Source organism: Wolffia australiana, chromosome 1 (assembly GCF_029677425.1).
Source record: "Wolffia australiana isolate 7733 chromosome 1, ASM2967742v1".
In the NCBI taxonomy this organism is placed as follows: domain Eukaryota; kingdom Viridiplantae; phylum Streptophyta; class Magnoliopsida; order Alismatales; family Araceae; genus Wolffia; species Wolffia australiana.
Window position 1 is genome coordinate 27,697,444 of NC_135835.1, and position 144,179 is coordinate 27,841,622.

Here is a 144,179-nt window from a genome sequence, read left to right on the forward strand (position 1 = left end):
TAGAGAGACAAATAGAGGGGGAGAGAGTTAGAGATAGAGAGAGTTAGAGATAGAGAGAGGGGGAGAGAGAGTTAGAGATAGAGAGATAGAAAGAAAAAAGAGGGGGAGAGAGCTAGAGATAGAGAGACGAAAAGAGGGGGAGAGAGTTAGATATAGAGGGATATAGAGAGAGTGACAAAAAGAAGGGGGTGAGAGTTAGATATAGAGAGAGGGGAGAGATAGAGAGAGTAACAAAAAAGGAGGGAGATAGTTAGAGATAGAGAGAGTGACAAACAGAGCGGGGGAGAGTTAGAGGTAGAGAGATAGAGAGAGAGGGAGAGATAGAGGGAGTAACAAAAAGAAGGGGAGATAGTTAGAGATAAAGAGAGAGAGAGAGATAGAGAGAGAGGGAGAGATACAAAGAGTAACAAAAAGAGGTGGGACAGTTAGAGATAGAGAGAGTAACAAAAAGAGAAGGAGATAGAGAGAGTGACAAAAAGAGGGGGGTAGAGTCAGAGATAGGGAGATAGAAAGAGAGGGAGACAGAGATAGAGAGAGAAAGAGGGAGAGAGAGAATGGGTCCCACACTCTTGGGTTTAGAGCTAAAGGACAAAAATGGATGGCATTTTTGGACAAACGAAATGGGACTGAATGGACTTCTGTTCCGTTTTCTGTCCAAGGCAATTTTGTTTTATTCGATTCATCATTCATCCTGGTTTCTTCATTGTCACAAGTCCGTCATCAGTCCCATTCCATCTTTCGCCTGTTATAGAAAACAGGATGGATAGAGAACATATGGATGACGGAACGAGGGCCTTTTTATAAATCCTAAATCCGAAATAAGACATTTAGGCATAAATCCTAAATCCTAAATCCTTCTTCCATATTTCTAAATCCGTCATCCCTCTTCCAGTTCTTGCAAACCCTCTTCCAGTTCTCGCTCGAGCAGAGTTGTCGTCCAGTTCTCGCTCGCGCACAGTTCTCATCCAGTTCTGGCCCGAGCACAATTCTCGCCCGAATAGATGTATCTAAGTTGACAAAGTCTCCTGGTAATCACTCTCTCTCTCTCGCTTTTGTCATCTGAATGTCTTCTTTTGGTCCATGACAATGCGACCGAAAGAAGTGTCGTGTGTTTGATTGGTCATCGGGGATAGGAACCCGCAGGTGAGTTGATTATTTCCGTATGATTTGTAATTCAGTTGAATTTTTGGATGATATGCATGGCTGATGACGGAATGATGTTCCTTGAAATCGATTTCTCTATTTTTCCTGTTGAAGCTCATTGTCCAAATGTTTCCCGATTGTTTTCCTTCCTCCGGGAGGCTCATCTAGAATAGTTGCTTTCTCTTGCATTTGAAGCAAAATGAAAATCATGGAATTGTGTGTTCTAGAAAATGTTATAAAATGTTTATTATCCTTTTTGTGCCGTCCTCGATAATATTCTCACGATGTATGAAAGTTACAGCTCACCACATTTCTTGTATGATCATATCGACTAGGTTAAGTTCCTTTCAATCTGTACACAAAGACTTCATTAGCAGGATTTTCTCACGTGAAGCATTGCATTTAAAACATATTACATGTCTTCTATGCTGTTTATTTTAGTATGCACATTTTATTATCAAGTTTCTTAATGATAATTATGTGCAATTAATGTTCATTCGTGGAATGTAAATATACTTTTGTCATTCAGTTTTTCATTTATTTAGACAGTTTGGGCATCCACTATTCATTATTTTGAGTTTAAATGGGAAAATAACGGTTCATTTATTTAACTGATTTACGAGACAATTGGCCGGTTGAAATCCATGCCTTGATTAATGTCTACTCTAGAGCCTTTTAAATATGTTTAGGCACATTAAGTAATAATTCTGAAAGAATTTGGTACATGAATGAATTGATTGCATTTACCCTCCTTTACGTTTATCAGGAACAACTGTTTATCCTTTCAACATTAATGATCATGTTATTAATATTTCCATCAGATCAAGCATATGCCTAACTGTTGGGTTCTATAGAACTTGACATGGATGAACAAAATAAAATGATTCGCAACGGAAGACTTGAACGGATCAAACGACATCAATAAGAACATTAAAATGAGTACCTTTCCATGGATCACATCCGTGATTTCTTGGATCCCAGAGTAAGCCGATTTGAGCTGCTCACGTGTGCAGCCTCTAGACGTATCCACGCGGTCCTCAGCACGTCGGATCTCCTCCTTCTCGTTGACGAGCCCCGTTCTTTCTCCGTCGGTGTTGTTACGTCGTCTCGATCACATCAGGGAGGGAGAGGGGGTGTTGGGAGATGGGAGAAGAAGGGGAAAGCCCCTTGAATAATTCTGGACTGGGTGAATTTCGTTCAGGGCCTTCTCCTATTTATACTAAGTGGGTATGTTTCATAAAAACCCCCAAAACTTAAGTATATCTTCCGACGTTCAAAAGATCATTTGCGTGTAACCCTCTAGGCCCATGTATCAGTCTAGTTAACGACTCCAACGGCCCATTAACCCTTATTGGCCTTCCAAATTAATTAACTGTATCATCATATAGATTAATTAATGTCAGATCGATTTAACCCAATCGATAGGTTGAGTCTCCAACACGTGGGGTGCCAAGCTACACCTCGTGTCCTAGAAGATACAAAGGAGTGTGTATCGACTCGCTCATGGAACATGTTCGTCATAAATTACCGTGTATGTATAATCACTCATCCACTTGATGCTCCTTGGACGACTTAGGGTATGGTCAATTGTCAAACCCTAATCGGTCATCCGAGTTAGTACTAATGCATCCGGAAATCATCAGAGAACTCTTCTACGATATTTCAGTGCCTTGGCCAAGGACTTCATTGCATCATTTTCCTTGAGCTGTCACCTCTTATACCGAAGGTGGACAATCCCATCTTGTCCACTCAATTGTCTTTGTGAACTTCTTAATGTACCTGAACTAAAACCATTTAGAATCCCATGATTAGAGACTCGTTGGCCATTGCCAAAGTACAACCGTCCGTCCACAAGACGTCTTTGGTGTCTCAGTTCTAAGGACCACTTACACAACCGTGACGTGAATCAACCTGATTTACAGTTCGGTATAATACCATTCAGGGATTTGTATAGATCAATTTAGTGAAGTTTTTCCACTAAAGAGCACCCCCTATCTATCCTTATTGTCTCCACACTAATGGCTACGGGACTGGTCATACTCATCATATGAGTGATGAGTATAATCCCTCATCCACTTGAGACTAGATAGTGTTATTCTATCTGGATACTTCAATGTCCTTCTTGCGTATCCTTTGAATAGGAATGTTTAGAACAGATGCTTAAAAACTAGTGATCTCTGTATTACGATCTCACATAATTCACTAAGTCAGATCATGTATTCATGGACTTCATTATACGCATCACACGTGCCCTATAATGCATATGTTCTATTAATGAACATGGAACGAGATGTGGAATGTGTGATTGGCTTGCCGGCCACATATATTTTCATCACTTACGTACTTTGTTAGCTTGATTGATTCGCAGGGAACGTGCTGGACAAAAGAGAAGGTACAAAGACTTCTTAGCATTTGGTTATTTCAAGCTGAAACATAATATTTCCTTTTTCATATGCGATTAACCTGTTTCTCTCTTCAAATTCCATCATGGGAGGGGCCAAGGAGAGATGAAACAAGGACAGAGGATGTGGCTGATGGAAAAGACATTTTAAAAAGTATAAACAGAAAAGAACTTTGGGGAGAGGACCTTTTAGAGCATGGGAAATTACAATCTCAATAAGGCAGCTTGGGAGCACACTCACCAAACTCAGAGAAACACTAGCAATGCTTCAAATCATTTGGATTAATACCAGCACTTAGGACATGGTTTGTGGAAGAAAGCAATGTTAGGAGGCAGCGGTCTGTGTTTTTTCCCATTTTGAGTCATTAAATCAAGATGATCCGGGTATTTTCATCTTCCTCTACATGAATCATAGAGTTAATTTTCTAATTCAAGATTACATTGAACCATATGATCAAAGTTCAAATAAAAAGTTTAAGATAGCATCCACAAGTTATTCATCAAACATCTGGGGGCACTCTCTATTTCGAATTTAGTATAATTACTATCTCAAATATTATTTCTTTATTATTTTTTTCAGTTTAATATAACTACTATCTCAAATAACCATCCAAATATATAGATCTATCTACCTTCTCACTCCATTAGGACATATACCCATTTTATTCTCCTATTTATATTCATTTATCTCTTAATCGCTTCATAGTTACAAGGAACAAATATCTGAGTTTGTGGAAGAAATCTGAGAAATTGGAGCTATTACGTTTCGATTGATGAGGATTTCACTGCAATCAGATATCTCTAAAGTACCATGTACTTTCTTTGCACCATCATATTGATATGAAAAAATCACTTTGAGCCACTCTGCACACAGGGCAAGGTTCTGCATATAGGTCGATGTTTAATTTTAATGTTGCAGATTTGATACATGCCTTTAATCATAGGTTAATTGTGTATCACTGCCTACTCATCAAGTTTCATATTCAAATTCCTATGTAATCGGTTCCAATAATGGGTTATCGTTGAGTTATTTTCTATAAAAAGTGTTACTATTTGTTGTTATTCTTTAAAGTAAGGCTGCTATTTTTTTAGGAAAATTATTTTCGTAGTAATTTAAGACTACTATGGAGTCTAGTGCAGACAATGTGTCGCCCCATTGCGATGATGGTACGCTGGTGGTGGGAATAGAGAGTGAGATTAGGAATTGCTCGCAAGGGCGGAGTTAAAATTTGAAGAAGCCACCTAGAGCAAAAATCTTCGAGTACTTCATGTTAGTGGACGACTCGAAGTACATACGTGAATTGTGTCGTGGTATTAACCCTGCGAACAAATGCTTCTTGTAAAGACCTAAAGATGGGAGTACAAATATTTTTTGGCGACATTAACAAGCAGTTCATTGAAAGCTACATGACGAACTCAAAGGTATAGCAACTTCTCTACATTGTGTTGTAGAAGTGTTTTCCAACCTTTCATCGATGAAGCAGTACTTCACCGGGGTCACTTTGGAGGTGGAGAAGCAATAAATTCTATAACTTATTGTCCGTAGTGCATTACCATGGTCATTTGCTGATGTAGAAGAATTCCAATGAACATGGCGATTCAAAGCATAGTCTAACATAAAGATATATAGACGATGGGAAATTAAGGAGACCAATAGGATTGTGTACACCCAACTAAAGACAACTAATGTGCATAGGTTCAATGTTGTACACCGCGTGTCCCTCATAGTGGTCGCTTGGACTACTCAAAACAGTTATTCCCTATTAGGGGTAGCCGGCCATTGGGTCAATGCAAAATGGAAGCTTCAAGAGCAGTTGCTTAGCATACATCATATCCAAGATGAGCATGATGGGGAGACGATGAGTGGACTCGTCGCTAAGGTCGTAGAATATTTCAACCTTCAATAGAAGGTGTGATAAAAATCCCAATAGCAACTTGACATTACTAACAATTTCTTTACCATAAATATCTAAATTTTCATTAACGTGCAGGTGTCTATTGTCACCACCGACAATGCTGCAAACAACACGTCAATGATGCACTTTCTGGCAATACGATTTCAGTCTAGGAATCCAACATTTAATAGTGTTCGACATTTTCCATGTGTGGCATTTGTCTTGAACCTGATTGTGCAGGCGGATTTAAAAAGCCTTTTGGTGATTCCTAAGGAAGTAGAGCTTCTGCGTTTGACAAAGATAGAGATCCAATGGAGACATCGTTTTTGGTCCGAGTTTGTGAACTAGTGAATGTTATCTCTTGTTCACCTCAAAAGAGGGCAAACTACAAGCAGATATGCAAGCATCTTGGAAAGCCAAACGACAACAAAATGCTGCTAGAGTGTCCGAAAAGATGGAACTCGACGCACACTATGCTGCGCAGCGCCATAGATAAGCAAGACATTCTTGATCACATGGCGTGTGTGCTCATCTCGATGAGCACAAAGAATTATAGCTCAGAGGTCGATGAGTTTATGATGTTGGAAGATTTTTGCAACATATTATCAGTATTTCTCGACGCAACAAACTTCATAAGTAGTTCAAAGGTTGTCACGACAACTATGGTGCTTGTCGTGATCAATATTATATTGGATCACCTTAACAATGTCATAGACCGATTCGATAGGGACATTATTTTTGCCGTGATGGGCATGTTACCAAGCTCAAAGAGGGAATTCATTTGTGATGCATGCGAGGCCTTGAAGTTTACATTCGACAAATATAAGAGTATCATAGACCACAATGAATGCGTAGCAGCAACAATGCTTCTTGATCCGTCAACAAAGGTGGCTCTGATCGATCCTAGAAGCCTTGAGGAATCCATTGCGTACCTGCGATCTTGTCTCCATACTTCACTAAGTCATGATGACCAACCCAATCGAATAGACATGCACGAGTCTAGAGGTGGTCAGCAGCACACTCCTGCAATTACGAGGATGATAACGACAGCCATAGCTAGCATCAAATCCAAGCCGAAGGCAGGAACCGAGCAAGAACTAGATGCCTACCTCAATGAGCCTCTCTTTGCAGACAGTGAAAGCCCTCTAAAGTGGTGGATAGTCACCGATGTGCACATGATAATATGCATATTTAGCATGTTAATATGATCATATTTACATGTCTATTTGCATTAGATCACTCATATTTGCATGTTATCAATCTTAAAATGATTAAATTTATTTTTAGAATGAATTCCTGAATTTTATACATTTTTGTGTATTTTTTGGAAGTTTTCTGACAATAGATTCTTAAGGAATATACTTTTTGAGACAAAATATGATTTTCTTTGAATTTTTCAACGTTAAATTTGAAAAGATATGAATTTTATACGTAGAATATATATATATATATATTTTTGGGATTTTATTTTAATAATTATGAATTTTAAGTATATTTTTAGCCCTTTTTATTTATGCGGCCACGTGTCGCCGTTTGATTCCTCAAACGGTGACAAATCGTAGCGCTCGTTGATGATTAGCAAGGCCATGTGTACACGTGCCCCATGCAACGTGACGCTCACATGGTGACCATTGAGAGGCCATAGGGTCCCCATTGACGTGGCATCGCGTCAGCGATGAGAGGGAACTTTTTTCTCTTTTCTTCTTTTCTTTCTTTTATCTTTATGCTTTTTTTCTAGGTACACGTGGACTCCGAAAAGCGCATGTGCAAAATATGAAAAGTGCAGAATCTCAAGCACTTTGACTTCTTAACAGAAACAAAAAACGAGGACGCTGACGAGGAGAGAGAGGGAAATCAAGGGCTAGGATTTGCTCAACTTCAAACATCCATAACTTTTGACCTAAAACTCCAATTGAGCTGAAATTTTCAGCATTGCTTCGTCTTCCCCTCCTCTTTCCATCCATACTCTCTGATCTATAAATAGAGGCATGAATCATTGTGAAATTCATCTTGAACTTGCTTTCTACTTGTGTGGGCTGATCAAAAGATAGTGAATTTTGAGATCCATCAAGTGTGTTCTTGGTGTTTTGGGTGTGTGGGAAGATGCATTAGATAAGAGGGGTAGCTTACCGGCACTCATAAATTGCCGTGATCTTGGCGAAATGTAAAGATCTAAGGTAAGTGTACTCGCCTTACGTTATTTCTCTCCTGACATCATCGTTATTGTAATTATAGTTTGTTATCATCCTTTCATTTATCATTTCACTTACTTACGTCCCCATTATCTCATCTCTATCTTTACCATCATACCATTCACGCACTTGATCAGTATCATATCCATTGCATCCTCTACCTTATTCTCATAACACTTCGCGTAATTCTACTTATATTTCCTCGATATCACTATCTCGCCTATTCTATTCTCGTATTTATCTCTTCTTGTGCCGATCATCACTGTAGTGAGAAAATTAAATCCTCAATCATCTTTCCCTTTGGAGACTGTCCGTACTCATCACCAACTAAATATTCTTAATTAACTAAATATTTTTATTGAATAATCTCAATTACGAACGATGAATTAAAACCTCTAAATTCGAGATTATTAGCGCGCTTATCCACATCTCGCAATGTTGGCCATGGAGTGCCTCTCTGTGCCAACAACAAGTACATCATGAGAGTGACTCTTTTCAGTGGGTGGTAAGGTTGTGACGCCCCAAAGAGCGAGTCTAGATGTAGAGAGTTTTGAGCTGCTGTGCTTATTACACTATTGGATGCGCCCAACAACCCCACCCGGTGATGGGAACGATGTATCTACATTTGAAACCATGAACGGGGTAATTATTCTTTTACTGAATTTTTCAATATTTGAATTGAAAAGTAACTCTACTTACGTCCGTGATTGCAACATCCTTCCACGAGCGAGGCATGAACATCGAGCGTCTTCGAGAACTGTTCTCTCAAATTGTTTACCTACATCATCGGGAATGGACTACTTACCTACATCCTCTCGAATTGTTTATTCTCCTTAGCTTTCTATTTGTTGATCCTTTTCTTCTCTCACTCTTCTACTAGTTTTCTCTTTTTTCTATTTCTTTGGTGTCTCCCATCTTTTTGAACGGAATGATGAATATTAGATTGGGATGACGCCTTTTAGCCATTAACCAGTAATTAGCAAATTGCTAATTTACAAACTGGTAATTTGTTCATGTTCTACATCATCCCAATTTGCTAATTCCTGATCCCTGTGGAAGATCCGCACGAAGGTTTGCTTCAAGGGGGAAAAGGTAATTTTTGGTAACCAAATCGCCGAATACCTGGTTAATTTCTGGTGAGGGCGCTTTCAAGGATTCGGCCTTAATGGTGGTTGAGGAAGAGAAACCTTTGTTTCTACTTTCTAGATTTATGTTGGGAAATAAATTTCCAGGCTTGAGAATCATTCTTCGTTTTACCTGTCCAACTCCATATCTGGGATCCATTCTATTTATTTGTTGTTAGGATGTGCCAAAGATTCTCTAAGAAACCGGTGGGCCAAGTCTTGAGGAAGTGAAGAAAGTACTCCCATTTGACTATCTTCATACACACTGTGATCTTTTTTCCTTGAATCAGTTCAGCAATGGTGCTGAGAAATTTCTGAGACTTCCTTTTGAAGTTAAACTGTGTTCATTATCTGAAATGCTAGAATAGTCAAAAAGAGGTAATTTTTTTTTCAGTGCAAGGGCATCCATGAATTCATAAATATTCTTTCGGGTTGTATGTGGATCTGTCTCTATGAATAGAAACGATTAAATCATTTGTTAAATGATGAACTAACGAGATTGGGTGGGCCCTTCTACTACAAAACGGTTGCCTTGTCTTCCTTGTGCTTTAGCCCTCTTTTGGTGCGATTAAGAACATATATAGCCTCTTCTGTTGCGATTTTCTTACAAATTAGATGAAATTTTCATCTAGCTGAAGGGTATCATTGTCTCATCCTGGCCTTTAGTTTTTGGTTTTGGTCTTAGAACTTATTCAACTGACCTAAGGGGAATTTCCTTTGGCGGCTAAATCTGGGTGTTTTTGACACTTGCTACAGATTATGTCCAATTTGTAAATTAGCAAATTGGGATGATGTAGAACACGAACAAAGCACTGTCCAAGCTATGAACAAATTGACCAGGCAAAAAAAGGAGAAAACCCTTGAAGAAATTAGCACTCATAGTGAACTCATGCGACACAGGGGGTATAGTTTAGATACATAGCTCTTTCCTTGAAGCGATGTAGCTCATCTAGCACTTGGATTAATTGCTCCACACAGGGGGATCAAACCTGGGACAATATTCAAAAAATTCTACACAATTAACAAAGTAAAAAGAGACATCTTGAAATCGTCTACTGAGTATACAAAGTGTTTGAACATAATTAATATTAAATAATCACGATTAATATTCCAAAAAAGACATCTTTAAATCATCTACTGAGTACACAAAGTGTACAAACTAAATTAATATTAGAAAAGCATGATTAATATTCAAAACATTCTACAGAATAAATAAAATAAAAAGAGACATCTTTAAATCTACAGTGTACGAACAAAAGAGAACAGTATGGTAGAATTTTCTCAAGATTTTACAGTTTTTTATTAATATATTTAATAAATTCGTCATAAAACCCGTCATCCGTCATCCACCTACATCGTTCGTCATTTTCGTCATCTGTAATCCGTCACGGAGGACGGATGACTAAAATCTATCCTTCCTCCGGTTTCGTCATCCGTCACTTCAAAAACGTCATCCGTCCTCTAGCTCTACTTGGGTCTCCGGTTGATCGTACAAAACACAGTGAAGAGAGAAAAGTGAGAGAGAGAGAGAGAGAGAGAGAGAGAGAGAGAGAGAGAGAGAGAGAGAGAGAGGCGGTGGGAAGAAGAAGGTATATAGGAGAGGAAGAAAGATCGGCAGTTGCAGAGATCCATAGATTGTTAGGTCAAGGTCGGAGAGAGAAGGGGAGATCGCGGTATGTACTTCTCCGGGGACGCGTCGTCGAAGAAGAGAGTAGACCTCGGAGGCAGAAGCGCGAGAGAGCGGGACAGGGAAGTGCTTCTGGAGAAGGCCAGGCTCCAGCGGCAGCAGCGCCAGTGGCTGCGCCAACAGAATTCCGCTGCTTTGCTGATTCAGGTGCGCTGTCGTGGATTAACTGTTGATTTCTCAATTTGAACGTTTGACACCGTTTGATTAATTGTCGTGGAACCGGTTACGCTGAAATTTGTGAATAATTGGTGCTCTTTTTGTTTTTAACAATTGATTTTAGGTTTGACGAGCTTGATCGGCTTTACATTCCTTTGGTGGATAAACTTTGATTTCTAAATTTGAACGTTTGACACCGTTTGATTAATTGTCGTGGAATCGGTTACGCTGAAATTTGTGAATAATTGTTGCTCTTGTTGTTTGTAACAGTTGATTTTAGGTTTGACGAGCTTGATCAGTTTTACATTCTTTTGGTGGATTAACTGTTGATTTCTCAATTTGAATGTTTTACACCGTTTGATTAATTGTCGCGGTGCTGGTTACGCTGAAATTTGTGAATAATTGTTGCTCTCTTTGTTTGTCACAGTTGATTTTAGGTTTGACGAGCTTGATCAGCTTTACATTCCTTTGGTGGATTAACTGTTGATTTCTCAATTTGAATGTTTGGCACCGTTTGATTAATTGTCGCGGTGCCAGTTACGCTGAAATTTGTTAATAATTGTTGCTCTTTAGGTTTGTTGCAATTTATATTAGGTTTGACGAGCTTGATCGGGTTTACATTTCTTTGGTGGATTAACTGTTGATTTCTCAATTTGAATGTTTGACGCCGTAAGATTAATTGTCGTGGTACCGGTTTTGCTAAAATTTGTTAATAATTGTTGCCCTTTTTGTTTGTTGCAATTTATCTTAGGTTTGACGAGCTTGATCGGCTTTACATCCCTTTGGTGGATTAAATGTTGATTGCTGAATTTGATTGTTTGATAACGTTTAGTTAAATTTTGTCACGTTCAATTTTGAGTGCTGGTTACTTTCAATTTTGTGTGATTAATTGTGGCAGTTGATCCTAGGTTTGGGAATTTTGGTGAGCTTCACGTTTCTGTTACGAGGTGCAAGTGTTGAAAGCACTCTTCCCATTGTAAGAGAAACGTGAAGCTCAACAAACTTGCCAAACCTAGGATCAACTTTTACAATTAATCACATCATTGATTTTAATCGGCACCGAAACTGTTCAATGAGCGTATCAAAAGTTCAAATTCAGAAATGAATTGTTAATCCACTAAAAGGAATGTAAAGTCGATAAAGCTTGTCAAACCTGAAATCAATTGCAGCAAATAGAAAGATCTAACAAAATCAAGAAACGGGACGAGGGATAGAGAGGAGAATAGGAAAGATGGAAGAGGTAAGAGAGAAGACGAGAGAGCGGTAGGTGAACAAACTCTCAAGAACCTCCAAATCAGGAGTTCTTGCCCTCACGAAAACCGGATACAGCTACTCGTGCCAAGAAACCACAGGGTAATCATTCATCAAAAGTCCCTCCAATGACCTTACAAGGGGGTATTTGTAACCCTACGATATCAAGAATCGGTTATCTCATCAGGACTCTAACAAAAGATCAACAATTATTCACAAATATTTGTCTAAGATTTCCGCTAAGGGCTTGCAAACTCTAGTCCGGTTGGTTCACCATTTGATTGGATTGATAAATTCTCAATGACGTGGATTATGAATTCGAATTATTCATATTGATAAATGAAGAGATGCTGCCTTGCGGGAAAGACAGTGATATGATCGTCCCAAAGATGTACCAGAGGAGAGCATGTGCACATCAAGGTGCACATGCGACAGCCTACTGAAAGGAGTGGGAAGGTTGGCCTATAAATAAGGAGGGATATTCTTCCAATAGATCGTGGAGGAGGATTCATGTTCTTCAGGGGAGAACTAAGATCGATCATAATTAGTTCTCATCAATTATCGTTTCTTTTCCTTTATTTTCATCATACAAGTTCAAGATTATCGTGAAGCATTGGGAAGACAGTGCTGATACTTGAACGAGCATTCACTGATGCATCCGAGGACTCTCCATGAAGCCGTAATTGCTAATTTGTGGAATCTATTTGACCTGACCTCTTCGAGTCTTTATTATTCAGCGCTGCTGATTAGGCTTAATGTTCTGAATAATTGTCGCATTTGATTCTTGGTTTATTGTGGAAAGATTTTTTATGCTCTTTCATCTTTTTTTTTTTTGAAAGAAAAAAAAACTCGTTCATCTTCTTTCATCTTATTTTAAGTGGAAGATTTCCACTACGAACATGCGTAAACTATTTTACCATTTGAAGATGCTACTCATAGTGTGAGGAAATTAATTCTTTGTGGCGGCAGAAATTCTACAGAGGGAGAAAAGCTGTTGAAAATGAGCGTTCAAAGCTTCGCAAAGAGTTCCTTGTTACCTATGGACCCCGTTGTGAGAAAGTTAACAGGTAAGCTTTCGTTTCTTTTCTGTTGCATGTCTGCCATTTTTCCTCATTTTTTGTTAGTCAGAAACATAACTTAAAAGTTGAGAAACTCGTTATCTTATTTTTCTACAAAGTTGTGATTTAAAAATTTGATCTTCTTATTTGGGCAGACATTGTTTTGGTCCAGAATCCGACTTTCTGCGCCTCCTGCTCTTCTTCTTCAGAGGGAGTAGTGATGTTGACCTTACTACGCTAATCAATTCCAGTAGGCTTTTGCTCAAATTTTCTCGAGAAAGTTGTGAGTACAATCACTCTATTTTTCACCTTTTTTTTCCTTATCATTTCCTTCTGTTTCTTTATTTTAGTATAACGAAACATCAAAGGAAATTTTTTTGTGAATTCTTGGTGGACTGTAATAAACCATTGCCAAGAGAAATATGCTTTTCTGATATTACATTATCTAGTGTTCACTGTTGAAAACAAGCATCCTTTCCTGTGTAGTTTTATATTTTTTCGTTATTTGTATTTGGGGGCAAGTGACTAAGCCCATACCCGATAACTTATGTTGTCTTTATTATTCTGGGCCCATTAGTGTCTTATTCTTAATGGGCCCTTCACCTGTAACTTCTATTTAGGCCGGTGGTCCATGAGTACGAATCTGAGGCTCTTATTTTTCCAAACCCTAGCCTCCAGTGTTCCACATGGTAAATATATTTTCAACTCATCAAAGAAATATTATCTTTGAATTCTTAGTTGACTATAATAAGCCACTGAGAAAACAAATCCTCTTTTCTGCCATCACGTACTCTAGTGTTCACTAAATTTAAATGCTAATCATATGTTGAAATTTTCTGACACAGAGAAAACAAATCCTCTTTTCTGACACCAAGACAACTGATGACTTATCCATAACCAGTCCATCTCTTGGTTTCTGGCACTTGATCAAACCTTTGGTCTTTGTTCTCCGTCTGCTGCTCCCTGTCTTGAAATGCGGACGGCTAGGGTTTTAGCCAAAAAAACACAGATACTTCCTATTGAATGAGATAGGTTGGTTTAAAAAATCATACAACTTGAAATGGGTGTGCCCCATATCATTTAAAACACCAAGCATTTAAAAGAAAACGAATGAGCCTCTTATAATACGTGGTTCATTAGTACATTAATAAGATACAAAGAAAAAGAGGAGACTGTCTAACGTCCCTCCTGAAGTTGGTTGTGGATTTTGATCATGTCCAACTTGGAGATGAGTCTCTGGAATTGAGGGCCAGGCAAGTCTTTGGTGAAGATGTCAGCAATTTGCTCGGATGATCACCCAAACTGAGGTGTGATGACTCCTTCAATTTTTTCCTTGATAAAATGCCTACCAATTTCAATGTGCTTCTTCCTGTCATGCTGAACTGGATTCTTGGCAATGGCAATGGCAATGGCCGATTGGTTATCACAACACAGTTTAATATCATTTGGAGAGAGTAACCTCAGGTCTTCCATGATGCCTTTGATCCAAAGTGCCTCATGTACAGCATGTGCGAAGGCTTTGAACTCTGCCTCTACACTTGAAAGGGCTACCACCTTTTGTTTCTTACTCCATGTCACCAGACTGCCCAATGAAGGCACAGTAGCAAGAGTTGGACCTTATGTCTATTATTGAACCAGCAAAGTCGTATCAGAATAAATTTTTACTGACACATCCCCATCTTTGGTGAACAAGATACCTTGGCCTCTGTCGCCATAAGATAATGCAAAACTCAGTGTGCTGCCTAAAGATGAGCTTCACATGGATTGTTCATAAAGTGGCTCAAAGTACTACAACATATGAGATATCAAGTCGAGTATGATTTAAGTAGATGAGCTTACTTATAAACTCTGAAAGGAATCTTTACTTACAGGAGGCCTATTGTTTTCCTTACCCAGTTTGACATTGATGTCAACAGGGTTCCCAGTGATCTTCTGGTGAGTTTCCCTGTCTCATGGAGCATATCCAAAACATTCTTGTGCTGAGAAATGTAAATACCTTGTTTCGAGTAAGCAACCTCTATTCTCAGGAAGTATGTTAGGGTTCCCAATGCCTTAATGTCGAACTTCTTAGAGGGCTGTTGACTGAGTCTCTGAATTTCCTTCTCATCGCTTCGTGTGACAATTATATCCTCCACATGGACAATAACAAGTGCGAGGGAAAATGAGGAGTTATGCTTAATGAATAGGTATGTTCTCTGTTGCTCTAATGATATCCCAGACTTCTAATAGCTGAAGATAATTTTCCAAACCAAGCCTGTCGTGACTGCTTTCGGCCATAAAGTGCCGTCTGCAGTTTACACGTCACATTCGGCTTATCTGATAATTGATATCCAGGGGTGTAGTCATATACATTTCCTCAACTAAATCATCATGCATATAAGCCTTTTTTACATTGCATTGAAGCAGGTTCTATTGCAGTTTTGTAGCCTGTGCAAATCAAAATTCTGACAGTGTTGAAATTGGCTATAGGTGCAAATGTTTCAAAGTAGTCAATGCCATATGATTATGACCCTTCGCTACTGGTCTTGTCTTATACCTTTCTAGAGTCCCATCAGCCTTAAACTTTGGTGAAAATACCCATTAGTAGCTTACGACTTTCCTGCCAGGCGGTAACACAGCCAGATCCCAGGTATGATTTTTCTTCAGCATCGTCATTTCTTCATCCATAGCATTCTTCCGCAGTCCACTTCTCAAGGCTTTTTCAACATTTCTGGGAGCAGGCGTCTCTTTAGGAAAATTTAGAAGTACCTGGCATTATGAAATCAATTTATAACTTAGGACAGTTAATGCTCCAAAGGATATCTGGGATTGCTTTGACAACTCCTCACACCCTTCCTCAATGCAATAGGTCATTCCAGGTTTTCGCCATCTGGTCAACAGTGGCATTATTCCCATGAGGAAAGCGTCTCATCATGCCTTCTAATCTCTTCCAGATTCCTGCTGGCATCTTGAATACTGAGAGTTAGAATATCAGAATGGACGAGAGCACTGATTGCAGCAACAGTAATCGACCCCCTCTCGATAATCCCTTAGCTTTCCACCCCTCTAGTTGTCTGTCCTCCTTCTCAATGACCGGTTGCCAATCTGCTCTTGTCATCCTCCCACATTGTTAGTGGTAGGCCCAAATACCTCATTGGGAGTTTCCCAATTGATGTTCTCAGTATCTTTGCGTACTGTGTCTCGTCTTTTTGAGACAGGCAGTTGTACCAAAAGGCTGATTTGCTTCGTTTAATTTGATCGATTATGATAGATAAATTTTTTGCTTTCCTCGTTGAACCTTTGATGAAGAAGGTGGTTTCATCCGCATACTGAAGTAGTGGAATCCCATTTTGGTGGTTGGGCAGTTGACAGCCTCCCAACAATCCCTGTGAGCACGCCTGATCAGTACAGACTGCGAGTGCATCTATTGCAGGACAAACAATAATGGTGCCAGTGGGCATCCTTGTCGCACCCCTCTTTGTGGCTGAATTTGATCTCCTGGTCGTCAGTTTATCAGCACCGTGCAGGACTACGCTGTGATGCATCTCTTCACCCAACTGATCCATTCCTTAGGGAAACCCCTTCTTTTCATAGAGGCCCACAGAAAATCCCATTCTAATGAATCGTAAGCCTTGGCACCATTCCTTGGCAAAATTGACTTTCCACATGAACCCTCTGGTACAATTCCTCTTTCCATGCTGTTAGTATTTCTCCCACTGTTACTGCACTGTCAACCAAGAGTCTGTGGAATGAAAGCTGACTGAGTGGGTCCAACAAGCTCTCCTATCCTGGCCCTCAACCTATTTGCCAGCACCTTTGCAATAATGAGATAGATAGAGTTTGAAAGTGGAATGAAAGCTCTAAAATCTTCAATTCTATTTGCCCTTGACATTTCAGTAGGAGGAACAAATATGATCTATTGATATTTTTTTTGAAAAAAATGATCTATTGATCTATTCATATTCCCTCGTCCTTTTATCTAAATTCTTCAAGTGTGGCCATCACATCAGGTCCAACCGAATTCCAACACTCGCTGTAAAAGAATATTGGGATGCCGTCTGGACTTGGAGCTCCATCCCCATTCAACCCTGTTGGCGGAGCTCTAAGCATTTTATTCTTTTCCTTATTTAACCCTATAAGTCTGAATATTACATTTATATCCTTATTCACTTTTCGACCATTGTATTCTCTAACGGGTCTTACTAACGGCTAGTGGACCCATCCTGTATAAAACTAGGGTTTTTTGCCCTTCAGAATAGTGAAGTTCTTCCTTCGTTCTTTCTCATTTCCCTACAAACGAATCAATTCTGCTTGATGTTCAGGGCTCACTGTCTTTGCCCCCCTACTGCACCACTTTCTCAGGTTCCGTTCCCTTTTTTTTGGAGAAGGATCGGAAGTGGTCTGCAATGGCCTGTCCCTCTGCCTATGAGCCAATGTGTTCTCGATGTCCCGGCTTTATTCTCAATATCTGATTTGTACTTCTGCCATTTTCCGCCAGGTGGAAGAATCTCATATTTGCTTCGCCTGCTCATAGCCATAATTGTCTTGAGGGTTGTCTTCAGTCCATCTCTAATTTTTTGTCTTCCTCTGCCACCACTCCCTGCCATCCTTTGCGTTCTTGAACCTCTTCTCCCTCTAGAGCTCTGATGTCTTCCAACTCATTCAGTTGCTTTACTTTGGCTAGAGCTTCATTCCTCTTCTTCCTCTTGATTTCCCAAACCCGTTTTTGATATCCCATCAAATGTCGCTGTATCCGTTTCAATCTCTCAGCCATTGTCTAATATCTGACCCAGCTATGTGTTGTGCAGTCCATGCTTACTCTATCTCATCCCTGAAATTGACTTCATGGAACCATGATTTATCCATCTTAAAATATGTGTATCACGTGAATGTCTCATTTGTTGCCCACATGATGGGAGTATGATCTGATAATGGTCTTGACAATGATCTCACGTCTGCATTTGGGAACTTTTCCGGTACCCTGACTGAACGTAGAAATCTTTCCAGTCTAGATTTCTTCTCGCCTCTGGCCATGTTCCTCCGCGTGTACACACAGTCCACTGGCCCCATTTCTTGTAAGTCTGCGTTGGCTATGAATGACCAAAAGTTTGCCGAGTCAGGGTTTAGCCCTCCCCTGTTATTTGGCCTATCTCTCGACTCTAACACCACATTGAAATCACCCCCCAACAGCATTGGAGACCCTTGGAAGTTGGATACCACTTCTGCCAGCTAACCTCATAATGCACTCCTCCTTGTGGCATTTGCTGAGCCATACATTGATACTATTACCATCTCAAAATCATCACTTATCCTTCTCAGCTTGACTGTTGCCATCGCTTAACTGCATTCACTGCCAAGAATCCCTCGAGAAATCCTCGGCCCGCTGTGTTCCACACTCTAGCTTCACAAGATTCCAACATAGTTTCTTGTAGGCATATTATTGTGGCTCCCCATTCTTTCAGATGATTTCTTATTACCCCTCTTCTCCGCTCATCTTGGAGCCCGCGAAAATTCTATGAAACACACTTCATGATTGAGCGTTTGTTCCCCCTGCCCCCTTCTGGACCCTGAATCCTTCTGGACCCTGTATGATAGCACCTGCGGCCATTTTGAGTATTGTAATATCTGATGAATATACATCTGATTGCCCCTGGTCAAGCTTTCCTGCCTCCATGTGAACATAAGAAACACATCTGAATGCCCAAAAGAGGATGTCCGACGTGCCTATGGAGCAGCTTGACCTGATCTATGAACTGAGGAAGCTTTTGGGAGGTGAGACAAGAAGTGGAGAAGCCTTCTAGGAGCACCTAGCCATCTTCCCTTCCACACGATGAGGTCCTCTTCCCGGTTACGTTATCGCAGAGAAAGCACTCATTGCTATCCAGAATGAACCGCCATCCACAATCATCAAATAATTTCTACCCTTATTAGATCACGTACGTGTAATACACTCTTGAGTACGGGAACATTAAGAATAATGCCCCCAATATGAAGCCCTGCAGCTGGCGGTTGACTCCAACTTTTCTGTTGTCCTGTTGTTGGGCGGTGAAGTTTGTGCCATTGAGTGGACTGATGCTGATCATTGGGATGAGGAGCCTTGTAGACATTAGTTCTCTAAATTTGCCACAATGGCATCCAATTTCCAATTCATGTTGTCTTGGTCTTGAACAATGCGGTCGCAAAGATCTGATAGGCGGGAATTGAACTCCTTCATTGCTGCCTTAGTGACACCCTTGGCTTCTCCCTTTGGCATCCTTAACTGATCGTGCAATGTTCTTGGACCTATGGTGGCGGAAGCCTTTGAGCTCTAATACCAATTAATATGTTCTTGGAATGTATTGGTGGAATTTGACCAATGTGATTCTCAGTAGGCTCTCTTTCCCTTTCCTTTTTTATGTTTTTGTTACCAAGCCCTGTATTTCTCTTAATTGTGTAAGTACCCTTATGAGATCCGTTTAATTTGGATCCACCATATTGGGTCTGCAGAGACCCAATTGATGTAACCCAGTATCGTTACTGGGTAACTCGTAATGAAAACAAGTCATATTTTTGGTTGAGTTCTCTCTCTTTCTCTTGGCGGCTAGGGTTATGACAGTGGAGAAGACAACAGGAAGAAGCTTCCCTGTTGATTGTTCTCCTCATTGATCACCTGGCGGCTGACAAGGATTCTGATTTCTTGTGACAAATCTTGATTCCAAATGCAATAATGATTCAATACCAATTCTGGAATATGATAGGAGAGAGGAGAGATGAGAGATGAGAGACAAGAGAAAGACTGAGTTCATTGCTGGGAGCAGTGTCCGTTGCAAGCTGCAAGGAGATTGCAATAGGTGAGAGCAAGAAGAAGTGGGAGAGATTTAACACAAAGGTCGAAGGGGAGAATTAGAGAAATCAAGATGGGAAGGGGGAGGACTCATGATTGAATTCTGTCTGCCGTGCGAGTCTTCCTTCCTCATTTATACGGGTGCAGGGTCATTGGCCTGGGCCCATTTGGGCTGATAGAAGGGTCAAGACACAGTAAGAGGCCGGCGTTTGGCGTAACAACTGCTGAATTGAAATGGAAAATAGAGAGACAGGAAAGGAGATGAAAACCCAATTCAATCGGCTGCTCACGGCCTCCTAAGAAAAAGGTACAGATATTTGAGTAAAAAATCATAAAATAAAGAACTGCCTTAGGTGGTGAAAAAGACAAAAATATGCCTAGATACAATGTAGATCATATCACTGAATCATTCAAAAATATCACGAAAAGGAATGGTCTAATCCATGACTGGCTTGGTTTAGCTGTGATGTCATGCTGATGATGAAACCATGGATACAAGGTGCCAGGAGTCGCCTTCGTTCAAATATGGATGCTGCAGAAAGTAAATTAACAGTCTTTTGACGGTGTTGTGTCATCTGTAGCAGTAGCTTTGGTTACCACATGGTGACGATAAAAAAATCTCTAATAGTAGCATTTTCTGAACTGCGACAATTTTGATATGCCAAATGTCTTGCAGGTGATCTTGTCTGTTTGTTTTCTGGAGATGAGTATTCCAAAATGCGCGCAGTTGCTGATTATAGGGTTGAGCGGTATGTTTATTGCTGCCTCCAAGCAGTTCACCACAATAGGTGAGTTGTAACTTATGTGATGTATAATTCCTTTTTTGTGCTGGACTTCAGTTTCCATTTATAATGCGGGGTTGAAAAAATACACTATTATCAGATTTCTGCCTGTGTTGATTTATCTGGAAGTTGGTCATTTTTATACTTCAGTTTTGTTTTTCATTGCATATTTTAAGGATATTTTCAGATGCTTTTACATTTTTTCGTTTAATTCATAGGATATTCGTGAACAATATAAGTAGACGTTAGGATTGATGAACTCATTTTCAGATTTTCCCCGTTATTTGCCTCTTTCAAAGACATGTCTTGATAATAAATCCACAGAAAATCAGTGAAAGCAAATCGCATATAATCAGTAATAGAGATAGACGAGGGTGGATCTATTCAAGATATTCAAGAATTGCCGAAAATATAGTCTTCTTCAAGATCAAGAATGGAAGGAAGAGGAGAGATGCAGAGGGGCAGTAACAAGTAGAATCATTCCAACCAAATCGATCAAGCCTTCTAGATCGGGAGGAGATCCCAAATACCAGTCCTCAATCACTGCTGGAATGGAGCCTCTGAAATTGATGCTGCTGTCCTGTGTTGTCCCCATTTATAGAGTCCAGTCCTCACTTGCTATCTTTCTCATGTGCGATATGAATCTGCATGTAAGAACTTGATACATGTTCTCAGATTTGTTTCCAATTATGCCAATTATGCCATGTGTTTGCAGTGGGTACAGTACGATCTCTGTTTTGGATCCTCCTTGACTCCATCTCTTTAGTCAGTTTTGTTTCTACGGTGATGATTCTGTCCATGCTCCTTCTGCTCCTCCTGTCCTTTACTTGGTGGAGGAACTCTCTTGTGGAACATGGCTGAGGAGTCATGCCTCTCATCATTAGAGTGGACCTTCAGTCTGCCTTCCTCCATGAGAGTATGGATGGATTCATCTAAACATGGTACTTTCTCCCGATGGATGATCTGCTTCCTCACATCTTCATTCACAGGAGTCACACCACCTAGAAACATAAGCATCCGGTGTCTAAAAGCGTGTCGTCTAAAAGCGTGTCCCCATTTATAGCGATCCTCTTTGCACCAAACGCACATGCATATTCCATAATAGAACGGCATCCTTGGGTCATTTTCTGGCCTTGGTCAATGAGAGGATACACCCTCCAGATATGATCCAGCTTGGAACAATTTGTGTGGATCTGACCCCACATTTGCTTGATGGAATCAATACGGAGGAAGTTGTCGTACATTACAGGGGTTAGAGTGCCTGGCAATCAAGTTTGGATGAAGGCCCCCTCTGCATCCCAGGCATTAGACTGTGGGCTATCTTCTGCCATTAGGTCATTCACCAAGTGTTTACTCAATCGTCTTGCCTTCAGTGTCAGCATAACAAACTTCTGGCATTGATAGGAATTTGTACCAGAGAATTTTACTTTCTCATGCTCTCAAGGCAATGGATGTAGGATCTTCATAGTCTTGTCCATCCAAAGCTACTTGAGTGCCAGATACGACTGTTGGGGAAGAGAAGAAGAAGATAATGACATGACTTGAACAGAGTACATGTAAGGGTATATGTACCCTAAGAGGGAGAGAGGATAATAGGGCTAATGGGCTTATAGAATAGGGCCCATTAGCCCATGAGGGATAGTCTATCACTAACACCCCCCCGCAAGCGAAGTATGGATATCTTCCATACCGAGCTTGGAGACGGCACGTTGAAGAAGAGGGCGGGAGAGTCCCTTGGTAAGGACGTCCGCTGCCTGGTCGGCGGATGCAACAAAGTCCAGGTCAAAGATCCCTTCGTCAACTCGCTCCTTGAAGAAGTAGCGGTTGCGCTCCATGTGCTTGATGCGGCCCTGTTGTCCAGGGTTCTTGGCCAACGCGATCGTCGACTTGTTGTCGCAGAAGAAGTGAATCGGGCCAGCATACTCCACGCGAAGATCGTGAAGGATGCCGTAAATCCACTGGCCCTCAGAGGCCCCATCGGCGAGTGCGCGGTACTCAGCCGGCGCTAGAGCGGGAGACTTTGTCCTGCTTGCTACTTTTCCAGCTGTGAGACTGCCAAAAACAAACGTGCAGTAGCCCGTGGTAGACCGATGATCCACAACGGAGCCGGCAAAGTCAGCATCAGTGTAGACTTTCACTGTCTGGTCAGTGCTGCGAGGGAAGAGCAGGCCCTTTCCGGGGCAGCCCTCCAGGTACGCAAGGACCCGGTGGGCGGCCTGATGGTGAATCTCCCGTGGGGAGTGCATAAACTGACTGAGCAGGTTGGCGAAGGCGATGTCGTGTCGAGTGTGCGCCAAGTAGAGGAGCTTCCCCACCAGCTGCTGATACCGGTGGGAATTCGTCAGCGGTGAATCCTCCCCTTTGCCCAACTTCACGTTGGGATCAATGGGAGTGCTCACCGGCGCACAATCGGTCATCCCTGTCAGTGCCAGTAAGTCGACGGCGTATTTCTGCTGCGAGACGAAGATCCCACGGGGGGAGTAGGCTACCTCAAGACCAAGGAAGTAGCGAAGGCCGAGGGCCTTGATCTCAAACTCCTTAGCCAAGGCAGTGCTGAGGCGGACAGCTTCGGCAGCATCAGATCCCGTGATAAGGATGTCGTCGACGTACACGGCAAGAATGGAGACACCGGTCGGACGGTGACGGAAGAAGAGAGAGGCATCTCCATTTCTCTGAGTGTATCCTTCGGTCTTCAGAACAGAGGAGAACCTCCCAAACCACATGCGCGGGGACTGCTTGAGTCCATAGAGGGACTTCCGTAGTCGGCACACGTGACCGGGGGGGCCGAGTGAGTAGCCCGGGGGTTGCTGCATGTACACCTCCTCCGTCAAGTCGCCGTGCAAGAAGGCGTTCTTGACGTTGAACTGGCGGATGGCCCAGTGGAAGTGCGCTGCAAGCGCCAGAAGAAGCCGGACAGTCTCCATCTTCGCCACGGGAGAGAACGTCTCGAAGTAGTCCACGCCATAGGACTGAGTGAACCCCCGAGCCACAAGCCGAGACTTGAGGCGTTCGAGAGTACCGTCCGCATGATGCTTCTTGGCATGAATCCACTTGCAGTCCACTACCCTCTTGCCCGGAGGTAGTGGAACGACGTCCCACGTGTAGTTCTTGAGGAGAGACTGCATCTCCTCGTCCATCGCCGCTTTCCAATGGGGAGAAGCGATAGCATCGGCTAAGCGTCGAGGAACGGGATCCGACTCGATGCGGGTGAGGAACAACCGGTAGGGAGGACTCAGCCGGTCAAAGGAGAGGTAATGAGAGAGGGAGAGCTGCCGAAAGGGGAAGGGCAGGTAACGAAGAAGAGGTAGAGGACACGTCCAAGGACCCCGCAGGAGGAAGTGAGGAAGAGGAATCAAGGGGAGAAAGATCCGGAAGTGAGGAGGGTGGAGTGGGAGTGGCAGACTCCACGATCGGACTTGGCCCCAAGGGGGGGGCCGAGGGAGCCTCATCCAGCGGAAGGCGTGATGAGGTAGAGTAGTCCCCAAAATAGGGTTCATGCTCGGCAAAGGTGACGTTTGCCGAGATGAAGAACCGCCGAGAAGGCGGATGATAGCACCGGTACCCTTCTTGGAGGGAAGAGCAACCCCCCCACCCACACCGGAGTCCGCGTCCATCAAACTTCGTGCGTGTGGGAGAAGTATCATGGACGTAGGTGGTGCAGCCGAAGATACGAGGCAAGAGTCCCGTTCGTAAAGAAGCATTCGGGAATGCCACAGTCATCCGGTCCAAGGGGCTGGAGAACTCCAGGAGTGGGGTGGGGATACGGTTAACGAGGTGAGTACTCGTCAAAACCGCCTCTCCCCAATAACGCCCCGGCGCCTTGGAGTCCAACAGCAATGTCCGCGCCGTCGAGGTAACATAGCCGATGCGACGTTCAGCCATGCCATTCTGCTCGGGCGTGGCCACACAAGAGGACTCGTGGAGGATGCCCCGGTCGGCAAAGAAGGAGGCGAGGTCAGCGTTGAAGAAGTCCCGAGCATTGTCGGAACGAAAACGCTGGATGCCTCGACCAAACTGTGTCTGTACCATGGCGCAAAAGTGTCGAACATTCTGCGCAACCTCCGACTTCGCAGTCAGGAGGTAGACCCACGTGTAGCGGGTAGCTTCGTCCACAAAGAGTAGAAAGTAGCGGTGCCCTTTCAGACTGATCTGCGGTGCCGGCCCCCAAACATCACTGTGGACTCGGAACAGCGGGGTCGATGTGTGAGACGAGGATGAAGTAAAGGAGGATCTGCGGTGCTTGGCTAACTGACAAGGTTCACAAAGCATAGTCTTAAGGTCCACGCCCGAACACAACGAGGGAAAAAGACGCTGTAAAGTGGAGAAAGGTGGGTGTCCAAGTCGCTGATGCTCCATCAGAAGGCGTCCCCGACGCTGCTCAGCCACCGAGAGAAGAGTCCGGTGCACCATGAAGCACTGGGAGCGGCCTCCATCGTCCAGCATCAGCAGTCCGTTCTCCCGCCTAATCGGTGTAGTCCGGCCCACCTTGTCAGACAGAAACATGCCGTCAGGTTGTAGGTGGAAGGAGCAGGAGATAGCATCAACTAAGCGCTGCGGAGACATAAGCACGGCCCGCAGGTCAGGGACATGGAGAACGTTGTGGACCACACCGAGGCCGTCCACATAGACTGCCCCGATTCCGGCCACACGGAGACATCCACCCCCGGCCGTGAGGACAGTGCGGCCACCACGATGCCGCTCATATGATACAAACCGGGCATTGCTCGAGGTCATGTGTTCGGTAGCCCCCGAATCAAGGACCCAAGTCGTATCGGAGACGACAGGTGAGTGGAAGGCCGTATGGCCACAGTACCATGCATCTGAAGATGAAGGAAGGGAAGACGCACCAAAGCCGCCGAAGTAGGCCGTGGACGGATTCTGCAGGGCAGCCATCTGGTCACGGAGGCGGGCCAAATCTGCCTGAAGCTGTTCCATAGTCACTGCGGAGGGGCTGGCGGAGGAGGAATCAGAATGGGCCACCATGGCCTTGCCTTCTGCGGCCTCTTTCTTCTTTCGCCAGTCATTCAGGCGCTTCTTGCACTTGTTCTTCCCGTGGCCCGGTTTGCCTGTCACGAGCAAATCGTCGTCCCAGGTGGAGGAGCGGCGGAGGTGGGCGTAGGGAGGATCGACGGTGCCTTGCCGCCTGAAGGGAGGGCAGAAATTAGTGCGGTCGACTCACCCGGGGGGCCGGAGGAGGGAGTCCCATGGAGGAGGAAGTGGCTTTCCTCTTCTTGAAGCTCCTTCACCAACTCCTCGAGGGCAGGAGGACCTTCCTTGCGGTGCAAGGCACGACGACGTACGTCATCATACTCGCGGTTCAGGCCATTGAGGAAGCCCATGATCCGCAGAAGAAGCACATTCTGGAACGTCTTGGACGTCGGATCGTCGGGCGGTAGGTAGTAATCCACTTCATCCCACATCTTCTTGTGGGCAAGTGCATATTCAGAGATCGTCAACGACCCCTGACGGAGATTGCTGGCCTGACTTGCAAGGGAATAAAGACGCCACCAGTCGCTTTCCCGGCCACAGAAAGAGCGCACCTGATCCCAGAAGCCTTTCACCGTTTTCTGATGCGGAAGACGGTTGCGGAAATCTGGAGCCAGGGTGTACGCATACATCCAGCCGAGGATGAACTGGTCCTCAACGTCCCACGCTGCATAATGTGGGTGGTCGATGGTAAGGGGGTCTTCAGTGCAATGCTTGAAGAGCTGGCGCGCCTTCAAGGTGGTCTCGACGAAGCGCATCCACGGGAGTAGATTCGGGCCCCGTAAGAGTGTCGTCTCGGGGACCGACGGAAGCGGTTGAGCCACCTTGTAGGACAGTGGCTTCTCCAGGAAGTCGGTTTCGGTGAACGGCATGGTGCTGTTACGGCGCTGCTACGGTAGTGCTGCGGCTGCAGCTGCTGTGCGTGCGCGACGGCTTCGGGCTGCGGCTGCTGTGCGTGCGCGGCGGCTGCGGGCTGGCGATGTCAAACCCTAGGGAAGGAGCTCTGGAGCTCTGATACCATGTTGGGGAAGAGAAGAAGAAGATAATGACATGACTTGAACAGAGTACATGTAAGGGTATATTTACCCTAAGAGGGAGAGAGGATAATAGGGCTAATGGGCTTATAGAATAGGGCCCATTAGCCCATGAGGGATAGTCTATCACTAACAACAACATCTTGCACCATTGCAGAGGATGAAGGAAAGACCTTCTTCCCAGTGACACCAGCCCTTGGGTGGAGGCTGATGATGATCAACAGGGGAAGGTAATCACAAGTTGAGCCAGAGGCATTCTCGTCATGACTGTTGGTGCGGAACGGACCAGCAGCCAGCCTCCACATTTAGAGTTTTAGAAATAAAAAGACAGCCTAAATTTGTGCTTAGGGCCTAGGACGAGAGTGGGGCTGGGCCCTGGCCCAGGCCTGGCCTGGATTTAGGTGACTTAATTCTCATAAAGAAGTCACTTAAGCAGTGAAATAAATATTTTTTTGAGAGGCTCCCAGAATCTGTCACTAGAAGACATCCTGTGTGATGTAATGCACCTGTAAGGCCCATGATTTTCTGTATATTCATGCATTTACTTCATTTGATTTGCAAAAGAAACTCATCAATAGTAATACAACTTGATTTCTTATCTCTCCTACCTCCAAGAATAAAAAAATTATGCATGTGACGCCATATGGCTGAATAGTTAAGCATTACTAATCAATGAAATTTTCCACAGGGACCTGTTTGAGCATCAATCTGTGTCAGCCAACATGCCTTTGATGGTATTGCTTGATGTTTTGTCTCTCCTGCTATCTCACGAGCTTCCATGGTGTGGCAGAGTTGTTCATTTCCTTACGTTGAAGAAAGGGTTTTCTCTCTTCCGAGACATTCTACTGGTTCGAAAGGCAAGCTCTCTTATTAACTTCTTTGACCACGGTAACATGAAGCTAATACAACTATTAACGTGAGAGTTTCCATTTGGGTGCCCGAGTTGAGGTTATCTTAGTTTTGGTGTGCAAGTTTGAGAAAAGATGAATTCCATTGAACTAGTTTTTTTCCTTTCCCTTAGACTTTGATCGTAATCTGAAGTTTTTGAGAAATTCATTTTTCATCCATTCCTGCGCGACAGTCCCCTCCGCCGGGCGAGCCCGAGACCACCCTCCCCCCCACCCCCCGCGCGATGGTCCCCTCCTCCGGGCAGAGAAACAACGAGCATGCCAGGAAGATATTTGCACCACAGTAATTCAACAGCCCGTGGTGGTGGTGCCTATGACAGAGGTTAAAGACATGGAAACTCCCAGGAGGCAGGGGTCGAGGTGGGTGTAGAGGGGGGAGCAGGGTTGGATCCCAAGATGGCAACGAGAGAAGCAGTGGTAGATATCGAGGAGGCAGTAACGACAATGGAGGGCGTGGCGGTAGTTGTCCTCGGAGCAGTTGGCATTGTCCTAATGCAAAGTGGTCCTCGGAGCTGGCTAGGAAGAGAGCAATTGACTGGCGAAAATGACTTCAGGGAACAAAAAGTAGCACGGAGAATGCGGTATACCTCCACCTTATGGGCAAGTTGAAACAAAACCAAACAAAGGGGTTGTGTGTCAACTGCTAGAACACAGGAGCAATTTCAATAGCAGCACCAGGGAGACCAATGCATATGGTGGGGAGCCTACATGATCGACATGCGTGACATCTTTTGTATGCACATATAAAAGACAGATCCCATGAACGCACGGAATCTCTAGCTTGCACATGGCGGGACCTCGATGGGGGGATGGGGAGAAATGGTGACGATCTGACCATGCATGGGAGATGGCACTGGGGGATCCCGAATGCAGATGAAACAACAGGCAGGCATGGGCAGGCGGCACCTAAGAGGTCATCGGATTCACGGGTGCAAGGCCATGGAGGAAGATTGGTGGATCCAAGCATGCGTGCAAAAAAATTAGCATATGTGCGCAACTGCAGTGATGCACGAGTATACCGTCAAAACTGGGAAGAGGATGTCAGGAGGACACACCGAATAAAGCCAAGGAGTTCGCCCTATACAGACCGGGCAAAGAAGGGACGTGCAGAAGGGACGGAGCTCCAAACTCGACAAGGGGGGATGAAAGAGCTCTGGGAGAGACAACATGGCCGGTGGGAGGAACAAGACAGAGGCAAGTGGGAGCCAAGGGGAGTTGAAGATACAGAGGAAAGATGGGTGGCAGTGGGACCCCGTCGTGCGAAAAATACACGGCCCGTAAACCCAGTACCACATAGGCGACATGCCAATGAGAAGAACAGGTGTTTCAGATGCCTAGCTCGGGGACACCACGCACAAGAGCGCAGAGGGCCGGTAATCTGACGCCGGTGTAAAGGGGCAGGTCATCGCCACGTTAAGTGCCAACAAGGAGAAGAAGCCAATGGTTGCAAAGTGCAGGTGGAGACACTAGACCGGATCCAGGGGCCATAAGCAAGTAGTCCAGCTGCGGAAGAGGGGAATCCATGCAACGCTATTCTACAGAAGTGCTTGGTGGGAGATGTGCTAGGGGGTACTTCAGAGGTAGAGGAGGCCCGTAGTGGGCTATGGAAGAAGTTTCCGAACTTGGCGTCAGCGGAATTGTGGAGACTGGATACCAATACCCTATTTCTCCGGGGGTTATCCATGACGACATATGTTGCTGTCTGCGGTTGGACACCGAGGTTGATGACATCACAAAGGTAAGATGGCGTCGGGTTCTCCCCATGGATGGGATCAAAGGGAAACAAAAGGCAGTGGTCGGGGTGGAAGTGCATGGGGTCCTAATGTTGCAGCGAAGAAGGTTGACACTGGAGTATGGTCGCATCATTTGGGAGACTCAAGAATATCATCTCGACGGGCTTGGAGTAGGGGGACCCCAACATGGTGCTACTAGAAGTTGAAATGACAAAAGGAGATCCGATCCCAGGGTCGGTCCGGTTCCAAGATGGTGGGAACTTCTTAAGAGTGGAATTCCGACGCAGGATCCCACCGCCGGCACCGGGCACCACAGGGAGTCCTGGGGCTCGACAAGACAAGCTGGAGAGGGGCTCCCCCATTTGAGCACAACCGGGACAGCAGACTATGGAGGAAAGTCCAGCACAAGTGGGAGAAAGCAGTTCTACGATACACAGGGCTTGCCTGGCACTCGTCGTGCTGTTGCTCACGACCAAGCCCGTGGAAATTATAGAGCGAGATGGCTCAAATCATCTGCAGTCACCAGATGTGCCGGATGAGCCGAACATGGTAGTTTCCCAACAAGGAGAAACCAGCAAGGTAAGCCCAAAGCCCACGATGGAGAAGGGTAAGGACGCCCTAGAAGACACGTCGGATCAAGAATGCAGACCTTCAACACTTTAACGGTATGGTGTACCGGCGAGGGAAATTGGCCCTGACTGATGCAGAGGGCAAGAAGGCATGGGTGGTGACCAGTAAAATCGGTCAAATGCGGCTGCGAGAAGAAGGGCTTTCAAGGAAAGTGGTACCAAGGCATGTGACGGGTGGGGGCAAAACAAAACAGCAAAACAACAGGGGGAAGGAGATTGAGAATCAGATCACGCAACGAATGGTGTGTGAGTTAGCCGAGAAAGTGGAGCTGCAGCCGGAGCCGCTTCAAGGGAGGAAGTCATCAGAGCAGTGCGTCTCTTGGAACGTGCTCGGTCTCCGAGATGAAGGGAGACGTGGAGTGGTGGGTAGGTATTTGCGCTAATGGGGAGCCACAGTAGTCTGCTTACAAGAGATGATGTTGCAGAAGTGTGGTGCAAAAGAGTGGAATTTGGTGGGCCGAGGTTTTTTGGAGGGACGTGTGGCAGTCAATGCAGTCGGTAGGTCGGGAGGTTTACTAGTTGCTTGGAACACGGCGGTTTTGGTTACGAAGGGTCTTGGACAGGACAGTATGTGATTGCAGTAAAGCTAAAAAGGAGGAGTGACAATTTCCATTGTGTTGTGGTGTCGGTCTATGGCCCAGTTATTGCAGCTTGTCGAGACAGACTGTGGGAGGAGTTGGAAGGAGTGGTCTCACTCTTTCTTGGTACTTTAATATTATTCGGGGGGGATTTCAATGTGACGTTGGAGGCGGGGGATAGACCAAAAGGGACTGGAGGCCAGGACCCAGGATCAGCGAATCTCTGGTCTTTCTTTTCGGGTGCTGGATTGCAGGAAATGGGGCCGACAAATTGTACGTACACATGGCAAAGCACGAGGGGGCCCACCACCCTATCCCGCTTGGAAGGATTTTTGTGCTAAGTTGAAATGCTGGATGAATACCCATTAGCCAATGTGCGAGCACTTCCTACGCCGCTGTAAGATCACATCCCAATTATTTGGCAAGATAATGCCAGCCAAAATAGATCTACATACTTCAAGCTGGATAGATCGTGGCTACGGGAAAAGTCTCATGGTGGATATCACAACCCGATCGAGGCACAGCCGCGGTGAGGTTGACTACCAATCTGGCAGGACTAAGACAACACCTTATGGGGCTCAAGAAGAAAATTCGAAAAGGGAGACACCACAGAAGGGATGAAGCACTATTAAGAGTCCGACAGCTGGATGACATAGAAGACACATGGTGCTTAGTGGAAGCTGAACTCAATGAAAGAAAAGCCTGCAGAGAGGTGGTGGAAGAGGAAGACAAGAAGATAGAGCTTGATTGGAGGCAGTGCTCACGGCAGCTTTGGCTAAAGGAGGGGGACACCTACACTCGCTTCTTTCATTTGATGGCGAATGGAAGAAATTGATCGTATTAAATACTGAGTGTGCAGGTGGGGGACTGTGAATACATTGGAACACGAGCCGTGGGAGGAGCATTAGCAGATCACTTCAGCGTGGTAACTAAACAGGGGCCTCGAAACAGGTGGAGGTTGAGCGGAAGAAGTGCATCCCGGTTGACACAGGATCAAAAGACTGAGATAGTGAAACCATTCCTTGAAGAAGAAGTGCAGGCAGCGATCCAAGGGTTAAATGGGGAGGGTGCACCGGGCCCAGATGGATTTCCGGTATTCTTCATTGTGTAGTTGTGGGAGCTAGTCAGGTCTGAGGTTATGGACACATTATATGAATTTTGACGAGGCAATTTTGGCTTGGAAAGACTCAATCGGTCACGCTTGTTTCTGTTGCCCAAGCGACCGGGAGCAACCAATTTGGGGGATTTCAGACCCATTGCATTATCGAACTCAATTTACCTCATCATTGCCAAAGTGTTGGCCAATCGGTTGAGGAAGGTAATTGGAGACTTAGTCGGACCATTTCAATCTGCAATCATTCCAGGGAGGCAACTAGTGGACGGAGATTCTATCAACATGGAAGAGAGATGGGACAAAGGGCTTCCTATGGAAAGTCGACTTTGCCAAAGCCTATGATTCTCTTGATTGGAGATTTCTTTGGTCTGTTATGCGAAAAAGAGGTTTCCCCGATGAATGGGTGGCCTGGGTGCGGCGATGTGTTACGTCCCACTCATTCTCAGTCCTGGTGAATGGAAAGGCGGAAGGAGGTTGGATTCGTCCACAAAGAGGAGTCAAACAGGGTTGCCCGCTAGCACTTCTACTTTTTGTTCTAGCAGTGGATACTTTGGCTACTTGCACCCTCAGAGTCTGCGAGCATGGCCTCCTAAGAGGCTTCCAGTTAGAGAGTTATCCGGCGGGCATTCCCTTCAGTATGCAGACGACACAACGTTCTTCATAGAAGGATCGGCAGAGGAGGCACGTACTTTATCTACATTATTAGATCTATTTTCAGACTTCTCAGGCCTACAATTGAATTGAGCCAAATCGGCATTTGTGGGATTCGGACTTCCTGATGAGGAGGCACAATGGGCTAGCGCTCTTGGCACACCTAGAGGGTCAATCCCGATGAGCTATTTGGGTCTTCCGTTGATTGAGTGACATATTTTAAGTGCAGAATGGCAGCCAGTGATTGAGAAGGTGGAGAGGAGATTGGAAGGCTGGCAGAACAGAGTGCTATCAACTGGTACTCCTGAGATTGGTACTCTCAGCAATCCCAGTTTTCTATCTTTCAGTCTTAAAGATGTCAACAAGTGTAGAAAAACACTTGGATGGATTGCTGAGAAGGTTCTTTTGGGGAGGCAATGAACATGAAGAGCGCAAGGAGGTGCCTCTGGTCTCGTGGAACGTAGTATGCAGACCCGTGAAACATGGGTGTTTGGGGATCCTCCACCTGGATTCCATGAATTTAGCATTATTGACCAAATGGGTGGTAAGACTTGCATCAGCAGAAGAGGGCCTGGTCTTGAATGTGCTGAGGGACAGATATGGCTCAGAGATTGATTGGGAGAGGCGTTGGGAAAAACTTGAGGGGAGTTTCCATTTTGGCGGGGTCTTCGTCAAGGCATACCATGTCTCCGCGGGTTATTTGACGCCAAATTGGGAGATGGTGCTGATTTTCGTTTTTGGACAGATGAATGGTTGAATAAAGCATCTTGAAACTAGAATTCCCAAGACTTTTTGCACTGGCGCAGAACCCTGACACTACCGCCTGTGAGTGTTCAGACGGAGCTTGGACCCCAATCATGGCAGGGGCATTATCGGAGCACGGTTTTTGGAGTTTATGAAGATGCAACAGGTCCTCCTCCATTTTAGCCCGACGAAGGAGTCACATGATGGATTGGTGTGGCAAAGGACATCTTTTTCAGTAAAAGAGGCCTATATGAAGATCAGAGGGAAGTGCTGGAGGATTCAGCAATCAGCACCATATGCTCTATGTTGATGAACAAAAATCCCTCTGAAAATGAGACTCTTCAGCTCCCACTGGTTGTTGAGAGGGGGGCGATTGGTTACAAGAGTCCTACGCAAGAGATGGGTCCCAACGGCTTCCTACGCAAGAGATGTGCGCTAGAGATGATGCAGACTACTCCCACTTATTCTTCACATGTCCCTTCGCCCAGGGAATATGGGCATCGCCGCAGTTGGCGGGGGTGGTTGTGTCCTCTGATGAGGCATTTTGGGCCTCCGCTGGTGATAGAAGATACAGGAGCAAGCTGGACTGGGCGATATGGCTGCACTGTAATGAAGTGGAATTCAAGGGGAAGAAGGCTTCCATAGAGAATGTCCTTCAGGACGTTAAGGCACTAATATTTTTTTGGTTTGGAGAGAGGGCCACCATTTTGGTCAGTTTGTAAATGGATTGTACACAGCTTTATATCTTTATAGCATCAGGTTGACCACTGCTCCGGGTGGTCTTCCTTATTTTCTTCAAAAAAAAATCTGAAGTTTTTATGCTCAAAACATAATGAATTTATCTTTTTCTGTTTTATTGCTTGGAAAGTTCAATAGCTACTTTGGAATGTAATGTTCATGGTTTCCATGTGTGAGAACTTGCATGTCCTACATAAATTTAAGAACTGACTGCATCGAGAATCCTGCTGAGGAATAATTGAGCCTATGAATTTATAAAGCATGAACTTCTTGTTCATTCACCACTTTACTATGTAGATTGATTATGGAAATTGGCCAGAAACTGTATCTTGATCCTTGGAACAAGATAACGTAATATTTAGTTGATGGATTAGTGCAGTGTAAATAAATAAATGTTTAATCATCCTACATATCATTCTTGGATGTTTGATAAGATCCCCTGGTCGATCTTACGAATTCCAAATCAAGGATCTCTGAAGGGATCGATAGCCTTTCAAGAAAATATAGCAGAAAGCAAGATAAATCCAGATCCCAGTCTTGGAGAGGAAGGACAGGGAAGTAAAAGATGAGAAAATGTCGTGGAAGAGAGAGTAAGGATGGAAGGAGTACAACTCAAGAGGATAGATGGTGGATCAAGACCGGATCGGCCCTTACCCTTCTGGCACAGAGAATCTCCCCACCAGCCGGCGTCCTTGCGACACTAGAAAATAGCTCGATCCCCTTCTCCCTTTGTGTTTCTATATTTATAGCCTCCCCTCCCGCCAGTTATTCAAAATGTCGTACGTGCTTATGGCAATCTGTACGTGTGACTCCTCGTCTTCTTCGGGAGGTGCTTGTCAACATGTGATGCTTCATCTTCTTTGGTAAGTCCTTGGAAGGTGCTTATCAATGTTCCTAAAAATGTCAACCAGAACTTTTCAGGTGATGACAAAGTTGTGAAAAAAATTCTGTCAATTTTTAGGAGTCTAAATTTTTCTTTAATTAATTTCATAAATTCTCATGTGCTGCGTGGTTTCTGAGACTTATAAGGGGTGTTCAATGCATTTGACGACATCATGTGTAGTGCGTAACCATCAAATAGGCTCAGCATCATGTTTATTGTCAGGTTGAAATTTCCATTAGTAAGCTTTGCCTAGTGCAGCAATCTGATATCATCTACAATGTTGCTGTAGGATTTCGACTTCTTATTTTAATAGGAAAATGTGTTGGTAATGTTTAGTTACGTTATTCTCTGATGGTATAATGTCTGTGCAGGATCAAATGAGAATTCCAGGGACTTTACCAGACGAATCTTCTCTGGAGCATGTCATTTATCTTGTTTCTTCTCAGATTGGTCTGTCACCTTCTATTTTTGCCCAAATTGATCCAAGATGGAGCTTTTCGACCCAAATTCTTTCAATTCCTTTCTTATGGAAAAAATTTCCATACCTGAAGAAGGTAATGCAAAATCCATCGTACTTAAAATCTCAAGCATACACATTCTTAATGCGAATTGATTCCAATGATCTTATGAAAACACGATACTATATCTCATTAAGGACATGTCTCTGGCTAGAATTTTTTATCATCGTCTGGTATTCAAAACACAATACTATATCTCATTTAGGACATGTCTCTGGCTAGAATTTTTTATCATCGTCTGGTATTCGTGTCCTGCAAAATTAGTGTACTGATATTTTTTTCAAAACTATTTATTTTATTTTTTCTAGGTTTTGTTTTATGGATGTAACACATACTCTAGAAAACTTTCATGCTTCTCTTGTCCTAGAAACTAATTGTTAAATTGACAATCCCACCAGGTATGTGGGCTGAGGCTCACCTAACTTGTGTAACTTATTCCCTGCCTGAGAAGTCAGTGACTTAAAAGATTATTCAATATACTAATGCATTTGTGTCGCACAAATACAAGTCCTCAAAAGGTTAAGAAGAAAATGTGGGCCACCGAGAACTTGTGGCCCACGTACACAAGGCAGAGACACTGTCATAGAGAAAAGAAAGAAATAAGGGATACAAGAGGACATAGACTAACACTTATATTTCTGTCAACATTTTAAGATATTTTTTGTAGAACAGCAGAATTCGGAGGAGAGAGAAAGTCTAGAGAGAGAAAGTAGAGAGAGAAAGAGAGTGCACAAGGGTTGGGGCTGAAAAGGTGACTTTTACTGCACTGAAGTTCCCCTTTTATACAAATAAATCCAGGGTCTAAAAGACCCTTTCACAAGTAGTTAGGAGGCTTACTTGTAAAACAAGTAATCCTTTACTTGTTTTACAAGTAAGCTCCAACGGCTACCTTTTTGAAAAGGAGCCGTTGGAGGGCCTGTCCAACAGCTATTTTAAATAGCCGTTGGACTCTGGGCCTGTCTAGGACAGGCCCAGACCATATCAGGTCCACTAAGGGCCTGATATCTCCGCCCCTAGTGGGCCTTCACTAAGGGACCCTTTATGGGCCCTTAGTGGGAGAGTAATGGTCCTTAAGGGACCATTACAGGGCTGCTAATGGGCCTTCCAGTGGTCCATTAGCAGTCTTCTAGAGGTGTTAGCAGTTTCATTATCAGCCTAGAGTTAGTTTATTACATTTACATGGCCTTAGGCTCATAGTTAGTACAACATAACTCAACACTCCCCCTCAAGCGCTGGAATGGATGTCCACCATGCCAAGCTTGGACACAAAACGTTGCTGGGCCTGAACCGGGAGCCCTTTGGTAAAGATGTCAGCACACTGGTCTTCGGAGACGACATGTTCCGTCTTCAGGATACCCTGCTCCAGGTGATCCTGAAAGTAGAATCGATCAATATTAACGTGCTTCATCCGATCATGGTAAACTGGATCATGCGCGATGCTGATGGCAGACTTGTTGTCGCAGCGGATAGTGATGGGGCGGATGTAGGGGATTTGCAACTCTTCAAGTGTGTTGCGAATCCACATGACTTCATCGATTCCCTTGGACATAGCTCGGAATTCAGCTTCCGTGCTAGACTTGGACACAACGCTCTGCTTTTTGCTGCGCCATGTGACGAGATTACCTCCAAGGATGGTGCAGTAGCCTGTTGTGGACCGATAATCGACCCGGGAACCTGCAAAATCAGAATCTGTGTAGAGAATTAAGTTAAGGTTACCTGTTCGCCGATAGGTGATTCCAAGGCCGACTGTCCCTCGGAGGTACCTGAGAACTCTATGAGCAGCTTGAACATGAGAAGTGCGAGGTGAATGCATAAATTGACTTAGAACGTAGACTGCATAACAAATGTCAGGCCGAGTGTGTGATAAATAGAGTAATTTCCCGATGAGCTTTTGATACGAAGTGATCTCAACGTGTGGATCAGTATCATCCAGCATAAGGCGATGATTGGGCTCAATGGGTGTGTCACTAATACGACAGTTGGTGTGCTTGGTCTCAGCAAGGAGATCAAGAATATATTTCTGCTGAGAGAGCAGAATGCCCTCACTGGATCGTGCAAATTCGATGCCGAGGAAGAACTTCAGGGGCCCTAAGTTTTTAACTTGAAATTCATTGCTAAGATGTTTTTCAAGGGTACTAATTTCTTGAAGAGCATTGCCTGTGATGATTATATCATCCACATAAACAACTAATAGGGTAATTAGGGACGGAGAAGTGCGTTTGTAGAACAACGTGTGTTCACTGTTGCACTGTCGATAGCCCAGATGCATGGCCTGGGTGAAGCGTCCAAACCATGCCCTAGGGGACTGTTTGAGGCCATACAAGGCCTTCTTTAATTTGCACACCTTCCCAGACTGGGGAAGATCGCCATAGCCAGGAGGAAGAGTCATGTAGATCTCTTCCTTAAGGTCACCATGTAAAAAGGCATTTTTAATGTCATATTGGCGTAAAGGCCAGTCAAAATGAACTGCTAGGGATATGATTATCCGAATAGTGTTCATTTTGGCGACCGGAGCGAAAGTTTCTTGATAGTCTATCCCATAGGTTTGAGTAAATCCCTTGGCTACTAACCTGGCTTTAGCTTTGTAGGGAATTTCTAGGGTGCTTTTGAGAGTGAACACCCATCGGCAGCTGACTGCCTTTTTGTTTTTGGGTAGATCCACAATATCCCATGTTTGGTTCAACAATAAGGCGCGCATTTCTTCATCCATGGCCGCTTTCCATTTAGGAATGTGCATGGCCTCATGAGCTGTTTTCGGAACATATTGTTCAGTCAGGTTGGTAAGAAAGGTCTGATGTTGCAAGGATAGATGTGCAGTGTCATAGGGTCTGGCCTTGACACATAATCTCTTGCCTTTCCGAAGAGCAATAGACCATTCTCCCTGGGGTTCGGTGTGAGTGGGGTTGATCACAGGTTCAGAGAGATCTCTGCGCTGTGATGAGGAAGGGACTGGAATTACAGTCCCTTCGGGGGCAGAAATGGGCACTGTCTCAGAAGGTTCAGATTCCATTGTAGAATCTGAAGAAGCTGAAACTTCGGTGACTGGCAGAGGGGCAGAGATTTCTGCCGGTTCTAGCAGAGGAACAGGTGAGGAATGCGGGGATAGCTCAGAATGAGGTATATCTGCAGAATCCGAAGCAGATGGAAGTGATTCTTCCACCTGTGTAAGGTACTCAAGATCTCGTAGGGTGTCATGTTGTTTGGTTTTGTAGTAAAAACTATGTTCGTCAAAAATGACATCCTTGGATACAAGGTACCGTCGAGTGACTGGATGATATACCTTATAGCCCTTCTGGGTGGTGGAATACCCTAAGAAGACACACTTCAGTCCCTTAGGTGTCCATTTATCATGCTTATGTACTGGATTATGTACATAAGCGGTACAGCCAAAGATCTTGACTGGTAGGCCAGTCTTAAGACGCACATTCGGAAACTGGGTTTCAAGGATGTCCACAGGACTTTGATAATTCAGTATCCGTGAGGCTAAACGGTTAATAAGATGGGTGGCGGTAAGTACAGCGAAGCCCCAGAGGTTCTTCGGAGCATGGGATTGGATTAGTAGTGTACGGGCTTTGTCGACAACATCCCCAATCTTCCTCTCAGCAAGCCCGTTTTGCTGAGGGGTATAGGGACAGGAAGTTTCGTGTCGGATTCCACTAGAGGTCAGGAATTCCGTCAACTCTTTGTTGAGGAAATCCTTGGCGTTGTCAGTCCGAAACCCTTGAACGGAAGTTCCAAATTGACGTGCGATTAGTGCACATAAATTCTTGATGCAACTAGTGGTTTCAGTTTTGTGTTTAAGGAGGAAGATCCAATTAAATCTACTGTGATCGTCTGTACAGATCAAAAAATAGCGATGGCCCAAGAGATCTGTATGCGGGGATGGCCCCCAGAGATCACAGTGGATTAAAGAAAAAGGTGTTTTGGCTCTATTATTATTTAAAGGGTAAGTAGAGCGTTTAAACTTTCCCAATTGACACGCTGGACCAATGAATAAGTTTAAATCGTGATCCGTAAATAAATAGGGGTACACATGTTTGAGAAGGTGAAAGGACGGATGACCCATCCGTTGATGGATCTCCATGATTTTCTCCATGGATGGCGCCTGAGTGGTCGTCACTGCAAGTCCCTTCGATGGAGAGGTAGGTATTGGTCCAGGGAGATAGTAGAGTCCCTCCTTGACTCTAGCTAGACCAATTCTCGACCCGTGGACCTTGTGACAAAGATAAGCATCAATGTCATCAAAGGGTATGGTATAATGCTGGGTTTTAGCAAGTTTTGAACGGAAATGAGGTTAACGAGGAGTTTAGGAACATACAGAACATTGGAGACGGGTCCAATGGGATGTATGTCTAATGTACCAAAGCCAAAGACGGGTAGCAATGTTCCGTCTGCTGTCTGGATATGTTTGCCAGAAGCAATAGATTCATATGACGAGAAAAGAGTTTTTCTATTGGTCATATAATCTGTTGCTCCAGAATCTAATATCCAGACCGGAGCCGAGTGTGTATTAGAAGTAAAATTCGAGAGAGGATTGTTTTTACCACCGTTAGCCATGGACGTCGAGCCGATGACGGTGCTGGAGGTGTTGAGGAGAGCCTTCAGGTTCTGGATTTCCAGCTGCATGGCGTGCTGGGAATCCCTCATGGACTGCAGAGTGGAAGCAGCTGCTCCCCCTTGCTGAGATTCTCCGTCATCTGGCGTACCCGAGGCCATGTGGGCCCGGGCGATGTGCGGAGGCTTGCCGTGAAGCTTCCAGCATTTGTCCCGGAGGTGCCCCGGCTTCTTGCAGTAGGTACATACCCATTCTTCTCTGGGAGTCTTCCCAGAGTCGGTTCTGCCAGGTGCAGATCGCTGAGATTGCCCCTGGGCAGAACTCGGGGGCTTGTAGCTCCTAGAAACATAGGAGCTGGTGATGCCGGAGGCCGCTTTCTCCCGTTCTTGGAGGATGCGGCTCTCTTCACGCAGAAGCCGAGCGACGGCCTCGTCAAAGTTAGGCTCTACGTCTTGGTTGTAGAGCTGACTCCGAACGACCTCGTAGTCGTGGTTGACACTGAACAGTAACTGACAGAGACGAAGAGTGTCCCACCGAGCCTTTTCAACTGGGTTGGTGGGCGGTGGCCAGATATGATCCAGCTCCATGTGAATGTTTCGAAGTTCGTCGGAGACAGCTTCGATTGTCTTGTCCCCTTGCCGGACAGAGAAGGAGCGCTGCAAAAGGTCGACGATAATAGCTTTGTCACCTTGCTTGGAGTGTGTTCGATGGACAGCTTCCCAGAGCTTTCGGGCTGTCCTGTACGTCTGATACTTGGTGCATTGGTCACCAAGCAGACTGTCAAGTAACCAGCCGAACACTAGCTCCTCTTCCATGACCCATATCGGGTACCTGGGCGACGTTGGGGGCGGTCCATCCTCAGTGAGATGCGGAAGGAGCCCTCTAGGTGTTAGGGCAGTTTCAATCCTTTGGGACCAAAGGATGACGTTGTGCCCATTAAATAAGCATGCTTTGGGCAAAATGGGAAGAGAAGTCAACCATCTATCCATGGAGATGATGGAGGCCCTTCCCTCTGGTTGCCTTTGAACTTCAGGCACTTCATTGCCGGAAGTACCGCTAGAGGCTGCAGAATTATTGGCGGCCATTGAGCAACAATACTGCAGAAGATAGCGGAACCTTGCGGAAGCTTTGAAAAGTGCTGCCACTTGAAGAGATCCCTTAGGATGCCTTGTCAGCAGGCTTCAAACAGCAAACCGCCACTGGCCTCAAACTGCAGGCTTCAGCAGCAGTACTTTCAACAGTCACGGGCTTCAAACAGCAAGCAGCAGACAACACTTGAAGAGAAAGTAACAAACAGCAAGCAAATAAGTGGCAAACAGCAAGCAAAGAACCCTCTGGATGCGTTAAGGAGCCTCCCGTAGGATGCCCTCAAGCTCCAGATGATTGCACCAAAGGCAGGCTCAGGATGCCTGCTCTGATACCATGTAGAACAGCAGAATTCGGAGGAGAGAGAAAGTCTAGAGAGAGAAAGTAGAGAGAGAAAGAGAGTGCACAAGGGTTGGGGCTGAAAAGGTGACTTTTACTGCACTGAAGTTCCCCTTTTATACAAATAAATCCAGGGTCTAAAAGACCCTTTCACAAGTAGTTAGGAGGCTTACTTGTAAAACAAGTAATCCTTTACTTGTTTTACAAGTAAGCTCCAACGGCTACCTTTTTGAAAAGGAGCCGTTGGAGGGCCTGTCCAACAGCTATTTTAAATAGCCGTTGGACTCTGGGCCTGTCTAGGACAGGCCCAGACCATATCAGGTCCACTAAGGGCCTGATATCTCCGCCCCTAGTGGGCCTTCACTAAGGGACCCTTTATGGGCCCTTAGTGGGAGAGTAATGGTCCTTAAGGGACCATTACAGGGCTGCTAATGGGCCTTCCAGTGGTCCATTAGCAGTCTTCTAGAGGTGTTAGCAGTTTCATTATCAGCCTAGAATTAGTTTATTACATTTACATGGCCTTAGGCTCATAGTTAGTACAACATAACTCAACATTTTTATTCCTTCATTTCTTATTACTCAGCTGTATGTCTTTCACAATTCGATATTTTGTTTGGCCCACTGACAAGAAGATGGCTCCATATCTCGCTTTTGGATGGATCAATGTTCATTGGGTGGCTCTTTAAGGGCGGCATTCCCTCGGCTCGTTGCGCTTGCCCGATGCCCTGATGCTACAGTGGGGGAGTGATGGGACCACAAAATTCATGAGTTGGTGCCATGTCAGACCAGAGGGTGGCAGATTTCTTGGGCATGCTACAAGGCTTGATTCAGTGCCTGCCAAACTATAGAGAACAATACGGATGGGTTTGGCCCATTGGTTCCTTCTCAGTTCGGAAGCCTACGCAAGGATTCGTCAGGAAAATGAGGACCAACCAACTACCCAGGCATGTTGGGCCATTTGGCGCCTAAAGGTTCTGCTAAAGGTTAAGATTTTTGGATGGCTCTTATTGCGCGAGAGACTGATGACCCACGTCTTCTGCAAGAGGATGTATCCAGATACATCAGTGACGTACACCTTATGCACAGGAGGCGACGAAAACTGCAACCATTTATTCTTCAAGTGCTCCTTCACCTGCTTGGTTTGGCCCACCCAAGGGCAGCTGGCGGTGAATGCGACATCGGAGGTCCTTTGGGAGTTCATTCGGAGAGGTGGCCCTAGCAGGAGGGAAAAGGGGGTCGAGCGATGGCAGTGCTCTGGGCAATATGGTTATATTACAGTCCCTTGGGAAAACATCGTTACTATATTGAAAGCCGGAATGATACGACGATTGTCTCCCGAAATTAGAGAACTCCCACTCGACAAATGTCACGATTCACTAATGATGTAATTGTCCAATGACGATGATAGAAAATATTGAGAGAAGAGGTTCATTAAGAGAGGAATGCTGAAAGGAAATAAACAGGCTGGATCGGGACTGTCCTGGTAGGATGGCAAGAAGTTATGGTGCCCTTTTCCTTATAGGTCATTAGCTGACCTAACATTGCCCTGCGCCTACCCCGAGGAGTTTGGCGTGTGAGCAACTTGAGTGATTTTTGATTTTTTCCTCTTTTCCAAATATGTCCACGTGAGTTGCATGTCAGGTTACACCGTAATGAGGCAGTATTTAGGGGGCGCAAGGTTTCCAAGCACAGGCTCGCCCACGAGGTCGAGGGCCTGATGGCTTCATGGTCTCCTCAATGTGTAAAAATATAGCGGAGGGGTTGACCATGTATGAGTACAGCTTTAGGGCTCTTCACACGTACGTCGTATTGCTTACTGCTTTGTCGGGTGACGGACTTAAATCATCATCCGTTTCATGTGATTTTTTTTGGATGAAAAAAGGCAAAATTGCCATTTTTAATGGGCATACAGCTATCCCCTTTCCTTCTCCTTCTCTGTCACCCTTACCTTTCACCTTATAGTTGCAGAAGTCCATCCCTGTGCAAGACGGCCATCAACAAGTCCTGCAAAGTTCCACCTCACAGATTTCCATTTGCACCTCTCTATTAGTTGGATTGATCGGTGTGAAATCCTGTGGATCCCCCTCCTTTCTTGTCTGCTACCAACCTAATGTCTTTCGTTCCCATTTTATAGTTACCAAGGCTTCCCATATTGTAGTTATTGAAGTTGTTTTTTTCGGAAAGCTGATTGAAAGAGGGTGGTCATCCGACAAAGTGGTAGCCACCTAAAGTACACATGTATACCCCTAAAGCTGTACTCGGACATGACCTTCATCTCCCCTATCGGTGTACCTCTTGAGGAAACCATGGCACTATGGGGCCCGTGATTTCGTGGGCAAGCCCGTCTGTAGAAGCCATCTTCCCCCTAAATGCCACCTCATTTTGGTGAAGCCAGATTGCCTAGAGCACTGTCATCACTTTCCTCTGCTTCCTTCCTCCAAGGGCCACCTGTCCGGATGGATTCCCAGAAGTCCTCTTCCGATATCTCATTCTTTGACAGTTGTGTTTGGGTGGCCCAGATTGTACGGATGAAGGAGCACTCGAAGAATAGATGGTTACATTTAAGTAGTTTAAGTTGCATTTAAGCTTCCATTGAATTTGTGCTCTTCTAGTAATTTGGAGTAAAAGTTTTAGGCTGCTTGCTAAGTCCTTGGGGCCATATCAACACCAATACATCTACAATAGTATGACCTGATGAATGCCTTCCTTCATGATGATATCGGAGAATCAATTTGCATGGAGCCACCACCCTGACAATATGAGCAATGCCAATGTGGTGAGTACGCTGAAAAAGATGTCACATGCACTCTAGAAAAGACCATGTGTTGGTTTTGAAGTTCTCCTAGGCCATAAATACTATGGGATACAGAAGTACGGTGACCATAGAGTTTTCATTAAGCATTCAAGGTCAGGGCCAGTAACGACCTATTCGAGTACATCGGTGATGTAATCATCACTGAAGACGATTAAAATGTGGTTTCCAACCTCAACTTGAAGTCATCTCAAATATTTGAAATGGAGTCCTTTGATGGTTGAAATATTTTTTGGGAATCAAGGTGGATTAATGAAGTTAAGAGATTTTTAAATCTCAAGTGAAGTATATCTTTGACCTTTAAATCACAATGCAGAATTCCAAGAAGATAAACTGCAGACCATCAAGCACCCTGTGGATCCAATCCTTAAACTTAGATCAGATGATGAAAGCCCTTCAGTTGATGTTCTCCCAATGAGTTGATGGGGAGCATCACAATAACATTATCATCTGCAAGTTGCACATGGAAAACGTCCATATGGCAATTTGTGTGAGATTATGATGCCACCTCCCTAAGAAATACTCGAGGGGGTTTACTTGTCAAGAACAAAGACCGTGGAACTTGTTACTTAGGGGGAACCTAGAACTCTATAAATAAGAGAGGAGTATCTCTCAAGAAGGGTCATACTTTCTTTTCTGAATCGGGAAGCAGCTGAAGCTGCAGAGATACTCCAAGAACCGCAGAGATACTTGTCAAAAACTAAGAGGACTCTGCTGATCCGGCAGTATTTTTACTATAAACTCTCCATCGGTGCTTATTGTGACTTCGTGGAATTATCATCTGCATTGATTCAAGACTTTGAAGGTTCTTGCTTAAGGATTATTCTCTCCCTTGTATTTCCCTGAGTTATCTTGATCAGATCTTGAGGAGGTCCGTTTCAGATAATCATTTGTTTCTTCATTTTCTTCTTTTCGTTTTTTTACTTGGCTGTAATTCTGGTACAATTGGATGCTCTGAACATTTACACTGATTCGAAATAATGCTCTTCTCCTTTCTTCCTTGAGGTTTACAATGCAATCTTTCCTGCACATGGCTCTGCTGTGCCTACTGCAATTTTTTTCTTTTCAATTCGACAGTTTCATTTTTCAAATTTAAAAGCGAGAACATATTTATGCATTGGTAAAATAATTAATGCTACTTTCTACTGGTTTTCTCACAGCTCACTTGGAAAACATGCATTTGACTCAGGTCTTTCAGAATGCTGCTGTGCGCAAGTACTATCTTAATCAGATGGCTTTGTATCTTAATAGTCGGACGGATGTTCTTCCTGTAAATACTCCACATGAACTCCCAGGGTACGCTTGCCTTCTTGGAAACTTGTTAGAAGCTTCGGGGATAATTTTATCAGCAGCTAAATGTGATTCTGATCTGGTAAGAAGTCCGTCTCCTATGTACAACATGTTTGTTTAGGCTTTATGACAACTTCTGTCATGCGTAGTTTCTGCATTCAAACTTATTCTTTTCTAGTTAGCAGATCATAATGATTTCTGATTCCCAACTCTGTGATTGCTTAGTATTGAATCATTGGTGTTGTCTTCTTTCGTGAAATTCTTCCATATTACTGTATCTTCAGGAAATTTATCATTGGTAACCCTCTAAACAAATTCTGGCCTCAAATTATTGGTCAAAAGCTCATTGCACAACATGTGTATAAACATGTGAAGACTCAGCACCCTGGCTTTGTGTTCACTTGCACGATTGGAACTCATGGTTAATCATTTCATAAGAGTTTAGATCTCAAATATATTTATAAGGTGATTACCGATCTAGTTTTTGGAGTATCCAAACAAAGTGCATTGTCAGTTAGGGTCTAAGGATAAGAAAAATTTTAAGTTAAAATATTATAGTTGAATCATCTCCCTGTGTGGTTATCACGGTGCTTCTGAGTGTTTACTCTTTCACTCCATTTAGTTTTTTTTTTCTGTGGTTGCTTCCATATTATATCCTGTTCGTTGAGGGATTGCTGCTACCTTTGAGATTAGGGCTCAGTTGTGAGACAAGAGAAAAAGGGAAGGAAAGGAACGAAGAAGGGTTACCTGGAAGAAGAAGGGAAGTAATGAAGAGAGAGGAGGGTTAGGGCACAGCAGGGAAGGGTGGGCCCGCGTCCTGCACAGGGCAATGAAGCAATATAGTGAACCACATTTCATTTGAATTAAGATGGCTTAAAATTTTTTTTTTGAAAAAAGATGGTTTTTAACTAAAGCAATATAGTGGGGTCTGCGTTAATCCCTTCCCGGATTTAGTGTTATTATTAGCCTAAATGCTGGTCGGAGAAGGTCGGAGAAGGGCGGAGAAGGTCGGAGACGGTCGACCAGCAGGTTGGAGCTCGACAGGGGAGAAGGTCCGACCGTTGGAGGAGGTCGGAGAAGGGCGGAGAAGGTTGACCGTCGGAGCAGGTCGGAGCTCGACAGGGGAGAAGGTTGGACCGTCGGAGAAGGTCAGAGAAGGTCGATCGTCGGAGCAGGTCGGAACTGCGACGCCAGGTTCTACGCCAAGGGGTTGTACGACGAGGAATGATACGGTCGTGTTGGACGAGATGAACGAGTCGATGGGAAAAGACACGCCGCTGCTCAGCGCAGATGTGTCGAAAGGGGACCCCGACTCGTTAATCTGGGAGGTCAATCGTGGGAAACATACCGTAAAGCTTTTTCTGGGGGGTCGGTGGCCTCACATCCCGACTTGCTGGAGGGCATCGCGACGAATTTCAGGCCTTCAACCTAGCAGGCGGGAGATCTCCTCTGGACCAGCAAAGAAGATCACCCTATGTCCTCGACAGGGCAAGATTCCGGCGGGATCGTCCAGGTGGCGATTTCCGGTTGGAGGACCTCCGACAGATCACCCGGGGACCACTGCGACGAAGTTCTTGGAGTTATGACTACCGATCGTCATGGTTGCATCCAGACGGCAGGTTCCACCGCGTCCATGGGGGAGGGTCCCACCGTGCCCAAGGTGAAAGGGCCCCACACACCTCCACATGGAGGGAGGGGGTGAGGGGAGGACTTGGGGGCCAGCGGGGAGCTAGGAGGGGGTCGTCCCAAGTCTTAGCAGAGCCGGAACAAAACCTAATCCGCCGGGATGGGCAAGATTGCAGCTTTCGGACGACGGGAATGGAGAAGGATAAGGGTAAAAGACCCATGTATGCACATCTTGGGGAAGGGCCAGAGTTCCAGGATAGGGGGAGCAGTCTCATCCAGAAGGGGCAAGCGGAAGGAGGCCCCACACCACACAAAATGGAGAAGAGGGGGGCGCCGCCAAGAGAGCACCGTCCCCCCGGGCACACAAGCAAGGGTGGGAAAGCTCAAGAGGACCATATTTTCGCTGCTGCGGATAGAGCCTCGCCTGGAGCAAGCGGGAATTGCAAGACAGGAAAGGAAGCCAGGGACGCGGAGGTAGGTGACGACGACGGCTGGGTGGAGGTGAGATCCCGTCAGGCAAAGAGGGGCCAGCATGTCCCTCAGAGGCCATCCGGGGAAAAGAACATACGCTTCAGGCGTTTATCGTCGGGCCACCATGCGTGCCTCTGCTGGGATCCGGTGGTTTGCCGCCATTGCAGAAGGACAGCGCACCGCCAATACGAGTGCCGTCAAGGGGGAGGAGAAGGGAGCAATCGCCAGGCGCAAGTGAGACATCCGATCCGAAGCCCAGGTCAACAAACGGCCCAAGGAGAAGTAGACGGAGAAGACACATGTTCCAGCATCCTCCAAAAGTGCTTGGTGGGTATGTGTTCGGGGACAATCCCAATGTCGAGAATGTTTGCGCCGGCTTATGGCAGACATTCCCTCAGCTGGACCAGGCAGAGGTGCAAAGGATAGATGCACATTCCTTGCTCCTTCGAGGGGCCTCAATGGCCGCATATGTTGCGGTATGCGGATGGAAGCAACGGGTCACTGATACCACGGAGGTGAGGTGACGGCGAGTCCTCCCTTCTGGTGGGGCTGAAGGAGTTAAAAAGATGCGGATATAGTGGAGGTGCACGGGGTCCCATTGGTGCACCGTCGAGAGATGACGCTAGCAAACCTGGTCGCCTCTTTCGGCCGACTTAAAAACATCATCTCGATGGGGTTAGAATTCGGGGACCCAAATGTGGTGCTGCTAGAGATCGAAGTGATAGAAGGGGAGGCCTTGCCTGAGTCAGTCTGGGCTCAGGGATACACACGGCCATTCAAAGCCAGGATAAGGGCCAAGACCCCTCCAGCCACGCCAGGAGTGTTCAGAAGACCGGATGCCCATCAGGAGGCGGTTGAGGGGATGGGTGATTCCTCCACGGGAGTACCGGAGGACGGAGTTCCATGGAGGAAGATGTACAGGATGGGGCGAGTGGGGCCCCGGTCCACAGGGATGGCACATCATTGGCCATCCCGCCGGCCTCGACCCTGGAGGATAATGACCAAGAAGACCTCGAAGATCAAAACCCAGGGAGGAAAAGGGTGAGACAGATAACTAATGACGATCTCCGCCGGTTTAATGGAGTGGTTTACCGGAAGGGGAAGGTGGCGTTTACAGAGGCAGACAGTAAGAAGACCTCGGTGATGTCCGGGCACAACGGTCAGATACGCCTAATCGCCGACGGTTCCAAGAAGATGGCAGCTTGTCGAAAGCCACATGGGTCCGCACCAAGAGATCAGTGAAATAGCGTTGATCACGCCCCAATTATATGGCAGGATAACGTTGGGCAGGCTAGACCCACCTACGTCAAATTGGACCGATCGTGGCTACGTGAGAGGGGCTTTAGAGAGAAGGTGATAGCATGGTGGACAGGTCATTCTTCACAGGGTTCAGCCACGATGAGGCTGGCCACCAAGCTGGCGGGCCTGCGTCATTACCTCATCAGGGTGAAGAGACAGAATTGAGAGGGAAGACACAGAAGACGGGATGAAGCCTTATCGAGGGTCCAGCATTTGGATGCCATTGAAGATACAAGATGCCTGTTAGAAGACCAACTCAAGGAAAGGAAAACGTTACATCAGATGTGGCTGAAGGAAAGGAAAACGTTATGGTGGAGGAGGATAAGAAGCTCGAAATGGATTAGAGGCAAAGATCGCGGCAGATGTGGCTGAAGGAGGAGATGCCAACACTCGGTTCTTCCATATGGTGGCAAATGGAAGGTGGAGGTCAAATCACATCTCCATCGTGAAAGTGGAGGATCAAGAGTTCATGGAGGCACACGCGGTGGGAGAAGCACTAGCGAGTTCATGGAGGTCATTTCCAAACGGTAACTAAGCGAGGACCCCGAAGTCAGTGGCGATGGGAGGGTCAGGGGGTATCCCGGTTATCACAAGCACAACAAGATGAGCTAGTGAGGACTTTTAGTGCAGAGGAGGTGAGAGCAGCGATCAAAGGTTTGAATTGAGAGGGAGCTCGGGGCCCTGACGGCTTCTCCATCTTTTTCTTCAGCGAATTCTGAGAAGTTGTCAGCCCTGACATGATGGATACCTTGGACGAATTCCAGAGGGGCAATTTTGGCCTGGAGAGACTTAATCGGTCATACTTATTTCTGCTGCCCAAGTGCGCGGGGGTGGTGAATGTGGGGGATTTCAGACCCATTGCTTTGTCGAACTCCATCTATCTCATCATTGCCAAGGTGATGGCTAACCGTTTGAGGGTGATAATCGGGGGTCTAATCGGTCCATTCCAATCGGCCTTCATCTCGGGTAGGCAATTGCAGGAGAGCGCGGTGGTGGCAGGGGAGATCGTATCAGCATGGAAGAGAACGGGGTCAAAGGGCTTTATTTGGAAGGTGGACTTCGCGGAAGCTTATGACTCCCTCGATTGGAAATTCCTATGGTCTGTCGTGAGAAAGAGGGGATTTCCTAAGGTGTGGGTGACCTGGGTATGACGGTGTGTTACATCCCACTCTTTCTCGGTCTTGGTCAATGGCCGGGCGGAAGGAGGGTGGATTCACCTACAGAGAGGAGTCAGGCAGGGTTGCCCTTTAGCACCACTGCTGTTTGTCCTTGCGCTAGACACATGGGCCAGTTGTACCCTTAAGACGTGCGAGCGAGGCTTTTAATGAGGATTTCACACGACGAGCTATCCGGGGGGCATCCCATTGCTCCAGTATGCAGATGACACACCATTCTTTATGGAAGGTTCTGTAACAGAAGCTCACACCGTATCGTCCCTGTTGGAGTTGTTTGCAGATTTCTTGGGACTATGTCTCAACCGGGAAAAGTCAACGTTCGTGGGGTTCGGCCTATCCTCGGAGGAGGACTCTATGCGCATGTGCGCTAGGTACACCCCGAGGCTCCCTTTCGATGAGGTATTTGGGGCTCCCTCTCACGGGGAGACGCAGAATGGCAACCAGGGATTGATAAGGTGGAGCGGAGGTTGGAGGGCTGGCAAAGTAGGGTACTATCTTGAGGGGTCACATGGTACTTTTGAGATCGGTGCTCTCTGCTATCCCTATTTTCTAACTTTCGATGTTTAAGGTGCCGGTAGTGGTGGCCAAACAACTTGAAGGATTAATGAGACGGTTTTTTTGGGGAGGGAATGGAGGAGGTAGAGGAGGGATACCCCTGGTAGCCTGGGATGTGGTCTGTAGACCCGTGAAACAGGGAGGACTGGGTATTCTCCACTTGGAATCTATGAACCTGGCATTGCTTGCTAAATGGGTTGAACTGATGGTGTCATCGACGAAGGGGCTAGCCTTCAAGGTGTTAAGAGACGTATATGATCCTCCGTTGAATTGGGAGAAGGGGTGGGCACACAGGAGGGGGGAATCCCCTTTTTGGCGTGTCAAACCATTCCTCACATCCGGGATTTGTTTGACCCCAAGTTGGGGGATGGTGGAGGATTCCGATTTTGGATTGATAACTGGACAAAGCACGGCTCCCTGAAGATGCAGTTTCCAAGACTTTTTTGCGCTGGCAAGGAACTTCAATGTTGCCGTCAGCAAAGGTTGGGAAGGGCCTTGGGTCCCTAGCCTTCCTGGAACTTTATCGGAGGATCGTTTCGTGGAGTTGTTGGGGATGCATGAGACCATCCTACCTCTCAGCCCCTCGGGAGTCTCCCGGGACAGTGGGTATGACAGGGGCCGCCTTTCTCAGTAAAGGACGCATACTTGAAAATCCGAGGGGAAGCGAGGGACGACATCTCAACCGGTAATACATGCCATATCATAATGAAGCAAAAACTTCCCCTAAAGGTGAGACTTTTCAGTTGGTTGTTGAGGAGCAGAAGACTGGTCACACGGGTCTACTGCAGGCGATGGGCACCGACGGAGCCCGTCTCGTGTCCTCTGTGTGGCGGGGGGCGATGAAGACTGCTCACACCTTTTTTTCGCATGTCCTATTGCCAGGGGAGTATGGGCATCGCGACAGATCTCTGGGGTGAATATTTCCTCAGACACCGATTTTTGGGCATCACTCATGACTGGTAGATACCGGAGCAGAGCGGAATGGGGGAGAATACTAGCAACACTTTGGGCGATATGGATGCATCAAAATGATGTGGTATTCAAGGGAAGGACGGCATCGGTTGAAAACGTCATCTCGGACGTTGCGGCTTTATTATCTGTTTGGGTGTTGGGGGGATAGAGTGAAGGCCTTAAGTGGCCATATCTATAAATGATGTGTACATATTCTTCACATTTTTAATGGAATAGGTGGACAACCGGTTTCCGGGTGGTCTGCCCTACTTTTCTTTAAAAAAAAAAGCCTAAATGCCAATGGGCCTAAATCTAAAATATTTATTAGTTGAAAATTGAATTTTACAGAAACACCAGTATGATCTAACACAATGGCTGCTTGCTAAATGACATTGATAATAGGGCTTAAAACTTTGAATTTCTGACATCAAATTAGGGAACTGCATACTCTTTAGATTTTCACTGAATAAAGTTTTGATTTTATTTTTGCTTGGATTATCGCACACCATATTGCTTCTTTACAAGTTATTGTATGTGTTACGATACGCTCCCTTCTATCACAATAGGTAGTAAATGGCGTGATGTGAATAAAGAGAATAACCCAAGGAAACTGATAACTGCTGCTTCTCATCTCAACAAAAGACCAGTTCGTTAACCCAAAAGGGAGAACGTCGGGAACAAAACAGAGAGGACAAATAACAGAGAAACACGATGAAAAGAAAAGAATACGGATGTGGCTGGATTAGCTGGGCGTCCTCATGGAAGTCAACCGGATCGGTCTCCCTCCTGAGTCTTGGAGAATCTCCTTGACTGTCACAAAAACTCCAACCTTTTTCCTCCCATTCTTGAGAGTGCTCCCCATTATTTAATTTCATCGACCATATCTAAATTTAGAAGCATTGCTATATGAGCCTTCCCCTTTGCCGTTTCCGTTTATATTTCCTAATGTGGCTCGTATCAGTATACACTTGCTTTTATTGTGGACCAGTGGTGTTTCATTGTTTCTTAATGTATCATTTTCCCAATTTGATTCTTCAAAAAAAATCATTTCCTAAAGTTGAAATATGTGTACGATTAATCTTCCTTTCTCTTAATTTAATCTCTACCAGAATGTCTGATTTATTATTGAGAGTTACATGATCACTTTCTATTTTATTTTGTTTTTTAGAGGACATTTTATGGACATTTCTTGTTTTTCCTGGGGCAGGCTATCGAATTTACTGTAATCATCACACACTTATTGGGGGCATTGCCTTCTGCAATGGTGGCTGAAAAAGAAGGTAAAGTTTCCTACAATTGTTACACCTATTAGCCTCTCTCTTCTGATTTCTTTTCCTTTTGCTGTCTTTTATGGCCTTTTTCAACTAGTTCTCGATCAAGTTGAAGATGCATTGACTGTGGATGAGGAATATGTAGAAGCTGAAATAAGTGCAGATCTGAAGAGGCAAATTACAAGTTCCATAGACTCTCGGTTTCTTCAGAATCTGGAATGGATCTAAACTAGTGTTTCTTCCCACTTTTGTATTTTATTTGCCTATAACTGAGGGGATTCTGTCTGACAACAGGTAAATGCTTTGTTTGGAGCTACAACTGGTACAAATAATCAGAGCTCAGACATGTCTGCAAAAGAGGTGTCAGCTGTTGGTGCAGTTTGTAGTTTTTTGCATGTTGCGTTTACCGTGTTGCCACTAGAGCAGGTCATGACTGGACTGGCTTATAGAACTGAACTTGTCCATGTACTTTGGAGTTTTATAAAGCGTTGCCATGGGAAAGATGCATGGCCAACCTTTTCTGATGTTATAACAACATTTCCCAGTGAAACTCCTGGCTGGCTTATACCATTGGCTATTTTCTGCCCTGTGTACAAGTGAGATTCTAAAAACACCTTTGTTAATGATGTATAATTGCTCTAATCTCATTTTGGTTCTTTGAGTATAAATTAATGAACTTATTTTGTTTGTTTTTATATACTTTGGTCCATTTATTTCTCCTCATTATATTATTCACTTTTGTAGTTTTCAATGAAGACGTATTTCATCTTTTCTCCAGGCACATACTCATGATTGTGGATAATGAAGAGTTATATGAGCAGGAAAAGCCTTTACCTTTGAACGACATATGTTATTTAGTCGCTATACTGAAAGAGGTAATTGCATTGTCCCTCGTTCCTCACAACTGCTAATTCATAACGGGTACATCTGTTATTCATCCAATCACTCCATATTAATTCAATTTAATTATCTTGGTCATTTGTGATTCCTCGCTATAAAATTGAATTGGAAATATTTCTGGAGGATCATCATCTTGTCTCTGGTCTGGGAGGCTAAATTTCGTTGTTATAGCTGGACTATATTATGGATTTATGACCACGTTCTCCATAGGGCCCTCTTATCTCTTCCTTCGAGCTTGGATTATGGAAGAAGGAACCAAAAAGCAGATATCAGCAACAACCAGTTGTAGATAAGAGTGGGACAAGCCATTACAGATCATTTCCGATCTTTCTACAAAAAAGGGAAAAAGAGCAAATGGAAGTGGTGTGGAAGGGGGGAACAGAAGGTGAGTCGTGAGCACCAAGCGGAACTGATTGGACCTTTTTCTGAAGAGGAGGTGAAGGCAGCAATAAAAAGGGGCTGAGAGGGGAGGGAGCTCCAGGACCAGATGGCATCCCAGTGTTCTTTTCTAGCGAATGCTGGGATCGGGTCGGGTCGGATGTGATGGCCACAATTGACGACCTTCGAGAAGGTCGAGGGAGCATGGAGAAGATTAACAGGTCCCATCTACTCCTCCTGCCGAAATGTCAAGGATAGGAGAGTTGGTTGAACCGGCCCATCTCTTCGTCAAACTCAATCTATCTGATTATTGTGAGGGTGCTAGCGAACAGACTCAGGGCAAGGATAGGAGAGTTGGTTGAACCGGCGCAATCAGCATTCATACTCGGTAGGCTACTGGTGGACAGTGCAGTAACAGCAGGAGAAATATTGGCAGCATGGAAGAGGAATGGAACCAAGGGATTCATGTGGAAGGTCGACTTTGCAAAAGCATATAACTCAATAGATTGGGATTTACTGTGGGCCTCCATGAAGAGAAGGGGGTTCCCTAAGGAATGGATAAGGTGGGTGAAAAGATGCATCACCTCACACTCTTGCACGGTGTTGATAAATGGATGACCTGAAGGAGGCCGTATACAACCACAAAGAGGTGTGAGACAAGGATGTCTGCTGACACCATTACTTTTTGTCCTGGCGGTGAAAGCACTTGCAGTTTGTACTGATCAGGCATGCGCAAAGGGACTGCTACAAGGGTACCAAATGTTGGAGTAAGAGAATGGAATTCCCCTACTCCAATATGCTGATGACACCACCTTCTTCATCGAAGGGTCAGCGAGGGAAGCGAGAAACTTATCTATACTAATTGACCTGTTTGCAGATTTTTCAGGACTTCAAATAAATAGAAGCAAATCTGCCTCGATGTGCAACGGGTTATCGCCGGAAGAGGAGGCACAATGCGCAGTGATACTGAGAACGCCGTTTGGGAGTCTGCCGATGCGATATCTGGGCCTACCATTGATGAAGGGTAAACTGACGAAAGCAGATTGGCAACTGGTTATTGAGAAAGTGGAAAGATGGCTAGAGGGTTGGCAGACAAAGGTGTTATCGAGAGGGGGCAGATTGGTGCTGTTGAGGTTTGTATTATCATCCATTCCGCTTTTTTATCTATCAGTTTTCAAGATGCCAACGGGAGTCGGGAAGAGAATAGAAGGCATGTTGCGGTGTTTTCTATGGAAAGGCTCTGGAGCAGAACAAAGCAGAGGACTCGCAATGGTGGCATGGGATAAAGTATGCCGGCCCACCAAACGGGGAGGGTTGGAGGTCCTACATATGCAAAGTATGAACGTGGCATTACTAACCAAATGGGTGGAGAGAATTATGAATCCCCGAGAGGATCTTGTCATCAAAGTACTCCAAGACATCTATGGAAAGGGACTGAATTGGGATAAAAAGGCAGAGCCGTACCATGGAGCATCGCCTTTTTGGCAAGGTCTTCGACGGATCTTCCCAAGAGTACAAGCTTTTTTCTCTGCCAAGTTAGGCAATGGGGCAACTTTTCAATTCTGAAATGATGCATGGTCCCACGAGGCAACTTAAACGTAACGTTTCCCAGACTATATGCACTTGCATGGGATAAAAATGCCAAGGTTAGAGAATGTTGGTATGGAACGTGGCATCCGATCATCCAGGGGCCTTATCTGACCAGCGCATGGTTGAATTCATGAGCATGCAGCAGTCTTTAATCCACCTACGAACTAAAGAGGGCAAACAAGACAGCTGGGCATGGACAAAATGCCCCTTCTCAGTCCAGCAGGCTTATTTGAGGATTCGAGCAGGGCAAGAGGAAGACATGTCATTGGTCAGTGCATGCAGGTTCATCTGGCAACAAAAAGTCCCCTTGAAGATGAGGATTTTTGATGGCTTCTGGCACAGAAAAGACTCATGACAAGAGTCTTTCGCAGAAGACTATATCCATATGCATCGTCGCAATGCATGCTCTGCTTGACTGGTGAAGAAGACTGTAACCATCTCTTCTTTGAGTGCTCGTTTGTGCGCACGATTTGGGCCAGCCAGAGTCTGACAAGGATAAAGGTGGCATCGGAAAGGGCTTTCTGGGAATCGGTACAGAAGTGTAGAGGCAGAGGAAACGGGGAATGTGGTCGAGCAATGCCGGTGTTGTGGGCCATCTGGCTGCACAGAAACGAGGTGTTGTTCAGGGGAAGAACGGCTTGTACAGATGGAGCTATACACGAAGTGGGAGGAATTCAGGCAGTGTGGTTTCTGCGACCAACAGGAGGCGGGCGGTGATTTGGAATTGGTTGAACTGTGAAGGGAGGGGGCCATAAGGTCCGATGGAAGGTTCACCGATTTATTCGGGTGTTCATCCCCTTTTTTATTTCAAAAAAAAATCAGCAACAACCGGTTTTATTATGGGACAGCTTATGATTTTTATATCAATCTATTATGCACCTCTGCATTTAGCATTGGGTAAACCTCATACATTGTCTGGGAGGATTTCTCACCTTCCAGCAACAACAGTGGGATCTAAATCTTGTTCAATGAATAATGACATCTCTTCTTTGTCTTCGCACGCCTTTACAGCCTTATGATTTCCTGTTGATTCTCCAATCTTGATTTGACATGTGCTTCACATGTGGTATGTGCTTGACTGGTCTTTTTGTATGATAGGTCCTAGGGAGGACCTTATCAGTTAATGATCATTTGGGTGTTTCTTTCTATCCGTTGTACCCAGTAAATGGAAAATGCAGGAGTATGGTAACTGCCATTGGTTAAAGTTGCTAACATTCGTACGGAAATATTGGTGACTCATCTCTGATTGTTTCTACTATCCTAATGGCCCTACCACCTACTAAGATGGCAAAAAATTCAAGCTGTATCACCAAAGCAGCGCTAATGCTGTCCAAGTGCTCACCTCTATAAATATTTCTCTGTTAACACCCATCAAGCAGTTATTCATTGGTAGGCGTAACTGAAACATGCATGCCTTTTTTTCTAACTGATACGAGGTCTATCAACTCTTTGAGTAGCACATTGTTCCCAAGGGAAAAATCCTGGTTGGGATCCTATCTAAATGTACATGGGTACATGTAGAGTGTGAAGCTGATTGGAACAGAAGCGTAAGCAGAGGGTGTATGAGAGACATGGCAGGACGGTGGGAGGAGCTGCTCTAGGGATAGCACTGTCACAGGGGAAAACCCTAGGGTTGGAAAGATGCAAGTGAGATAGATATAGTATTGATATATTGAGGTAAAAAGGATGAGGTTACATTTCCTTTTATAGAGGACTCCAGTACGGTGAGGATTCTATGAAATATCAGACCCAAGGGCTGTAACACAGGACACGAAAAGGTGTGTTGGTAAAGAGGTTCTTTGAAATATCAGACCCAAGTGGGCCTTTATCACAGGACTGATAGCAAGAGAAAGGGGATAGAGGACATCGGTAGCAGGTTGCAGGGGATCTTAAGTGGCGGGTAGCAAGGGATATTCTCTGCTCAGCCTGGAGAGAGATAGAGGATGGTGCTGAAGGGAGAACACAGTGGAAGCTGCCTATGTGCTTATTGGCAGCCAAAAGGACGTGGATATTCATTTCTCAAAGATTGTTCACTGCCCTCCAACATGCAGGTTTACATCCATTTAAATGAGATGTATAATGGGATCACAATCTCCAACTCAGGTGTCAACTTGCATATGCTTGCTTTGGCTTGTGAGTGATAAGAGGGTGTTGCTGGACATGCCTCAAGTTAGTCCTTCACATAATTTTTGTGTGGATTGTGACCACATGAACATATCTTTCTGGAGAAGAAATTAGGGGCTGCAATGACTGCTGGTTAATACCAAGGACCAAATATCCTAGAGATTCTTGGGTATAGCATCTGTAACTTCCTTTGTCTTGTGTTGACATACACAACACTAGCTGCCATTGCAGAGAAGATCATACATAGCTGCAATGCTGCTCTGCTTGGGTCTTGCTGTAGATCAGAATGTCATAAAATAACGCAGAAACAAATTTGTGCATACATGGGGTATATATCTGACTCTTGAACGATTGGAAATTTATGGGCATTGGTGAAGGCATTGGTGAAGCCCAACAAGATGAGCTGGTGAAGCCATTCCTCGTTGAAGAAGTGCAGAAAGCAATCAAAGGTTTAAATGAAGAGGGTGCAACGGGCCCCAATGGATTCCCAGTATTCTTCTTCAGCAAATTGTGGGGGGTGGTTGGATCAGAGGTGATGAGTGCATTGGAAGAGTTCCGGCGTGGTAACTATGGATTGGAGCAACTAAAACGATCATACTTATTTTTTATGCCCAAGCGTTCTGGTGTCATCAATGTGGGGGACATTAGGCCCATAGCACTTTCAAATTCTATATATCTTATCATCGCTAAGGGTGTTAATTGGGGACCTAATCAGACCATTTCAATCAGCTTTGATCTCGGGTAGGCAACTAGTGGACGGTGCGGCGGTGGCGGGGGAGATCGTATCCCCATGGAAGGCAAACAAGAGTAAGGGTTTCATAGGGAAGGTCGATTTTGCTAAAGCATATGACTCGCTCGACTAGAGATTCCTATGGTCTGTTATGCGCAAATGCGAGTTCCCTGATGAATCGGTTACCTGGGTGAGACAGTGTGTTACGTCGCATTCATTCTCGATACTGGTTAATGGTCGAGCTGAGGGGGAATGGATTTGCCCACAAAGGAGAGTCCGACAAGGCTGCCCGTTAGCACCGCTGCTGTTCCTACTCGCAGTGGACACCCTGGCCACCTACACAGTCAAAACCTGTGAACAAGGCATCCCGCTTCTACAGTATGTGGATGACACCACGTTTTTCATTGAAGGCTCGATGACAGAAGCTCGTATTCTATTATTTGCAGACTTTTCAGGGCTGCGACTCAATCGAATTAAGTCCGCTTTCATGGTCTTCAGAATTTCTTCAGAGGAAGAGGTACAATGTGCTAGAGCTTTAAGCAGACCTCGAGGCTCGCTCCTGATGTGTTACCTGGGTCTCCCGCTGGCAGGGGGCATATTATAGCTGCTGAATGGCAATTGGTGGTTGAGAAAGTAGAAAGGCGGCTGGAGGGATGGCAGGACAAAGTACTTTCAAAAAGGGGAAGGCTGGTGCTTCTATGGTCGATGCTTTCCGCGATCCCAATATTCTACTTATCGGTATTTAAAATATCAGGAGTGGTAAACTGACTGGAGGGGCGATGAGACGGTTCTTCTGGGAAGGTAATGGAGAGGAAGAACGAAAGGGGATGCCACTAGTAGCGTGGGAGATACTATGCAGACCTGTAAAGCAGGGAGGGCTGGGGATCCTTCATCTGGAATCGATGAATTTGGCACTCTTGACTAAGTGGGTGGAAAGGATTGCGACTTTAGCGAAGGGGCTGGTTGTCAATGTCCTGAGAGACATGTATGGCCCCGAGATAGATTGGGAGAGATGCTGGGCTAGAGTCAGGGGAGAGTCCCCCTTCTGGAGCAGTCTGCACCAAGCCATAACTCGCATTCGTGAGTTCTTTGAGCCCAAATTGGGAGATGGGGCAACATTTCCTTTTTGGACTGACAACTGGTCCAATCACGGCTCCATGAATTTGAGGTTCCCAAGGATATTTGCTCTAGCAAGGAACCCAAAGGCCACAGTCAGGGAATGTTGGGATGAGGCTGGGGTCCCTATGCTGACAGGAGCTTTATCAGAGCCACGGTTTGAGGAGCTGTTGGGGCTGCAAGAGACACTTCTACCGCTCAGACCACCAGTTGATTCATGCTATGGTTGGATACGGCGGGGGCCGTCTTTCTCGGTGAAAGATGCATATCTCGGTGATAGAGCCCATGAAATTAAGAGACCACTCCAGTCAACTGCCCCCAGTAAGCATCCTGTAAGGCAGCATTAACTAGACCGTAGATCGATTCCACAACCCACTGAAAAACTTCCCTGTGTCTTTTCAACTTTACAGCTAGCACAAGTTGCCTGCTCCTTTTGTCCTCTTTGGAAAACCCTATCTCATTCCAGGCCCCCACCAAACCGTAACATCTACCAACTGCATTCACTTCCATAAAACCTTTAAAAAAACTAATTCCCACACTGTCTCTTGCACAAAGGCCACCATAGTACCATTATTCCAAGGGTAAAATGCCTTGGACAACGAGAAGGTCCTCTGTATTGAGGGAGCCAATGGTTCTTATTAGCTTTTAACCTGGGGGGGTGGACTGAAGTATTTTTTTTGGGCGTATAATCAGTTACAATTGATATATTGTAATTTTTTTAACTAATGATATCTTTGCTTCACTTTTTCCATCAATATTTTTTCATAGAAGCATGTGTTTTAACAGGTGTTGTGGCAGCTATTGTGGGTGGTCCCTGTCAATGCTTCATCCTTGCAGAAACCATTAGTTTCTGGCCAAATTAATATTTTCTCTGTGGATGTAGTCAATGAAAAGGTAGTGGTTGCAGCTTCTGAGCTTATGACACAGGTATGTAATTATCTTGTTAAAGTTGCCTCTAAAATAAATAAAAAATGTTAAGAATTTCTCCATGTTTAGAAAGAAGGTTTTTTTTTATTTTTGATAATAATTTATTCTCTATTTTCCAAGATTGTTTCTGACATTGAGATTTTCTTATTGTTCCACGTACATTTTACTCTTTGTCTTCCTAGTTGCGAGATTGGAATAGTAGACGTCCATTTGCATCCGCTGCTGACTTCAATGCTTGTCAAGCGACCGATGATAGTTTCATTGCTCAAGTAATACATGCTGCATTTTTTATTGATGCATTTGACGGTGTATAAAGTTAGTTTTCTTCCGATAGGCTATCATGACGGGAAACTCAAGGGCTCTTGACATCTTAAAACGAGCTCCATTCTTAGTGCCTTTCAACAGCAGAGTGAAGTTATTTACGGTAGGGTTGAGCTGTGTCCTATGGAAGCATTTCTCTACCACTTCTTTGGAAATTTGGATTTAAAGTAATTCCTAGCAAACTAGATAATTTCATTTTATTGTTATGATTTAATTTCAATATTTTTCAGTCACAATTATTAGCCGCAAGACAAAGAAATGCAGATCAGTTCATGTTTTCTAGGAATCAATTCAGAATCAGAAGAGACAGAATATTTGAGGATGCTTTCAACCAGCTATCCCATTTGTCTGAGAAGGATCTTAGAGGACTGGTATGGATCAACCTTTTTGTTCTTTGCTCCATTCATGAATGATGTCTGTTATGTTAGCTGAAAATTCTCGCTCTCATGGTTAAATTGCACTTGATGATTTGAGAACAGATTATTCAGGTATTATTTATGTTTTTGATTTATAGATTCGGATTGTGTTCATCAATGAGCTTGGGGTGGAGGAAGCAGGAGTCGATGGGGGTGGAATTTTCAAGGATTTCATGGAGAATGTAATTCGAGAAGCATTTGATATTCAGTATGGGCTGTTTAAGGTGATTATTTTGATGCCTTTTATCCATTGTTTTTACGATCTTGTCTCGAATTGTCTCAATCTAACTTGTTTCTTCATTATCACATTGTAGACCATATTCTTGTCATATTTTGCATCATAGCGTTCTGGGCCTAGTGATGGCTACTGGTAATCCATTGGCAATGAGTTTTTTAAGGGAAATGGCCATAACTTTCCCAGTGGGCTGAAATACCGAAAATTAACCCTAAATATGGCATGCATCATATTAGAGTCGTATGGCTCTGATATTGAAGGAATACATTCATGTGTGAATGTGTCTGGTAAAACCCTTCTCTTTTTCAAACCATTAGGATACAATCGCATGTCCCATTCCAAGGGTTTCAGACAGTAGTAGTAGAAAAGACAATGGAGATTGGGGAAAAGGGAAATGGAACAAATAGAAGTCTGTGGCTGGATTAAGCCAAAGTGTCGCCCACAATCTACAGTGTCAGTTCCAATGGGGTGGCCTCTAGAAGATCAAGAACTGGAGGAAGATGAAGGATTGGTGTTAATGTTGGACATGTGTTGTCTCGAACAGATACAGAGCCTTAGGGCTCAACATTTGTAGTTTTGGGTGGTTACGACTTTGTTGGGTTTTCCAATGTTACGAACAGATACAGAGCCTTCAATTTTTCAAAAAAAGTTGGAGTGAAGGAGAGGGAGGTGTGGACGAGAGAGAGAGAGAGAAAGAGATAGCTTATGAGGGGTTTTCCAATGTTCATCCACATGGGGTATTTCCCTTTATGACTCCAAGTAGACTCGCGAGTCATGTTGCCTGATGGCCAGGCCTGGGTTATCCTCTTTATGGGTCGAGAATAAAGGGGGTTGTTTGAGCCCCTTTTGCCTATGGTAAGATCAGATTGAGTTCGTAACAGTATCTTTGCTGATGTAGATTAAAAGAACAATAGGATCAATAAGGTTCAATCTTTAGATCAAGAAAATAATAACAGTAATCTGTCCCCAGAGATTGAGGGGGACAAGATGAGTTGAATGTGGAGAAGAGAGGAATAAGTAGAGGATCAAAGGAAAGGTAGTGTAGGATCTGGTTGAATAGTCGTCTGTCTATGGTTTGCGAGGATCCTCCATACTTAGCCTTTCGCAACAATGTTGATTTGAATTGTTGAACTATTCTCTGCTTGGGCTCCTTTTATACCCATTATTTCCTGTCCCTTGAATGACCCTGAATGTTTACTTGTGCTCGGGAAGGGAATAGACGAGAGGGAAGAGGGGCTCCCGGGGTAGGGTGGAGAAACGGGAATGATTTGAGGAAGGGTCGAACGGATGACGCAGGGATCAACCGGGGATGAGCTGCCTGAAGACACGATGAGGTAGAGACGATCACGAGGACATGGATCGTAAAGGGAGATGGAGCTTGGACATAAGACGAGAGGAGAGGAGGGAAACAGGTAGCCACATAAGATCACTTCCAGTCTGCCCTCCTAAAAGGAGGGCTGTGCTATTTAAAGGAAACATGGGAGGGGAGGGGCTTAGATGCTCTTAATGGTCAAAAGATGAGTGCCCCCAACGAGGGTCAGGGATCCTATCAAAAGGCACTGAAAGAAGTGGGGTTTTCCCCTTACGGTATTATTGCAATAAAAGTGGGTTTCCTACTTTGGAGACTTTGCTAAAATCTCGAGGAAGTTGTCTATGGTTCAAAATAATATATTTTATTCTAGAGCTTTAATAGACATTATTCATTCCACACTTTTAGAGTAAGGAACAAAAAATTTTGGGTTCAATTGTAGGTTCAATATGCCTTACAAGCTCAATCTTTCCCCTAATGATTAATGAGAGGATGTAGGATTTTGGGTGTGAGGTTTTCCCAATCCTTGGCGATTGAATGTTATTGGTATATATGGGTGATTCTGACTTACAACCCGGTGTAGGGTCCTTGTAAGATCCAAAATCATCTAAAGTGATATATCCCGACCTTTTTTCTATGGAACTGTTCCACAAGATACCTCATTGGAGTCTTGTTGAGATGATATAGTGGAGGTAATATATTGGAGTTCTATTTAACAGTACTACCCATCATTTTTTCTGCCAAATGATTAGATAGACCTCTTCCACAAGCATCTGATTCACAAAATTCTCCTATTGATAAATGCTAAATCAGCTATCTCTCTCTCTTTCTCTCTATTTTGGTGATTCTCTATCTTTAGTTATTGACTATCTCCGATTGCCCTTCCTTTTCTCCTGTATCATCAGCAGTGGCAACGATCAATGACTGTCACCATCTTGTTCGTGGTGGCACCCGTTATTGATTTTATCTTGTGGCTTGTCCTTCTTCTGTACAACCATTGTCAATGGCTGTGCTATTTTTATTGGTCGCGTTGCCAGTCTTGCTACCTGGCAGTCTCTTTCTTGGACAGCCTTGTGGCCTTGCAGTTTTGCACCTCGGTGGTGCCCCTTACCTCAGAAGCGATGCCCCTTTCCCTGGCCCTTGTTTACGACCTTGCAACTTAGTCAACTAAAACCTTATCGAAAGAAATATTCATGTGGAGTATTGTAGAATGCTCCCCTCCTTTATTCTTGAATCTTAATTCCTCTCTGAACCTTGTTCTAAATTTCCTTCCTCCTTGGATCCTTTGTCTGCTGATCCTCCATCCACTCTGTTCCTCCATAGAAACTTGATGGGACCTCGAAGGATTGGCACCCATGCCATCCACTGGCAGTCTATACCCGGTCAATTTGCCATGCAGCTGACTACTATCTTGCCCTTATTGAGCCGCCTACTTCTTCCAGCCTGTGATGATCTTCCCATTGCTCTCTTCAAAGCCACTCACTCGTGTACCTCCAAACCGCTTTTACCCTTTGTCCAATTATGTTTCCTTCCATTATCATCTTAAAGCTTGTGGATGCTGCATTGGCTCAACCTTAGTGGCGTAATGCCATGGAAGAGGAACTGGCTGCCATTGTGTCTTGTTTCCTTGCCTTCAGGCAAATATCTGGTTGGTTGTCATTGTGTCTATGCAATTAAGTACAAGTCCAATTGACTTTCTTGAACGTATAAGGCTCGCCTTGTGGTTAAGGTTCATACTCAAAGTTTGGTGTTGAGTATCTGGATACACTTTTCTCTGTTGCTAAGATGAACAATGTTTGCCTGCTGATTGCCCTTGTTGCCCATCATTGTTGGCTTCCATAGCAAATTGATGGCAATAATCTCTTCCTCCATTGTGATCTTCATGAGGAGGATTATATGTCCTTGCCTTCCTGTTATGCTGCTCATCTCATTTTATGTCTTTGCTTCTATGGTTTAAGGCAGTCTCCTTGGGCTTGGTTTTGTTGGTATACACACTCTGAGATTATTTGGATGTTCTCCATGCAATGGTGACATACCCTTTTCTATTGTCATTCCTCACCTGGGGAGTAATCCTCCTTATCTATGTGGATGACATTATTATCATGAGGAATGACTCTCATGTGTTAGCTCAGTTGGCTTCACATCTTGCTGGTGAATTTGGCATCAAACATCTGGACCCACTTTTCCACTTTCTCAGTGTTAAAGTGTTACATTCTACTACTGGTATCTTACTTTCTTGTGGGAAAAAATTTCTGGCCTTGAAGAGCTTGAAAAAGAGGAGGTTGAAAAATATTACTGGTTGGTGCTAGCAATGTTGCGGGAGGAGCTTCTACGGCTATTTGCTCTTCCACGGAACCCTCGAGTGATAGTTAGCGACTGCTCGGAAGTCTCATGGAATCCAACTTTGGAGGGCGTTCGGTGGGATTAGTGGACTGGAGGTTGCTTGAGCATCAAGCAGTCTTTATTACATTAGAGGCCTTTGAGCAGGAAACAAGATGACTGGTCTGGAGAGGCCCCCATTTTTGGTTTGGGACACCTATAACAAAATCGGAGGGGGCCTATTGGATGAATCACCAGTCATTCACACCTACAGACTGAAATGGAATTATAAGGTTGCTTTAAAGTGGCAGATTTTTGGATGGCTTCTCTTACATGGAAGGAAGTGGCTTGTGACACAAATCCTCCAGAAGCGAATGCTCCCTGATACCTCGGCTGTGTGCCCTATGTGTACACGATGTGATGAAGACTGTTCTCCTTTTTATTTGAGAGTTCTTTCACTCAGGCGATTTGGGACCCGTAAAAGCTTGCCATGGTGGTTGTTGCTTCAAATGAGCAGGTGTAGATGGAATGGGGAAGTGTCTTCACTGTGCTTTGGGCAATATGGCTGCACCATAATGAGGTTGTGTTTAAGGGAAGGGCTGTTTCGATGGGTAGCTTCCTACATGATGTAGAAAGTTGTATTTCATAATGGTTTAGGAGGGAGTGAAGGTAGGGAAGAGGTCCAATCTGGTCTTTTGTGTATTTCACATTCATATATATTATAAGATTCGGGCTGATCACTGATCTTTGGTTATCTTCCCTATTGCCTTCAAAAAAATCTATAGTGGCGCATGAGGAGTCTGTTGATCTTCCCTATTGTCCCACTCACACGCTCCCAGACATTGCTTATGCAGTGAGTGTTTTGAGTCAATTATACAGGATAGGAAGATATGTCATATGCTTGCAGCAAACCATTTTCTCTGATATCTCAAGGGTTGGTCTTCAGTTCAAGCTTCAGAGTGCCTCCATTTGGACATTTATACAGATGTTGATTTTGCTGATTCCCAATTTGATCCTTGATTAATGATCCATTACTGAGTCCTGCACCTTTCTTGGTGGTGATCTTATAATGTGATGCGGTAAGAAATAATCCATTGCCCCCCTGGTACATTGTTGAAGCAGAGTTTCACACTCTCGCTCAAGGCCTTTATAATAAATTATGGCTCATGAATCTTCTTGCAGATTGTCCTTTGATCAGCCTACTCATATTTTGCATCAGCATAGCCCATGATCCAGTGCTACACGATTGCACTTAACATGATGAGGTTGATCATTGCTTGATTAAGGAGAAGCTGGAGACGGCACGATACTGCACTGTGTACATTCCTTCAGCTCAACAGCAAGCTGATAACTTCACCAACAGCCTATCTGCCCTGCAATTCCAAGAGTGCTCGTTGTCCAGCTTGAGCTGGATTTTTGAATGGACGTGTTTCTCATTGTCTCTTATATTTCTATATATTGGCCCATTATCACGGGCCCATTTTGGATTTTCTCTCCTCTCAGTAAATATCACGTAATGAACCCCAAAATAGTTTACGAGGGTTGAGCCTATTTCTGATTCCCTTAGAGCCATTGCCTTCGTATTAGTTCTTGATTTCTTCATTTTGCCTACTATTTCCAATTCTCATTCCTTTCCTATGCATTGCATTATTGATTCTGGTGCCTCTGGCCACATGACCTTTAATCCCACTCCTCCAGCAGTCATATGGTCACTACTGCATCCAATATCTTTTTATTGCTTTTGGTGTTGGTTGAGTTTACCTTCCTTATTTCATGTCCTTCATGTTCTTTGCCTCGAGGTCAGCCTTGTTTTTCTTTAATGTGTCATCTGAGAATGGAGTTATGAAATTGTGTTTACTCCTAATTCCTGCTTCTACTGTGGCAAGCTCTACTTGTGTTGATATGGAGCATGTCGGCCTCTACCTCACTGCATCCCTCTCTTTGTTTGCTATTGATCTCTGTTTGCCAACTTGCTTTGAGGACAAGTTGTGGTCCCTGCATATGCGTCTCGGCCATCCCTCTTTCTTAACCTTGAAGCTTTTTTTTTCCTTCTTTATTTCTTGGTCATTATGTGGAGACTTTTGTTTGTAACTCATGCCCTCTTTAGCATATTTGGCATGCAATGATTATCTATTATCGTCAATTACAGTACCTGATTCATTTGGGCCTTCTTAAGCAAAAAATCAGATATTTGTCATGACTTTGTTCACCATGCTTCAAACTAAAATTACCACTTTTTAAAACACTTCCACTCTGATAAATCTATTATTGTAACTTTACATGTATCTTTAATTTCTGTGTTCTTAGACTTGTAAAGTGTGTAATGTGCTATAAGTGGTTGATGTGTCTTTTTCCCGTTTCATTGTATTATGATTGAATGGGCCACGTGTTATAAATGGCCCATGTCACTGTTTTAAGTGGACTTATTCACATGGGAACAAATCACTTATACCATCTAGTTCTGACTGAACGGAATTAGATCCTCTGATTTCAGTAAATCCTAGCCACCACTGGAGCTCCATTGTGAGGTGGGAGGGGAGAACGAAATTGATTATCTAGAATGAGAACAATTATTATGGTTGATGAAAGTACCTGATTCATGTAGACAAAAAAAAAATCAGATCTCTGTCATGACTTTGTTCACTTTGCTTGAAAATAAAATTATCTCCTTTTTGAATTGTTCTGCTCTGATAAAACCCATGCTACACTTTCAATTTTTTGGCGAACCCAGTGAACTGACCATGGAACCTCCTGTGCTCAACACATCAACAAAATGGTGTCTCCGAGCATAAAGTTTTGACAAAAGACATAGTCTTCATATGAATATGTCCAATATTTTTGGGGGAGAAGCTACCGTTACTGCTGTCCATCTCATTAACTGTGTTCCATCACAGGTCTTCATTCAGTTAGTTCACTTGACCCGCTGCAGTCCTACCTGTCCATTGTTTTTCTGACCAATCTCATTCCCTCTACCTGTGTCCTACCTGTGTGTGTCTTCTACATCACCAACAGTCATGTGTGCGGAGACAAATTTGACTCCAAGGTGCTCTGATGCATCTTTGGTTGCTTTCCCCCAAATTTGCTACCACTCCCTCGTCACAATTTTTTTGTATGCATGCATCTCACCTTTGAAAAACTTCGGCTGTTCCTTAGGCCGGTCTATGACCCAATGTTTTCCAGTTGGAAGCTCAGACAGACCTCTTCCACAAGCATCAACTTCACAAACTTCTCCAATCAATAAAGAGTCATTTTTTGCTGAATTACAATTTTTCGTTCCCTCCAGCTGAAGGATAACACCAGTGAAAAGATAATGGATGCTGTAAGGCATCTGCCGGTCTCTGGAAGAAACATGAGGATGAGGAGAGGAACCACTATTCTTTGATAACTCGAGCATACTTTAAAAGACAACTCTTAATTCCACATTGTTTGCTGCCCTCATAAAGAGATGTATGCTCATTTAATTGAAAGAATCCTAGATGCAAAAGGACCAAAGCACCCTTAATGGGCAACACGGCTGATGGGATTGATGGATTGTATCAGTCTCCCCATTTAGAATGGCCAGGACTTTGTGTTTCTATTGGCTCTTGAGCTTTAAATACTCTGGCATGATTTTTTCCACTCATCCTCCTTTAACCTGTACAATAATAAAGTAGAATAACTAAATTCTGAGTTTTCAAATTTAAAGATTTTTTTTCTTTCCTTATTATTTTTGTTACCGTTGTCTGATTATTCAGTAGATAATTCATGGAAATAAGCTTCTTTCGTATCACACGTCCTTCCAGTTTTATTGATGCTTCTTGTCTCCAGGAAACAGCAGACCACTTACTTTACCCAAATCCTGGATCAGCGTTGGTACGGGAACAGCACCTTCAGTTCTTTCATTTCTTAGGGACTCTTCTGGGAAAGGTATCCATTTTATATACACAACTATTTCAAATTTCATAAATAAATTTAGAACTATCAACTCATGCTCCTCTAGTCGTACTCTCAAAGATTATAGAAATATGTCTAAATTAGTGTGACCATGGGTTACTCATCATCTTATCTCAGCGTAAAAGTTAGTCAACATGAAAATTTTTGAAACTTCTCCGCTGTTTTTATCGTCGGAATCATCTTACTCAAGGGATCTCCCATTATTTCTGTGCTCGATGATCTAATCCCAATAAGGTAATCATCTCTGCCATCTTTAGTGAATTGACTTGTTTAGTCCATTGTTGCTACCCCTGGATTAAGTTCTTTAATTTGGAAGAGAATGATATGGAACTCCCTCGGACCTACCTGAAAAAGAGGATGAAAAAGGCATGTCTTACGTAACCAACGCATAAAGAGAAGAATAGGTGAGAACTCCTGCCAAAGAATAAAGAGACAGAGGCAAACAGGGGCCATCAGACTTCTTGAACGGTGGTTGCTGGGGCGACGTTGGCTGAATGCAAGCTTCTCCTGCTCAGAGGAAAGCGAGATTGATCCCATTCACATGTCCACGTGGATTTTTTTCTTTACCCCTGTCAATCTTCATCGATTGTTCACTCTTCACTGTCTCCTCTCCCATTTCCCTACTGTTATCGCTAGACGTCTTATTAAATCTGGAAACTATTGGACTCTTTCTGATGAATTTAGACCTTCAATTGTATCAATTCTTTTGACACTTTAATATCCTCCCAGGGAGCATATCAGAGAAGTCGTCGATACATCCTATGAATCGCTATCATAAGTTGATTATGGTGTTTTCCTTTGCTGGCCTCTTCTTGTGGATGACCAATGACGAGTTCTTTAAGCTTTCTCACTCCAATTCTGAAATATAAATTCATCTTTTGGACTTATCAGTTCTTTTGGAAATTTTTTTTAGACGATATGTAATATTTGATTTTATTTTGTAGGCGATGTTTGAGGGGATTCTTGTTGACCTGCCGTTTGCATTATTCTTTTTGAGTAAATTGAAACAAAAGTAAGTTTTTTAATCTTTTTTCTTGCTGGCATTTTCAGATATTTCCATACACATTTCCTGATTTTGGTGCCAAAAGTACATGTTCACTGCCAAATGAGGCTGCGAGATTAAATTGTTGGCAAATAGATTTTCGTAGATACTATGGATTCCATGAGAGGCAGTGCTTGATTAGACGAAAAAATCACATATACATAAATATATATTCTTTGGTAGGAGAAACATTTCACATTTTTCCCTTTAAGACCCAGCCAAAGTGCACAAGTGGGGAATGGCAATAGGGTCTTAGAATACCCCATGATCTCGTCAGCATCACAAGAGCACTTCCTTTGTGGATGACTCTTCCAGCATAGATCTGTACCTATCTTAAAACTATGAGTTGAAATCAGTAATTGGTGATTTTTCAGAAAAATAAATCTGTAATTGGTTTATGAAACAATCTTATGCCACTCAGCATGAATTAAATAGCTCAATTTGTCAATATGCGCACATACCAAATTTGTGGTTTTTCCTTCAAATAAAAGTGCCAGAGTTGTGACTTTATCCTGTTCAGTATCCGTTGGCTGACTTTGCTTCTAAATTGTATCACACATGGGTTCTCGGCTTAACTTGGCCATTGCAAAATTGACTTATCTCAATTTAATAATTCTTTGGTTTTTCATGGCTTTGTCTGCATCTTTAGTCTTTTTGTCTTTATGAATACTTTCTGTGTCTTTCTGGTCATTCAGCATCATGATCTGTCTTTATTGAAACGCTCTGAAAAACAAGATTGCTCACGTCACTTAAAGTTGCACTTTTTTAATCAAAACTTATTATTTTTATTGTTCATGTACGAGTTCCTCAATTGATGATTTTTAATAAACCCTCTTGCCTTTCCCGGAAAAATTGGGGCTGAAGGATGGTTGATGCAGATGGGGGAAAGGAAAATGTGGTCGTTTTACCTTGCTTTTCAATATAACCTCTTGTTTATTATGCTCGAAGTTTCTGGTTTTTAATCTGTTTTATCGCTCTGAATTTCTGACTGTGTAGGCACAACTACTTAAATGATCTCCCCTCGCTGGATCCTGAATTATACCGCCACCTTTTATTTCTGAAGGTTCGTTCAGCAAGAAACTGGTTTGGAATTTAGTTTCTTCTATTATTCCTGGTGATATTGATGAGTCGCGCAGGCTTTTGCTAGTAGATGCATTCAACTTTTTTATTTCTTGCACGTAGTTTAAAAATAGTTTGGAAGACATAGTTAATGCACATGTCATAGGCTTGCAAAAATAATTCAGAAGTAAAATTGTTGACCATTTCTCAACTCTAACAATTTCCTGTTTTCACACTCTCTTTTCATGTTAACTTCTTGTAAAATAGAATTTTGATAGGCCTAAATCGTATCAAGAATCTTTTGGAAATTATATCTTGGGAAAACCTTTCTAATTGGGCAATACGATCTTGGAATATAAAGTAGAATAGAAAATGTAGCTTAGACAAGTCAGGAATGTAGGCAAGAAACAAGATGAAATTGAGATCTCCCTCCCTGCTGTGGTTGCTCCCGGTGCTCTAGTCTCTGTCATGCTGGAGTGCCTCTGACGACTTCTCGGAAAAGATTTGAACCCCTTTCTCCTGCTCTAGCTTTATTCATTGGTTACCCCCACACATGGGAGTTTATCTGCATGTGTGTCCAAGTGGAAGCATTCCTCTTGAATCTCTTGCGATGCATTATTGAAAGAACATATCAACTTTTAAGCTGTGAATTATGCCAGATTTAAGTTGAAAAAAATTGACACCACCAAGCATTCGATTTGAATATTTCATAATTCTTTACCATTAATATGATATTGGAAACAGTATTCTATATTATCTTTTAATTTATTGCTCGTGTTCCTTATCGTACAGTCTATTTGACTGAATTTTCTGCGCGCTTTCAAAGCTAATTTTGGTCCACTGCTTTTTCAGCATTATCAAGGGAACATATCAGAGTTAGAACTATATTTTGTGATAGTAAATAATGAGTATGGAGAACAAAAAGAAGAAGAGTTAATTCCGGGAGGGAGAAATAAACAAGTCACAAATGAGAACGTTATCATGTTCATTCATTTAGTTGCGAATCATCGGTTGAATTTTCAGGTGATTCCCCTCTCTCTCTCTCCTATTTTTGGAAAGTTTCTTCTTCTGGCATGCTAAAAATTTCTATCTATCTTCACAGATACGGCAGCAAAGTTTACACTTCCTTCGAGGATTCCAGCAGCTTATTAAGAAAGAGTGGATAGAAATGTTTTCTGAAGATGAAATTCAGGTATGTTCTTTTCAAAAAATTAATCGATTTCAGCTGTGTCTGAACATTTTGTCATCCTAGATGTGATGTTTGATAATTCTGATCCTTTTCTCGTTCCTTCCAACCTTTTCCTTATTTAAATTATTTTCATCAATTTGGGGAAAATATAGCCCACAATAATAGAGCTTAATGTTGCATTTTTTTCTTTAGCTTCTAATATCAGGATCATTAGAGGTTCTGGATGTGGACGACCTTCGGGCCAATACGCAATATGCTGGTGGATATCATCCAGTAAGTTAAAATGCCTGATAATCTATTCACCAATCAATTACCTTAAATTTTGATGACCCTTTATGGTTAATGTTTGTAAATGTCTTTAATACATGTCACTAAATCTAATAAGTTTCCTCATATATTAATTCTAAAGATTAAATGCCCTTATGTGTAGGATCACGAGTGCATCCTTGCTTTCTGGGAAGTTCTGAAAAGCTTCTCTTTAGAGCATAAGAAAAAGTTCTTGAAGTGAGTTTCATGTTTCTCCCTTTAATTATTTCTCCTTCAAGCTTGGTCATCTAGTTTTTCCTTTCATTTATCCAATTCCCTAGAGAAAAAAGAGAAATCTTTCTTTCTTATGCAGATTCGTCACAGGGTGTTCTAGGGGGCCTCTCCTTGGGTTTAAGCATCTCGAGCCCAAGCTTTGCATACGGAGGTACTGCATTTTTTTCAGTAATTGAGATTGATTTCTATTTTTTTCCCTCTATGGAACTAGTGGAATATTTCAGAAAACCAAGTATTGTAAATTCTATAGAGTAATTCATTCTATTTTAAGGTTCTCAGATGTCTTATTATGCAGATCACATTTGAGTATCTCAATAATGCTATATGGTTTAATACTGATATAACCCCAAAGTCCCAAATGTTGATTTCAAGAAGAAACTCTTTCTCGATTTGCCGCATTGGTCTCCGCTCGGAAGAATAGTCCTCCGATGCTTTGGATCTCTGACAAATCATCCCTTCTGAGATTCCACGCACAGGCTCCCACCTAATGCAACAGCGCTTCCTTGCGTTCCTCTCTCCAGCTAGGAAGATTCCCCCCTTTCTTTAGTCATCTTCCTCTTTACTTATACTTCCCGTCCACACGGGAAGTCAGTTACAATTTCTTCAATTGTCATGTCCTACTGCACGTGACATTCCCCCTTCTATATTTTCTTTCTGTCGATTCTTCCTTGCATATTGTTTCATGGGAACCGTAACATTCCCCCCCCCCAACCCCCCAAAATCAAGTACCACCTTGTCCCCAAGGTGGAACATCGGGAATTGGCGCCTGATGGTAGATAAGGATTCCCAAGAAGAATCTTCAATCGGCAAACCTTTCCATTGGATAAAAAGTTCGACATTTCCAGACCGTTCTTGAGCATTCAACGCTTTTTCTGGTGACATTTTCCACTCCAACTGTTCTGAGATCACGGGGGGAATGGTTAGCGCCTGATCATTCTCTCCCAAAGCTTTTTTCAATTCAGAGACATGAAAAACTGGGTATAAACCACATTCATCTGGCAGATTCAATTTATAAGCAACTGATCCCACTTTCTTTAAGACTCTGTATGTACCAAAAAATTTTGGGGCCAGCTTCTCATTCACTCTCTTGGCTAGTGATCGCATGCGATATGGTCTGAGTCTGAGATAAACTTTATCGCCTTCCACCAATTGCAGATCGCGCCTGTGTTTGTCAGTTTTTGTTTTCATGATTGACTGTGCTTGTGACAAATTCTGCTTCAAAGTAACCAGCATCTGTTCTCGTTCCATCAATAGACTGTCGATCGACTCAATTGGAGAAGGTTGGGTTCCATAATGCAATAGTCTGGGAGGATCATGACCCTAGACCACATTATATGGGGTCGTTTTCAGAGCAGAGTGGTAAGCGGTGTTGTAAGAATATTCTGCCCAATGTAACCATCTTGACCAACGTTTGGGGGTCTCTGATGTGAAACACCTCAAAAACTTTCTAAACATCTGTTAACTACTTCAGTCTGACCATCGGTCTGCGGATGACATGATGAACTCATCTTAAGCTGCATTCCTTGTTGTGAGTGTAGTTCCTTCCAGAACAAGCAGGTAAATATCTCGTCACGATCAGAAACGATTGAGGATGGAATTCCATACCACCTCTTGCGCAGATTTTTCTGCTACCGATGGGCAATAAACAGGTGCTTCAAAGGAATAAGGTGGCAATATTTACTCAGCCGATCGACTACCACCATGATGCAATTGAAGCCCTGCGACATGGGTAATCCTTTGATATAGTCCGTTGAGATGTCTTCCCAAATTTGATCAGGAATAGGTAAGGGTTGAAGAAGTCCTGCAGGTGTTAGCGTTGATACCTTGTGAGTTTGACAGATATGACATTGATTCAGGTATTGTTTAACATCTTACTTCAAACTCTCCAGTATAAATCTTGCAGAATGCATTTATAGGTCCTCAAATACCCTGTGTGACCCCAACTACTGACTCATGATAACTTTGTAGCATATCATTTATTTACACTGATTTGGGCGAGAGAACTAACCTCCCTTTGAACAAGGTCCCATGGTCAAACTTAAATTTCGGGTGGCTCTCAGGGTCTTCCTCCAGGTCTTCCATGATCCTCCTGAGCAGTTGGTCTGCCAACAATTCTTTTCTTATCAATTCACGATCGAACGTAGTCACCCTGGATGTCATCAACGCCCCCAGATCAAATGAGAAAGGAAATCTCGATAGTGCATCTGCCAGTGTTGTGTTTTCCCTGTTTGTATTCAATCTCAAAGTTGTATCCCAGCAACTTGTTGGCTAATTTACTGTAGGGTTCTTGGACTTGCTTCTCCGTGAGTAAGAACTTCAAACTATACTGGTCAGTTCGTATGATGAAAGGAAGGTGTATGACATAATGCCGCCACTTCTGTACTGCCAATATGATGGCTAATAACTCTCTTTCATATGCTGATTTCATCTGACTCCTCTTTGGGAGAACCTGACTGAAATATGCAATGGGTCTTCCATTTTGTGTGAGTACAGCACCGATACCTATACCCGATGCATCTGTTTCAATGATAAACATTGAGTTAAAATCTGCAAGCGTAAAAACCGGGGGATTACTCGTGGCTTCTTTGAATGAATCGAATGCAGACTGAGCTTGGTCGTTCCAACAGAAAGCATCCTTCTTAAGTAATGGCGTGAGAGGAGCTGCGATGCCAGAATAATTCTTTATGGATCTCGGATAGTAACCTGTCAGGCCTAAGAATCCTCTCAACCCTTTCAAGTTGCTTGGAACTGCCCAATTCCTAATAGCTTCAATCTTGACCTGGTCTGCCATTACTCCCTCCTGTGATATCCAGTGACCCAAAAACTCCAGCTGCTTACACCCCAGGTGGCATTTCTTTGAGTTGATACAAAGAGCATTCTTTTTCAGAATGTTAAAGACACTGTGCAAATGTTCTCTGTGCTCCTCCCATGATTTGCTATAGATCAGAATGTCGTCAAAGAATACCAGTAAAAAAGGCCGGAGCATTCATCAGTCTGAAAGGCATAACTCTGAATTCATAGTGCCCTTCATGAGTCTTGAAGGCGGTTTTGTGTACGTCGTCTTCTTTCATTCTTATCTGATGATATCCTGATCTCAGGTCTAATTTTGAAAAAAAACACAGGCACCGTGTAACTCGTTGAGCAGTTCTTCTACTACTGGTATGGGGTAACGGTTTGGCACAGTGACCTTGTTGAGAGCTCTGTAATCCACAGAGAATTGGCGTCCTACATCTTTTTTCTTAACCAGTAATACTGGACTAGCAAAAGGGCTGTGAGATGGCCTGATCAATTCTGATTTCCGCAGTTCATTCACTAATTTCTCAATCTCATCTTTTTGAACGTGGGAGTATCTGTATGGTCTGAGGTTTATAGCTTGGCAATTCAGTAATAATTTAATTGAGTGATCAACTTCCCTGGGGGGAGGTAACCCGTTGGATCAGCAAATACTTTAGGGTGTAATGATTTCATGGTATCTTCAATGTCTTTGCCCTCAACTTCCTTGTGCTTCAACTTCACCCACCTTATATAATTCTAGCATCATCAATTGTTTTTGTTTCATTGCTTTTCCCACTGCTTGCCCCGACAGAGTTGAACTGGATAGTTGTTGATCTCCCTTGAGAACTACCAATTGATTTCCCAACTTGAACTTCAATATGAGCTTGTCCCAGTGTATATGGGTCCATCACAAAGACGTCAACCAGGCCATGCCCAGTATCATCTCTGTCCCCCCCAATTTGAAGGGTAAAAAATCAGTGGTTAGGCTCACCTCCTGTATGGAAAAAGTCACCCCCACACACAGGCCATGCCCGTTGATGTTTCACTATTTCCCAACATTACCTCAAACCTGACTGAGTTATCAACATCAAATGATAGTTTGGAAAGCAAGTCAGAACATATGAAATAATGTGATGCACCACTATCAATCAACCCTGTCACTTCTTATCCTTGGATCTCTCCCTTTAACTTCATTGAATGGGGGCTAACACACCCAAAATAGATTGCAGTGCGAAATGTGCCATCAGGAGGTTGCCTTCCATAGGTACTTCTTCTTCCTCTTCCCAATCTTGATCTTCATTTTCTTCAGGTATACAATGCGCCTCATTCTTGCAACGGTGGCCTGGTCCAAAATTTTCATTGCAGTGATAGCAGAGCCCTTTTTCCTTGTGTTGGAGGAACTCTTCTGCCATCAGAGATAGTCTCTTTCGATTCTTCGAGGTGTCTTCTTGGGCTCCCATTGGGGTGCGATTTTCTGCCATATATCTAGCCTGTCCCTTCTGGTCTCTCAGCCCATAAGTTGCATGTCCTCTATAAGACAAAGAGAATTCTTCTGGGGGTTTTCCCCCTTTCTGATATGAAGAAATATTTTTTTGTAATATCTGATATGGAGAATTATATGCCTTCCAAACAGTAAGAATTCATTTTTCTGTTGCTATTGCCTCATTCATAATGGCTCTTAACGCTTGAGGATTCTTTCCTGTCAGCTCGTCTTGAATTTCCGGTTTCAAACTCTTCAAAAGTATTTCTTCCATGGTCGAATCAGGTATTGGAGGTAGATATACAGATAATCTTTCATATTCATTCCTGTACTCTTTCACTGATCCTGTTGTTTAATATCAAAAAATTGGTGTAGGATATTATCGGACAAATCCTCCCCAAATCTTTGTCCTATCTGAATCTTACAGTCGTTCCAATCATCAAATGCATATCTGTCTTTGATCCAAATATACCACTGCATGGCCGCTCCTTCCAAACATTGTATCACTTTATCTAATCTAGCTTCATCGGTGAAGACCTTGTGCACACAAAAGTAGTTTTCCATACATACCTACCACCCTTCTATGTCCTCGGCCCTGAAGGTTGGGGCTTCTAATTTGTAGATTATCAAGGCTGACGCATTTCCCATTTCCCACACATATTCCTCGTTTCTTTTTCTTGACTTAGCTGCCGCTGCTTTTAGCTCTTCATCAGTCCTCGTAGTCTCGGTATTTTCTGATGATTCTCCTCTTTGTTCGCCGATTTTCCCTTTTCCTTTGGCCTCTCCTTGCATTCTGATTTCTGAGAGTCGCGCTAATTGGGCGCCAAATAACTTCTCCATGCTTGGTTAATTGTCTCCTGCCTTTTGTATCTTCTCTTCTATCCTTTCTTCAAATCCTTGCATTCCTCTTTTCATCTAGGCGAAATCCTTCTCCATGAGTTCCACCCTTGCTTCTAAATTCTTGACCGCCATCGTATGCCAAAATCGCAGCTCTGATACCAATGATATAACCCCAAAGTCCCAAATGTAGATTTCAAGAAGAAACTCTTACTAGATTTTTCGCTTAGGTCTCTGCTCAAAAGCATAGTCCTCTGATGCTTCGGATCACCGACGAATCACCCCTTCTGAGATTCCACGCACAGGACACCCACCGAATGCAGCAGCGCTCCCTTGCGTTCCACTCTCCAGCTAAGAAGATTCCCCCCTTCTTTATTCATCTTCCTCTTTATTTATACTTCCCACCCATACGGGAAGTCAGTTACAATTTCTTTAATTGTCACGTGCTACTGCACGTGACACTCCCCCATCTATATTTTCTTTCTGTCGTTTCTTCCTTGCATATTGTTCCAAGGGAACCGTAACAAATTCATTCTATTTATCCTATGGAAAGTGTTGGAATTGTTAAGAGAACAAAATATTGTCTCATTCACGTGTCTCAGATGTCTCATTATAAAGATCCAATTTGGATTTCTCAATAATGCTATTGTTGAGAGAATTCTACTTTGTTCCTATTTAAAGCAGTGGGTTTCTTAAGAGAACGAATCATTTTACAATTCATGTGTCTAAGATGTATGATTACGAAGACAATGCAATGAAATAGAGATGCACAAAAACGGCACATGAGCAATAAAAGACCCAGAATTTCCAGAATTTGAGTGCACAGTTAAAATTTCTTATTATATGTTATTTAAATTACTTTGTTGAAAAAATTATGCTCCTATCAGAAGCATTACTTTCGGTGAATAGGAAAAAGATACGAGGGAGTGTCTACTAATAAAATAGCATATTGTGGATGTTCTGCGCCCATGATGATGATGGCAAGTCATCATCATCCTCGACATTAGTCTGCTGATAGTATGCAACGGGTGATGGCGATGATGACTTGTCATCATTATCATCATTCATACGCTGTTAGGGATGACAATAATGACTCTTCATTGTCATTCGTGCTATGAACAAATGACACAGATAATGACGATGCTGGTGGATGATAAATATTCTCTGTCACCCTAGCCACCATCAATGATGAGATGAAGATTGTGAGTCATCATCATCCTCATCATGTCTCTGCAGCTACGATGGCAAAGACAATGTTGATCTATGTTGATGATGATTAGGAATTTGTCATTGTCTATCAGCCAAACTAGAGTACCCTTTTCTTCTCAAGCGAAACTGTTTCCCAAACATAAAAATAGGTTGGAAAATATATATTATACAAGTGTACCCATTCTTGAGGCATTGATCATGCTTAGTTTCATAATTGAGAAAACTTATCGTTATTATCAGATCAGCAGCTTCTACGGCTACAGAGGAAGATTTGAACCGGCTGCCGACATCCGCAACATGCATGAACTTGCTTAAGCTTCCACCGTACAAGAGGTTTGCGAGTTGGCTTCACTTATTTACATCGTCACCTAAATGCAGTTTTTTTTCTTGGGAAGTTTTTAATCTCTATAACGGAGAGTTTCTGCATCAACAATGCATGTTTAGATGTCCAATATAAACAATTTCTTGATTTCATCCCGGAAACTTATGTCAAAATATGTCAAACATCTAGTTCCCATATGTCACACCATATTCTCTAGCATTCATGCTACTTAGACAGATGATATTTTGAAAAATATTTTGATCTTTAGACAGATGATATTTTGAAAAATAAAAAAATTGTCTTTATACGTGCCTCAAGTATTTTTGGTCTTTAGGCAGATGATATTTAGAAAAATAAACAAAAAAATGTCGTTATACGTGCCTCAAGTATTTTAGGTCTTTAGATAGATGATATTGAAAAATAAAAATTGTCTTTATACATGCCTGAAGTATTTTAGGTCTTTAGACGGATGATATTTAGAAAAATAAACATAAAAATGTCTTTATATGTGCCTCAAGTATTTTAGGTCTTTAGACGGATGATATTTAGAAAAATAAACATAAAAATGTCTTCATACGTGTCTCAAGTATCTTTGGTCTTTAGACGGATGATATATAGAAAAATAAACAAAAAATGTCTTTAGAAGTGCCTCAAGTATTTTCGGTCTTTAAAAGGATGATATTTAGAAAAAATATGCATGGTTGATGTGGATTTATCGTGGGCAGCAAGGAGCAGATGAGAACGAAGCTGATGTATGCGATAAATGCAGAGGCGGGATTTGACCTAAGCTGACTGCAGTCAAGATGATATTCGTAATCGGCGGTGCATTATTGGCCTATTCTGGTAAGTTTTTTTTTAAATGTGGCATCTTTGGTCATTGACCTCTAAAGCTGAATGAAAGGCAAGATGTGGGGGGGGGGGGGGGGGAGGTCTCCGACGGAGAGCGAAAAAATGGGGTGAGATGCGTTGTTCAGAAGAGGGTGTTGAAATGGAGTCTGATTGTAGTTGTTGGTATAAATCCAGTGTAAATAGTTTGAAGATGAATGTGCCCGAAGGTCTGCCTCTGTACATGTCATTTCCTGCAAGCTTATAACCCATTGAACAGTACCCATCTCTCTCTCTCTCTCTCTCTCTCTCTCTCTCTCTTCTGAATCTCTCTCCTGAACCTCTCTCTCTCTCTTCTCAATCTCTCTCCTGAACCTCTCTCTCTCTCTCTTCTGAATCTCTCTCTCACTCTCTTGAATATCTCTCCTTAACCTCTCTCTCGGTCTCTTGAATCTCTCTCCTTAACCTCTCTCATTATCTTGAATCTCTCTCTCATGAAACTCCTCTTACTCTTGAATCTCTCTCCTTAAATTCTCTCCCATTCTCTTGAACCTCGCCCGAACGTCTCTTGAGTCTCTCTCTCCTGGACCTCTCTCTCATTCTCTTGAATCCCTCTCCTGAACCTCTCTCTCATTCTCTTGAATCTCTCTCCTGAACCTCTCTCTCATTCTCTTGAATCTCTCTCTTAAACCTCTCTTGAACCTCTCTCTCTCTCTCTCCTTGATAAGCCTAAAAATGCACATAAAGATGTCGTTGATTTTGGATTTAGACTTATACAATAAAATTTTTAATTTCCCTTAATCACTAAATATGGAATATAGAGCAAGGAGTCGAACCACAGGAAGGCAAAAAATGAGAATTTTTTCCAATTTCAATGAATTAATTCAAAGACGAATAAAATTTTCAATTAATAATCTTAATTATGCTTAATAATATTCTATAATTAATCAAAATTAAGTAAGATTTAATTTTGATTTTAAATATTTCGGTCAGAAAATTCAAGATAGGAATATTTTAATTTTAAGATCAGATTAATTCAGATTATTAATTTTCCAATTATTATAAAATTTTAAAACATTTTTTATGAATTAAAAATTGGGAATTAAATAATCAAGAAATTGATTTTTAAATTGGACTTCAAGATGGATGAATTTTTTATTCAGATTTTATTTTTAGGTTTTTTATATATTTAATTAACCCAGAGAGAGAAAGTGAAGAATTTGGGGAAAAGATGAAATCCGAACCTAAATTAAAAATCTAATGAAGCAGAAATGTTTTAAATTGGTGTAGAATTAAGGATCAAAAATCAGATCTTGAATCAGAATCAAAACAAAGTGCTAATTTCATTCAAAACAAACTTTTAGGGCATATATATTTCGCCCATGCCTTGACATTTTAGAATCGTTCAAGAAGATGATTGAAATACAAATCAGAAACTTAAAATTTTGAGTGCAGAAGCAAGATCTGTCGACTTCAAGAACCCCTCCTGTGTCCTTCCTGGCCAATCGCTTGGGGAGAGAATCCAAACTTGATTTTTGCCCTTTTTCAGACCTCTATTTAAAGATCCAACCATCTAGATTGTAGAGGGGGAAAAGACAAACATGCCCTCAAAATTTCAGCCCAATCCGACGTCTAGATCTCAAGATATCGCCGTTATACTTTAGCTTAATGTAGGCCGTTGGATCATTTTATCAAGCCAAAATAATCAATTTTTATGATTGGCTGACGCATTCCTCATCATTTTCCGCTTTCTTGGATCGTGCTCTGACACGTAATTGTCTGCGCCCGCAGGCCCAATCATTGAAAAAGATTGGCCTCTTTGAATGACTATAAAGAAGCCACGTCGCCCTGTGTAATAAAAAAAACAAAAAAAAACAAAACAGCCGCAATATTTGAATATTTTTCAACGCACGTGTGTCGGTGATAGCCGCAATTTTGACTGGTTTTTCAATAAAAAGAAGGGCGGTGAGCTTACCGGCGCCGTTTTCTTTTTAAAAAAATTGCGGCACCGTTTTCTTTAAAAAAATGTGGCGTTGATTTCCGCGTGCATTTTAATGCACGTGGCGAATCGACGCCGCATAAATAAATAAAAAAAATTGCACGTAGTTGTCGGTTGCCGCGTGCGTTAAATGCACGCGGCAACTCGACGCCGCATGCACGCGCTGCGCTCGTGCATGTCGGTGGGTGTATTTTAAAAAAAATCTGTCTCTCCTTATTATTTGACAATAATCATCCAATCATTCGGCCGAATTTCAGGCGAATGACGTGGATGCCCTTGAGTATATATAAAAATGCCCAATAAATTAAATATATATTATTTAAATATATAAAAATCATTTCTTTTTTTAGCTCTATAGAGGTAGAAAAATTACATAAAAATATGGGAAAAATCCAGAAAAAATTAAATAGCCCTTACCAACCTTTAGCAAAATATTTAAGGCCCTGAAAAAAATATTTCTTCACTGAAATGAGGTTAAATTCCATGAAAACATGATAAAAATTCAGAAATAATAGTAAAATGAAAGTGTAAGTTATTTATCTTTATTTTAATATGATAACATGCAAATATAGTCATTAAAACACATAAATATAATGTAAAATTCATTAATTAATCATGTTAATTTTCAAGTTATCACTCAATCTCTTGCATGAACTTCTCTTTAATCTCTTCTCTCTCTCTCTCTCTCCCAATCAGCCTCTCTCTCTCTCTCTTCCCTATTATTTCTCTCTGTAGTTACACCTGTCACATCTGTCCTTTCTTTTAACCTTACTGTGGTATAACATTGAGTTTGGAGAAGTTATCAAATATAAATCATAAACCTAAGCCATCAATTAAACCACATTATCATCTGAATATCAGCCTCAATTTCGGTGTGTGATTATCATGATGCACAAAAAAACCCTCAGGAAAATAAGAATAACCAAGATTTTTTCTTTATACTTTAATGATTCACATGGAGGATTCAGTAGTGAAAATGTGTAAAATGGGAGACAGTATAAAATAAAGTAGTGGTAAGTCTTTTAATAGCCTGCAAAGATACATTTCATTTAATTGGTGAATACTTTCCCTGTTAGTATCCTCATTGTGTCAAGCATCTAGGATACCTAGTTTTTAAAATAATGAAAACTAAAGAAGATTAAATTTCAATCCTTTAAGCGATCTAGGTTTTAAAATCACAAAAATTAAAGAAGAGGAACTCTGAAGCATCTAAGCTATCTAGTTTTTAAAATAACAAAAAATATAAGAAGATGAAATCGAAGCATCTAATCTGTCTAGTTCTAAAAATTACAAAAACTAAAGAAGTTGAAATTCAAAGCATCTTAACTATCAAGTTTTGAAAAATAAGAAAAACTAAAGAAGATGAAATTTGAAGCATCTAAACTTTCTTGTTTTAAATTTTAGTTTTATGCTCAATTACTTCAACAACTTGGAGAGAAATACATACCTATTCAAAGTTCTTCAAAAATATCTGAGAAGGTTCCTCCTGATGAAGATGCAGCTTCATTTTTTCTCTTGTGATAAAGTCAGATGAGATATCACAGATAAATTGTCTTGTGCATAAAAATAATAATTATATCAACTGAAAGTTGACATGCAAAGTGAATGAAGTTGAAAGGGTGTTGTTTCCAAGCAGATATGACTATTCAAGTAAACATGAGAAAGAGAAAAAAATCTTTTTTTTTTCTGTGTTCACATGTTTTCTTGAATATAAATACCAAAGATTATGAATCTGAGCTGAATTCATTTTATAGCATGGTATCAATTGCATGATATGGCCAGTGTCTTTTGCTTTGACTTCATGCACACTAAACATCTTGACAACATTTTGTAAAATTTCGCTGGTCATCTCACATACATGATTTTTCTTCCAACTCTAGATGGTAATTCAAAGGGATATTAGTGAGCTTAACAATAGGGAATCCTACCATATGGTAATGATCACACCTCTAATATATGGGTTTAACTTGGTGGAATAAATATATATAAAAATAAAACTGTAATACTTGAATTCAGCTCGTGGACAATAATTTTCGAAGAAAAAAAACAATCATTTTTGAATTTTTTTCCCATTTTTGTGCACGCTGTGTGCGCACAAGCGCAACGCATAGTGCCCTGGCCTTGCCAAGCAAATGTGCAGACAGCCAGGCTGGGCAAGCAAGGCCCCAACGCCACCCAGTATGTTGAATTTTTTTGGAAGTTTAACATGTTCATTTTAAATTTCATAAGGTTCTTCCCAAATTCCAAATCTCTTGTAAACTTACTATCATAAACTCTGAACTAAAATGACCACAGATTGCAATTTGGAGAATAAATGAATCGATTCCTTCTTTGCCAATTTAAAGTTCTACACAATTCATTATCTAAACTCCAAACACAGTTTTTAAAATTTACTCTAAAATGGTTCATGAGACAACAAAAAATATGCGAATATCACATTCAAATATTTTAATTTTTTTTCTTATATTTGTGTAATTTTATAAACACTGAATCTATTATAAGATATATTTATATATGTTATCTAGACTTGAAATTTGTAAATTTTTATCTTCCACCATCAAGTTTGATGTGGTTTAGATAAATTATCACAAAACTACATGAAAACAATTCAGTGTTGTGAATCCCAAAGGTAATAATCCTACCTACATAATCAAATTTTATTGATTGGATTTAATTTTCCTATTATTTCAATTTATGAACTTCATTTTTAAATAAAAAATATTTATCTTTAAAAAGCTGGTGACATGCACTAACATGTTTTTTTGTCAAATATGTTATCAAGAATGTCTGAATCAATATGGGCTATCATTTGTGAAATGATATATCTACTTTGGATTAATGCACTTGTTAGTGTTGTTTAATAATATGGTGTGGTCAATATATAGATTATTTTGATGAATGAACATAGTAAATATGCAAATGAATATTGAAATAATTAACTATACAATTTTAAGTTTATATACATTATTTTGAAGTTTTTTGAGTGCGTAAAATAAATATTGTTTCAGATAATGAGCTTGCAATATTGCAGAAAAGATAACACAGGGAAAAGAAATAACTAGCTCTTATGCATGGGGCTTATGTATATGCATGCTTGTAGATGTTTGAACGCATGATTTGCAATATAATAAGATTACAATAGAATTTTGATAGAAGTGATGAATTTGAAAAATATCGTTGATCCTAAGCGTTTGTGGGGTTCCCTTCTCAGTGTCAACAAAGGATGTCGAAAGCCCTAAATTGGGTTAAAATGAGATTGTATTCATGGCCTCATCAACAAAGGATGCCAACACACACACTTAGGTAGGAGAACAGACTGACAGCAGAGACGAACACCACTATAATAGTTGGGGGATAAAAGAGTTGGGGGGAGACAACACTCACACTTGGATGGAGGCGAAAATGGCAGTCTCATGATCCATTCCACTGGTAGGGTACCAGTACATTCCTATTTGAGGGACGGGGCAAACACATTGGGCCATGGGCATATGGACGTGGGAATGGTGCACCCAACAAAGAAAGACATGGTCTTATGGGAGATGGTCAGAGAAAGGAAGGAGGGCTGCCAATGGGTGGTAAAGTTGAATCTCCATGGAACATAGAATCAATCAACATTCCAAACGAGGGGCAAAATGACAAAGAAGGATGGGTGAAGGTGAGATCACTCTGAACCAAAGCATTACAGCCCTAACATGGTAAGATGCATAAGAGATATATTAGCAGGAAAATATTTGGTTTAGATACTTGGAATGGGGCCACTATGCACAAGAGTAGAGAGCTGGTAATTTTCAAGTAGTGTAGAGGGGTGGGTTCCCATCAAGGGGGAGAAGATCCATGTGGTAGCCTCCTTTAGAAATGTCTGGTGTGGGACCCATTTGGGGCCCCCAAAATAATGTGATAGCACACCTATTGACAACTACTCCATTAAGCTCTTTCCACAAAGTCCTGGTGAGTGGCAATCCCTGGACCATACACTGTTTTCATATACTTGGTATAGGTGTAGCACGGGGCCCGGTCTCAATAGCCTTTTGCCTTTTCATTTGAGGAGTCGAATTGCAGGAAATGGAACCTACGAAACTGTATGCACACATAATGCATCACAAGGGGCCTACCACACTCTCCCAATTAGACAGATACATATGCTCTGTGGAGCTAATGCAGAGATTCTCATTTTTCAGCATGCTCACACTCCCCAGATTTTTGTTGGACTAACTAGATAGTATGGGAGGGTCTTGAAGCCCAAAGTAGGTCTACATATTTTAAGATGGCTATATTGTGGCTGGAGGAGAAGGGTTTCATGGAAGAGGTGGTGTCATGGTAGTCATCCCAGTTTGGGCAGGGTGATGCCATGTTTAAGTTGGAAGTATCGTATAGGGCTATGACAACATCTTATTGGTGTCAAGAAGAAAAATCGAGGAATTACAGCCGTAAGGACGCTTTATCAAGAGTCTAGCAGTTGGATGATTTAGAGGATACACAAAGTTTAGTGGAAGAAGAAGAGAAGGAAAGGCAGGTGGGCTGGAAGGTGGTGGATGAAGATAATAAGCTGGAGCTAGAATGGAGACAAAGAATGCAGAAACTCTGGCTGAAAGAGGGTGATGCTAACACATGATTTTTTTCATTTGGTTGCAAGTGGCTGCAGGAGATTAAATCAAATATGAAAGGTGAAGATGGGGAATCAAGAATATTATGGCGCACAAGGCGTGGGCAGCACTCTAGCAGATCACATCAGGGATGACTCTAGACCGGGGACCCAAAGCCAGTGGGAATGAAGGGGTAGAGGGGCAACCAAGGTCGTATGGGAGTAGCAGACCGCTCTAGTCAGGCCTTTTTCTGTAGATAAGGTGAGGGAGGCAATCAAGGGCTTAAATGGAGAAGGGGCGTTGAGACCAGACAGATTTACAGTATCCTTCTTCAGCAAGTTTTGGGAGCTGGTTAGGTTAAAGGTCATGGATACATTAGAAGAGTTCTGGAGCAGAAACTATGGACTAGACGTGATAAGGACTCGTCCAACATGCTGAAGGGGATTGATTTTGAGATATATATCATAACACGCATTTTTAGTAAGGCACTATGACTGTATTTACATATTCATTTGATCATAAATGTGTGCTATCAAGCCAAAAACAATTAAGCTTATTTTTAGAATTATTTTGAATTTTCAAAATTTTAAGTATTTTTAATGTTTTCTTGACATCAAATTCTAAAAGAACATAATTTTTTAGTGTATTATTTTTAAAATTCAAAAAATATATTGCTAATATGTTTATGAATTAATATCTATTTTTGAAATTATTAAATAGCTCTCTGACTTTTTTGGACTTCCAAAATCGGAGGAAAGAGATAATCGGAGGGCTGAGAATGATCCAAATTCAAATTTCAAGATCTGATAATCGAGGGGTTTTGGGCTGAAATTTTGAACAGAGCTTCCTTTTTCTGGCCTATTCACATCCATCTAGTTGGATGTGTAAATAGAGCCTTGGAGTTTTGTAAAAACTACTTTGAACTCACTTTCTCGTAGAGAGACTGATTGAAGGTTCATCAACGTGTTCTTGGTGTCTTTGGTGATCGGGAAGATCATTAAATAGGCGTGCAGTTAGAGTTCAAGGAAAATCTCCATTTTGGTGAGGCATGAGACAAATCTTGCCTCACCTGAGAATTTTTTGATGCCAAACTAGGATATGGTTCCATTTTTAGATAGTGGCTGGATGATCGGTCAGCGAGAGGTACACTACAAGTGGAGTTTCCAAGATTTTATGCCCTCACAAGGAATCTGCACACCATAGTCAGAGAATATCGAGATGGAGCATGGAACCCAATCTTGGAGAAGAACTGATGGGCATGCAACATGCACTCATACATATTAAACCTTTGAGCCAGACATTGGATGGCTGGAGTGGTGTGGCACCTCCTTTTCTATCAGGGATACCTACATAAAGATCAGAGGGAGAGTATCAGAGGACCCATCATCAATTACCACATGTGGCTATTTGTGGGAACAAAAAGTTCCCAAAATGGTGCAAAATTTTGGTTGGTTGTTGAGGAAACGACTAGCGACACGTTCCTTCAGAAAAAGAATGTTCCTGGATGACTCAGCAAAATGTGTTGTGTAGAAGAGATGAGGAAAAATGCACTCATCTCTTCTTTGCATGTCAGTTTGGCCAAGTAATACGGGCATTGCAGCAGAACCAGGGGTGGTATCTTCGTACGAGACCTTCTGAGACTCAATCGGAGAAGACAGATCTTGGAGAAAGATGGAATGGGGAAGGCTTCTCACAGCCCTATCGGCAATCTGGCTGCATCCCAATGATATTGTGTTTGGGGGGAGGATGGCCTCTAGAGACAACGTGCTTCATGACATAGAGTCTCTTATGGGATACTGGTTTAGAAAGAGTTGAAGGGAGATTCTTTTTGGTCATTGTGTGTGTTAAGCGTTTTATCTATTTTAACAGCATCATGTTGATCTATGTTCTCGGGTGATCTTCCTTTTATTTAAAAATAATAATATACTATGCTGCAAAGGGAAACCCAAAAGATGTGACTTAAAACTAAATCCAAATGGCAGGTAACACGATAAATCGTACACCTTTGAGATGTGTCAATGGAATCAATTTTTCTTCATCGTAGATAAACGGATTGATACGTTTTTGGTGATATTTAGGTAAGAGTTATAAAGTGATATTGAAGAAACCTCATCTGAGTAATAATAGAATTTTCAGGTTTCCGGTCATCAACCAAGTTCAGAAAATACCTTCAACAAGATATTAAGATAAAGCTTCAGGCTTGTTGCTATTAAAAATTATCTGGTTTTAGTATTGGCTACAAGAAAACAAGAGGGCTACGCACAATCAAGGGAGAGTAATATATCTTCGAGCAGTCAAGAGAGTTATAAATATTCCGTTTTTTCTTCTTGGATACTCCAAATTGAGAATACAATAAGCTCTTGCATGATTATTGAGAAAAAAACAAAAGCTCAGTCATCAAGAAATTGAATGGTAATATGAGTGAAATCCCAGTAGCAAAATAACATGTACTTATCAATGCACCTTGACTTCAAATAAACAAGTCTTAAATCAATGAGCTCTATACAAATAGCAGGGGCAGAAATGGCAAAAAAATCCTCCCAGGAACAGATTTCAAAGAATCACCTCCAAAACCTTGCTCGAAAAGGATAATTAAGCTCAAGATCGTACATCGAATTCCCCAGACTGGGTGAGAGCTCGGAAACCTTTGTATGGACTTGTGGACATGTTCTTCACATCCAGTCGGTCGATTTTAACGCCAGATAGAGCAATACCCATGATTTTAAATTTCGCTTGAAGTACAGGGCATACATGCAAGCTATCCAGACCAGGCTCAAGAACTAGGGATCCAGTGAGACATGGTGCTTTGTCCTTTGGAATTCGCCCAATCGACCAAGAACACCTCTGCAGTCAGCCACAGAAACCTTGAGAAAAAAATTCAAGCGGGAAACATTTCATTGGAAAAACCTTGAGAAAACCTTGAGCAAAATTCTATGGAATCATGGTTTTAAACTTTATAGGGAGAAAGAAAGGATAGAACAGGGGTACAGATGGTAAGATATGGGGAAAAAATGAAACTCATATGAACTAGAGGGTTCCCTTACCTTATATAGGGATAGGGGTCCAAAGAAAGAGAAATTATAATAATAGCCATATTTCTGACACATGAAACTGGTGGAAACATATGTCTATGTGTCCATATACGTGATTCTCCTACCCATATAATCTACCAGAATGTATCCAAGCTTTCTAACATATTTTTACCATTTTTTGTCCTTTTCTCTTATTAGACATTTTCCCTTTAGGGCTTATGTAAATACTAACGGTTTTACAGCCCAGAGTAAGACTGTCATTTCCTTTCTCCCTCTTGGAAAAATGTTCTAACATATTAATAGTAAAAGGGTATTGAAGGTAAAGGAAAGAGAACTAAGATTTCACAACCAAGATACAACAAATGCATGTTTCTCTCATGCATTATCATTGAAATGCTTTGAAAACCAAAAGTTACGGGACATGGCATCGTGTGAAAGATACAGTCCAAAACTTGGTAAATTCAATGAAACAACCATCTGGTTGTACCCACAATAGAACACTGTACTTCTCAATAAAAGTTTGCAAATGAAACAGAAATATATCTGAATAAAAACCCAAAACTTGTCCAAACTCAACAAATGGATGATTAACTTGGTAAATTCAATGAAACAACCATCTGGTTATACCCACAATAGAACACTGTACTTCTCAATAAAAGTTTGCAAATGAAACAGAAATATATCTGAATAAAAACCCAAAACTTGTCCAAACTCAACAAATGGATGATTAACTTGGTAAATTCAATGAAACAACCATCTGGTTGTACCCACAATAGAACACTATACTTCTCAATAAAAATTCTAATAGCATCCCACGTTTTCCAAGTTCCATTCGTCAAGGGAAAAGGGACATGGAAAAGAGAAATAGAAGGAAGGCAACCGGGAGAGTTTACAGCTAGCAGTCCAGAAGAGAGGCAGATGAATCCCTCTCTTGTTGACATGATTGGTTCTAGGGAGACTCTCCCCATTAACCTAGTTACAGAGGCCTGATTGGCCCTTGAACACTCTCTGGGAGAATCTCCCAGCCAGTATTCGACTCAGTCCTTGACTACCCTCGTTAGGAGGGCTACAGGTATTGAAAGGGACCTACCATAAAGCCGAAATGATAAAATACGCATGATAATGGTTGGAGATCGTAACCCATACCTTAGCAATGATATTCATGGTTCCATGATTTGAGGTAAAGTCCGCAGATGCAACACAGGCAGGCAGCAGAAACTCTACTGTTAGCGAGTCAACCTGCTTTCCTGGGTCATTTCTTGTTCCAACAAGCACAGTCATCCGACAGCTTCCACTGGTAGAAACCAGCTGTGGCTTCACATAGATCGGTACATTCTTCAACTTCTTTACCCTGATTCAGGAGAAATTAGCGGGTTATATTTTTTAAGTCAACAATTCTAAATAGAGTATTGTTAATATTGTAAAGTGCCCATGGTCTAGAGCAAACCTGTAACTCATCAGCTTGAAATATCCATTTGGGGGTACAAATGATAGCATCTGATGGGACTCCCACGGCCGAAAGCGAACACAAGGATGAAATCTCACATCATTAAAAATTGACGGGTTTGCAAAGGAAAGACTCAAATCTGGGAAACCTGAAAGGTTTGAGTCCACTTGTATTTCACCATAGATTTCGCATTTCACCAGGGTTCCATCACTGGATATCAAGATAATTAAATAAGAGCATAAAATACATGAATTTTGTATGGACAGAAATCCAACCGAAAGAAACAAATTGAAAAATCAAAGAACCAGGGAAAGATTAAATAAAAAACAAATAAATAATGTTTAAGATGTAGTAAACAAACAAAAAATGAAACCCTTTTAACGACAGCTGACCATCCAATATATCAAAACCTGTACTGCTATCTCAAATGTTTAGCATGTATAGATGTTGAGCCAGGGAAAGACTTTGATAAAGTTGAGTAAGGATCCCATGGAACTTCAATGAAATCCATACTAAACCAAATCTATTCAATCAAGAAAAAGGATCCAGATCGTCAAAATCACATATTTTCTTCTAGGATCGTCAAAAACTTAAACAAAAAATAAAATAAATACGGCTTGGGATGTTTTATATGATTTTCCAACAGTTGTAAGTGAAGAACAGAGAAAACCAGAAAATTAATACTAAACTAGAAGAGGGTCCATATCATCAAAATCTCATATATTTTCTTCCAGGGTCGTCAAAACCTTCATCTTTTTGTAGAAAAGGGAAGAATCAAATAAATGCTGCTTAACATGTTTTCTAAGATTTTTTCAACAATTGGAGGACAACAGGGAAAACCGTAAAATCTTGGACTTAGACCTTCTCACAATTGCATCAATTTCCTCCACAATGTTGACATAAACTTCATTGCCCGAGGACTTGATATCGGCTTTCCGCCATGGAACACAAGATTGTGTGGCAACAGGAAGCGTGGCCCCAACATTAGAACTCCTCCCCGTCACCACGCTGAGCATTTTACTCACAATATTAGGCGGCGATACCATCTCTCGAAGAATATTTGGTTCTGTTGTTAGTGGGTAGCCGTTGTCCACCATCTCGTCCAGAAGCTTGAATTTTCCCGAATTTAGCATTAGAGGAAAAAACGATATAAAAAGAATCAAAAAAATAGATAACATGCTGTATCACGATCATCAGAAAAAACCATAGTCTAATTTCTTTCGAAAAAAAGTTCAGTATATAATTCTAATGGAGGGGAAGCTCACTTTTCATATGACAACAAGAGGGGGATCAGCTAAGAAATGGCCAACTATAAGAAGATTGCACGCAGAATTTAACATTTTATTTGCTGATGATGAATTTCAGAAATAGATATATTGACTGAATTCTTTGATTTACGAAATTGGGTTTACCTCGTAAACGATAACAAAATTGTCCTTGATTAGATCTTCATTCAAATCCCCCAGATATTCTGTAACAATATCCGCCACTCTGCAGAGAAACTAGAAGATGAACTGTCAAAGATTGCGCAATTAAATAAACTTTGGCGATTTAACCGGATTGAGAAATTAGGGTTTAAACTACCAACCTCTGTTCCCATAAGTGGTGGCATCTCGACCTGCGTACACGACAAGAATATGACTCCTCCGCGGAAAACTTGAAATAGGTAGTGAGTGGGAGACGCGATCACCGGCAGAAGCTGCAAAATTCATAAGAAAGGCGAGAATTTAATCTGTCGATCATCAATTTGATCACTTTGGTGATAATTCTATAGATCGCTTCAAAAGAATAGATAATTCACAGACCTGGGAGATTTCCTCGCCCTGGGAGGAGACGTAATCCCAGAACCAATCGCATATCGACCGATCCACATGGTGTCCTTGCAATTGTTTTTCCAGAATCACCTCCCTGGAATCAAAAAAAAAATTCAGAAAGTGTGATTCAAAGTCGCGATCGGCGAGACTTACCCGGCAGTCGAGATGATGAAGATGCACTGCAACATCTTTCAATCAAATCGAAGTGATTCCTCGCCAAATTTTGTGACCGAAATCCTCGTTTGTGTAAATTCATTGCCGCTTGTTCTTGACTTCCATATATGTTTATATGATTTTATTAATATAATTATTATTTGATTTAATGATTACATTATTTATGTGATTTTATGAGCCAATTTATTCTATGATTATATGGTTATGTGATTTTATGATTATATGAGTATTATACGATTACATTTTTAAGCCATTATTTGCTTTTATGATTTTATTATTATCTCATTGTCTGATTCCATGATAAGATGTTCATATTACTTTATGACTATATGATTATTGAAGGATCAGATTATTTGACTTTATGATTCTATGATTGTTTGGTTCTATGATTATACAATAACATAAATATATGAGTATATGATTTCATGGCTGTACTTTATTGGGTATGTTTGTTTGTGTATGATTATGAATGTATGTTTATTAGGCCATTATCATTTTTTTCAATATATCTAGGGTCCAGTGTTTAAAACGTTGGCATTATTTACATGAATAATAATGGTGTTTTAGATATAATCTGGTGTGAACAGAATAGGCTATAGTGTCTAATTTATGTTTTATATATTTATGACAAAAATATGATCAGAATGCTTTTTATTATTATTATAGTTACCCTTTGATTGTTGCTTATTTCTCTTATTTTTGTGACTTATAAAACTTTTTGTGTCCTGCCCCTAATATCCTCTATGATTGAATTTATGGAATAAGTTTGAGGACACGAATACCTTCCATGATTGACATATTTTATGGAATAATAATGAAAGCATGAATACTTTTGTCAAGCATCGTAGCTTTGTTGGGGAAATTTCAAGTGAGTTTTGATACATATGATTTGATCAGAATTAGTCCTGTAAAATAAGTAGACAATTATTGTAAATAAATTAGTTTTTCAACTTAGCTTCAATTAAATGTAATTTTGTGACATTTAGATTGTTTGGTTACTCAGCTATACTTCTTCAAGTTTACCCAAATATTTTTTCAATATACTGTTATAGAATATGGTCAGTAAAAATATAAATTAGTTTTTCAACTTAGCCTCAATTTAATGTAGTTTTGTGACATTGAGATTGTTTGGTTACTCAGCTATACTTGTTCAAGTTTACCCAAATAAATTTTTAATATACTGTTATAGAATATGGTCATTAAAAATATATCAAATTGCTTGTGATCCCTGGATGATATTTGAACATTGTAAACTGAATCAATCTGTACTTTAGGAATATGATCAGTTTTTATATTCTTGGGCACAAATTTTTCTTCAAAATTTTTAATTTTTATATGATCAGCTGGCCTGTTGGATCAGTTTTTATATTCTTGGGCACAAGTTTTTCTTTCCAAGTATCTCAAGGAATAGATGAAACATTAAGATATGGTCTCCAAGTGAAGTAGGAAAGATAAGCACTCCGTGAAACCAATGTACAACTATTACAATAATGTTGAAATTGGTTCAGTACTAAGTCGGCTATAATAAAGTGAGATAATAGGCTCATAGAATTAAATCTTGATGTGTGTAGCATGTAATTGCAAAATACTTTCCGAATGAATAGGGTGGATATTATAGGAGACTTCAAAGTTGACTTGAACACAGTTCCTGAGTGCACAAGGTTTCACTGGTTGTTATAAGTCAATGACCAATGAAATAATATCACATGACTTTTATATTTATCCAAAAAATATTTATAACTCAAGAACGAAGGCAACAGAAGGCTATTCTAACCATTGTAATGATAAATAAAAAATATGCCTAACTGGTTATTCAGAACTAGCATTTAATGTTTAGAAAGCCTAGAATACATATTTCAAATAAGCTGGGGGTCAATTAAGGATTATAATGAAGCTTATTTTCATTTGTGAGCTCCCTATGTAAAATCCACAGATCTAATTATACCTTTTTTTTTAAGAACACATGTAACTGTTTATTGCCTCATTGGCTGACTAAAAGTTAGTGACTGGGGTGTCTGAAGGGGTCTGGGTGAACACTGAGTTTCAAATATAACCGTGTGTTCAAAAGGATTTCTATACTTTAGACCTTACTCATCAATGACAAAAAAAGTTAGATTATTTTAGTTCATTTTTATAAAACCAGAATAGGGTTGGAAGCATTACATCCAGGACTCAAGTAGAAGTTGGTGCACCATGAAGAATGGTAAAGGGAGAGTGACAAGTTCATTAAATAATTATTAAGTGACGCTTTGATTAACTTGTTATATGCTACTGCACTAAAAAAATATTTATCTTGGATCAGATGCAAAATACTATCAGAATTAATGAATGTAATAGTCATTCCAAGGTAATGTCAACCTGAAATTTAACTGCCACATTATGCATTATCAATCTTAAGGATTTATGCCCTGAGGGAGTGATATGGAAGAAAATACCCATTCATTTCATCCCAACTGAGTTATCATATTAACAAGAAAAAATAATAACATAGTCCGCATAAAGTTGAAACCAATTGTAAGTGCTCTAAATTTCAGGCTCATCACATGAGGTGGATTTAAGATGACTCTGAGTAATCAAGAATCAGATTAATCACACAATGCTGAATGCAGATTGTATCGTTGATGAGACACGCGATGCAATCGTCTGCTGGGCAAACTGCTGGATCTGCTTCTTTGCATCTACACACCAAGAACATAAGAATTTGGAAAAAGTGACACACAAAAAAATGCACATACATCCAACCTAGAGGAAAACAGAGCAAAAAGGCATTACATGCGAAGAAATCAATAATAAATAAACGATAGCATGCATAACTCAGCATCAAATTTCTTGCTAAAAAGGGGAACTTCCAAACTAGAAAGATAGGGGACACTTGAAAAAGTGCAACATTGTCAAAAATAATGGTTTACATAGAAATAATTCCTGGGTTTGAATCAGACTTTGTTATGAATAATTAATGTCACCATGGTGTTCTACCCGGATAGACTATACTCGAGCAGAAACATCATGGCAAAAAAATGGAATAACATAACGCAAAAGGAATTTTTAATGAAACTTATTTGAAAATAAATATAATAATTGAACAGGAAAAATGTAAATTATTATTCAATAAGTTTTTCTTTAAAAGAAAAAATCTTCAATAAGTTAACCGTCTTAATTATCTGAATAGGCCACATGATCAATTGCTAATGAAATCAAATAGAAAATTATAAAACGGGTTCTTTTTGGGAAAATCATGTATGAAGATCTACAGACCAGTTTGATGCTACTGCTCACAAAGTAAAAAAATTAGGGAGTCAGTAACCTAAATGGTCATTTTCTAGGACTTTTCTTGGACAACTACAGAGGGCCGACCGAATCCAATATTTGATGACAAAACATGGATTTTCTTAACTCCTGCACTAGTTGTGGAACCGATAAAAAGATAAAATGAGAGACAGAGGTAGGCCTCTCATGTGAATACATCAACAGAGTGATGGAGAGAGAGATATGGATATGGTCCACCATCTTAACAACAAGAGATATAGAGAGACATGGATATGGCTCCGGAATAGAAAGAGAGAGATATGGGTCAGCTGTGGAATAGAAAGCGGCGTGGATATGGCTCCGGTTGGGAATGATAAGAGATAGAGAGAGAGAGAGAGAAAAATATGGACCAACTGCAGAAAAGAAAGAGACATGGATATGCCCCACTTGGGAATGGCAAGAGATAGAGAGAGAGAGAAAGATATGGACCAACTGCAGAAAAGAAAGAGACATGGATGTGCCCCACTTGGGAATGGCAAGAGATAGCGAGAGAGAGAAAGATATGGACCAACTGCAGAAAAGAAAGAGACATGGATATGCCCCGCTTGGGAATGGCAAGAGAGAGAGAGAGATATGGACCAGCTGAGCAATAGAAAGAGACATGGATATGGCCCCACTTGGAAATGGCAAGAGATAGATAGATAGAGAGAGAGAGATATGGACCAGCTAAGGAATAGAGAGAGACATGGATATGGCCCCGCTTGGTATGGCAAGAGATAGAGAGCGAGAGAGAGAGATATGGACCAGCTGCAGAATCGAAAGAGACATGGATATGGCCCCAGTTGGGAATGGCAAGAGATAGAGATTAATATATATATATATGGACCAGCTTCACAATACAATGAAATAGATAGAAAGATAGATGAATGCAGAGAGACAGGGGCGGGAACAAAAGAAAGAGTGATAGATATACGTTGACCAGCATTTGAATTTATAGAAATAGATACATGGGTTAGTTTTGTAATCGAGTAGTTTAAACTCGATCTCTAACGTAGTACAAGAAATTTCAACTCCTCAACAGCATTATATTCTCAATTTATATCCGTCTCCCACTTCATTAGGGTTTTAATGTATCACAGCCCAGTTTCATTAACCACTACGTTAGAAATCAGCATATCCTTTGAATTTATTTAGTTTCCTGAAGAGCATTCTTTCACATGCGGTAAAGCCATAAATCGGTGCTTATCAAAATAAAAAACAGATAAGTTTGATGGATCAAGAATAATCGCCAAGAAAAGATGTACCTTTACGGCATTTTGTGAAGCCAACGATGTTTGCAATGCTCAGACTGAAGCAAACTCCAACGACGAGAAGATAATCAGCCTGAAATCTTATGAGAGAAAATATCCCCAAGAGAAACCACAAGGCGGCCTGAAATATGATAAAATTGCAAGAAATAACTGTTTTTTTCATAGTATTGTAAATAATATTTTACATGTTCTAGAATTGCATTTTATTTGTAAAAAGATACCGTGAGATAGAGCGTCCACCAAAAGAGCCATGAATCCTTCCTGTTCATCCGCGCAAGAGACTACGGAAAATGATAATTGGTGAAGGAAAACTCTGAAGTAAAAAGTACGAAGAAAAGAAAATAATTCTGGATCACAAGAAAGATAGAAACTATAAATTAAATAGTAAGAACATAAAAAGATTTGGAATCACGAAAAACGCAGATAAAATGAAAATAAGCGCAAAATATGACAATTATTGAGGGACCTGTAAATTGAAAAGTAAGAAGAATGGAAAATTATTCTGCATCACACGAACCACAGAAAAATGAAAACAAGGGCAAAAAATGACAATTGGTGAAAGAAAGTTAAATTTTACAGTAAGAAGCAATGGAGAATGATTCTCGGCCACAAGAAACGCAAAAAAAATTTAAATAATGACCTCCTGATCGAGAGACTCAAATTTCCAGATGCTCTCTCCCTGATCGTTGATCTCATTCCACCACCGCAGTCCAACAAGTATCCTCCCGCTGACATTCTTGACGACCCAGAAGTCAAGAGCGGCCAGAAAAACGGTGACAACGAAGATAATCACAAAATTGTTGACAAAAAGAGCCGAGAGGATGTAGAATGCCAAAGCCGCAGCCTGAAAACATTGGAAAAAAAACAAAGCTAAGGACGGATTTGATGAAGCTACCGATGAACAATGACCTAGAGAAATCTCTCCAAACCTTGAATAGCACATGGAAAAGACAAGTCTTGGGGTTTGCATAGTTCTCCTGCACCGCCTACAAAAAAGAAATAAAAAAATCTCAAGTCCCAGAGGGAAGTTACAACACGAATCAGCCCAAAGAATCATAGTTTAAAACACGGAACGAATGATACAACCTAGAGAGAGAAATCAGGAATCGACCCAGATCAGCAAATTAAACAACAAACAAGGGTCTGAAAAATGCAAGCCCCGGACGCTATTTACAATAAGAATCAGCCCCAAGAATCATAGTTTAAAACACGAAACGAATGACACAGCCTAGAAAGACAGAGACAAACAGAAAAAAGGAAAGAGAGAGACAGACAGAGAGAGACAGAAAGATCAGGAACTGACCCAGATCAGCAAATTAATAGCAAAAAAACAAGGGTCTGAAAAATGCAAGCCCCAGACGCTAGTACCAATACGAATCAGCCCCAAGAATCATAGTTTAGAACACCAAAAGAATGACACAGCCTAGAGAGACAGAGACAAAGAGGAAGAAAGAGACAGACAAATCAGGAACTGACCCAGATCAGCAAATTAATCAAAAAAAAAAAACAAGGGTCTGAAAAATTCAAGCCCCAGACGATAGTTCCAACAGGAATCAGCCCCAAGAATCATAGTTTAAAACACGGAACGAATGGCACAGCCTAGAGAGAAAGACAGGGACAAAGAGAAATGAAGAGAGAGAGAATGAGAAAGATCAGGAATTGACCCAGATCAGCAAATTCAACAACAAAACAAGGGTCTAAAAAATGAAAGCCCCAGATGCAAGTTATAGCACGAATCGATCCCAAGAAACATACTTAGAAACAACAAAAAAAATTATAGAACGAATCAAGAACAAAAAAAGAAGGATTGGATCAAAATTAGGGCATAGATCTGGAAAGCGGACTACCTGTAGCCGATCCATGTCGCCGTGGGGGAAGCTTCTTGCTCGTTTTCTCCGACAATTCTCCACGCCCGCGTTAAAAGCCACGAGCCATCACAAAAAAGGGTATTTCTGTCATTTATGTATGTTCTTTGTGATCAGATCTATTGGGTTTAACTGAACAGTCTAAAGACCATTTTAATGATTTTTTTTCTGAAAATTGTGATCCACTTTGAGAAGAAAAAAATTATTCCCATGGAATTTTCTGAATTCCTTTAAATTATTCTCACCATTTGATCGTTCTTTTTCAATTTTTGTTTCAACTAAAGATTATTTTCTTGAACTATATAATTGGATAGTGTTCTTCAGTGAAGAGTGGATCCCAAATGAGATAACCTCTTTGATTTTCCCCTGTATGATTTAATGAAGTTTATTTTCGGAAATAGTGATTCAGTTTTGAGGAATTTTTCACCTTTCTCATTAGAAATTGCCAACCCGTCTATTATTGATATTCATTAGCATCAGTAAAATGACGTCAACTGAAAAATGGAATCAATAACTATAAAAATATCGATGTTGAAACACCCTATCATTCAAGATGATGGTATAATTTAATGATCATGGACACCTGGAAAAATATTGGGTTAACGATAATAGATATGCTAATACTATCATTACAAAACTTTCACGTTAGGATAAACTTTATATTAATTTAATTTTGTAATCCTGAAAAAATAGAAAATTAACCTCATATCTGAAAATAACTGAGCATACTGTCACAGAAATATATTGTGAAAAAGAAAAATATGCACCTCAATGTCATTTTTTCTAGAAGAGATATAGTATACTGATGCGATTTTCATGATAAAATTGTCATAATACATTTAGAAGGTAGATTTGTTTATATTCACTAAATAAAAATAGAAATATTACTAATTGATGAAATTAAATTATTGTATACCAATGTGATTCGCATGATAAATTTTTCATGATATGTTTAGATGGTAGTTTTTTAAATGTTCACTAAATAAAAATAGAAATATTATTAATTGATGAAATTAAATTATTGTATACCAATGTGATTCTCATGATAAAATTTTCATGATATGTTTAGATGGTAGTTTTTTAAATGTTCACTAAATAAAAATGGAAATATTATTAATTGAAGAATTTAAATAAATAAAACTATGCAATTCAATATCATTTTTTCTAGAAGAGCTATAGTATACCGATGGGATTGACTTGATAAAATTATCATAATATGTTTAGATGGTAGATTTGTTACTATTCACCAAACGAAAAATAGAAATATTATTAATTGATGAATTCAAATTATTAAAACACAAAAGAAATTTTATTTTTTAAACCAATTTAAGGCCATCAGTTTACGAATAGAAAAATGCAGCCCTCATAAAGTCACATTTTTTAGGTAAAATTACAATAATATATAAAAATCTATTGAGTGCATGATGTTGGTCAATATACTTGGACATCATTATTTTAATAGAAAATAATAAGAATATAGGTACAAAAAATATCACTTTAATACTTATGGAAATCATTTAATGGTCAAGTTACACAAACTCTCAAGCAGCAGGCAGAAATGACTAAGAGTACATTAACTGCCTGAATATTTTTCTCATGCATTGAATTTCATGAGAAAAAACTCGGTATAAAAATTTGAGGAATCTGAATAAATGATGAAACCTCTTAAAACACATTAGAGTACGGAAATCAATCCTCCATCAAATAATATACATTAGAAATCTCAATAAACAACATGAAAATGACCATGAGTTCCCAATGCATTGTTTGGATTATACCATAGCAGAGTGATTATCATTCCCGTATCAGCTTTTATGTTTCATCATTCATGTAATCATAATTTTTTCTCTGCCAATTTCATATCTGGATATTAAATCCCAATTTGGTTTTAACATTAAAAATATCTTCCTCCATCAATTCAGTCTATTGAAATAAATGATAAAGCCTTTAGAAATGTACCAACATAAAAAAATCAGCTATATCACATCAAATGCATGGAGAAGGAATGTTTGATAAGTTTTGGATTTCAAAAAATAAATATCAGTCATTCCTACGTCATAAAACTTACTTGAGACTACATTGATTTCCTACAAAGGAATCAATTCCAACCTTTGTATTTTCTTCTTCAATTTCAAGCAATATTTTTCCTCTGACTGCGATGTTTTTGCATCCATCAAAGCTTTTAAAGTTTTTCTTGAAGAGAAAGACATAAGGAATATATGTTATGGGTTTTTTCATGTATGTGTTTGGTTTTGGTGCCTCGATTAAATGATAGAAAATACTTTTCTATGCAACGGAAGCATTGATCGATTCCAAATCTATCTCTAAAATGTATTATAGCATATGTTCCTTGCGGTGAACTTGTTCCACCCTTGACTTGCTCCCTTTGAGATTGTTCTGAAGCCATTCACGTGCCCGGCCTCTAGTAGTATCCATACAATCAAGTTGCTCTTTGATCTCCACTTTTTCTTCTCCAACTCTTCGTCAAATCCTTGTAGACATTCTCACCATGAAGACTCTCTCATTGATGAGTAGAGAAAGCTCAAAAGGAAGAAAGGGGGGCTCCCAACTCTGGCTGGCCTGAGTGTCTAAAATGGGTGCCCCTTTCCCTATTTATATTTTACTTAAGATTTTTCATAAAAACCCATTAAGTAAAATGTATTCACCAATGCCCCTAAGATCTTAAGTGTGTGACTCTAGGCCCATATATCATTATAATTATTAACTTTAGTGGCCCAATAACAATTTTTAATGAACCTTATTAATTAACTATATCAACATATAGATTAATTAACTAAGGATCGATTTAACCTAATCAATAGGTTAAGTTTTCAGTCTGTGGGGTGCCAAAGTACACCTCATGCTCTAGAAGATATTGAGTTGTGGTCAAACTCTCTCACGGAACCTTCACCACTTATCAGTTACCATATATGTATAATCTTTCATCCGTGCGAGACTCTCGAACGACTTAGGATATGGTTGATCATAAAAACCTAATCTGTCATTTGATAAGTACTAGTGTATAGTGGGTAACAATGGAGAACACCTTCTCCAATATCCTCACCACCCTAGCCAGGGATTTAGATGCAACATCTTCCTTGGGTCAATCTCCTCTTATACCCAAGGTGGATGATCCGCTCTTGACCACTCAATCATCTTTATGGACTTCTTCTTATATCCAAGCTATGACTTGTTGGAATCCCGTGGTTAGAGACTCGTAAGTCGTAGTCAAAATATAGTTATCTATCCATGATATATCTTTGGTATCTCAGGTCAATTGTTCACTTATATAACCGTGACATGAATCAACATGATAGACATTTAGGTATAATACCATTCAGAGATTCATTCAGATTAATTTAGTGAACTCTTTTTCCAAAGAACACCCATTATCTATTCTTAGTGTCAACTGACTAACAGCCACAAGATCAACCTTATTTATCGTATAAGTAGGATCAAACAGTGTTATTCTTTCTGGATAATTCGATGTCCATCTTGATTATCCATCTAAAAGGAATATTTAGAATACATGTTAATGACTAGTGGTCACAATATTCTGATCCCATCATAATTCACTAGGTCATTACATTTATGGACTTCATTATAAACATCACATTTGAATAATAATGAACTTAAATAAAAATATTGTGGTGTGATTACGCTTGACAGCCACATAATATCCATCAGTATGAAGATGATTATTATATTCTCTCGTTCGGGTATTTCCCATTTTATATTTATGTTCATGTAACTATCATTTTCATTCTCAAATTTGTAGGAAAAGAGGTATTTGGATGATAAAAAGGGAAATTAAATGATTAAGATTTATAAATGGTGAAATAAATACCAGTCCACATCTTATTTGATTCATGCACCTCAGTTTTTCTTTGGATTGTTAACTTAAAAAAATGATACCCAAGTTTTCTTTTTTTCCTAGTAAGAATAACTTGTTTAAATTCATGAGAAACTGGACTTTAATATAAAAAATACTTCAAATATAATTATTGTGATTCACTAAACATCATAAATTTTAAAATATTAACATTTAACATATGTTTCTTATTAAATAGACTTTATCTATCACTAAGACCCTCTCCTTTTGTCATGCACAATGAAACAAAGTTCATTTTTTCATCAATGTGGTGAAATTTTAACAAAATTATTGGAAGGCCTATGATGTACCAATCATCAATACTCAAAAAAATTTTCACAGAACTACTAAATTTCAATCTTAATGTTACATGCTAAGACAATATCAAATTATATTCTATAGACTGCTCATTGCAACCCAATCGTAAGCCTCTAGACCCGGATGCACTATTTTTTCCTTTATTTAGAAATATTTTCTGTAAATGTAATCCAAGGATCATATCATGAGGTTATCATGAAATATTAAAATCTTATAGCACCTTGCCTCCCAACCATCATGGACATGTCACTATTCTGCACTATCTTGTAAAAATTAAATTATGAAAATTATTTTAGATATGTTAAATGAACATCATGTCTACCCATAAAATTAAGTGTAAAGATAACTTTAAGATCCAGTCTTTATCAATGGAGATGATCATAAATAAAACCGGCAATATAATGTCTTATAATAAATTTTATTAAAATATTTCTTTTGATTAGTTAGTAATCATCATGGTTTCATCAATTATGAAATCATTTTCAAATCTTTAACACGTGTATTTTCTTATCTGATTGATCTATTATGTGTTTTTGATGCTTTTAAGCCTTCTAAACATTATAATATCATGATAAGAAGTATATTTTTCTCCATGATTTATGTTCATTTTGGACTTACAAGACCATCCTATGGCATTCCATGGGTTTCCAATCCATGGTTCACATATTATTTTACTCCATGAGATGATCCTAAACTGTTTATAATTAATCATGGTTAACATCACAGAGGTCTTGAAATTATTATTTTTCAAGGGGTATTTTATTGAAGGAGCTTGATGGAGCATGTTGGGTCGAGGACCAAATGTGAAAATAAGCATCAAGGAGGCATTTTAAAGGGTCTGAAAACTCATTCCACTAACCCTCACCTTCCCTCCCAAAATAAGAGCACTAATGTATCTCCTAGATGTCTCACCCAATAGGAAAACATGGTCTGGTAAGGGAATGAATAAGGAATATGGGAGAGGTCTATAGTAACAATAGTTTTTATTTTCAAATACTCTCTTAATTTCTCTCTCCTCATTCTGGAATGCCTAAAATAAGGTGGAAAGTAGGAAAAAGTTTGCTCCAAGATTCAAGATAATATGGCTGGTTGAGGTTGGATTAGCAAATTTCGTGTTCTCTAAATTTTCAATTCTATAATTTCCTAGGTAAAATTACTGATCTGGGAGGAATATTTTATCTTTAACACCCTCCAAAAAATATTAAAATATCATTTTCTCATTCCCTTCCCAGCCTTAGAGAATCCATAACTCAATTCTATTTCCACACCAAGCCACCTCGTATTTACTAATCTCTACTTAAGGCTTCTGTTTCTATATGCACCATCATACAACTATGAGTTGATGCAACACAGCCCCAATTTCAGTACCCACCAGCCCCCACCTTATGATGTGCCACCCACATGCCACCGCTGTTCATTTCTGATGGGCGTGATTGATAATCTGAATATGATTTACATAGACAAAATCACAATGGAATCATATTGGAACTTTAATAATAATAATAAAATGATGGTCTAATAACCTTGCACAAAATCAAATCTGATATCCTTTTATCTCCTCAAATGAGCTGTCATGAGCGGCAAAAGTTTCAATGCTCTTGACATATTCACTAGTCCTCGACATATTGAATCTCCCTATCTTCTATTTATTAAGACCCAGCTTATTCGAGAAGGATCTCCATGTCATTATGTTCACACAAAGAAGGGTGGGAATCTAATGAGAGAAAGAAGAAAAAGATCAGAAACCAAGGGAAGTCTTTGATGAATGCACTTTAGGTATTTAATTTGTAATTAATAATCACGTTAAACAATAATATTCATAGAAGTCATTGAATCTTAAAAATATGATTAGATAGTGATGATATAGATTATGGAGTGTAAATTATGGAATCAATGACTTTTTAAATGATGATTCGGGGATAAGAAGGGACAATTCATAATTTAAGAAATAAAGAGAAATATGAATAATGGTGAGGTGAGAAGTTGAAAATAGAGATTATGTATTAAACATAGAAGGATGGTGGACATAGTGATAATATAGAGATGAGGGAGAAAGCTGAGGAATGGTGAATGGATGTGAAGGATTATAAACAGATACATATATATATATATATATGTATATATTTAAAAACAAATGCTTATACAATTTATTTGTGGAACTTGGATAGTAACAAATGGGTTTAATAGAAAGTAACTAAATTTAATGTTATATGATTGGTTGTCTCATATCGAATTTTATTATTAGGATTAATAAATAAAAATGGGTTTTAGAGGGAAAACTTTTGCACAAAAAAAATCAAAATAATATGAAAAACACATAATGAAGTCCTATTTATTAGATTATAAAAAATGTATGTATAGTTAGAAAAGGTTGTATTAATTAATAATTATATTATACTATAATTAATACTTTAGAAATGAAATTTGAATAATTTATATTGATTTGTTTCCTTCCTTCTTCTTTTTTTCAGTTGTGGAAGAAATGAAAGTGGTGCAACTAAGGAAGTTCTCAGTGTTTCTACATATGTTACTCAAAATAATCAACACAATACAACTATCTGATTAGAACTGAGTTTTTTTGCCATCATAACAAGCATACAATTCATGTGGAAGACAAGAAATAGATAGATAGAATGGATCCATCTATTAATTTTTAAAATGTTGATGATGGAAATTTGAAGATGTGGATGAAATGGATTTGGTGGATGGATATGGATGGATCTAAACTAAAGTAATTATTCATAAGATGACAATGCAAGTACCATGAAATCACCTTAGATCCTTATATTCTTATTGGATTAAGGTGATTTTCTATTGTAGGATAGCCCCTCCATTTCTCTTTTCTCTTCCAACTTTAATCAATGCTATGACCCCAGAAATTTGGTGGATCTAAAAATAGCTTTATTTGTATAGGCCTACCAATGTAGGTAAAAGTTGAAGATGGTTCTGCAAAGACATGTGCAAATGGATAGGTATAAGCAAGAGAGACAAAGCTACCCTCAAATTTTCATCCCAAAGGAGGGATGTGATGGAAATATATGTGGTTGACAAGCCAATCATACATTCTACATATTTTTAGACATTTATTGATATACTGTAATCATTATGGTGACCTATGATGCTAATGATGAAGTCCATGAACACATGCTCTGACGAAGTGAATTATAATGAGATAATAATACATAGATCAGCTTGTACTCAAAATATTCATATTCAACGGATACTTAAGAAGGACATCAAAACACGCATAAAGAATAACACTATCTAGTCTCACTCATATGATGAGTATGGTCAATCATGTAGCCATTAGTGTGGAGAAAATAAGGATATATACTATGTGGTATTTAGGGAAAAGAGTTCACTAAATTGTTCTGTATGAATCCGTGAATGGTATTATACCAAACTGTCAAAAACTTTGATTCATGTCAAAATTGTGGAAGTGGTCCTCACACCTGAGACACTTTAAAAGTGTTGTGGATGGATAGTTGTACTTTGACTATGACCTAGGAGTTCATACTCATGGAATCCCATATCATCTTAGCAAGAAGTGCATGAGGAGTATATGACCATTATGAGATTGTTCGCCCTTGGTATAAGAGGAGACAATTCGAGAAAGATGATTCAATAAAGTTCATACGCAAGGTAGTGGAATATTTGAGAAGATTTATATGGTGATCTCACAGTCACCCAATGAGCATCATGCAAACGAGGAACTATATGTACACAATAAAGGATGATGGAAAGGTTCCATGAGTCAGTCACACACTCCTTTGTATCTTCTTGAGCATGAGGTTTAGCTTAGCATCCCTCGTGCCAAGCTATTGGATTAAATAAATATGTGATTATTAAATCTATATGATGATATATAATTAATTTGGAATGCCAAAAAGGGTTATTGGGTCGTTTGAATCATTAAGTGGACTAATACATGGGCTTTGAGGGTCACACGCAAATAGTCTTTTTGATATTGGAAGATATACCTAAAGTTAGGGGTTTTGTGAAAAAATCCTACTTAGTATAAATAGGGGAGTGCTCTGAACAAAATTCACCCTAGGTAGAACTTGTCAAGGCATACACTTCTTCTCCTTTTTCCCCTTGACTCGTCTCTAATATAGGTGCCATCAAAATAGTGTAACCACATCATTTGAGCGAAATGAAGGATCATCGTTATGGATAAGGAGATTCATGTGCTCGTATCTGATAACACATAAACTATTCAATTCATTCTATAAATCTTACATATTTTATCAATTAAAAAATTATGTGTGTTATAGAGCTTTGAATGATTAAATATATTTTTAGAATGATATTCTATTTTTGTATATCTTTTAGTATTTTATAGAATTTTTGGCATGAGATTCTTAAATAATTATTTTTAGTGTCAGAATATAATTTTTTGATAAATTTTCTGACAATATATTGAGGAAGATATTAATTTTATAAGTGAAAACTATATTTTGTATATTTTATGACTTATATTTTATCTAAAAATAATTTATTCATATTTCCATTCTTAAATCCTCCCCAAGTGTCACCATTCAATTTGACTGAATGGCAACCAATTAGGAATTTTCACAATTATTTGTGCAGCTAATCATTGTGAAAAAGGTGCCACAATAGCCAATCATTGACTGAGGCCTTATAATTTATTTAATTGTTGGGGATGAGATATATTAAAATATTACTGTACTTCATAAAAAGTAAATAATTCTTCAATATGACACGTGGTGGGTGCAGAACTCATCCATGAGCACATGTGGCACCACATTTATAAATGGAGAACACATGTCAACATATGATTTGAGAAAAAAAGGGAAAAGCATTGACATGGTGTCATAGCCCACATTGCTATGTCACACAATCATTGCTATTTTTTTATTTTTTGATGAGAATGACATGCGTAAGTGTGTCATTTAGTAAAGCAAAAAGGTATTTTGTCATCTTCTTCTATGCCAGACACAAGACACTCTAAGAGTTGTAATTTGCAGAAGATGAGGAGAATGAGCCAATAATTAAAAAATAATTTAAAAGGGATTCTAAAACCATTAAATATAATCAAAAACAACAAAGCAATAACGCATGAGGAGAGAAATCATATAATCAAACAGACCTCAAAGGTTGATATTTGATGATCTAGAAGGATGATTACACTGCAATTTTGATGTTAGTTTCGTATTATAAAATTGAGGTGTGGATTTTTGTAAAAGTCATCCTTAAACATGCTTCTAACATGTGTGGGTAGATTAAAAGAGAGTGATTTTCTGATATGCATCAAGCTCATTCTTGGTGTCTTGGGTATTTGAGAAGAAACAACAGAAAATAGGGGGAGCTTATTTTCACTCTCAATTCACTGGGATCTTGGAAAAATGTAAGGATCTACGAGAAGCATCTTCACCTTCCATCAGTTATTTTGATCAGCATCATTAACACACAACTATTCACTTGTCCCGATATACCATCACATCACATCTTCACACATTTCAACCGTATCTTACTCCTTACACATATTTACTCACATCACCTGCTCTTTGTAATCTCACCATCATTCATGTTACATGAACATTCATTTCATCGCCTCTCTACTATCTACTTCCTTTATTATCTCATTTCGTCACTCCCTTCTCTCTCACACTTGTTCTTATAGTATCCTCATTATCACCTTAATCTTATTGATAATTATCACATTCTCGCCTTACATTTTCCTCACCTTGATTTTTGTATTTTTATATTTATCTTCGTTCATCTTGTTAATCAATATTCTCTGTGGAGCCATTTGCACTCATCACGAGCTAGATTTACTTGGGTGAGAAAATATTTTTTTATTTTAATTGATTAAACACAAAAGCATGAATGATGAATTGAAACCCTAACTTTGATTTTATCAATGATTCATTGGATACATATAGAGGCAGGATATATGAACAGCTCAAGCCATCTCTCTCCAGGAACCAAGAATCATTGATTTGATCCATACATTGGTGATTGGATCATCATTTTGTAGGTTCCATTATGATTCTGTTACCCATATTCTGTTGAATAAACTTAGTTTCATCTCAATAAAGGCTATAAAACCCTGACAGGATGATTGTTAGATATTGCTTCTAAAGTTGGATGATTTTGAGTTGTTTTTTATATCCCCCCCATCAATCTACATATAAAATTGTTGGCAGTAAAATTATCAGAGTAGTCAAAGATACCTTGGTTTTTATATAATCAAGGGGAAGTAAAAATTGTGCTAAAAAACTTTGCTTTAGCACATTCCCATGTAAAAATATGAAGTAATAAAGATTTAATAGTAAAATAATAAATTATTGATGTGCTGCTAAGAATTGTGGCACCACACTAGTGATATTTTTTCTCATTCAACAAAACATGGCTACTTGTAAGCACATGTTCTGGGATTTTGGAACATTTAGGGTCATCTGAATCCCCATATTTTGTATTCCCATCACATTTACTGCAATTTCCATCACAATTATTATGCATTTAATCCATGTTTTGTCTCGTGCACCTGTACCTCCATGTCTCGTTGGATTTTGTCAAGAAATATAGTTGATATTTGTTTTATCTCATTTTCGTAGGTATTCATAAAAAAAGGATCCAAGAATCTATTATTCTGACTTGGCAGATGAACAATGCTTGATCTCTTTTGAGAATAATGCCCCAAACGATTCAAGAAAAGTGCTACCCTGAGAGCAGGAAACAAGAAGCTCCATCCTGTTCAAGAAAGGAATACGAGGGTTCTTTCTATTCCTGAGGTACCCATGGAAACCCTGATGGAATGTATATATACAATGTTGTTTACATTCAAAATAAAATAAAAACATTTAACTTTTAAAAATTACGAATATATCCAAAAAAGAATCTTGATTTTAGAACCATCTAGCTCCACATTCGATCCTCATTTTCCGAGGGGTTCTTCTTCTCGACATTCCAAGTCAAGTGAAGTGTAGATTCCTTCCATCATGAATTTGTGAAGATGCTTAAAAAATGGAAGCCTTACCAGTCCCTTGGTGAAGATGTCAGCACAATTGTAAGATGATCAGATGTAAGGGGTACAGGTAACCCTGGCCTCCCATCATTCTTTGATGAAATGTCGATCAATGTCAACATGTTTTGTTCTTTCATGTTGAACCGGATCATGGACAATACTTATTGCTGATTTATGGTCTCTCAATAGCGTAGTTGTACCCTGAATTTTATATTTAATTCATTAAACATACCTTTTATCAATTCAGCTTCACTTAACCCTGTCTTCAATGCTCTTAGTTCAGCTTCTGCACTCGATCTGGATACTATTTTTTGTTTCTTGACATATAGATCAAGTAACTAAATTTCCTCCTAAAATGCACACATACTTGTAGTTGACCTGAGATCTACCAATGAACTTGAAAAATCTGCGTCAATATAGATATTTAAATCCAAAACATCATTTCTATTGAAAACTAACCCATATCCATATAGTTCCTTTTATGTATCTTAAAATTCTAAAAACAGCCTTCATATGAGTAATATTAGGTTTATGCATGAATCAAATTAAAGGATTTACAGTATAAGATATATATGGCCTAGTATGGGACATATAGATCAATTTACTAATGAAACCATTGATAATCCCCGGTCATCTGCATCAACATCTTCTCCCATCTTAAATTTGTGATTGGAATTAATAGGTGTATCAATTGGTTAAAAATCTTGATAACTTGTTTCTCTCATAAAATCAAGTATATATTTTTTCTGATAAAAATAAACCGGAAGACAGTTATGAAATTTCTATACCAATAAAATATTTCAAAAGTCCTAAGTACTTCATACCAAATTCATGAGACAATCGACAGCCTAGGTTCTCTATCTCTTCATTATCATCAGGGAACCAAGTTTACCTGTAGTCGTCAGCTCGTTCTTGACAGATCCGATCGGGTGTTCATAATCTGGAGTAAAAGGATTCGAACCTTTGCATGCCAGTACCAAAAACCGATGCCTTACCACTTGGCTATACTCCATACGGTCGGTCCCTGGGGAGAGGGGGAACCCGTCACAATTATGTCATCTACATAAACTTATACAACGGTAACTTTCATCTCTCTATTGTGTTTATAAAACAGAATATGATCATGGTTTCTCTGTTTATAATTAAAAAGTTTCACTACTTATGTTTTCCAAACCAAGCTCTTGGTGATTGTTTCAAACCATAGATTGTCTTCTGGAATTTGCAAACTTTCTCATCATATTCTTGATCATAGCCAGGTGGCATATCCATATATATTTTCTCCTATAATTCTCCATGTAAAATGCATTCTTTACATCGTATTGATGTAAAGTCCAATCCAAAATTGATGCTAGAGAGATAATTATCCTCACATTGTTCATCTTTTCTACTAGAGCAAGGGTCTAAAGATAGCCTGTACCATAAACATATTTATATCCTTGAGCAACTAATCTAGCTTTGAATCTTTCAACCCCTCCATTTGATTTATATTTGATAGTAAATACCCATTTACATACCACTGATTTCTTTCTCGTAAGTAAACTAACTATTTCCCCTTTATTATCTCCCCATACTGCATATGATTCATCATCCACACGTTTTTTCCATCTTTGATCCTTTTTTGCCTTGCCTACAGTTGTCGATATTTGTTCCTCACCCGACTTGGTGAAAAATGTCTGATGTGCTAATGAGGCGCATTTAAAAGTCAGATAATCTTCAATAGGATATAACTTTCTTATTGTACCTAACCTTTTTCTTTCCTTAAGGCCATAGGGAGATTCAATTACCCATTCTCACTTTCTATTACATTATCTTCTTTGAGATTCTGGTTTTGAGCCTCAGATACACTCATCTGATCTCCACACTCATTTATCTCTTCTCTGTGAGTTGATTGTAGTCAGTGAAAACTTCCATCAGTAATAATGTTTACTTTGGAGTTTTGTGCGTCTAAATTTGGGTTATCTCCTCATTCATTATAGATCCCCAATTTCCTAGGCACAAAACCCTTCTCTATATCAGTTCTTATTCTAATATTAGAATATTTTTTTTTAAAAAACAACCAAAATTTCCCGTCTCTTGATTGTCTTCTTCATGGGCATTGCCTCATTCTAAAAGGGAGCTTATCTCAGAAGTCTACAATTAGAATAGTACGCGGAACATTCATGAAAAGTAACATCTTTTGATACAAAAAATTCCTCAGATCATGATAAAAACACTTATACCCTTTTTGGGTGTTAGAGTAACCAAAAAATATGGATTTAATATTTTTTGATTCCAAATTTTTCAATCCCACATTAGGCTTATGAACAAAACATACACACACAAATATCCTTGTTTTAAGATTATTCTTCAGATTTACATGAGGATAAAATAAACTCATTTATTAATAGTATACTCATGATTATTATTGGTTGATGTTAATCTATTAATAAGACAGGTAGCGGTCCATACAGCTTCTCCCCACATAGTCCTTGGAGCATTGCTGTCAGTTAGTAGAGCTCTTTTTTTTTCAACAATTTCCCTAATATTTCTTTCAACAAGTCCATTCTTCTGGGATGTATAGATACATGATGTCTCAAGTATGATACCCTCTGTTTTAAATAAAATTTCTAATTGCAATAATTCTTAGAATTATCAATTCAACAAGCGTTTCTCTTAGTATTGAATTGGTGTTCCATTAATTTTCAAAAATATGGAATAATATTTGAAACTTCAATGAAATACCCATGTAAAATGGGTACAATCATCAACTAACACAAGAAACCAGCAATGATTTTTCAATGAAATATCTGATGTTGGACCCCACATATCATTATGAATTAGTTGAAATGGTAAATGTTTTGTATTCATAGATGAAGGATATTGAGACCTCTTATGTTTTGGAAATTCACACACATCACTGTCAAGTTTATTATTTGTTAGAATCAAACATGGAAAAAGAAGTTGGATAACTCTAACTGAAGGATACTGTGATCACCAATGTATGTGTCATATCCTGTTCATTCTTCACATTGAGCTCCTATTTTGGGTATGCAACTTGTCCAGTATGTGAAATATAGTAGAGTCCTTGGACAATTTTAGCAATTCCAATCCTCCGGTTGGACTCCTTGTTCCCCGAGAATGATTCACCATTATCAAAGTGTACAGCATAATGAGGTAAGTTAGCTAATTTCTGAATAGATATGACATTAATACACATTTTAGGATTTTTTAAAACATCATCTAATTCCCAATGGGTTCTAATATGATATTTCCTATTCCTACTAATGTTAAAAGTTTTCCATCAGCTGTTTCAACCTTCTTATTGCTTGGACATGGGGTATAAGATAAAAAATATCAGATTTTGGAGTCAACAGATCTGTAGCACCTGAATCTTGGATCCATCCATTTTTTTCATGATTATAAACTATGAAGCACCGATGAATATTAGATAGTTTTAAGGAATTATAGTGCTCACCAGAATCAACCATTGAAGCAGAGATGAGTATAGACAGCTTCTGGATTTAGGTTTGAGATTACTTCCTTGACCTTTCCCAATTCTGTCAACCTCACACTCAACCTTTGAGTTAGTCGATTTAGATCATCTGATGCACCTCCTCCTTCAATGTTAGATTCATCAGCTTCAAATGTACGGAAACTCCTTCCCCAATTATTTGTCTTTCCCACTATATCCTGTATATGACTTCTCTTCTTAAAATGTGTACACCAAAGGTTCTCCTTGGGATTGTGTTGAATTTGAAATCTGGTCAGAATTCTGACTCTGTTTTACTTATACTTTCAATCAACTTTCTTCATGAATTGCAGCAGATACGACAACTTCAATTGTTACCTTATTTGGCCTTTGGAAGATATGGTCTCTAAAAGCCTCAAATTCAGGATTTAGGCCAAGTAAAAACAGGTAAACTCTATCTTGAAGGATATATTCTCTATCTACTAACTTAGGGTTTGGAGGCCTGTAATGATCCAATTCCTTCAAAATAGTAACCAGCTCACTCCCATATTCCAAAACAGACCTTTGACCTTACTCGATCATGTAAGAAGATGAAAATAATTCATATATCTTTGCCTTGTCTTCCCTTTTGGAATGTCTTCGGTGAGCTGCTTCCCATAATGCCTTACAAGAGGGTTCATATTTAAACAATTCCCCAATTCCATGGACCATTAATTCCAGGAGCCACTCAAATAGAAAGGATTCATTGCTAATCCACTTAAAATATACAGGATCATCAATATTAGGATTATCTTTTGTAAGGTGATCCATAAATTTCCGTGCTGACAGTTGTCTTTCAATAGAACTGGTCCACTAAAACAGATTATGGCCAGGAAATAGTTCTCTTTCAGAAACCATTGTAAGTGTACTAATCCACTTATGATCATATATCACCACTTCCCCAGTGGTCAGAATCTGACATACTTGAGGTGCCTGACTGGATGGATTTTGAATCTCGAACTATGACATTCTTTCTGTATTTCCAAAAAACACATTACTCTTTCCATTCAGGTATTTCAAAAAATATGAATTCAATCAGAAGAAAAATATTTGATCACGATACATCACAAACTGTGTAAATAAAGAACATGTACAAATAAGAAGATGAAAGCAAAGACATTCAAACATGTATTTCTCTGATACCACGTCAATAAATGTAGATGATATTTTTATTATCTCATTTATGTAGGTATTAAGAAAACAAGGATTCAAGAATCTCTTGCTTTGACTTGGCAGATGAACAATGTTTTATCTCTTCTGAGAAGAATGCCCCAAAAGATTCAAGAAAAGGGCTAGCTTGAGAACAGGAAACAAGAAGCTCTTTCTCGTTCAAGAAAATAATTTGAGGATTTTTTATATTCATGAGGTACCCAAGGAATCCCCAATGGAATGTATATATACAATGTCATTAAGAAGTAAATAAAAGAAAAAAAACATTTAAATGTTACCTATTATGCATATATCCTAAATAAACTTGACTTCTAGAACCATCCAGCTGCGTCGTCGATCCTCATTCGTTGAGAAGTTCTTCTTCTCAACATGAATATAATCATATATCCTAATAATATTTAATTAATGGTAAGTAGAAAAAAATGAATTTAAATACAAATAAAGCCTTTAGATAATTCCGAAAACTTATTTTGACTTAAAAAGTTAATATATCTATGAGTATGACAATACAAAATTCTAGTAAAATACTGAAAAATCTAAAAAATCAAAATATACTTATAAAAATAAAATTAATGATGTTAAACTTGATAACATGTGTGTGCGTTTATTTTAATCCAACCAAAATCGTAAAATTAATAATAATAATGCAATAACAAATGTGTTGTCAGTCTTCAACGGGTGATTTTTTGGGCTTTCTCCTATTTGTAGTTTACATGAGATTTTTATAAAAACCCATGTGCGCTTGTTGACATTCAATTAACTTTTTGTGTGTGACCCTCTAGGTCCCTGTACTAGTATACTCAATAGCTATATAACCTTATTGGTTAGCTAACCTGATTAGTTTAATCTATCTAATATATAAAATTAATTTAATATGGATTTGTTGAACCCAATCTAGATGTTTTGCAACCAATATGTGGAGGGAAAAGCTACAAGTCTTGGTCTAAAAGGTATAAAAGATTTTATCAACCGCAAAACCTTAATTATTCATCCCATTTGTATTAATGCATTTAACAAATACTTCATCACATTATCTTACTTGAGCTGTCTCCTCTTATATCATAGGTAGGCAATCACATATTGACTTGAAAATCACCTTTGTGGACTTGTCACATCTAAACTGACACTTTAAATCCCATCATAATTTTTATCTACATAATCATACACAGCCTTACATTCATGAAGGCTTTGGCTTATCAGATGCAAGGACCACATACATAACCTTGTCATAAATTAACCTAATTGATACATTGTTATAGTGCCATCCAAAGATCTGTATGGATATGTTCATTGAACCCTTCCCATAAGAAATACACCCTCTCTATTATTTACGGTTCCACAGCTAGGGGCTATGGGATTGGCCATATTCACTATATGAGTGAGATTTAATAGTACCATTCTACCTAGATATTTTAATGTCTTTTTCGAATATCTTATGAACAGGGGTGGTTAGAATACATGTTTAAGTTCCCACCATATATCTTAGTACTAATTATAAGAAAGAATTTCTCTAAATGAATATAGTATAAAACATGTAATGATGTGCTTGCACATCATATATAAATAACTCGCACGTCATTCCACCAAGTGTAGAGTAGTGTTGCATTTTTTTATGTGCCCAACTACCTTGCCTGTGCACCTTTTGGCCCCCTTCTTTTTACAATACACTGTCACGACCTCTGGTTACTAGTCAGCATTTGTATTGTCCTAGGTATGAATAAAGTAATTACTCAATTACTGATCATCCTATGGATGAACCCCTCAATTATATATTAATAGGCAAAAATTTTATAACCATTGGTGATAAAGCGTAATTTAATACAATGACAAATAACCCTATATTTGAACTTTGAATAACATGGCATGTGTAGATCATCACAATACATTTCAATATCATTGCCCATTTAGTTTTTTGGAAGACATAGAATGTTATCAATAGTTGTAAATTAATTTCTAAATTAAATCTGGTATTTTATTTTTTTTGTTTTTCCAAAAATAGTTTGCAAATAAGTCCCAAATTAATTAAAGCAAACTGCTCATAGGGGCAAACAAGAAATAATTACAAATTTACAGAGGTATAAATTTCATTCAACACAACACATTTTTGGATAATTTTAGATAGTGATGATATTTTATATCCTTTATGGGTTTTAATAATATTATTTTAAATGCCCAATTACATCAGTTAAAACTCAAAATTTAAAAGTAGGAAAGTTGACTTTTAGTGAATTTTATTGAATAAACAGGTCAACAAAGTCATAACATTTTTTTCATGTTGAGTTGCAGTAGACCCACAAGATGATTTTGTTGATGTTTACCCATTTAAATACAATTTCCAAGGTAGAGAGATTTATTGAGAACAGAGGAGAAGACAAAAAAATGTTTTTAATCGCCTGGAATTTGGACGTGCCAAAGTGGGAAGATGCATCTTTTGAAGGCATTAATTCCCTAATTTAAACTAGTTTATTTAGTTTATGGTTCAAAATTGATCTTTCGCCAAAGGATGATTACTAGATAATCATAGGACATTTGTCCCATGATCTTACTATAATCCAGGTAGACTCGGCCTGAGATGAGTCAACATTACTGATTCCTAACCATTCTCCTACTCTGTGGCCACCTTTCATGATCTGCAACTAGTTATGTTGAGCGCCAAGCCCATTCTGTAATCTGTTTGGCCTAGTTCAGCAGCCTATTGATCTTCTCTTTCTGGCCAGATGAGCCCATGCCAAAATAATTTATTACTGAGATACAAGCCAAAAAAAATATTTTTTGTCAAAATACTAAAGGGAAAATTATTGAATTAAAGGTAAAAATTGAGAACAGCATTTTCATGCATAATATTGTACATTCAATTATAAAAATAACATAAATAAGAAACAACACGCCTATGCATGATAAATATAAATATGTATAAAATAAGTTAATAACAATCATTATGCCTACAAACCCAATGTCTAATATGATAATGAGTGGCCATATAAATGGCCATGGTGTTGATAACAGCATTGATCACACAAAGATCAATGAATCTATCATGCATGTTGATCACATAGAAGACTGTAGGGTGGACCACATTTTCATGCAGGAATATTGCGGTATTGATCGCTGAGTAGACATTTTGTGGTGTTGACCATTGTCAACTGCTACAGTTGAACTTGGTGTTAACTACATGTTGACCATATCATTGACTTTTGGTGTCACAGATAACTTGCAAATTATAAAATTAAATTTATGAATATTACATACATAAATGTGTTTTACAAGCCATATTTGCATGTTATCATACATAAATGGACATAAATAACTTGCACTCTGATTGTATGCTTATTTTTAATTTTTAGTATTTTTATATGGTATTTAACCTCAGTGCATTGAAGAAATATTTTCTTTCAGGGCATAAAATACTTGGCTAAAGGTTGGTGAGGATTTTGCTAATTTCTCTGGAATTGCTTCATATTTTTTTATAATTATTTTATCATTATTTAGCCAAAAAATGATTCTTAGAATTAAAAGAATTTATTTTATGATTTATCTAATATTTTAAACATGATTTTTTATTAAATTGGTGGCGTCCACGCCATTTGCCCAAAATTTTGGGCGAATGATTAAAAGCACCAAAAATAAGCAATCATAGGCTCATTATGGTAGCGCAATGCGTGATGCCATAATGAGCTAATTATGGATGATGAAAATAACAAGGTGCAGCTGGCGAGGAAAAGATGAGTTTTGTCCGTTTCTGTCTATTGAATTTTTTGTTGTATTTATAAAAGAGGAATATTTTCTATATTTAATACACACGGAATCGATTCACTGCGTGCATTAATTGAACGCGGCAATCAAAAACTATGTGTAATAATTTTTAAAGAAAAGGGCTTTGTCGTTTTCTGCTTTTTAAAAAAACAGGGCTGACGGGGGACTATGTGGAACAATCTCAGCCACACAAAAAGAATATTTTTGTCTCTTTCTTATATTGATGATTGTGGCGTGTGAAAGCATGCAAAGACGTGTCAGAACGTGAACCAAGGGCAGAGAAAACTGGGAAAAGGCATCAGCCAATAAAAAGTTGCCATTTTTTAGATGCTTGGAAGAGAGATAAATGATCCAACGGCCAAGATTAAGCGCCAGTAAATCTGTGATATCTTGAGATCTAGCTGTCCAATTGCGCCCAAATTTTGAATGTAGGTTTTTCTTTTTACCCTCTACAATCCAGACGGTTGGAATTTTAAATGGAGGTTGGGAAGAAGGTAAAAGGCACTTTTGAAAGCTTTCCCCTAGGAATTTTCCAGGAAGGACACAGGTGAGGCTTTGAAAGTCGACAGATCTTGGTTCATCATTGAAAGTTTTAAGTTTCTAATCTGCTTTTTGAAATTCTTCTTGAACGATTCTAAAACGCCAAGGCATGGGTGAAATGTACATGCCCTTGAAGTTGATATGAATGGTGATTAGCATTGCATTTTGATTTTGATTCAAGATCTGACTTTTAATCCTTAGTTCTACATTGATTTTCATCCAATTTTGCATCTTAGATCTCTAGATTTGGGTCAAATTTCACCTTCAATTCATTTTCCCCCAAATTCTTTTACTTTCACCTTCAATGCAAAATGAGAGAAGAGGATCAAGCAATCTGAACCTTCTCCTGAAGATTCAGATCACCTGAATGACTGATTAGAATGATTTCAGCGCTTAGGGCTTGATCCTCTTGAAAGGATCAATACCTAAGCGAAGAAATGGATGTAAAGAAATCCTACCCCTTCTGATATTGATTCTCCCTTGAGGGATTCAAGATCTTGAAGGGAAACTGAATGTAAGTGCTAAACAAGATATAGCTACTAATAGATTTAATCTAAATGAGATCCAAGAAATGGTAGATGACCTATCTAATTTGTTTTTGATTTTAGATTGCCCCATTGAACTAAGGTGATGCTCTTCCCTCAATAACTACTCCTAGAGCATGAATATTTTGCCCATGCTTGGCGTTTTGGCAACAAACAAGAAGAAGAACAAGAGGGTAAGAAGAAACTCACCAGATTAACTCAAGAACTGCAGAAAACTTTGACTCCAAAAGCTTGCTGTGTCCTTCCTGGCCAACTAAGGTTGGGACAAGAGCAGGAAAAGACAAAACTACCCTCAAAATTTCAGGCTGATCTGACGGTCGGATCTTGAGATATCTAGGTTTCAATTTTCTTGAATCATGGCCATCCGAATTCTTCATTTTCTCTCTCCTCCATCTGTCGCCAGCTCATCTTGCCTTCCTTGTGAAGGAATCTCTCTGCGAATCTGGTGTTAGAAAATGTGAGAAAATGTGGAACAAAGTCATGAAAAGTTAGTAATTATAAATACCATCAGTAATTATAAATAAGTAGTGTTTGCCTTCTAAAATTAGTTTCTTCATGAATCTAAAGTCAAATAAATCTGTAAAAAATCCATAAAATCATGAAAAATCATAAATTCATACTAAAGGTAATTTTAATCAGTTTAATGCATGATAACATGCAAATATGGATATTTAGATGCAGATATTTATGATTATTCATGATATTTCTAGAATAGTTTGCTTGCTCTATACAAAGTATTTAGTGCTTAAGAGTTATTATAAATTTTATTGCATAAGTCTAAAAGCGAAAATAATGACATATTTTATACACCAAATTTAGGCTTATTAGTGACAAAAGAGGAAACCATGGTTATGAATGCATCGAAGGCAATGAGTTTGACCGTGGTGAAGACTGAAAATTATGTGGGTGTTGGTATTGGTATGATTAAGCTATGTGCCACAACAAAGGCCATTGGTATGACCACATTGGGATCCGTCGGTTTAGTCGTGGCTATGAGTGCAGGTATGAATCTGGATGGCACTCTACAATTTCGCTATTGGTGCCAGGCGCACAATGTCAGCGAGTGTCATTTTGTGACTAGGTGGATGCTTATCTTGTGCAGTGAAAAATCCACATCAGTAACAATGCCACAACAATGGAAATGACATCTGTAGCCACATCCCATATCAGAAGTTGTGAAACCATTTCATGATGTAGGATAAATAAATTCATTTCGTGCATTTGTTCATATATTATGTTATTTTCCTATTTTTAATGAATTTAGCATGAATATGACATAATAAGTAAATCGTTGATGAAGGTAAAAAAATATTAATAAATAAATAAATAGAAGATTTTGACCCCTAAGGAGCCGCTAGGGGCTAATGGCTGCAACCGCAGCCCGAGCGCAAGGGCCCCAAGGGCAACAGCTGCAAGTGTAGCTGCAGCCACAGCCACAACCCTCCCACAATACCATCTTAGCTACGTGCACAAAAGGTAAGTTCTTTCTCTCTTTCATGAAATTCAAAAGTAATATTTTTTTGCTGTATACAAATAATAGATTTTGAATATTCCGATATGGGATTTCAAGAACTAAAATTTTTAGAGAAAATTAGGGGCCGGACCAGGGCGACGACAAGCCTTTACCAGGCCCGCGGGCCGTCACATCCAAGAATCACAAAGAAAAACATCTTACGGGTTTCGTACGGCCCAGGCCCAAGCCCGTGTCAACATGGGCTTTTCTTAAATAGATGTTATAATCCTGACCGTTGATCTTATGTAAGAAGATCAAACGGTCAAGATCAATTCCTATTTTCTTTTAATCACTTCCTTTTCCTTATAGGTGACAAATCATCGACGAGCACCGACGTGGACCAATGAAGCAAGAACAAGTGGCGATCCGCGGTGACATGCATGTGCTGACTGGGAGAGGATGATGGCGCACGCCATCAAAAGTTGTCATCGATGTCATCCGCCCCACGCGCCCTCGACAATGAAGACCGGGTGAAGCTGCTCAAGTTACCCTTTCCGTTTTCTCGTCTCTCTCTCTCTCTCTCTCTCGTGTTTTTGTCTCTTTTCCGCTCGCCCATCCCATTTTCATCGTGTCTCGCTATGCTCGCAACGTCTTTCGTCCGTCCGTCGTTTGCCATCAAGGGGGATGGGCTTCTCTCTAATCCTTCCCCCCTTGCCTCTTCCCTTTTTCTCTTCTTATTTCCCCTTTAATTTCCCCTTTATCTTCTTGTTTTCTTCTTGTTTGTAAGGGGAGCCCATTTATAAGGGCTCACCAAGTGGACCCTTTTGAGGCCCAATTAGGGGCCCATTCCCCCCCCCCACACCTATATAAGGGAGGAGATGGGCGCCCTAAGAAGGCAGACCAGTAATTTTTCATAGAAGCATTTCATCGAACGGGTTGCTGGTCTCCCTTCCTCGTCAAGAGAAGAACACAAGGGAAGGTTGAAGAAGAAGAAGTAGGGAGAAGAAAGAACGAGGAGAAGAAAGAGAGGGAAGAAGAACGAGAGGAGAAGAGGGGAGAGGGCCTCCAGCCCCGGTCGAGCAGGACCGATGACCCGCCACTCTCCTCTCTCCCTTTCTTCCCTGTCGTCGGGACAGGTTCTCCGCCGACGACCCGCCCCGCCGGACCATGACCGGCGTCCGCCGACCTTCGGGCTTGCCATGGGCAGGACTGACAGGGAGGGGCCTTCGCCCGTCCTCGTCCACGCCAGACCACCGACGAGCTGACGGACCCCCCTGGCGCGCTGACGCCGACCGCCGCGAATCGGCCCCGACCCCGCGACTGACGCCGCTGACCGGCCGAACCGGACGTGTTATTCGACCCGTCAACCGACCGGACCATCCCGATTGATCGGTTTGAACCCGATTGGCCAGTAAGATCCGATCGACCGGCCGACCCGATCGACCGGTCCAATCCGACCCGATCGACCAGGCTGGTCAAGCTCGGGGGTTTGAACTAGTTGTTCGAACCGGCCGGCCAGGTCGATCGGTCAACCAAACCGGACGACCCGACCGATCCATTCTGTCAAGCAGGACGAGCCGATCGACCGTCAAGCCCAATCTGGCCGACTAGAACGACCGAGCCGCATCCCGGGCTCCCCCTTCGGCCATTGTTGGAACGGGCCGCAAGCATCCCCGACTCCGCCTCCCCTCCGACGACCCTAAGCATCGCTCTTGCATCATCCGCTGCAAGTTAAGCCGCCGTGTCTACTCCGGCGTCCCTCCGCTCCACCCGCTTCGAATCGCTGCCGACGAAGACGAAGTCCTGCACTACGAGCCACCGTCGACGATGTACGCCGTCCTCTCCTGTCGCTTGTTTAATTATTCTCTTGCAGTATACTTTCATCTTGAGTCCACCGCGTTCGGGTTAGGTAGGTGAGAGAGGACCAAACGAGAGATAACTACGAATTGTGAGTGTCTTACCGGTACGGACGAGTACGTCCGTTACGTGCGAGCCCAACGGATTAAGTCTGTTCGGCCGTAGACGTCCTCGTTGCTCTGGCGAGGTTCAAGGGGCCATTGTCACTGTTACCCGGCGACTCCCGTCCAAGCTTGGAGCTCGGCGCCTCCCTCGAGTCAGAGCCTGCACGTACGACATGTAGGGCATTCCGCATCACTTAGTTACATACCCGTTAGGGTAACCATCGGACGACGACACCGCTGTAATCCGATATTTTATCCCTTATCGGCACAGAACAATCATATTCGGTGTCGACCGGACGACGTCCTAGACGACGTCCGACATCAGAGGACTACATAACTTAAGGAGGCCCACGGATATGATTTAACATAGTTGTTGAACCCCCAAAACATGGATCTAACGGCTCACGGGCAAGGACGGCTTCTTCTACCTCTTGTTGCCAGCTCTGTAGCCAGCAACCTGATTACGGCGACGAGAAGGCGGATCACAGCCAAATCACCGCTGGAAAAGGAGGATTGATCCCATATTGGCCAGGAACATCATTGACATAGTCCCGTCTTATAAAACTGAACTTTATGACCTCAAAACACGATCTCTTTCATCGAATTCAATTTTGGAATAAAAAATGGGGAGATCCTCTTGTTCTTTATCTTTTCTCTTGGTTATCTCGGTCAACGGGTGTGACAGGCCCGTGACCTGGAGAGAGATATCGATGAGAGAGTGGTAAAAGAATATAGAAATCAAGAAGAAGGATTGAATACTTATCTGAAAGAAGACTCTGCCAGATGAGGATTTGAAGCCGTCGGCGACCCCCAAATGGTGAGGAATTCTAGTAAGTAGTCAACATTTTGATAACTTTAATTGATATGTTATAAAATATTAAACAAATATTGAGGATTCATCCTCAATTGAACAATTCAAAGTCATACAATTTCAGTCTAAAAATCAAATATCTTGCAAGCATTTCATCGAAAAATTGATCTACAATTTTTCTTAAACAAATTCTTAATCAATTTTTAAAAAATTGATATTTAATCAGAAATATTTTTGATATTTCTGAATCGAATTAAAATTCCTAAAAAATACCTAACAACTACTCATAATGACAAGTCTTATTCTGTTGATCTTCTAGTTCTAAAAACACAAAATTAATTTCTGTTTTGAAAGAGAAGCATTATATAATGACTCCATCTCTTTTAGGCATTTAATCGAAGACTTCATGTTCGTAGTCTTTTCTGAAAGTTTACTTTAAATTGTCTACATAACTTGACTTCTAAAAATTTATAAAAATTACCTAAAATCTCTACTATACATATACTATCATCATGCAAATTTTCATCTTCAAGTAAAATCGTTAAAGTGAATTTTCTTTATTAAATCACCTACAAATTCTCTTTTTCTCAAACATTTTTACAAACACAAAGTGGTGTTTGTTCATTCACTTGATGGCGACATATTTCTTTGTTCCTTACTAATTCACAGTTCCCTACATATCTTTTAATATTAAATCATCTTCTGAGATTTTTTCCACATTGTCCTAGTTGGAATTCAAATAACAATACTAATAAAATTGCTTCTTAGTATTACAATTGTAGAATCCCTTCTCTCTACTTCCTAACTCATTAGTTAATTCTATCTCTAAGATCCAATCCCTGAGCAGACGACCTTACTCTCTGCTATACGTCTTTGAGTGTGATTACTAATTCATAAATTATATTTGATAGATGTGAAAATAATGACAATGACTTTAATAAACCCCATTTTTGCTTTATCACGTAGCGATGACCCATTACCTTCTTCGCGCATGTTGAGGGGGACAGTAGATTGATTTATCCAAAGTAGATATTGTTGGTTGTTTTGAGAACATTGATCACACTCTTATAAAATCAGAGGACAAACCACATCATTAAGCAGGCCCGATCAGCATGCAGTCCATGTCTGTGATGGCCAACCATATCAGAAATGGTGTGTTGCATACTCATAGGTCGGCCTTTTTCATTTTTCTCTACCACGGCCACAAACTGCAAGCTAGCAACAAAACACATCATTACCACCTAGAGAGAGAGGGTGTTTGACGATATGGTTTTATGTAACAAGTGTAATCTCACTGCATACTTTGTTAGAGGGTTTTATGTAAAACTGTATGTTTAAATTTGTCTATTCAAGGTAGATGGAGTGATGTCAGAACTAGGCATTTATATGATATTTCTCTTGACATATTGGTACTACTGATATAGTTGAGTTAGTTATGACCAAATTCCTCCTTTGCCACCACTTAAACAACAAAGTTATGGAAGGGATTCAAATATGTGGCTAGGATAAGCCACAACCTTCCTCACAATCTTTAGCCATGTAGGACCAATTTAAATAACCAAATCTTTCTTGGCCCAAACAGCTCCACTGAGTTCCCTCCTTGGTCTACTAAGCTCCATAATTCACTAATTTATTGTCCGAATTAATTTACCTAAATCACACACACATAAAGTTCATAAGTAAATCACTTTACTTCAATAAAGTCAACTAGGGTGTAATGAAATCATAATAAATCATTCATATATGCAAATCATATAGGCAAATCATATTGGGAAATATTTTTTTGATGCAAGTGAGAATAGTACTATGCACTTGGTCAATAGAGTTAGAAACATTAATAATATAAATAAAAATGGCTAGTCTAAACATGTCTTTGATATTAACCTTGATAATAGAAGGACACTATCTTACTAAGATTCCAATAAGAATGTTGTAATATTCATAAATATGTAACATCAGCCAAATTAAACCTAGTGACATAAAAGGATTTAAGGCCTGAGAAAAGGAAATTATAAAATTTAGATTTCAAAAAATTTCAGTCATAAAGTTAACAGATAAATTAATTAGGAGCATAAAGTATTTGGTTTAAAATCCATAAGGGTGCCTCCTAGATTTTAACAATACATGCTGGGTAGATGTTAAACATTGGTTAACAAAATTTACCCATGGTGAAGATGGCAGCTTTTGGAGGGAAGTTCATCATGTGACTGTATTATTCATCCTTAACCCCGTGGGTGTGGCTGATAAATTGATGATTAAGGCGCCAATATCATTTTTCTTCAAAAGTAAGTTTCCTAAACCTTATAGGAGGTTTGTGAACTCATTAAATAGAAGTGTATTACTTATTCCACTTCAAATAAATAATGTTCCAAACCTTTCCAAATCATCCATAGAAACATATAGGGATGCAATTCCGCTCAAGTTTTAACAGTTTCATATTTTAGTATAAGGATATATTTGACTTTACATTGAAACATTAATTTGATAATAATGTTACTATTTCTGACTTATAATGAGCTACCTTATCATCCTTTGAGAAAATCTCTCCTAGAAATACATCATATGAATAACAGAAAAAACTACCAGGAAGTTCAGAGAAGAGGAACATACCTGCAACAACATCGATAAGCGCCCATTCACCCGCTTGATCTACGCCTCCCAAGCAATACCATCGGAAGATGCAACATCAAAGGAGACTTTTTAAGAGTCTATGTGGAGGAACGATGATAGAAGGAGGGCAGAGAAGGGTCGAGAGTTGGCAGTGCAGTGGGCATTATGGATCCATCGAAATGAGGTGATATTCAAGGGAAGGAAGGCTTCCACAGACGGACTTACCCATGAAGTCGAGGGCCTCATGGCGACCTGGTTTCCCTGGGGTCTATATAGAGAGGGGAGGGGTTGACCTTGTGCTGGTAGTGTTCTAGGGATCTACTTGTATAAGCTTGGTGATCACTGCTTTGTTGGTTGATCGCCTTTTGAATCATCTTTAAGAAAACACTAAGCCTTGACTCTTCTTATTGATTATAAGAAGGATGAAGATATGATGAGATTGGGCCCAAGCATGGACGTCCGCTGAAAATCGATAATAATGAAGAACACTACAATCAGTTTGGACTCTGGGAGAAAGCAAAGTAATAAAATATCTTCTCATTTCATCCAAAGGTGAAGATACCTGAGGCTGTGCATAAAGAGAAAGTGGGCCTGGTCTAGCTTAAAATCTGTCCGAAAGAAGAACCCAACTGTCAGTTAGCAATCTCCTGAGTAGAAAAAAACATTTCTCAGCTTCAATAGAATCTACGATAAATCAATTATAAATTAAGAGAGCTGCAATATGTCTGCAGTCTTATGCGGAAGATTAATCATATTTGAAAAAAGGTTTTCTCATGTTCAACAAAGATGGGCTCACCTGCATAAGTTCCCCCAAAGAAAAAGTGTTCCTGGTCTGGCTTCGAATCGATCAGTGTAGAGAACGCTACAGTCATTCTTGAGTCTCTTGTTAATATGTGATCGATCAGTCAGCAACAGCCCTCATTCCCAGCACGAGTGCTCAGAGCTTCAATTTTCATGCTTTTGATCTACAGGGGATCTCTCAGAGCTTGCTCGCCATCACCCGAAAAGAACTCAACCACAGTGCCACCGGCCTCCACCAGGCTACAACCAGGAATCTTTGTCACATTCTTCTGCTTCATCGTGGCCCTCATCTCAGCGGCCTCGGCCCACATCCCCCTGGATGCATAAAGATTGAAGAGTAGGACATGGGCACCATCATGGTCGGGCTCAAGATCTATCATCTTTTTCCCCACCCTTTCCCCCATCTCCAGGTCTCCATGGTTCTTACAGGCGCCAAGCAGCGCACCCAAAGTGGCGACATCCGGTGCGATTGGCATCGTCTCAATCACTTCTTCCGCATCTCTGAGGAGGCCTGCTTGGGCCAGAAGATCCACCAGGCAGCCATAGTGAAGAGAATTGGGCTGTATATGATGCTCCTCTGTCATGGAGGAGAAAATTCTCTGGCCCTCTGCCACTGCACCAAGATATCTACAGGCCGAAAGTGCACCCACAAAAGTAACCTCATTGGGAGCAATCCCCAGTCTTTTCATCTCTGAGAACTTCTCCAAAGCCTCGGAGGGAAACCCATTCGCAGCAAGGCCGGCAATCATGGCATTCCAGGTGGAGATCCCCTTCTCTGCCATGTCCTCGAAAACTGCTGCTGCATCCTCCACGCAACCGCACTTCATGTACATATCAACCAGGGCAGTGCCGAGGATCGGGTTGATAGAAAGGCGGCGACGCCGGACGTAGGCGTGGACCCAGCTTCCCTGTTTCAAGGAGGTCAAGTGGGCACTAGCCGAGAGGATGCTCACCAAGGCGGGCTCGTCGGGGATGAATCCCCCAATCTGCATCTCTTGGAATAGCAACAGTGCCTCTGAGAATTGGCCATTCTGGGCATAACCAGAGATCATGGTGCTCCACGAGACAGCATCCTTGGCCGGCATTAAGTTGAAGAACCTTCTGGCATCGTCGAGGTGCCGACATTTTAAGTACCCAGAGAGCATGGAATTGGCAGAGATTTGGTCAAGGTGGGGACAAGAGTAGAACAGTTTTTGTGCAGCAGAGACATCAGAAAAGCTTGAGTACATGGTGATCAGCGCGTTATTCAGGTTCAAGTAGGAAACGATACCCGTCTTTGTCGCCAGGCCATGAACCATCTCCCCTTCCTTCACCGCTGCCAGCCGAGCCGCGGCAGACAGAACGCTGACCAGAACAACCTCATCCACTGCCACTTTCTCCGAAAACATCGTCGAAAACATCTTCAAAGCATCACACTGCATACCATTCTGATCAAAGCAAGAAATCATGGCAGACCAGGAAACCACATCTCTCACAGGCATTTGCTCAAACAGTCTATACGCCTCAATCGGCCTCCCGATCCGAGCCAGAAAAGCAATCATAGAATTCGAAGCAATGAGATTCCTCTCAGGCATCTTGTCGAAAACCTTGACGGCGGATTCGACTTCGTCGGCGCCAATGTACCCTGAAAGAATTGAGTTCCAGGAGACAGAATCCAAGCTAGTACTTTTGTCGAATAGCTGTCGAGCAGAAACAATGTTACCACAGACAGAATAAAAATTGATCATCGTGTTCACCACATAAACATCGGAAGAAAACCCAAATTTTTGTACATGGGCGTGGATCTGCTTCCCTTCTGTTTCCTCCTTTCTAAAAGCACAAGCCTGAAAAACAATCGGATGGGTATACTGATCAGGACAAGGGTCCCCCCTCTCCAGCATCGACGCATACAGAGAAAACGTCATCCGAGGTCGTCCCCTACGGACGCAAGCCCGCATTACCCAATTCCAAGAGAACTGATTTGGGCTCGAGATATTCAATAGAACTCTAGGTAAATGCTCCAAATCGATGAATTTGGAGCTCGCCGCGAAGGCTACAAGCCTGCTGGAGGCGTAGGCGTCGTGGATGTACCCCGAAACGATCATCTGCGCCTGGATCTGGAAGAATTGCATCGGATTTCGGCATTTTTTCAGGGTTTTCTCTAGTACGTCGAGATTTACGCCGGGGAAAATCACAGATTGAACAGATTGCGTAGAATTTGAAGCTGAACGAAGAATTGTTGACAAACCTCGGGTTGCGTTCATCGATCTGGGTCTCTCTCTCTCTCTCTCTAAGCTAGAGAGAGAAAGAGAGACGTCAAATTCAAAAATTGGCGCCTCTCTATTTATACTGCTGTAATGTTCGGCGAACCGATCCGATCGATCGCATGATCGATCGGATCGCTGGTCGGATCGATTGTCTAGGTGGACCAATCGACACAGTCGATCAGATCGATCGAATATTTGATCCGTGGGCCCCACCGCTATATGAAACTAAAGTGAAACCCAGAGGAAATTTTAGGTATCAACGTTTACTTGTGTTTAGATATTGACACGTGGCAGCTTTCTGTTGGATGGACCAGCGGCACTGGTTCGATCCACCAACGGATCGATTGGATCAAATAATTTGATTAGATTGGGCTATGAGTACGATCAAGATCCAGCTCAAATGATCGATTGTATCATTCAATCGGATTAACTTCTTGACTGTCGCGTTGACAATCTCAGCAATCTGATCTGATCAGATCGGATTATTGTTCCCCATGCTGATGTCAGGCTAGGGGACGGGCGGTCCGTCACAGAGTTGGGATAGAACTGAGTTTCAGTCAGTCATCCGTCACAGAGTCTGCATTTTCGTCCTCGTGGGCTGAACTGAATGGATGATAGAATAAACAGAGAAATTTCATTAATACAGAGTAAAATCAGAGGTTCCCCATGATGAACCAAATTGGAATGAAACGCAAAAAAGGTTTTTGTTCTATTCCGTTTCTGAAGGTCAGGATGGACGACTGATGATGGCAATTAGGGTTTGACTGTCCTGGACCAGTCCGGTTTTTAGCAATGACCTAAACCTTACCTAAACTTTGGTCTGTTTTTGTTCGGTCCCGGCCTGGTCAGGTTGACTAGTCAACATCAAAGTCAAAGTAGAAAATGTATCTTCATAGTAATGCTAAATATGTCCACAAATGGTCAAATATGTGGCGTCTGCGCTGAGCTCAATAGAAGCCTCTCCGTCGAGTTGGATTTTATTTTTTAGAATTTTATAAAAAAAATATTAAATAGTATATTTCTTGTTTCAGTCCGGTTTGACAAACCGGCCCACCCTCAAATGGAGTACCTAAAGTCCCAGTTAGATCCTGTTGAACCGGTCCTCGGTCCTAAAAATGTCCAACCCTAATGGCAATGCATGGAATACATGAAGTATCGTCATCTTCCTTGAGCCATATACTGGTGGGGGGATAGGAGTGCAAAGCAAAGGCTCAGAATTCAGACCCAGCCATCAAAATTCTACAACAAATACAAGGCCAGCGATCTGAGAATAGCTGTTGGTCAAAGACCTTGTTGAAAAAGATGAGATTAGTAGGTAGGAGTACAAAGTTGCTTACAAACTTTTTTTCTGTTCCTTGTTATTACTCAACTGCCCCCAGAATTTTTTACATATGGATAGTTTATAGATTGTGTAAACCATGTAAAAATTCCCCATAATTTTTCCCTGGAGGTCACCCATCCCAAATCGCTCGACTTGTGGCTTCCCTAACTATGGAGATCCCTACTCGCGGCATCCACCCACGCAAACCTAGTGGATTACAAATAAGTTCACTAAATCAGCTAGGCCAAGATCGTTATCGTTGGATCTGCAAAGGTCCAGATCAACCCATAGCTTTTTTTTTCCCTCTTTTTGTAAGCTCAGCATTTAGCCCCATTTAAAAATGTAAAATATGGATATTATATTATTCTATATATATTTTACTTTTGAAATTTTATTGGCCAAATGAACAGTTCACGACTGAATGGAGTTGAGCAACTTATTCTAAAGTTACGATCATGATCATGCTGAGGAACCCTAATAAATTTATTGCAGAGACACCATGGATTTTTTGAAAAACTAATTGAGTAATTGTGAGGAAACAACAGTTGCCTTCCGCATTTTAACACATGATCTCCTGCTGATATTCAACAAACAATTTCTTGACAGATGTCCTACGAGTATTTATAGGGAACTCCTAAAAGGAAGTATGAAAAAATACCCTTGATAAGGGTTTGGACATCACGTCCAAATTTTCATGTTTATAGATTCATGGAGGAATAAAAAAGAAAAGCCTAAATTATACTCTCTGTGGCAGATGAGATCCTCCAATGCATCAGATCCAATCCCACAATTAGCCAGTTCTTCATCAACCTTGACTAATCGCGTGCATCATCTAAGAAGCTTACCATTTTTCCTTCTCATTTCAGTCGCTAAGCTCCAATCAATTCAGATGCAAGCCTTCAGCCTCTTCGATGGGCTTGCTTTCGAGATTAAGAATATGCTTAATATGTGAAATCTCTTTGGGCATCGACCCTGTAAGTACCTGTTCATGGTATTGAACCATGAAGAAGAGAACAGTAATGGGTCAAGATGTCAATCTATAAACTAAAAATTGTTACCAAATGTAGATTAAAGCAAATGAACAGTGACAAAAAAAATTTTACTTTCGAACTTGGAGTGCCATCACTAATTGAATGAACATTCAAAACCCCAACAGGATATGAGAACAGGCCAAAGATTCTCCAATTTCGGAGTGAGGGTACTGATACAGTCACATGTATCAATGCCTCGGGATGAGAGCTTCCATCCTAAACCAGTTGCAAGGTAAAGCAATATCCGAGAATTATATGAAAGATCCAACACAAACGGTTGATCCTTATAGGATGCATATAAGATTGTGGTAGAGAGAGGGAAAGAAGAACGGGAAGAAGAGCAGATAGAACTGGATGAGTATTTGACTCGGGAGTTACCATTGTCTCGCCTTCTCGCTACCTCTACTCGGCCATGCCCCTCTCTTTCTCGTACCTTACAGATGATCTTCCCTGCAGTACGACGGCTAATCCTATCTTCCAAGAGGCGATGATCTTCCCATCTTTCCCTCTCATCTCTCACTTCTGTTTCCTATCTGTGATTCGTTTGAGATATAATGGGGAGTAATTGAGAAAGGATCATGGAAGAAATACATTGTCATTATAGATACAGAATGGGTTCTATCATAAACCCCGCTTCACAGCTGGGTATATATTTGATGTCCCATTGTCTGTTAGGACTCCTTAATTTGAGAGTCAAGAATCCTTGTGAAATTCAAAAAGCATGAGGCTTCAAAAAAATATTGCCCAAAATAGAATTGCTCACAGAAATTGTCTTTATCTGCGGATATGACGTTGAGGAAGATTAGAGAACTGAGAACAATAGGAAAGGATCGGATCTATGCTTTCACACGAAGATTGAAGGATCCAGAAGTATCTACCGTCCCTCTCCCGGATCTAAAGAAGGAGAATCTCCCCAGGAAGCCAACAGCCAGTTCTTGAAAAAGATTGACAATGTCCTTCTGGCCTCTCTTGCGAAGCTTCCATCAGCTTTATTGAAATTCACATGTGCCCTTCTGGCCACACGTGCCTGGTGACAGCGTCTGATATTTGCGTTACGATAGGTTCTCAAAGGAACCTTATAATTGTCCTCAGTGATACTCGATCAATGAGAAAGATTACTCTTTCTAAACCAGCCTGCGACAAAACCCTCCAGATCATGAATGACGTCTAACCATGAAAATAACGTCGTTACAACGCAGCCAGATGCCTCATAGCACCACAAAAGGCTTTCACCACTCTGCCTCTCTCCTGAATGCTCCGCTCAGGAGAGAAGCCCAGAAGGCCTCATCTGAGGTAATGTCCACCCCTGGAGTCTTCTGGCTGGCCCAAACCACCCAACCGAACAAGCACTCAAAGAAAAGGTGAGAGCAATCTTCTTTCCCCTCTGTGCACAAAGCACATTCGGTCAACGTGTCCAGGAATAACCTTTTCCTGAAGGTTCTCGTGACAAGTCTTCGCGTTAGTAGCAGTCAACAGAAAATTTGCACCTTTATGGGAATCTTCAGCTCCCATATAATCCTCATATATTATACTCTTTCTGATAAAATAGACAGTGGTAATTGAGAAATAAAGCATTCTCGTTGTCCAATCTGAAAATTTTGATTTCTGTGCAAACTGGTTAGCAATCATATCAATACAACATTATCACCTATGTGACCTCTGCCTTAGATTGTCGAACATAAAGTCATATAAAGTGCCCATTATCACATGCATCCAAACAGTCTGGATGCTGAGCACGGAACCAGACATCACTATGAAAGTGAAAAAGAGGCTCCAAACCTCTTTCACGGATATTTTTGAATGAGGACAACGTCTTTGGTTAAATGACAGCCCTCTCCTGACAAAGTACTGACATCAATGCCGGTATTCACAGAAAGAAACCATATTTTTAGTAACTCAAAGGTGGGGGTAACACAACAGTGTAGGTAGAAAATCCTATCAACGACAGTCTATTGAAGTTTTAGATACAAGAGGCACCTAAGGAAAAAATCCACATAATATCCTCATTTTGTCCAGAAGCGTGCATTATTGTCTGACGGAATTTCAGCAGAAGGAGGCTATTTCGAACCAATTTACATTCTCATAGATCGATGCCCTGATTTCTGTTTATAGGACAAGGCAGTGGTGGAGAACTATCACGAATGCTGAACTCCTGTAGCAGCTGAATTGGCAGGGCTATCTGCACTCAAAACCTATTCGGTGAAGAAGGTGTTGAAGAAACGAAAAATCCTTCAAGTGTTTGCCATCAGATTTATAAGCTCTCGCAAACGCACCTCCTAAGGGTCTTTTTTTTCCCAAATAACGAAGATACAGAGTGAAGGTAGAAAATAAAAAATTTACAATTAATACATAAGATACTGATACAACTCTTCCACGCACGTACATGCGAAGAAAGAAACGCCTCCGACTCACACGTGCAGAGCCGCGCGGGGAAGACAAAGAGAGGCAAGTTTAAATCATAAATAGAAGACAAGGAGTAGGGGGGGAGAACACGAAGAGACTTCCTGGCGAGAGGCTGCGGCACTCCGACAACCATGGGCTGGCTTGGGAGATTCTCCCTCTCCTTCAAGAAGCGATCGACCGATTCGGTCTGATTGCGGTTGTTTCCTTTCATCTCTACCTTCTACAAACTCTGTTGTGATTCCTAGCTTGTGTTTCAATCCGAACTACATTTGAGTTTCTTGATTCAAGTTCGACAGAAATCTCTCGCCTATTCTGGGATTGTAACAGATACAAACATAATTTCTATCGTCACAACACCCTCGGGCCAGTTCATTCCTCGACCCAATTATTTTTTAACTACTTCTACTGAATCAAGATTCAAAGGACGTCCTATCCCAAACAAGAAAACCAAAAGCAACCGTAATTTTCAGGATTACCTCATATCCATTCTCTGTGATCAGGATCTCATCCTCGATTCTGATGCCCACTCCTTGGTACCTATTAAAGTGAAATATTTAGAAAATAAACTATTTGCTACTTTTGAAAAAAAAGTCGACATTGAGAGGAGCCAAAAACCACCTTTTGGGCACATCCAAAGATGCCGGAATATAGACACCAGGCTCTATAGTTATCACCTGCCAATTTAGAAGCATTAAGAATAAAATTGAAAAAATCCTTTATTTTAGGGAATAAATTGATAATTACAACTCCAGGCTGCAAGGGGCGGCTATTACGGACGACAGAACAATCATGCACATCCATTCCAAGGTAATGACCTGGAAGGCAAAGGAATCAATAATCTATAGAAGAAATTGAATACATTACGTAAAATTTGAATATAAAGGGTCGACCCAGTTTTATGTCCACATTACAATAAAATTTGCAGGTTATAAAACGTATCCATGGGCATGCCTAAAATAAGATGACAAAAGACACGGAGAAATTTTCTTAATTAAACGTAACCTATGGATGTAGGATTCAATTGATGGTAACTGCGAGAGCTTCGAGTATCCTTTAAAATTCCGAGGTCTTTTAAACCTTTCATGAGCATCTGGACCTGTGAAAAAAGATTAGATTTAGTATTAAACTTAATAATGAAAGTTAACAGATAACCCTTGGACTATATTATAAACCTATAATGGCACAAAACATGAACAATAAGCAATGAAAAAGATATGTACAATATCTAAATATAAGATTTATAAATTCCAGATGCCACAAAGCAAGGATTTCTATAATACCCAAACATGTGCATCATTCAATTTCAAATCCCCAAGGATTGCAACAGTATTTTACAGGATCGAGAATTATCTTTAAAATTATTTCTCAAGATTGACTTCTCAAATCTGGCATGCGATACATCAAAAGTAAATGGATTGGAGATATCTCAATTACACTTATATCATTTAACATGGAAAAAGTGACCCATTGTCTATCTAGAAATGGGTAATCGTATTTTATCGAGATTCTTTTTTGAAAAAAATTACCGAGAAGTTATGAATCTCTTGAATGCTTATCCCAGGCTTGCAGAGCTTCACACACTCTTTATTAGTTTCAAGAATAAGTTCATACAAGGCTACCTGAAGATCAAACATGGTTACAAAAGCTTTCACAAAGTACATGATTAAAGGAAATGAAAGAAAATATATATCGCGTTCTAAAACGACCTGGTCAGAAGAAAATTCACCACAGGGTGCCCACGTCCGTGTTAGATCACTAAGATATCCATGAAGCTCACACCCAATATCCATCAAGACAAGATCTCCATCTCTAATCTGTTGAATGTAAGAAGTGTGAGAAGGAATGGAAAAATACAAAATTTTATGAAAGCATTAGTCTAAACTAAAAAGATGGATATTTAGACTAATAAAATCACAGTAGTAAAAATATAAAAAACTCACACTTTGGTCATTACGTGAGTAGTGTATAACACTCGCATTTTCACCACCACCAACGACTGGATTAAACCTAGAAAACAAACGTGTGGATCATTGGAGCGATTAATTTCTCGTCCAATAACTTCTATCTCAATGAATCACTTGGATTTATGAAAAGGCTGCATCAGTTTGAAGAAATATAATTCTATTACAGATAATTCCAGGCTTTCTTACGCCATTCTTTGTGCGCCTCTCATCTTGCATTCAAATTCCACTTTGGCCGCCAACTTGCTTTCTTCTCGATATGTCTTTGAAAATATCATGGTCTGCAACAAGGACTGTCAAACGGAGATTCATTGATTAGTCCCCTTTCTATCATAATTCATCAGGTCACGAATATTTTATGGAATAAAAGTTCATTCATCATTCAAAATTGAATGAGATACCATTCATAATAATTTCAGATCAAAAGGATTCATTCATTTACACAGAGAGTATTTAAAAAGTTTTCTACTTCCCTGAAGAAGGCAGACATTTACAGTCTGCAAGAAATGCTAGTAAATCATGGTCGTTCATTTCCTTTAACCGACATTTCCATTGTCACAGTCATTAATCTGTTCTCAACCCAACGATTAAAATGCTTCCAATTTTTTTTTTGAAATATAAAATGTTTCCAAAAATAATAGATTACGTTTTTTATTTATTCAATGGCATTTTAGATTAAATCTTCTGTCTTCCCTTATCTGTGGACAGATACACACACCCTAGGAATTGGTTGAAGCTAAATAAACAGGATGTCGTCATTCCAAGAATCGGAGGGCCCAAAGATAATTCAGAAGACCTCTATTTTGTTATTCAAAACACCCCCGTAGTGACAGGTCTGACAAATTGTATCAAATAAAGGAAGTAAAGGCCCAATATGAGTCCATTATAAGACTGGATCTCATAAGGTCAATATATTACATCCACATATCAATGTATTGGAACTTATCCCAAAACAATAAATCATATATACGTCAAACTAATGGATTGAAGTCGAATGTCAAGTCTATGGGAAAATATGTCAAAAACAAAACCAATAAATTAAATTGAATTGCAGAGCTATTACTAAGAAAACAGCATAAGAAAGAAGACTTCAGTAAAATATTTTATACGCTAATGTTATCACATGTTCAAATTTCACCCAACTCTCATAAAATATAAACGACAGTCACCAAAAGTTTGAAAAGTAATGTAATAGATGATATCATAACAGGGTATTTCAATTCCATTCATTTAAAATTTAAAAAAGTCTTCCTGATGAAGAGCCATAAGTGAAAAGGATAAAAATATTAACTTGGCACGCTATTGATGCAGATTGTCTCATCAATTGAATCTCAGATGCTGACTTAATCCATCGTAACTCATGAGTGTAGGCAGAAATATCCTTCACGTAATCACTTGAATCAGCTGTACAGAAAGCATCGAGTCCCGTGTAGGATGGTACAGCTGTCTTCACGTTGTGGAACAAAATTGATGATTTTCTCATCATATCCGGAAGGAGCTGCAGAAGAAAATAAATTTTTATTAACCAAAAATGGAGATATATCGCTTAAGCAAAGAAGTTTATGCTGAATCCTCGAAACCTCGCGTAATTTGTGCATCGGAAATGCTTTGTCTGCTTGGAAAACCTCCAGAGCAGCCGCAACCCCAGCTGTTTGGCCTTGCCAAGTAATATCCTACAGAGTGAGTGATGACTTTAAAAATAATTATATTATTGATATATAAGACTGAAGACAAGAAGAAAGAACAATTCTTGATACACAAACAAAGAGATTACAAGGGGTTTTATAGGGAGCCCTAATGGGCTAATAATAGAAAGGGCCCTTAATGGGCTAATAATAGAAAGGAGCTAATAATAGAAAGAAGAAAAGAAAACGGAAAGGAGACAATAATGTCAACACTCCCCCTCAAGCTGGAGCGTGGATGTTTTCCACACCCAGCTTGGAACAGAGCTCCTCAAACCGAGGGGCATGAAGCCCTTTGGTGAAGATGTCTGCAAGCTGTTCAGCTGACGGAACATATGGCGTGCAGAAATTTCCCGACTCAAGCTTCTCTCTAATGAAATGTCGATCGATCTCAATGTGTTTTGTACGATCATGCTGGACGGGATCATGAGCAATGCTGATAGCCGATTTGTTGTCACAGGACAGCTGAACAGGGGAAGAAACCGGACACCTTAGTTCACGAAGCAGTTGGGTAATCCAAAGTGCTTCACAAAGACCATGCGCAAGGGCACGGAACTCCGCTTCAGCACTTGATCGAGAGACCACTTTCTGTTTCTTACTCCTCCAAGTAATAAGATTCCCTCCCAAGAAGGTGCAGTACCCAGAGGTCGACCTACGATCAACCACAGATCCTGCATAATCGGCATCAGTGTAGACTTCTAGACGCAGACCACTGTGACAACGAAACATTAATCCACGGCCAATGGTGCCCTTCAAGAAACGGAGGAGGCGATGGGCAGCATGAAGATGACTCATTCGAGGGTTCTGCATAAACTGACTTAGAACACCCACTGTATATGCAATGTCGGGACGGGTGTGGGTGAGATAGAGCAGTTTGCCCACAAGTCTTCGATATTGTCCGGGCTCAGCCGGATCTTCATTCTCATCCGCACCAAGTCGATGACTCACATCAATCGGTGTCGAAATAGGCTTGAGTCTTCCTTTCCCAGCTCGCAAAGAAGATCCACTGTATATTTCCGCTGACAGATGAAAATCCCACTCAAGAATAAGCCACCTCAATACCAAGAAAATATCGTAATGGGCCAAGATGACGTATGGCAAAGTCCGACGACAGATACATAGCCAGCTGAGTAATGGACTCCGTATCATCACCCGTGATGATAATGTCATCCACGTACACGAGAAGAATAGCCACTCCCCCGGACGTGGAATGACGGTAGAAAATCGTGTGATCTCCATTACACGACGGTATCCCGGTTCTTCATGGCCATGGTGAAACGGCCAAACCAAGCACGAGGAGATTGCTTCAAACCGCATAGCGCTTTCTTCAGGCGACAAACAACTGAACTCGGAGTAGACGGCACTAAGGAGGCATATCCAGGAGGTAAGGCCATATAGATCTCCTCAGTCAAATCACCATGAAGAAAAGCATTCTTGACATCATATTGCTGCAATATCCAGCCCCGATCGGCGGCAAGAGCCAAGAGAATCCGGACAGTGTTCATCTTGGCCACAGGGGCAAACGTTTCCTGATAATCAATGCCATACTGTTGGGTGAACCCTTGCGCCACAACACGTGCCTTGTGCCTTTCAATAGAGCCGTCGGAATTGTGCTTTACAACATAAACCCAACGACTGCCAACCAAGTGCTTGCCCGGCGGTAGTGGAACCAGATCCCATGTGTCATTTAGGGCAAGTGCTTGTAGCTCCTCCTCCATTGCCCGACACCAATGAGGAAGAGAGAGGGCTACGTCCACCGTCTTTGGAAGGGAGATAGTGTCAAGGGAGGTGAGAAGAGCGTGGTAGGATGGGGAAAGACGATGAGATGAGATGGATGCGGCTAATGGATACAATGGAGAAGGATGAGGGCAAGACACAAGTGCTAATGAAGGATTTTCAAGAGGAGTGGATGAGGAGGATGAGGGAACTTCAGGGGTAGGAGGAACACGAGGCTTGCGACGAGCAAGAGTGATACCATAGCGTTTTTTTGGCAGGCAACGGCGTATAGGTAAAGGGGCACAACATAGTGGGATAGAGGGATCCGATGGGGACTCTGCAGGAGGGTTCGATGAAGCAGAGGATGGATCTTTAGTAAGTACAGGTGGATTTGGGATTGGTGCAGGCAGAGGATCAGAGGACAAGATGTTCATGGGAATATCAGATGGAGGCTCTTCGAGAGGAACAGGCAAGGAAGGACTTGGGACTGGTGACGAGGGAGATGAGTTAGGAAGAATAAGAAATTCAAGGGGATCTGATTGAGGTGGTAAAGAAGGAGAAGGTGGAGAAGAAGAGGGGTAATACGGAGTGAATTCGTCAAAGGTAGCATCCTTGGTGACAATAAATCGACGAGAGGGTGGATGATAACATCGATAACCCTTTTGAGTAGAAGCATAGCCGACGAAGACACATTGGATGGCCCGAGGATCAAGCTTGTCACGACCAAGATGGTGGTTAGGAGCAAAGCAAACGCACCCAAAGACACGAGGGGTAAGATTGGTTCGGAGAGAAATGTTGGGGAAGGAATGCTGGAGACAATCAATGGGAGTAGAGTAGTTAAGTACGCGAGACGGAAGACGGTTGAGAAGATGAATGGCAGTTAGGACAGCTTCAGCCCAAAAATACTTTGGCACATGCATGTGAAATAAGAGGCTCCGAGCCATTTCAAAAATGTGTGAAATTTTCGTTCTGCAACTCCATTTTGCTGGGGGGTGTAAGGACATGTGGTTTCATGGATGATGCCTTTTTCTTGGAAGAAAGTACTTAACGTGGAATTGACATAGTCTCGGGCATTGTCGGAGCGGAAGCGACGAATAGAAGTGCAGAATTGAGTTTGAATGAGAGAGTAGAACTGAGGAATAACAAGGGAGATCTCTGATTTATTTTTCAAGAGATAGGCCCACGTGAAACGAGTAGCGTCATCAATGAATATACATAACCACCGAGCACCGGACGTGCTATGAACAGGGGAGGGTCCCCACACGTCGGTGTGAACGAGAGCAAAAGGAGTCGTCAAATGGGAAGAAGAAATAGGATACGTAGTACGATGATGTTTAGCAATTCGACAAGCATCACAAACAAAGCGGTCCACAGAGTGGCCTTGGAAAAGTTTTGGAAATAAATGATAAAGAGTAGCAAAGGATGGATGGCCGAGGCGTCGATGGAGAAGCCACAAACGCTCATGAGACACCGAAAGGGGAACTACAGCGGCAGCAACAGCGAGGGGAGACAAGGGAGATCGAACAAGATAGAGACCCTCATGCTCCTCAGTAATGGAAATCGTCCTCCCCGACACCTTATCACGATAAAAACAGGTATTAGGAGTGAATGTAAGATCTTGGTTCAGATCACGAACAAGGCAGGATAAAGAAAGAAGATGATGAGCAAGCCGTGGAACATGAAGGACTTTAGTGAGGTTCATCGAAGGAGAGAGAGACACACGACCAATCCCAGCCACAGTGAGAAGATCACCGGAAGCTGTTTTAACTTTGGAGGAGCCGGAAACGGATTCATAGGTCACAAAAGCTCTAGGATTGGGTGTCATGTGGGCAGTGGCACCAGAGTCAAGAAGCCAAGTGGATGATGATGACGACGGATATGGTGAAGGAGGAGGAGAAGGAATGGTGGACATACCCGCGTTAGCTAGAGAGCACGAGCCCACGACTGGAGGGTCAAGCAATCGCCGAAGACGTTCCACTTCTTCAGGTGTAAAGCCGGAAAGAGAAGCACTCGCCGAAGACGCTCCACTTGGAAGAAGACCATAGGACAGAGGCACTTGACCAGGCATCGGTACTTGGTTGACAGAAGGTGCAACCGTAGCGAGATTTCTCTGTTGTGTTCGCTTCCGTTGAAGCTTAAAGCACGTCTCCTTGGAGTGACCCCGCTTTTTGCAGTAATTGCAGAAAAGGGAAGGATCACCTTTGGAGGATTCCTCAGTCCGAGTAGATGGACCACGAGACGAAGCTCCTGCTCCAGTCGATGTGGTCGTCACCGAGGAGCGCGTGGAGGAAGACGAATGTGCTACAAGTGCAGAAGCCGGGGTCTGGGACTGCTGGCGAGATTCTTCAATTCCTCGCTGCAAGCGCATCCTTGAAGGACAGCTCTTTCTCCCGGTGTATAAGCTGAGCCCGTACCGCTTCATATTCCGGGTTAAGTCCTATAAGGAACTGAAAAACCCGAAGTTGAAGAGTGTACTTGCGATCCACCGAGTGAGGGTCTGGAGGCATGTAGTGATCAATCTCATTCCACAGAGAAATGAGTTCTGTGCTGTACTCCATGATCATCATGTCTCCTTGACACAGATTGGCGGCCCGATGCACTAGCTCATACAGTGTGGCAATATTATTTTTCTTGGAGTGGCTGTCAAGGGCCGCTTCCCACACGGCCCGGGCAGACTCAAGAGACAGAAATTCACCATTGATACTCGGTGAAATACTATCCAAAAGCCATCAATGGACCACCCCTTCAACGTCTAGCCAGTCATAGTACTTGGAGTCTGTCTTGGAAGGCCCTTCTTCAAGTAAATGACGCATCAGTCGTCCCTTGAGAGTAATCTGGACATATTGCTGCCACTGAAGAAGGTTAAAGCCGGTGAACATCCCATCTGGAGGCATCCGAGGCAGAGAAAACGGTCCAGGTGAAGCCGACCAATTCCCCGACTCAAGAGGTGCCTCCAAAGCATTTGACGTTTGACCCACACTGGGTGGCGTCGATGCTGGCGTCGATGCTGGCGTCACACCGGAAACCGATACAGGCTCCGTCATCTTGATCACAGAATGAAGTGTCGCACGAGGAGCACACGGCTGCAGGAACGCCCGCAGCTATTGGCTGCGTGCGCGGCTGAAGAGTCGAGGAGGGAGCGCGGCCGCGACCGAGAGGAGAGCGCGCGGTCGAGAGGGAAGCATACGTTGCCGAGAGAGAAGCACAGCCGAGGAGGGAGCGCGGTGCGGGAAGCCGGAAATGTGGCCGGAAAGAAGCTGCGCCGCCAGGAGCAGGTAGCCAACCGGAAGGAGAAGGAGCTCAAGATCGTGGCGAACGTAGAAACGCGAGAGATCGGAGCTACGGTCGAGCCCAGGAACCCGGATTAGGGTTAGGGTTAGGGCTCTGATACCATGAAGACAAGAAGAAAGAACAATTCTTGATACACAAACAAAGAGATTACAAGGGGTTTTATAGGGAGCCCTAATGGGCTAATAATAGAAAGGGCCCTTAATGGGCTAATAATAGAAAGTAGCTAATAATAGAAAGAAGAAAAGAAAAAGGAAAGGAGACAATAATGTCAACAAAGACTTACAAGAATCTAAATAAAAGAAAACACGACAACCTTGCCAATAGCAATTACTTCCAATCCTAATCTTGTCGGCGACATTACTTAAGGTATAGACATGCAACATGATCCTCAACTTACAGTAAAGAGGAAGACGATCCTTGACTAATGACTGATCAAGAGGGAGAGACCATTTGGCAGGGAGATAACAGCGGTAAAGATGTTGCCATAGATGAGAGAGAGAGGGGGGACTTGGTCAAATAGACATCACCAGGAGAAAACAAAAGGAATGAATTTTCCAAATGGTTCTTCACAGCCCTCCTAAAGGAAGGTCGACAAATACTTAAAAGGAAAACACATGAAAGAGGAAAATAACCAAAAATAAACTGGCAGGTGACAATTTTAAGAAAGGTCAACCATTCATTAACGAATAATAAATGTCACCGCCCCAAAATTCATCTGCTGCAGTCCACATTTA

At 40.9% G+C, this 144,179-nt stretch overlaps 5 protein-coding genes across 13 annotated transcripts in view; 1 reads left to right on the plus strand and 4 right to left on the minus strand.

Moving 5' to 3' along the window:
* Positions 1 to 10,273: 10,273 nt before the first annotated feature.
* Positions 10,274 to 80,228, plus strand: UPL6 (ubiquitin protein ligase 6). Of its 4 annotated transcripts, none has more exons than XM_078587859.1 (26): positions 10,274 to 10,589; positions 12,819 to 12,916; positions 13,063 to 13,190; positions 20,386 to 20,497; positions 27,200 to 27,368; positions 34,861 to 35,043; positions 44,989 to 45,171; positions 52,374 to 52,446; positions 52,535 to 52,652; positions 52,731 to 53,033; positions 53,216 to 53,312; positions 60,062 to 60,202; positions 60,385 to 60,471; positions 60,537 to 60,626; positions 60,754 to 60,894; positions 61,038 to 61,163; positions 68,610 to 68,708; positions 69,680 to 69,747; positions 70,774 to 70,840; positions 71,689 to 71,859; positions 71,939 to 72,028; positions 72,218 to 72,298; positions 72,456 to 72,529; positions 72,645 to 72,716; positions 79,107 to 79,199; positions 79,914 to 80,228. In XM_078587859.1, exons 1-26 carry the CDS (start codon positions 10,431 to 10,433, stop codon positions 79,978 to 79,980), a joined length of 3,090 nt encoding a protein of 1,029 aa, XP_078443985.1. In that variant the 5' UTR covers positions 10,274 to 10,430; the 3' UTR covers positions 79,981 to 80,228. The 4 variants fall into 4 exon arrangements, 3 of the variants coding, with proteins under 3 accessions (XP_078443985.1, XP_078444004.1, XP_078443992.1); XM_078587878.1 differs by having other exon boundaries at positions 10,544 to 10,589; positions 12,830 to 12,916; XR_013584003.1 differs by lacking the exon at positions 79,914 to 80,228 and having other exon boundaries at positions 72,656 to 72,716; positions 79,107 to 79,186.
* Positions 80,229 to 88,992: 8,764 nt separating this feature from the next.
* On the minus strand, positions 88,993 to 93,149 carry ZIP4 (Clathrin adaptor complexes medium subunit family protein). Of its 2 annotated transcripts, none has more exons than XM_078587927.1 (8): positions 93,042 to 93,149; positions 92,880 to 92,982; positions 92,663 to 92,773; positions 92,487 to 92,576; positions 91,936 to 92,183; positions 91,075 to 91,284; positions 90,774 to 90,978; positions 88,993 to 89,439 (listed from the first exon to the last, which is right to left on the minus strand). In XM_078587927.1, the coding sequence occupies exons 1-8, from the start codon at positions 93,074 to 93,076 to the stop codon at positions 89,194 to 89,196; spliced, it is 1,248 nt and encodes a 415-aa protein (XP_078444053.1). In that variant the 5' UTR covers positions 93,077 to 93,149; the 3' UTR covers positions 88,993 to 89,193. The 2 variants fall into 2 exon arrangements, with proteins under 2 accessions (XP_078444053.1, XP_078444060.1); XM_078587934.1 differs by having other exon boundaries at positions 93,038 to 93,138.
* A 2,335-nt stretch (positions 93,150 to 95,484) lies between these two features.
* LOC144713355 (golgi apparatus membrane protein-like protein ECHIDNA protein) lies at positions 95,485 to 99,566 on the minus strand. The gene is made up of 6 exons (XM_078587946.1): positions 99,466 to 99,566; positions 98,548 to 98,604; positions 98,259 to 98,462; positions 97,840 to 97,899; positions 97,613 to 97,739; positions 95,485 to 95,740 (listed from the first exon to the last, which is right to left on the minus strand). The coding sequence occupies exons 1-6, from the start codon at positions 99,478 to 99,480 to the stop codon at positions 95,652 to 95,654; spliced, it is 552 nt and encodes a 183-aa protein (XP_078444072.1). The 5' UTR covers positions 99,481 to 99,566; the 3' UTR covers positions 95,485 to 95,651.
* A 25,841-nt stretch (positions 99,567 to 125,407) lies between these two features.
* On the minus strand, positions 125,408 to 130,320 carry LOC144713359 (pentatricopeptide repeat-containing protein At2g22410, mitochondrial-like). 5 transcript variants are annotated; one of them, XM_078587954.1, is made up of 4 exons: positions 127,790 to 130,320; positions 127,563 to 127,640; positions 126,994 to 127,455; positions 125,408 to 125,598 (listed from the first exon to the last, which is right to left on the minus strand). In XM_078587954.1, exon 1 carries the CDS (start codon positions 130,035 to 130,037, stop codon positions 127,959 to 127,961), a length of 2,079 nt encoding a protein of 692 aa, XP_078444080.1. In that variant the 5' UTR covers positions 130,038 to 130,320; the 3' UTR covers positions 125,408 to 125,598; positions 126,994 to 127,455; positions 127,563 to 127,640; positions 127,790 to 127,958. The 5 variants fall into 5 exon arrangements, with proteins under 5 accessions (XP_078444080.1, XP_078444082.1, XP_078444081.1 ...); XM_078587956.1 differs by lacking the exon at positions 125,408 to 125,598 and adding an exon at positions 125,813 to 126,034 and having other exon boundaries at positions 127,563 to 127,601; XM_078587955.1 differs by lacking the exon at positions 125,408 to 125,598 and adding an exon at positions 125,813 to 126,034 and having other exon boundaries at positions 127,556 to 127,601.
* Positions 130,321 to 131,911: 1,591 nt separating this feature from the next.
* The window catches only part of LOC144713410 (Metallopeptidase M24 family protein), a 21,652-nt gene continuing 9,384 nt past the window's right edge, over positions 131,912 to 144,179 (minus strand). The window contains exons 4-14 of the mRNA XM_078587961.1: positions 138,337 to 138,429; positions 138,048 to 138,254; positions 136,946 to 137,049; positions 136,736 to 136,802; positions 136,502 to 136,609; positions 136,322 to 136,414; positions 135,798 to 135,891; positions 135,540 to 135,610; positions 135,414 to 135,469; positions 135,272 to 135,332; positions 131,912 to 132,343 (exon numbers count right to left, since the gene is read on the minus strand). Of these exons, the coding sequence (XP_078444087.1) occupies positions 132,242 to 132,343; positions 135,272 to 135,332; positions 135,414 to 135,469; positions 135,540 to 135,610; positions 135,798 to 135,891; positions 136,322 to 136,414; positions 136,502 to 136,609; positions 136,736 to 136,802; positions 136,946 to 137,049; positions 138,048 to 138,254; positions 138,337 to 138,429 (1,056 nt within the window). The 3' untranslated portion in view covers positions 131,912 to 132,241. The remainder of the gene's footprint in view (positions 132,344 to 135,271; positions 135,333 to 135,413; positions 135,470 to 135,539; positions 135,611 to 135,797; positions 135,892 to 136,321; positions 136,415 to 136,501; positions 136,610 to 136,735; positions 136,803 to 136,945; positions 137,050 to 138,047; positions 138,255 to 138,336; positions 138,430 to 144,179) is intronic.

What these genes read in the sequence shown, in the direction of transcription:
- ZIP4 (XM_078587927.1), bottom strand. Translation starts at nt 93,076, where the DNA reads ATGTTGCAGTGCATCTTCATCATCTCGACTGCCGG. An exon ending in TTCATCATCTCGACTGCCGG is followed by an intron (nt 92,983 to 93,041) that starts GTAAGTCTCGCC and finishes TTTTGATTCCAG; the next exon opens with GGAGGTGATTCTGGAAAAAC. An exon ending in ATTTTGTTATCGTTTACGAG is followed by an intron (nt 92,184 to 92,486) that starts GTAAACCCAATT and finishes GGAAAATTCAAG; the next exon opens with CTTCTGGACGAGATGGTGGA.
- UPL6 (XM_078587859.1), top strand. Translation starts at nt 10,431, where the DNA reads ATGTACTTCTCCGGGGACGCGTCGTCGAAGAAGAGAGTAGACCTCGGA. An exon ending in CTTCTGAGCTTATGACACAG is followed by an intron (nt 60,203 to 60,384) that starts GTATGTAATTAT and finishes TTGTCTTCCTAG; the next exon opens with TTGCGAGATTGGAATAGTAG. An exon ending in AAGCTTCCACCGTACAAGAG is followed by an intron (nt 79,200 to 79,913) that starts GTTTGCGAGTTG and finishes TATCGTGGGCAG; the next exon opens with CAAGGAGCAGATGAGAACGA.
- LOC144713359 (XM_078587954.1), bottom strand. Translation starts at nt 130,037, where the DNA reads ATGAACGCAACCCGAGGTTTGTCAACAATTCTTCGTTCAGCTTCAAAT.
- LOC144713355 (XM_078587946.1), bottom strand. An exon ending in TTTTCCATGTGCTATTCAAG is followed by an intron (nt 98,463 to 98,547) that starts GTTTGGAGAGAT and finishes CAATGTTTTCAG; the next exon opens with GCTGCGGCTTTGGCATTCTA. An exon ending in GGTGGACGCTCTATCTCACG is followed by an intron (nt 97,740 to 97,839) that starts GTATCTTTTTAC and finishes ATCATATTTCAG; the next exon opens with GCCGCCTTGTGGTTTCTCTT.